The sequence below is a fragment of the Amphiura filiformis genome, chromosome 9 (assembly GCF_039555335.1).
Source record: "Amphiura filiformis chromosome 9, Afil_fr2py, whole genome shotgun sequence".
Classification (NCBI taxonomy): domain Eukaryota; kingdom Metazoa; phylum Echinodermata; class Ophiuroidea; order Amphilepidida; family Amphiuridae; genus Amphiura; species Amphiura filiformis.
Window position 1 is genome coordinate 21,946,234 of NC_092636.1, and position 144,179 is coordinate 22,090,412.

Sequence of the window (144,179 nt, forward strand, 5' to 3'; positions counted from 1 at the left end):
TGCACCTTTTTATGCAACTTGACCAATGCTTTCAAAAGCAAAAGAAAAATTGATATATACTTTTTTAATTATGAATTTTTAATTAAATCCGCCAAAATGCCATTTTTTGAGTATTTCCGAAGTTACAACTTTTGTTCATTAAAATTTTTTTTTTCAAACATATTCACCCAAAAAACAGTTCCATGGGTTAAAGAACATTCAAGGCTACTATAAAACATCAAACAATTAAAACAAAACTGTTTTCCTAAAATTTTATATTCATCTTAAGTTCAGATTTCCGGAAATTCCCGAAAATCTCCGGAAGGGAAGGTGTTACGAAGGTCAAACAACCACCAAAATGTGTATTTTTACCCACACTATAATGTTATGCAAATAACTTCGGTCAGAGGTGGACGTAAGCCTTTTTGCATAAGATTGCATGCTGTATGTCAGGTTATGTTAGAAGATTTCATCAAGTTAGTCTGGCCTGATATTCTAATAGATGAAAGACGATGATATTGTTGTTTGTCTGCTGCTACTCGCATGACCGACTTCGTTTATACTATGAATAAATGAATGAATAAATAGAATGAATGATATTTGTTTCTTTGTTTTCTTCAAGTGTTTTCAATTCTTGAAGATATTCATCAGGACTTTTCATGATAAACTGGTATATGTAATTTCTTACAACTAGTCTCTATTGCACGCCAAAGATTCACAAACCTAACGCACCGCTCAGACCTATTGTTGATTATACCTCTACCATAGGATATGAATCTTCTAGGTGGCTCGCTGACATCTTGGCCCCCATGGTAGGAAATTCTACTCACCATGTGTTAAACTCCAAGTCATTAGCTGAGGAGTTAGTGGAAGTTGTGATTGATGAAGGGGATATACTGAACTCCCACGATGTGGTTTCTTTCTTTACGTGCACGCCCATCAGTAAAGTTCTGGACATTGTGAAAGAAAGACTTCAGAAAGAGGGCTGGTTGAAAGAGTACAACAAATCCAACGGTTTCAACTTGTCAACAGAAGACGTTGTAGAATTGTTAGATTTCATCCTATCCACCACCTACTTTACATTCCGGGGGAAGATTTACAGACAACTATTTGGAGCGGCCATGGGTAGCCCTGTTTCACCGTTGGCGGCGAATATCTTCATGGAACACCTGGAAAATATTGCTATCGCTACTGCCCCTATGGAATGTAAACCAAAGCTATGGAAGAGATATGTGGATGATCTTTGAACAAGTTCATTTGGATTGTTAGATTTCACTGTTGACATATTTCTTTTTGTACAAATCAATAAAAATGAAGATGTTAAACTCACATTTTAGTGACGTTTCACCACTACACTAGTGGTTTCATCAGACTGGCAACTCATCACATCTGACTGCTTCCTTTTATAGGCAACAGGAACCGCTATAGAGGGCGTGATGAGTTGGTCAAAGATGTTGTTGAGTGAGTAGGTTTCAATCTTGCAAAGGCTAGAGAAAGAGGAAAAAATCAAGAAAGCGGACAAACAATTTCTATATCCCACCTCGGAAAATGTTCCTCGAATTTATGGGAGTCCCAAAATTTATAAGGACGGTACGCCGCTTCGCCCTATAGTGGACTTTACAGGTTCCATAGGTTATAACGTGGCCAAATCTCTTGCGGATATTTTAAGCCCTATCGTTGGCCAATCTGAACACCATGTTCTAAACTCTAAAAGTCTTGCGGAAGACCTGAAAGATGTCACCCTGGAGGATGATGAGGTCCTTAATTCACATGATGTGGTGGCGCTTTTTACCAGTACCCCCATTGATCTCACCCTTCACATACTCAAAGAAAGACTTAACGAGGACAAAGATCTCAAAAATAGAACTCTCCTCACTACTGATGACATAATAGAACTTACTAAATTTTGTCTCGCTACGGTTGCGTACTTCAGCTATTCAGGTCAAATTTATCGACAATGTTTCGGCATGGCCATGGGTAGCCCCCTCAGCCCCCTTGCTTGCAATATCTTCATGGAGTGGCTTGAGCAGAAAGCTATCTCTACAGCCCCGGAAAGCTGTTGCCCACGTCTCTGGAAGAGATACGTCGATGATGTGTTAGAGATCATACGCAAAGGACAAGTTGACAATCTAACTGATCATTTAAACACCATTGATCCTACCGGCAGCGTCAAATTTACTTATGAGCAAGAGCAAGATGGTTCTATTCCCTTCCTTGACACTCTGATCACAAGAAAACCTGACGGGTCAGTGAAACTCAGTATATACAGGAAGAAAACGCACACTGATCAGTACCTTCAGTTCTCCTCCCACCACCCCCTCCATCAAAAATTAGGTGTCGTCAGAACCCTACTTGACAGGAGTGAGGCGTTAGTCACTGAGGAAGTGGACAGACAGAAAGAGGAGTCCAATATCCGCGAAGCGTTATCTGGCTGCGGTTATCCAGATTGGTCAATTAAAAAGTCAAACAAAATAGAGCCACTCCAAAAACTAAGTCTAACTCAAAGAATAACGATGACAGTGAAAAGTCGAAAGGCATGGTGGTAGTTCCCTATATAGAGGGACTATCTGAGCGAGTTTCTAGAGTTTTCAAAAAACATGGTTTTTCTACTGCTATGAAACCCCACCGTACCATCCGCAGTATGCTTGTTCACCCGAAGGACAAACTCCTCCCGCAACAAAAAGCAGAGGCGATCTATGAAATCCCCTGCGGGGACTGTGCTGGCACTTACATCGGAGAAACCGGCCGTCATTTCGGTGTTCGCCTCAAAGAACACCAAAAAGAGGTGGAGAAATTTGAAACTAAGCCCTACACACGAGCCAGCCGCAAGTCATCAATTACAGACATTCACAAGTCAGCTATCACCGATCACGTTGCCTCGACAAACCATACCATCAATTGGGAGGACTCAAAAGTCATCGATAGAGAAGCTGACAAGACCACCAGATGGCTGAAAGAAGCCATCTGGATTCGCCGAAAAGGAAAAGACACTCTAAACAAGGACGAGGGGGCCTACTCACTCAACAACATCTTTGACCAACTCATCACGCCCTCTATAGCGGTTCCTGTTGCCTATAAAAGGAAGCAGTCAGATGTGATGAGTTGCCAGTCTGATGAAACCACTAGTGTAGTGGTGAAACGTCACTAAAATGTGAGTTTAACATCTTCATTTTTATTGGATTTGTACAAAAAGAAATATGTCAACAATATGTGGATGATATCTTGGAAATTGTTTGTAAAGATGAAGTGAATAACCTCACTGACCACCTGAACCAAGCTGACGACACCGACTCTATCAAATTCACTTTTGAAAAGGAAGTGGATGGCAAGATCCCCTTTTTGGACACATTGATTGTTCGGCGAGATGATGGATCGGTTAAGTTATTGGTTTACCGGAAGGCTACTCATACTGACCAATATTTGAACTTTAGGTCACACCACCCTCTTCACCAGAAACTAGGCGTTGTTCGTACCCTTCTCGATAGAAAGAACAAAATTGTCACTGAAGAGCAAGACAAGGTAGAGGAGGAAACTCACATTAAGGGGGCTCTCCAAAAATGCGGATACCCAGATTGGACCAAGAAAGACAGATCTAATAAAGACGATTCCGCTAAGTCGAAAGGTCTTGTTGTCATTCCCTATGTGGAGGGAGTCTCAGAGCGTGTCTCGAGAGTGTTCAAATCTTATAACATCTCCACCGCGATGAAGCCCCATTGTACGTTGCGCAACCTCCTTGTCCACCCCAAGGACAAACGGGATCCCCATCATTCTACGGACGTCGTTTATTCAATACCTTGTAAAAACTGTGATTTGGCATACATCGGGGAGACAGGAAGGAAGTTCGGCAAACGTTTGGAGGAGCACAAAACTGAGGCAGAGAAAATTGGTGATAATATAAAAACCAGAGCCACCAGAAAAGCATCCCAATCAGTTGTTCACAAATCGGCTATCACTGATCATGTAGTAGAAAACAATCATGTCATCGATTGGGAGGAGGCTAGGATCGTCGGCAAAGAGAGTAATAGATATAAGAGATGGATTAAGGAGGCGATCACCATCAGAAAGCGGGGCAATACCATGAACAGAGACGAGGGCAATACAACTTGAGTCACGTCTTTGACGATCTGATAAGTGAAAATCAACTGGCAACTCCGTTGCCAAGCAGCAGAAATCATCAGCTGTACACAGATCGTCATTGCAACAATAACATCGATAAAGAAAACTGTCAGTTTTCGAAACGTCTGCAAGTAAGTGGAAATCTTTGGACTAGTTGTAAGAAATTACATATACAAGTGTTTTCAATATTATCAATCTAATGACGTTTGAAACAGAATTAAATATGTTAGAACAAATGCGAAATGACATAACACCTTTATATTCCTTTGCCAATTGATTCAATAGTATTGATATGAAGGTACTTAGTTGGTTCGTGCTCATTTTGATGGTTTACGCATTTTATTCAAAGAGTCAAACGCCTTTGAAAAAAAACTTCATCTAGCTTAACCATCTTGTGGGATTTGTAAGAAGCAGGCTCTCAACTAATTAACGTACCAAATTAAGTGACAACAAAATTCAACAAGACGAGAATAAAATAGATCACTTTTTACAACAACTAAGCTATTACTGTTACCCCCATTTCGACCGCTATATCAATCAAATATCAAGGACCTAGATTACGTCATTACTGAACAAATTCCATCGTAAAAAATTCTCTAGCGAATTGTGGCTTAGTAAACGACTTTTATTATCTGAAGGAATGTCTTTACTTGTCACGCTATCGGTTGGTGAGGAGATGGTATGGGTATTTAATGATAAGAAGTTATCCACCCTCAAAAGACCAGATATACTTAAGCTAGCCTCAAGGATCGTAAGAGAACCTCACTGCCATTTAGGGGATTTAGAACAACCATTTCATGTGTCTTGATGGCCATATGAACGAGTGATACCCGATAGTCTTTTATGAAAATGGTCATGGATTTCCTCTGTTACCAGGAATATCCTCTCTTGTGAACATGGTGAACGGGCACTTCAAATCAGAAAGTCTTACCATAACGGCAGGGCCCAACATCCTTCGCATAAACATTTCGGGCCTATCAGTAAATGTGCAACCTTTTCGATATAATTTACAGAGTTACAGATGTATTTTAAAATGTCCTGGCTTCTGTTAGTACAGTAGTAGTCACAAGACTTACGTTCTTTATTGTTTGCATCATTTTTATGGAACACTTTGTATCTACACATCCTTTTGAATGTTAACATATTATCTTGGGAAATGAAATGCAGTGAAGAACGCTGTTATGAATGAATAATGTAACTCGGATGGTTACAATGAAGCATGTTTCAAGATTTTGTTTAGCTCGAGGTTATTCGTCTATCTAGGGGGCTTTGAAGCAGCCAATGCTACATGCTGCTTTGCCCTGGGTATACTACAATCGATGTTAGACCATTGTATGTTTGTTTTATTGCTCCATGTTACCATTACAAACCTTTCATCATAGAAATTCATCATAAACTGAATTGAAAACAGATATGAACTGATAATACTAGGCTGTGTGAATATGTTATAAAGTGTGAATATGTTCTCTTTCAGCTGGTGTCATTGTTTATATTCAAATGTGTGATTAACGTGGCTCTTCCTGCGCCAGCGACTTCATTAAATATGAATCCGAATTATTCGATTAGTTTCAGTTTCGGTTTCCAGTCACAATATTGATAATATGACCGATGAGGTGGCTATTACTTATTATAATTATTTAATAATTCATATGAAATGTCATCATTACCCTTTTAGATATGGTGCAGTACCCTGAGTGGGTATCATGCTTAGAACATGTATTTGAATAGTAAGGTTAGCTACGTATAACCCATATCGTATATGAAATTACTTCTCTTCTGTATTTAGAGAATAAATGTATTGTTTTAGCCGCTGTCGTGCATCTATCGTCTCATATAACACGGGCGACATCATTATTTTAAGTAAAACAACGAGGCGAAGCCGAATTATTTTACGCCAAAAATAATGATGTCGCCCGTGTTATATGTAGTAGATAAAGGGTGAGAAACAGACCATTACCATAGATAATCGGTGTCTTGTTGAGGTATGGTGAGCATGTTAGTCGCTCGGAAGTTGAACCGTTTATCTTACATATACGGCGAGCAAAAATAAACGAATTTGTTGTAAAAGTGTTAGTTCCAAAAAACAAAATGGAAAAAACGGATGTATTATTTTGTTAAAGTTGTGGGTTTTTTCCCAAAATAAAAACACCTCGAGATAGTGTAATATTCTTCCCATGTGTCCTGCGTGAGAGTCTATTTAATGACAAATGCAAGTGATTTAATCAAATCAATACAGAATTGATCTCAATTGACAATTGTATTTGAAGTGGTTTGGTAGGTTATTCACTTGCTTTAATCCGCTGGAGTTTATTCACCCCGTGACCATTGTTATTCAAATAATTAATGAATAATGCAAATTAGATAGAGTTGTCAACGTGGACTACAATCTGTTTCAACACCATGAAATTTATATCTTAGAAAAATGTGAGTATAAGCAGATATTTGAAAGACCTAGTAACATTGTGTCCAATGGTGCTCCCCATTATGGGTAGGTCACAGTAAGGCTTTGCACCCCCAGCCTCTTGACTTGTAATGAGTACCGCAGGTTAGTTTGCGAAGCTCCCCTGGTCGGGTAGTATCCCTGGGGTTCTTGCCTAGCAACTAATTTGCATTGACCGTTGAGCGTTTTTGGGTCGGGCAAGGATAAAGGCAGATTCCCTTCTGAAAACCAATGGCAAGTTTATATACATGTACGTGTACTGAGTTTACATTCAACGAAACTTTTTATTTATGAATATTTACTTCGTTATGCTAATTAAACTTTAATTTGCATAAATCTAACTGAGCACCAGTGGTGTTATATGAATTACTATTATACGGACTGCATGAGCAGTAATTTTCTCTTGCCATGTAACATTTGCATTTAAATCGAGCTGTAAATGCATTTTTTCCAAAATTCTATCTGGGTCTAGTAACCAACTCAGATTCTACATGTATGTTGTGATCCTTTCCATAGTGTTTCTAGAATGTCCATGGTATTCCTTTTGTTTAGCTCGCTGCCCGAGACCGTTATCTTGAGCTATTGTGTTGATAACGGTCTCTGGGTAGCTAGCTGCCTTCATTACTCTAGGTAATGGTCGAGGCAACGAACCTCAAACAAAAGGAATATAATGGATAATCTGTGAATAGAAAAGGGCTAGACGTATATGAGACGATAGATGCACTCCAGCGGCTAAAAACAATACCTTTATTCTCATTCTTAAACACTTTAATTCAAATAAAAATATCATATAAGTATTACAAATTTTAATTATATTAAATCCTACATTTTGCAAGGAATTACCTTGGGCTTAAAATCGTTCAGTCCCGTTGTTGCTACGCGCCTCTGATTGGTTCAAATAGCGAGTACGAGTATCGCGTCGATGCACAGGCGCTGGCCTGTGTGATCGTGTCATATCACACAGGTAAGAACCAATAAGATTGCAGGAACGTTCTCAAGTGTTTAAGAATATATAATTTCTTCTCATAAAAGACCCAAGTTCAAAATAGCGCATAGACTAAAAGTGAAAGGTAGAAGCCGAAGCCCGTCACGTTTTTCCTAACTCACGTAGTCTCCTCTGATCTAGTAAATGTTGGGTAATGATCTCATAGCACAAGTAGCACAAATTGGTATTAAGTAGTCTCAGTTCGTGACTGTGAAGAACTCAGCATTGCCATAGTAACACGATGAAGACATGAATTTCAAATAGGACGGTCATGAATTGAATCCTGTGCACCATCAGATAATCAAATTAATGAGCTGAATTAATTTATTAAATATTCCATACTACCTGATCCAATCAGGGGGGGGGGGGTGACATACTCGTTTAATGTAAAAAAAGAAGAGTGACTTAGTAAATTATGTGGTCATATTGGTTATAGTGGCCGTGGTTGTGTTGGTATCTGCGGAATCCCTTGTGGTAGCCGTTCAATGCATAATGAGATGCCCGTTGGTTTAAATTTGTAGCTAATATAAAGCAAGTTTATATAGGGTCTGTTTTTTTGTTGCTGACGGTGGTTACAGCCATAGCTCGTATGTTTGCGTTTTTGCGGTACCGCTTGTGCGCTGTGGTTACATTTCTGGTTACAAAGTGATAGCAACCGACTTACCTGCTGATAAAAGATATAAAGATATAAAAGCATTAGCGCCAATCCGGCTTCAAATGTGTGTGTGTTGGGGGGGGGGCAGCCATCCTGAATTGTCCAAAATGGCTGAAAAATATAAAGTTGGTCATTTTGCCGAAAGGTGGGGGGGGCACGTACCCACTGTCTTCCGGGATTGACGCTCATGACATTAAGTAAGGAGAATAGAAATCTGTGCTGAAATTTGATGTTTATTACGAAAATGTTAAGAAATCTATGTGTTTTATAAATGAATGAATTAGATATTTTAAAAAACGATGCACTTAATTGTTTAAGTTGTTTTTCAATAGCGCTCTAGCGGTTAGTCACCCAACGTGTCTACGCATTTGCCAAACACATCTGTGTTTTTCAGGCAAAGCAGCTTTAATAAATTCCTGGATTTTACGCTATCAAAGTATGCAGCAATTACTATACAAATACATTAGTTCTAAGCTTTGGAAGTCTTTTAAGGCAAGCATATTATCCTCGGGCATTTCTGATAAATACATGTAAAGGCTGACGATTCTTTGAGTACAACGTGGCGAGAAATGGTAGCCAGACGTTTAGGAAACCTTGAGATAAACATCTTGCCTAAACACACCTACTAAAAACAGCAATATAAGCAAGTATCGCCCCTACGAGCTATTAACGCTTTAAGCTCAATCGTGCAACGCACTCTACGAAGGGTATTATAGCTTTCAAGTCTTACTTAAACACCGTTTTCAAAGCATGAAAGAAATATAACGGTACATGATAGGAGCGATGCTCATTCTGTTTACATAATTTTGGTGACTTTGGTAGCATCTATAGATGATGACTTGTATTGAGGCACTATTTTGTAATGAAATTCCTCACTAATTGGAATCTCCTAATATTTCTTATATGAAAAGCATATTCAGACTCATGCGTCTCAAACCTGACGCGTTCTAGGTACCCGAGTATTTAATACAAGAAACCTTTTTTGAAATGTCAAATTTAATGAACGAGGTGACAAAGCAAATGCATATTGATAGCGACACCTGTCACTGGACGGCGTTCATTTCCGATTTGTTGTCTCCTTAAGATATGAATATCAGATCATATCTGAATAAGGCGTCATAACTATGTCTAAATCAAGCTCGTATGCCATTATCTCCTTCATGACATGGAATACACTCTGTCTGTTGTTAACCTGATTTTATATTCCCTAAACTGTCACTTGATGGACTTAATTGTCACATGATGATCATTCAATTATTTAATCATTATAAACCGAGCCGCATAACGACAGGTATATGTAACAAGTTTGCTTCTACCATGTTGATAATGTGTATTGGGCTATTCCAGTTCAAATCTATACACCAATATGGAAGACATGACCTTAATCATCCACACAAGGGGTAGATTTCAAACGAAGTCGACCATTCTTGTAAGCCCATTTGAAATTATTCACACTCCCTATGTGGGAGTGTAAGATCATATCTACCATAGGGTTTGTTTTAAGCTATAAAATGCCTTACAGAAGAGCTGATTTACAAAAGGGCTTTTTTTAATTGTGTAATTATTGCTTGTCCGATTTGATTCATTTTAGTTTTGGATAAAGTATTGATGAATAGAAACTAAAAGAATAGGTTTAGAATAATTTTCAAGCTTTCCTATTTATTTTATTATATATTTTATATCGCGCCTTTTGTGGCACAATAAATTTACCCATTTTCTATAAAGCACCTTTGCAATCAAATTTGAGCCCATTATTTTGCACTTTTTTATGCAACTTGACCAATGCTTTCAAAAGCAAAAAGAAAAATTAAAATATACTTTTTTAATTATGAATTTTTAATTAAATCCGCCAAAATGCCATTTTTGGCAATTTTTTTAGTATTTCCGAAGTTACAACTTTTGTTCATTAAAAAAACCCAGTTCATTGGGTTTTAAAAGTTAAAGAACATTCAAGGCTACTATAAGACATCAAACAATTGAAACAAGACTGTTTTCCTAAAATTTTATATTCATATTAAGTTCAGATTTCCGGAAATTCCCGAAAATTTTCCGAAGGGAAAATGTACGATATCTCCGGAAGGGAAGGTGTTACGAAGGTCAAACAACCACCAAAATGTGTATTTTTACCCACACTATAATGTTATGCCAATAACTCAATTTCGGCCAGAGGTGGACGTAAAGCCCTTTTGCATAAGATTGGATGCACTACCAGAAGACACAATAACCATATCTGACCCAATCGCATTCAAAGCTCAACTACAGCAGCTGTTCAAGTAATAAGCAACAAAAAGCACACACACCGCAACCGGTTCACTTTTCCCCACTTGGGGTGTTGAACTGTAAAGAACCAGAACCAGAACCAGATGCTGTAGTGTATGCCAAAAAAAAAGATTTCATCAAGTCTGGCCTGATATTCTAATAGATAAAAAACGATGATATTGTTGTTTTTCTGCTGCTACTCGCATGACCGACTTCGTTTATACTATGAATATTATGAATGAATAAATAGAATGAATGCTATTTGTTTCTTTGTTTGCTTCAAGTGTTTTCAATATTATCAATCTAATGACGTTTGAAACAGAATTGAATATGTTAGAACAAATGCGAAATGACATAACACCTTTATATTCCTTTGCCAATTGATTCAATAGTATCGATATGAAGGTACTTAGTTGCTTCGTGCTCATTTTGATGGTATATGCATTTTATTCAAAGATCGAAACGCCTTTGAAAAAAAAACTTCATCTAGCTGACACCATCTCTTGGGATTTGTAAGAAGCAGGCTCTCAACTAATTAACGTAGCAAATTAAGTGACAACCACATTCAACAAGACGAGAATAAAATGGATCACTTTTTACAACAACTAAGCTATTACTGTTACCCCCATTTCGACCGCTATATCAATCAAATCTCAAGGACCTAGATTACGTCATTACTGAACAAATTCCATCGTAAAAATTCTCTAGCGAATTGTGGCTTAGTACACGACTTTTATTACCTGAAGGAATGTTTCTACTTGTCACGCTATCGGTTGGTGAGGAGATGGTATGGGTATTTAATGATAAGAAGTTATCCACCCTCAAAAGACCAGATATACTTAAGCTAGCCTCAAGGATCGTAAGATAACCTCACTGCCATTTAGGGGATTTAGAACAAATCTTGTCTTGATGGCCATATGAACGAGTGATACTCGATAGTCTTTTGTGAAAATAGTCATGGATTTCCTCTGTTACCAGGAATATCCTCTCTTGTGAACATGGTGAACGGGCACTTCAAATCAGAAATTCTTACCATAACGGCAGGGCCTAACATACTTCGCATAGACATGTATCAGTAAATGTGTAACCTTTCCGATATAATTTACAGAGATGCAGATGTATTTCAAAATGCCCTGGCTTCTGTTAGTACAGTAGTATTCACAAGACTTACGTTCTTTATTGTTTGCATCATTTTTATGGAACGCTTTGTATCTACACATCCTTTTGAATGTTAACATATTATCTTGGGAAATGAAGTGCAGTGAAGAATGCTGCTATGAATGAATAATGTAACTCGGATGGTTACAATGAAGCATGTTTCAAGATTTTGTTTAGCTCGAGGTTATTCGTCTATCTAGGGGGCTTTGAAGCAGCCAATGCTACATGCTGCTTTGCCCTGGGTATACTACGATCGATGTTAGACCATTGTATGTTTGTTTTATTGGCTCCATGTTACAATTACAAACCTTTCAAAAATATTCATCATAAACTGAATTGAATACAGATATGAACTGATAATACTAGGCTGTGTGAATATGTTGTGAATATGTTCTCTTTATGCTGGTGTCATTGTTTATATTCAAATGTGTGATTAACGTGGCTTTTCCTGCGCCAGCGACCTCATTAAATATTAATCCGACATATTCGATTAAAGTTTCAGTTTCAGTTTCCCGTATGGATGATACGTAGTTATGTTACGTTTTTTGCAAGTACTATGCAAACGTTGTTACTGAGTCTGGTTTAACAGTGCACCAACGTCTGGATTAAAACCTAATTTCCTCACGGAAAACGTTGCTGATACGTAGTTCTGTAACCTTACTTCAAGGTACTATTCAAATGTTGATACTATGTCTCGTCAAACATTGTAACAACGTCTGGATTAGGGAATCTTCATAAATACTTTGGTTAGGGGGTGGGTGGGTTGGAAAATATGGGGGGGATCAAAAAATGTTGGGTCCTAAAAGGGGTATCAAAAAATTCAGTCCTTAAGGGGGGATCAAGAAAATTTGAGGGTAAAATTCCAGGGTAAAAAGTACGAGAAGGCATGTACATTCCAAAATTGTATGAATCTTATGTATTCAATTTTGTAATCTCAAGCTACAGATCAACAAAATGTGCGCACTTTACAATGTGGATGTAACACTATGACTCCAATGAGTAATAACTCCAAATGGTATTTTAGCTGATGAGTTAATGACCATAGTGGTAGATCCCGGTGGGATAAATCCACCCCAATATTTTGATAGGGGGATGGTCCGTACAATCATCCCCCCAATGTTGACGCCTGTATATGGGTTTCTAACCAAAATTAACCCCATATTTGGTCATTTTAAAATAAAAAGTGCCAATTTTTTGGCGCTATGCGCAAATTAATTCCAGTTTTGTACTATATTTCACCAGTTTAGCTTCAATATGGCAAATTTTTTGTACTATAAACTTATTTTGTCGCCAAAAGGTGCTGGATTCACTGGACTGGAAATTTTCTCCAACCGCAATGTCAAAAAGAAATCTATGCCACTGTCAATGATGTATATTTTTGGTTTCTTTTTTAGGACACGAAGGAGGGGATCAACAAATTTTAGACCATAAAAAGGGGGGGGATCAAAAAAATCCACCCTTTTTTAGGGGGGATCAAAAAAATTTTGACGTCCGAGGTTCCAACTTTTCAACCCCCCCCACCAAAGTATTTATGAACACTCCATTAAAACATTATCAATGTATGTATTGACAATATATTCTAGACCTGAATAATAATACAAACAGCTATCACACTAATAAACTGTATATACATATATATTTTTTGACAATTTTTAACATAGATTTTCGTTTCTATATCAAATTATTCATCTTTTTCTGCTTTTTTGGGGTAATTTTAATTCTATAAAATGTATATTTGTGTGCAAATTGAGGGCGCTATTTACATATATTTTAAATTTAAATTAGCCAAATAATATGAGTTATTCCTTACATTTCATGATAAAAGGTTTTTTTGAAAATTCCCTTGTCATTTGTTAGTCTGTTTGCTGATGTTCTAATACCATTTTACAAGTGTCTACCCCTGATAAGATGCAACTTTTCTTTAAAATGACACAGTTTTACATACCATCAAACAACCGTGTGCTGATACGTATCTGAATAAGGTTTTCTGAACGTATTATTCAAACCTTGTTCCAGGTCTTTATTCCTGTTCTTTGACATCTATGGTTCAATGGAGATACTAGTGAAGTGCGATATATTCAAAATTTGTTTTAAAGTATAATTGCTATGGTAGTTAATCCTACTACATCATCACTTCTACGGCGAATACGCAGTAAGTAAACGCTTGTATTAAATCCTAAAACTATCTGGAAGCCAGCGCATTTTGTTTAATATTGGTGAAATGTAACACAATACGTATACTACTGTATTCTGTAAAAACTGGATACGTTGGCGTTGATTCTTCTGTAAAAAAAAAGCAACAAAAAAAAAGCCCAGTGATTTATAGTGCGCTACGGATAGGCACAACGCCTAGACGTTGATCCACAAGCCTCAGCACACTTTACAGGTTGTCGCTGACCACTACAGCCCCACATCGTTCCATAAACCATTAAACAACATATCAGGGACTTTGCTGCTTCAAGAGCGCACACCCTAGACTTTCCACAAAAAACCTTCGCAACCAGGATCAGCTCTCCGAGTTTCGTACGGGTTACAACGAGACAATTAGCAGTAAGTTCCTTGTCCAGGGGAATTTCAAGCTTACTCAATTTTCCACGAGAGCATAATGTAGTAGTCAATGGAGCAGGGAATTGTACTAAGCGGGAGGTAATGAAGGCGTGGACGATTGTAATGCTGGATATGTAATTTCTAAGATACATAGTTGAGTTCATGATCACACCAAGATTCGGGTTTTGTGAACAGGGACTGGTGCTGAGATTCGGGTTTTGTGAACAGGGACTGGTGCTGAGATAGTAGAGAAGAGTCAAATAACATCTACTCTTCGTGAAGGGGATTCATTAGACTTGTAGATAAATATATGTTGGGTTTTCATCTTACAAAACCAAAATTTTGACACTGACCTGACAGTTTCGAATGTCATGGCCGACATGAAGGCGATTGGCTATTAATCGGACGTTGTGATGGTGTATACTGTTAACCATTGTGACCCATGGACAGAGTCTTGACGCAAAAATGTTTAGGTCTATATTGCAGATATGATTGGTACCATCTCAGAGCCATGTTATTTATTCTGATGAATTTAAGTCGCAAAAGCAAAAATTAAGAAAGTGATGACATTACCATTATCAAGTGAAGACAAGATGTCTTTTATGAAGCTGTTTCAATATCATGGTGCGATTTGTACGCATACTGAAATTGGTCAGATATATATTTTGTAATTATAAAACAACGAATCAGATTGTTTTAGACAAGAAAACCCAGTTTGGTAAAACCTTAGTCATTCCCCTTACGAACCATGACAATGATAACTACGACGAGGAAATGTTATATTTGTTTCACAATGAGGTAATAGTTTTCAAAAGTATACATGGTAAAATAAGGAATTTTTATACATGTATGTATCGAATTTTGTAAGAACGGGTTACAAATTTGCTAAAAAATATGTTTTATGGAAATTAGAATTGTGCGACAAAGTTACGTTGCGGAGCGCTACGTTTTTGACTGTGATAATGTAGGTCCCTGTCGTTACTATAAGACTAAGTACCACCATTCACTAAAAAGGTGACAGAAGAAATTCATTACTATTTTCACAAAGACTAACTGGGAAAGTTCATATGACCATCATTGCATCATGCAACTGTTATTCTGAATGCCAATCATGGCTTTTAGCGAGGGATATGATTCTACACGGGGGAGTGAATACCATACATCCTGAGTGGTTCACCATTATCTATGCAATCATGATAGTATCCTCCCTCAGGTATCTCCATAACCTTAGAAGGGATTTAATTCCTCACAAATGTACAAAATATGCACGTTTCTGTTGAGCACTTGCGCATAGCAAGATAAGATCCCAAGTGACTCCTTCTCCCATGCCATGGTAAGCAAATGTTTTATCACACACAGTTTAGTTGGTACGATTACACCTTCTTGACCGACGAAGATCACTGTCTGTCTGTCTCCACTTGTCTCGTCTGTCTTCTTCTAGAACTTTTGAAAGTTTCGTCTTACTCGTCCGTAGCATGTTCTTTTGTTTCTTTAGTTTAAAATTAGTAACTTTGCAATGGGGGTCAGATACCTTCGAGCTTTGCTCTCTTTAACCTTCTTTTGACACCACATTATGTTGTGATTTGTATTTTTCCTTTGATCTTGGTGAAATAAACTGAAACTGAAAATAAAAACACTTGAATATAAATCATATAATACAAAGAGATGATAATTATAATATTTAATTAAAAATCCTTTAGTTTTGTCTTTTGAGGGTGGACAACTTCCTATCGTAAAATACTCTCTAGCATATCATCACTACCGGACAACGTGACAAGTAAAAGCGTTCCTTCAGGTAATCAATTTCATGTCATTCACACCATTTTACTGAGCCACAATCCCCCAGAGATTTTTTTACGATAGCATTTCCTTCAGTAATAGCGTAGTCTAGATCATTGATATTTCATCAATATGTCGATCGAAAAATCATGTTCATTTACATTTGGCTAGTTGAAGTGGTTGTCACTTAATTTGTACATTAATTGTTTAGTTGAAAGCTTGCTTCCTTAAAAATCCCACGAGATATGATGATTATTGCTAGACGATTTTTTAAAGGCGGTTGGTTATTTCAACATTAACACGATCAAGGAGCAACTATATTTAAGCACACTGATATCAATGCTATCAAGTTAGCAAACAGGAGCAAGGTAGACAAAAGCAATAGGAGTTTGAGGTTGGCAATCTTATATTCATGTATTTTAACCGAATTAATTATGTGCCCAATTATTCTATTTATAAGATGCTGTAAAGAAAATCACGTGATAATGGCATGTTCTACTTCCCGGATTGAATACAAGAATAGTAGAATGTCCAACAGGACATTTTCCATAAAACAAAGAGAAAAACTGGTATAACTCAAGCAATACGTATACATTAAGGGGTACTACACCCCTGGCCAATTTTGTGCCTATTTTTGCATTTTTCTCAAAATTATAGCGCATTGGTGACAAGTAAGATATGTATATTATAGGGGCAAGGACTACTACTACTGCACTGGAAATGTTATTTCAGCACAGACAACAGTTGTGGAGTTACAGTCAAAAATGAGGGAAACCGGTATTTGATCAATAAATCAATAACTACTTACCTTGAGTTGCTGAATTTTCAGTGCAGTAGTTGTAGTCCTTGCCCCTATGATAATATACACATCTTATCATTTTTTGAGAAAAATGCAAAAATAGGCACAAATTTGGCCAGGGGTGTAGTACCCCCTTAAACGAATGCGTATAGTAACCGCCTTTATAATTGGATTGGTAATATTTATTAATTATATATAACGATTGTATTGATTTGAGCTGTTGAATAGTTAAAACTTTTTACTATTCATCGGATGGAAAATAATTTATATTGTTATTATAAAACAAAAATTGTCTGCCTATGTTTGTGCAATGATATAACTATATCACTCTATCAAATTTGGACTATTCCACTTCGCGAGCATGGCGAGGAAAACATCGTGCTATATTTTGTTACCATTGCATGCTCATGAATTTTATATTTGTATAACATTAACCATGATCCAGGTTGACAGTACATAGTGTAGTCATTAAAATGATTGAGATGATGGTGCATAGGATCAAATTTGCAACCGCCCTATTTGACATTCATGTCTTTATCGTGTTACTATGGCAATGCTGAGCTCTTCACAGTCACGAACTGAGACTACTTAATATCAATTTGTGCTACTTGTGCTATAAGATCATTACCCAACATCTACTAGATTAGAGAAGACGACGTGAGTTGAGGAACATGTGGCGGGTTTCGGATTCTCACATACCTTTCACTTTTTGTCCACGTGCTATATTATAGAAGTGAATATTATTCGTGACGAACTGTAACTTTAATCTCAATTGCTCAGGAAGTAATAATTTCATATTCGATATGAGTCTCACACATGGATCAAATAGGGGTTAAATAGAGCATATTGGCCGCCTCCTTTCGCTATTACCCCATTACCTCAGTGAATTGTTACAGTCTGAAATTTGGAATTAAATCAAAATACTGGACTTACCGTTTTTAGGAATTCTGATTTAATTCCAAATGTCATGTTACTACAACTGGAAACATTCATCAATTTGTTACAGTCTGATTGATATGGACACGATAGATGTGTGTTATGTTTAATATACCCTCCTACATCTGATTGGTTATTTTTCACGTGGTACTTCTAAGTTAAAATACGTCAAATTTTAAACGATTCTGTGACGTGACTAGATACACCATTTGGATTATTATCCCATCTAGTCAAAAGACGAGATGGCTTTGGGTGCAAACACTTTTTGATTTTAGAAAACCAAGTTCATTCACTTAATTCAGGATTTTCTTGAAAGGATTTGGATATTACACAATTCTAATAACACAAATTAACGGGGCTATACTACACTGAACATTCTTCTGACTTGAATAATGAAGTAAAACAGTTCAACCACCTTTCCCTGTTTTCATATCCACAATATCGTATAAATGTATACGGTTCCTTCCCAAGCATTTATTTCAATTTAAAAGCTACGCCACATTGAGGTATGTTATTAATATGGGTGGGATGCTAAACTAGAGCCAATTATAAGTCAAATGACGCTCCCTTGTAGGGGCAATATGCAATTAAATTTGATCAAAGAATCGCTGTCGGGACCAAACAACGGGTTCTTTGACACACGAGACTTCTCTGTTTCTACCTGCACAAATAACCGTACAAATTAACATGTTAATGTGTAATATAACCTTTTGAAGGCATTGTAAGAATACAATACATATTGCCTCCAAATATTGTCTTAATTAATGTGTTACTTGAGGTCTTAAGATAATGTTTTCTTACATAAACATTTTTTAATAATTCATGACTTTTTGATGGCAAAGTCAAAGCAATATCGCTGGCAGGTTTATGCATATATTACAAAACAATGTTTCGTAGCTTTTTCTCGCCACACACAAGGAACCCGATACTGATATATATCTGTGAAATTAGCGCGCCGCATCTTGTATGTTCTTTGAGGCTATAATTATAGCAGCAAATTGATGTAATAGCTATTTCTGTTTGAGTATTTTGTTTCAGAGAAAGTAAATAATTTCAAGAATTAAAAGTTATAACCAATGCTGTCTATGACAGTGTTGTACTTTTGGAAGGCGAATTTATGAACATTTTGTGTGACCTTTATTTAGTCTAGATGCTCTAAGCTTAGCGTTTATTCTATAGGTATGTGCCATTGATAATACCTAGTCGGTTAAACTGAATTTTTACGAGGGAAAACAGTAAGTTAATTGACGATAACTGACAAAAATGTCTTACTACGTCGATTTACTTTCACAAGCAATGGTTGGGTGAATCACCAATACTGTGACATACCTGTGTGAAAAAAAAAATGATAAAAATAGTTAATTTTGATTCCTTACAAAAGATTTAAGAAAGTGTTTAACTAAAGTTCATTGCAACACGCATTTGTGGAGATCATTTCCTACCTAATCTAAAGCAATAAATTCAACTGATAGCTTCAATTCAGTCAATAGCAGTCATTCTTTGATCTGGTTGCCGCCAACGAACATGATTGAAGGTTTGTACTATTGGAATAATATTGGAAGTATTATTTCCCTATAAAATGCTATCATTATGTTTCCGATTTACTCATTATCATGATTATCCAATGCTTTACTATGTTAAGTAATACTTTATTGAAACATATTAAGAGCCATTGTATAACATACTCCTTTTTATTACATTCGTTTTGTATCATTGTAGCTGTAATACAAGTGGCAATTAAATATCAGAATTATGACCAGATACATTACAAGTATTTGCTTCACTGTTTTACTACATACATTTAATCCTCTATATCAGAGTGCAACTTGTACAGTTCTATATCTAGTTTCAAAGACAATTATCTACTTTTAAAGGTAATGACTTACTATTGATAACCTCATTAATAAACGCGATGTGTGCGATCCAATTACATTTAGTTATTTGTCAAAACACGAACGCAAATCGAGGTCATTAATATCTCATAATTGACCGCAAAATGCGTAATTGTTCCAATGTCACACACAATTGACCGGCGTTTGCGTGTTGTTGTGCGTCGGCTGCCGTATTTGGATTGCGCGCTACCAAAGACAAAATGTTTAGATTTTTCACAATGCCCTCCAAATAACCGATGCGCAGTTATTAACCTCTAATCAAAGTCAAACTTACATTAAAACCATATCCCTCCGACATACATGTATATCTTAAGCAATTCTACATAACATTTCTCTGTGATAGTTAAGATGATATATGATGCGTTGTACTCTGTGGTGCTATAATCTTATTATCGAATCTTTTTGGTAACATTTGAAGAAAACTTTTGACAACAATAACATTTTCTCATTGCGGTTGACATGGTTATAGCATAGTGACTAAAGTGTTGAAATAGATCGCCTAAAGCAATATGACGTGGTGTCTAATTTTAAGATATTCAAATACATGTGCTAATCATATTGAGGTTAACGCACCATATATCAGCAAATTAAACGTTGATCGAACTTTGTCGGATTAATATGCAATGAAGTCGCTGGCGCAGGAAAACCACGTTAATCACACATTTGAAATCATAAACAATGACACCAACTTAAAGAGAACATATTCACACCACCTAGTGTTATCATTACAGCTATGTTCAACTGAGTTTGTGATTAATATTTTGTGGAATGTTAATAGTGGTCACATGTGGCCAAGAAAACAAATTTGCAACGGTTGATCGTAGCATACTCAGGGCAAAGCAGCACGTGGACTTGGCTGCTCCAGAGACCCCTTGATAGACTAATAGCCTCGAGCTAGACAAAATTTTGAAACATGTTGTTCATCATTCTGCATCCGTAATCATTATTCAGTCAAAACAGCATTCTTCTCGCCATACAATTCATTTCCTAACATAATAATTGTGTTAACATCCAAAGCGCATGTACAGATGCAAGATCCATAAAAACAATATAAACAATAGAAAAGCCAACGCCATTTTGAAACACATCTGCAACGTGGTACATGCTATTTATAGTGGCTGTATGTTTCTATTGACATTTAAGGTGGTATTACACCCCCTGATAAATTTTGTGACTAATTTTGCATTTTTCTCAAAAAATAACTTTTCTCTTTTCTTATCATAAATAATGTACCGCTTGTCTTGAGTCACTGAAATTCCAGTGTAGTAACTGGATTCTTTGCCCCTATAATATACATAACCTTTGTTACCAGTGTGTTATTATTTTTTGAGAAAAATGCAAAAATAGTCACAAATTAAAGCAAATTCATAAACGAATTTAAACAAACTGAAATGTCGATATTTGTTTGTAATAAACAAACTTGATTTCAAAAAGTGTACATGGTACAAAAATAATTTGGGTGTCATTCTAAGTCTTATTCTGTAAATTTGACGTCTACATAATATTCTCAAAAAGTACAATCTGTCTGTTTATATCGAGCATTCTTAAACACTTGCGAACGTTCTTGCAATCTTATTGGATCTTAGCCGTGTGATATGACACGATATCACACGGGTTAGCGCGTGTGCATCGACGCGATACGCGTACTCGCTATTTGAACCAATCTGAGGTGCATAACAACAACGGTACTGATCGATTTTAAGCCCTAGGTAATTCCTTGTAAAATGTAGGATTCAATTTGATTACAATTTGTTCTACTGTAGGATATTTTAATTTTAATTGAAGTGTTTAAGAATGAGAATAAAGGTATTGTTTTTTGTCGCTGGAGTGCATCTATCGTCTCATATAACACGGGCGACATCATTATTTTAAGTAAAACAAGTTGTTTTACACCTTTATTCTCTTATTCTGTATAACCCACAATCTGATTCACCGACAACCAGCACGTTTCTACTGGTGCTTACCACACGACTACAGACATCCAGTTTCATTTATTTAATTCCAAATTTCAGAAGTGTAATTTTTCATGGCCATATTTGGAATCAGCATGAAAAATGAATTAAAATGAGTACAAACATGCCTACTATTGGTTCAATTATGCTTACGATAGCTCTTGATATTTGATGTTCCCTGAGTAAATTAATTTAATCTTTGTTTATAATAATGTCTTAGAGATATGAGACAAGTAATCATGCAAAAGTTATATAAAGAGAATGTGTATGCTCTCTATAATGTGTTGATCGTGCTAGTAAAACAGCAACGAAAGGGAGTTTGAGTACACAAAATCTTCTGTCGACTTGCTGGAGTCTGGTTTATAAAACAACACATCTGTTAATAAAGTGGATCAGTGCAGAAAGAATCCTGTTTCTTGAAGAAAGAGAGTGATTGGTGAAAGAAGCATCCTTTTTGGAGATTATCTGTGCGTGGAGTTGAGTATTTGCTGACGAGAAGCGTTTATGATGATGACGATGAGCACCATTTCTGTTCGAGGATTTTATACGCAAAGGATGTATAAATGCAAGTGTACAGTGGACTTCGCTGAACAGTGATTTTTGCAGGACAACTGGACAAGGGTATCAGAGATCCAGATCACTGCAACAATTAAGTAGTGATTATTAAAAAGTGTGATTATATTGTATATGTATTTATTGTTTATGTTTCAATCATATTTTGCTTTTAATTAAAGACTTAGATTTTGTTAACTTAATAAAACAGATCATTGTTGTGCATTCGTGTGAATGTGGGTAAAAGGTGATTTGCCCTTGAGTCATTACGACTCGTAACAAAGTTTTGAGAAAATATCTCAAAACTTTGATTATGTGACATTTTTGAGGATGGACAGCTTCCTATTATAAAATACCCTATTCTATCTCCTCGCCAGCCGATAGCATAACAAGTAAAGACGTTCCTTTAGGTAATCAAGTCATTTACACCACTCTGTTAGTTTTACTAGACCACAATTCCCCTACAGAATTCTTTTTACGATGGGATTTCTTTAAGATCTAGGTCTTTGATATTAGATCGATATAGCGGTAGGAAAAAGGCAAAACAGTAATGGTTATATTGTTGTAAAGCATGTGTCCTGTTTTATTCACATCTCGTTGACTGTGGTTGTCACTTAATTTGTTACATTAATTGGTTAGTTGAAAACCTGCTTCTTACCAATCCCACGAGATGATTACTGCTAGATGAGGTTCCTTCACAGGCTATTTGAAGGAAATACGTGTACCATCAAGACGCAAATTTACTACTGTAGTAATACACAAAAGGGCACGGTACAATTTAGCAAGCTTTAGCAAGAAAGTATTGATCATTTCCTATTTGGAGGTTGCCGGTTTTATTCTAACAAAGTCAATTATTTTGACAACATCATCAGATTACTAATCTTCAAAACAACATATATAGCGCCTAATATCCAAAGATATACGTCTAGCCCTTTTCTATTCACAGAGTATCCATTGTATTCCTTTTGTTTGAGGTTCGTTGCCTCGACCATTACCTAGAGTAATGGAGGTAGCTAGCTGCCCAGAGACCGTTATCAACACAATAGCTCAAGATAACGGTCTCGGGCAGCGAGCTAAACAAAACGAATACCATGGACATTCTAGAAACACTATGGAAAGGATCACAACATACATGTAGAATCTGAGTTGGTTACTATTATTTGGAAAAAATGCATTTACAGCTCGATTTAAATGCAAATGTTACATGGCAAGAGAAAATTATAGAGGGCTCCTGCAGTCCGTATAACAGTAATTAAATTTTAATTAGCATAACGAAGTAAATATTCATAAATAAAAAGTAACCGTTTCGTTGAATGTAAACTCAGTACATGTATATAAACTTGCCATTGGTTTTTAGAAGGGAATCTGCCTTTATCCTTGCCCAACCCAAAAACGCTCGACGGTCCATGCAAATTAGCTGCTAGGCAAGAACCCCCGGGATACTACCCGACCAGGGGAGCTTCGCAAACTAACCTGCGGTACTCATTACAAGTCAAGAGGCTGGGGGTGCAAAGCCTTACTGTGACCTACCCATAATGAGGAGCACCATTGGACACAACGTTACTAGGTCTTTCAAATATCTGCTTATACTCACATTTTTCTAAGATATAAATTTCATGGTGTTGAAACAGATTGTAGTCCATATAATTTGCATTATTCTTTAATTATTTGAATAACAATGGTCACGGGGTGAATAAACTCCAGCGGATTAAAGCAAGTGAATAACCTACGAAACCACTTCAAATACAACTGTCAATTGAGATCAATTCTGTATTGATTTGATTAAATCACTTGCATTTGTCATTAAATAGACTCGCACGCAGGACACATGGGAAGAATATTACACTATCTCGAGGTGTTATTATTTTGGGAAAAAACCCACAACTTTTACAAAATAATACATCAGTTTTTTCCATTTTGTTTTTTGGAAAATGAATACACTTTTACAACAAATTCGTTTATTTTTGCTCGCCGTATATGTAAGATAAACGGTTCAAAACAGACCATCACCACAGATAATCGGTGTCTTGTTGAGGTATGGTTCGCATGTTAGTCGCTCGGAAGGCTCGACCCTTCGGGGTCTCGCCTTCCGAGCGACTAACATGCTCACCATACCTCAACAAGACACCGATTATCTATGGTAATGGTCTGTTTCTCACCCTTTATCTACTACATAAAATCAATGTTCAGTGGCGCATAGAAATGCTCTGGAATACAAATGAGTTATAAGCGCTGTCATTTGGAGCTGTTATAACGTCTTAAGGAAGTGAGTTCCAAAGTACAGGAGCTGCATCAGAAAATGATCGACGACCATATGAAAAAAGCTTCCATTTTATATGAAGCAGATTCTTGGTGGATGAACGAAGGACACGGGAAGAAAAGTGCGACTCAATTATCTTGCTCAGATATTGTGGAGCGAGTCCGTGGAGCAGAAGATTAAATTCAATACGATGTCAGACCGGTAACCAATGGAGTTGCTTTAAAGCTGGAAAGTTGTGGTGTCACTTCTTTGAACTTCATTGAATTTGACATTCCAAAAAATGTTGTTTGTATTAGGGTACTGTGATTCTCTTCGAAATTGGAGGGGGGGGGGGAGGGGTGGAGGTGATGAGTATACGGGGGTTTCATACAATTTTATACCTAATATATCTTTTAAACCACAAATAGGAGGGGGTATAAAATTATATAAAAGGTTATAAAAAGGGCTACGCGCTACGTGCGCCTCCTTTTAACTTAAAATAAAGATATATATGCCCAATCTTTAGTTATAATGCACATTTTTTGCTCGCTCCGCGCGCGTTTTTTACACTTGCGATCAATATTGTACCACTCTCGTGCACTTCCTTTACACTTACGATCAAGTTTTGTACGCTTCGCGTCTTAGTTTCAACAATGAGTATTTTGTCTTGAGTTTGTGTGGGTGCAGGGGGTCATAAAAATTTCAACCCAAGATAGGGGAGTCATAAAATTTGTTAGCTTTCGATAGATAGTCATAAAAAATTGACTCCGGTCACAGACATATTCATGACCCCCTTCTGAAGAAAATAACAGCCCCTTAAATCCTCGGGAAACTTGAACGCGTCATGATTCAGATGCAGAAGGTGCTTTTACGATAACAAAATAATACGGAAATTCTAATTATTGAGAAAATTTCTAACAAAAAATAATGTCTCAATATAAGTCGTTTTTAGCTAATAGAAAAGTTTGATAAAGCCATAAAAGTGACCAAAGCTAAGTAAACAGACAGATCAACGCCCTCATCATGGACCATCAGATCTCATTGGAATCTTTCAATATCGAGTTTAAGAATGTAAATCTTTAATACCCTACGTAGAGTATATTGGCGTTCCTAGGGCGATACCTGCTTAATTGTCGCTTTTTCAGTTGATGTGTTTAGGCAAGATGTTTATCTCAAGGTTCCCTAAACATTCTGGCTATAATTTCTCGCAACTTCGTAATCAAAGAATCGTCAGGATTGTACATGCATTTATCATGACTGCCGGAGGAGAATATACTTGAAAAGATATTCAAAGCATAGAACTAATGTACCGTATTTATATAGTAATTGCTCAAACCGTTGAAAGCGTCAAAGCGAGGAATTTATTGAAGTTGCATTGTTTGAAGTCTTCAGAAATGTTCGGCAAGTACGTAGTCATATTGGGTGATTAACCGCTATTGAATAGAACATAAGCAATGAAGTTAACTTACTATTCAAGTTTCTATGCTTTCTACTTAATGTATATTTATATCTTTTATTAGCCATTAAGGTTGTTGCCATGATTTCATAATAAAAGTAGATTTTTTACCATCCGCGCAACTCTGTTAATTACGAATTCAACAACAGTGCACAGCTGATACCGTAAAACCACAAGCATTCCTAAAATTCATTTCTATTAGAAGTTTCAACGAATCATAATACGATTCTGGTATCCAAAGTTATGCAAATGAGTTGGAGGTAGTTTAATACATGAGCTCCTTTTACATAACCAAAATCCAATGTGTCCATATAGAAATCAGACTAACAATTCAGCGATGTAATAAAGAAAGGAGGCTGCCTACAGGCTTCACTGATTTGCTACATTTTTTTTGCACCGATTTATCGAATATAAAATTAATACTTCCTGAGATTAAACTTCCAGTTCGTCATGACGGTGAATTAATATTCGCTTACAGTGCTTAGTTCTCATCAAATCCTCCAATTACAGGATATCGCATGGACCCATATCGAATATGAAATTATTACTGAACAATTTGAGATTAAACTTCAGTTCCTCATGACGGTGAATTATACACTTTTGTAACATAGTACTTATCTCATCAAATTCCCCAATTTCAATTACAAAATAGCGCATGGACTAAAAGTGAAAGGTAGAAACCGAAACCCGCCACGTTTTTCTTAACTCACGTCGTCTTCTCTAATCTAGTAAATGTTGGGTAATGATCTTATAGCACAAGTAGCACCAATTCGTCGGCTGTATTCCATAGTGGCGTATAGTGATTTTTGGTCATTTTTTTGAAAATTGGCACATATGTTTTTAATGATGTTCTCTTTCATTTTTTCTAAGTCTCATCAGTCATAATTAGCTAATTAATTAGTAATTAATTAATTAAATGTGGCGTATAGTTACAAAGTGACATTTTTTGTATTCCATAGTGGCGTATCGACCTTATGCCACTTTGTATACACATTTTATAATTAAGAAATATCGGCAAAAATGAAAAACATTGTATGTCATAATGGCGTACACCTCGCTACATGTCATAGTGACGTATCGTGACCTATACGCCACTATGGAATATAAAAAAATGTCACTTTACGAAAAGTAACGCCATAGGGATTACACTGCGATCGAGGTGGCGTAAGGTTAATATTAGGTTAGGGTATTGCGTTTTGCGTGTTTTCCATAGTGACGTATAGTTTTGTACTTATTGTTTTCACTTTGCCAACAATATTATGTATTTATTTACTTTGAAAAGTATATAGAAATAAAATCTATTTAGTTAACTACCGAAATTTACATCATTTACAAAATATGATGAATATCTGATTTACACAACTCGATTTTAAATTGGTATTTCTTCAAACCCGATTTTCTCGAAAAGTTGTTTATTCGCGATGCCTCCCTATACGCCACTATGGAATACAGCCGATGAATTGATATTAAGTAGTCTCAGTTCGTGACTGTGGAGAACTCATCATTGCCATAGTAACACGATGAAGACATGAATTTCAAATAGGACGGTCATGAATTGGATCCTATGGACCATCTGATAATTAATTTAAGGAGCTCAACCAATTTGATGACTAAGTCTGGTTGAAATAGGGGCTTCACATGCACCTGAATGATGTATTTTTGTAACCTATTTCTTCGTAATCCTTAAAGTTCCTAGTACACAACAAAATATTGTCCCATGGGTGGGGAAAAAGTCATTAAACTTTACATAGGGTAAAATGTCAAACTGTACAAATTGTTGAAAACATTACTATTGTATTCTTCTGGTCATAAGGATTCAGAAAATGTATAGTTTTACCTATCTACGATGTACCGTTCCTGGGTTTTTACCAAAAAGGTCAGAGGTCAAGCGTTGATCTCTAAAGGGTCAACATTTTAAACTTGCTCCGATGTTAATGAAAATGGTGTCAAAATCTTTGTTTGCAGGTTTGAACCTTAGCGGTGGTACTATCGCGTTGTTCAAGGTGCTTTAAATGGTTACTGGTATAATATAGTGCAGGGAAGGCGACATCATTATTTTAAGTAAAACAACGAGGCGAAGCCGAGTTGTTTTATGCCAAAAATAATGATGTCGCGTGTTATATGAGACGATAGATGCACGACAGCGGTTAAAAACAATACCTTTATTCTCTAAATATCACATGATTTATTTCTCTCATGAAAATCACGCTACCGTTGCATGTTTGATTTATTCGCCCCATGTGATAAACAATGAAAATAAATATATTAATCATAAGTATACGAAATTTTAATCAAATCAAAACCTACATTTTACAAGGAATTACCTAGGGCTTAGAATCGATCAGTCCTGTTGTTGCTATGCACAATCCGATTGGTTCAAATAGCGCGTACGAGTATCGCGTCGACACACACGCGCTAAGGTGTGTGATATCGTGTCATATCACACGGGTAAGAACCAATAAGATTGCAAGAACATTCTCAAGTGTTTAAGAATCTCTAATTAACGATACTCCGGTTGTCTATAAACATTGGTCATGAAATTGAAATTGGCAAAACACACAAACAACCATAGCAAAACCATAAGTGTAAAATCTAGTTTTCGTTATATATAATCGTAATAGTCTTTTTGCAAACGAGTATAGCTACATTCAACTCAGTTTATGATGCATGTTTGTAATAGGTTAGTAATGGTCACATGAGGCCAATAAAAGACAGGGAACGGTAGCATCGATCGTAGCATACCCAGGGCAAAGCAGCACGTAGACTTGGCTGCTCCAGAGACCCCTAGATACACGAATAGCCTCAAGCTAGACAAAAGCTTGAAACATGTTGTTCATTGCAACAATTCGAGTTACATTTATTCAGTCATAACAGTTTTCTTCTCACCATACACTTAATTTCCCAAGATAATTCACAAAAAGATATAAACAACAGAGAATCCGGGCGATTTTCTCTTGAACGTTTGACTTCAAATAAATCTTTTGAGTTTTGCATTAATTTAGATCGGAATAAAGAAAACTGACTGCAAAAGTATACATAATACACATATATTTGTGTCATTTTAAAACACATTTTTAATCTTTACAGCTACATCATCAAAATGAAAAAAGTACGCTTTTTATCTGTTCTGGGTTATCTAAAACCGGGTCACAACTTTTCTGATATGTATATTTATTACAAAAGAATATCAGTTACGCGGACCGGCGAAACATTTTCGGCGGCGCATAATGTTGGGCCCTACTACCAATACGGTAAGACTGTCTATAAGTAATGATCTCAATAAAGGACATTCTTTTTATCAGAAGAAATTCATGACTATATTTTTACGAATACTATAGCTTCATACGTTTATTACTTCATATGGCCATCAAGACACATTGCAACTGTTGTTTTATACAGACCACAACTTATAAGTTCCCCCTAATACTTTTTAAAATAAGTCGAAAAATATTTTACAAAATAGAAAAATGTAAAAAGATATGTATAGCCCTATTTGTTTTACCCTTGTGGGCCAACTTATAGCGTCACACATTATTGCGTTCAGTCACAATGCCTCATTTCAAATGTTTAGTTTTGGTTTTGGTCACGTGGTTTCCTATTGTCCTGCCTAACCACTTGAATCATAAGATATCGAACTCATTGTTTCTACCTTTTGTTTAAAACTAAACATTTGTGACAGGTAGTTTCGGTTTTGGTTTCAGTTTCTTATAAGTGGTGTGACGAATAAAATTACAGGGTTTGAAGGTACCTGATCTAAGTATACAAAAGAAATGTTTAAATTTCGCAGTGCAATATTCACGAGCAGAGAAGTCGAACAAAGCAGTCTACATTTGAAAGCATTGATTTAGTTTGAAAGCATTGACTTGAGACTACGAAATAGCCAAGCTGATTTCACTGTGAAAATATATCGACCATCGAAATATTTCCACATACATTACAATAGACACTTGACAGATTATACATTTGAGTGATATAAACACTATTATACACAACTCTATTTATGTGCATGTCGCATAACGGAAGATCAATATCATAGAAAGCTGGTTTAAACTGACTTTTATTCAAATTTATTTATTGGAGAAGAGAGAGAGAGAAGAGATCGTCAGGGAAAGTGGGTGTGTGTGTGTATGGGGGGGGGTAAGGGTAAGGGAGAAAGAGAAACAGAGGGGAGAGAGCATTGGAAGTGGGAAGGGAAGGAAGGGAAGGAGGGGAAGAGTCGATATCGAGTGGGGGAGGGGGGAGGGAGGAGGTATAAATATATAGGTGGCGGAGGGAACATAGGTAAGAGGTATGGGTTGTGCTTTCCGGGGAATAATCTAATTCATAATCAAATCATCTACATCATCATGCATCGTTTATATTTCAGACAAATAAACAAAACACCCCCCCACCCCCTCAATATATGCACATGATTTCTACATGTAGGCCTCGTATATAGAACTCGGGTGTAATTATAAGGTGTCATGGAAGTGTGCCACCTACGGCAGAGAGCATCAACTGTCGCCCGCGTTGATAGATATCGATAATGAAAATGTTAGCACAATAGGCTATTATATACGTATGGTTATAGGCCATTATACTTTTGATTATATATACCCTCTTGTGTCCTCCCAGCACAATAGTGTTATGATTGCAGACCAGTTCATCTCCACTTTTTAATCCCTTGATTTTTGGTTTCTGAACAAAAGAGAAACCAAAACTAATGATTTGAAATGAGGGATTGATTAATTGTGTAAGAAAAGAGGCCGTTTTAAAAGTTGCACCTGAGTCCATAGCAGTCAGGGTTTCTTTAACAAACACATGAATAGGCCTGGTCTACTGTATTGTTTGAGATCTGACTCCTATGGACTCAGATGCCACTTTTAACACTGTTTAAAACAGTCTCTTTTTTACATAATGAACCATTGTGACTGAACGCAATGACATGTGACGCTATAATTTGGTCCATATGTGTAAAACGAATACGGTTACCCATACCTTTTAACACATTTGCATTTCGTCAAATATTTTTTGATTTATTTTTAAAAGTATTTAGGGGGAACTTATAAGTTGTGGACCCTATATTTCCCTAAAATGGCTCATAGAGAGGGATCGGATTCTGCACCTCAAGTGGTATTACCCTGCATGAACGCCGCATTTTTATATAGCAAGAACATTATCACGAGTGATTCCTTCTCCTGTGCCTCAATAAGCAAATGTTTTATCATTCACAATGGAATAATTTCACCTTCGTGACTGACCAATCAAAATCATATTGGTTAAACCGGACCAATTAGTTCAAACTATACACATACATCACTTAGGGAAAGTGACAAATATATTCTGTAACGAGGTTATCTCATGATCATTGAGGCTAGCGTTAAGTACAGGGTGTCCCAAAAGTCTCTTTATCATCTTGAACAGTCATATCTTCACAAGGACTGGTCGAGGGCAAATCAAAATGGAAAGAGTAAATTCCTACATTTATTTGGATACCAAACATGATACATTATCCTTCCTCATTATGACATACAAGACCAACCAAAAAATACACCTCAAATGCAACATATCAATAGTGATAAGAACAAAAAGTGTTTCTCGTTGAGAATATTGAGAAATTGAATTTTAAACTTCTAAAGCTCTTTGCCTTCTTTACTAGTGGAATGTCGGCGAAAAATATTATCTTATTCTATTATGATATGATTGATGATGATGATGATTATTGAATAATTTCTTCATCGAATTTCCCATCTAATAATTGGTAATTTAGCACTTTCTACCCTGGTCCTGGTCATACTGATGATGAAGCACCGACTGAAGATTAAATTTAACATTTAACCTTTAAAATATGTGACCTGGTCCTTGGTAATTTCGGGAACTCCTGGCCGCTGAGTTGATGTTCTTTGTTCAACCCGCACCTGTACAAGCCATTAGTAAGTCCTTCGTGAATGCCAATTGTGCCCCATTCACAACGCGCGTACTACTGATTTGCAGAATGTCCCATTCACAGAGACATACTACTGGCTTGTACGCGTGTGCGTCAAACAAAGAACTCAGCAGCCAGAAGGTCTCGAAACGATCAGCTTGCGACTTTACGCTCATTTCGTGGCAGCAGGTACTTTGGAACACCTTTAAAGCAAAACAACTAATTGCTTCCCCTTGAGCTTGCAATTACAACAAGAAGAACTACACTCACGTTAAATGCTGACATACCCGTTTAAATTTCCTCGTCCGCTGCGAATTATTGCACAGATGGAGGAGTCTTGTGACAGAGCAAAGAATTGAAAGATAGAACATTACACAACTTCAGAGGATATCTTTGACTGGCTTGAATTCTGAATAAAATCAAAGCAGGTATACATTTCTTGGTGTGATATTCTATTATTATAAAATTATTAATATTGCAATTGAATTGAATGCGGGAAATTGGTCTAGATATTGAGAGGAGGTAGTGGATAATTGGGCTTCTGGAGATGTGTATGGTTTTATGTGTAATTTGCCGAAATTTGTAAGTTTATTTATTATTTCTGTAGGTTAATGTCAAATTTGGTGTTAAATAAATTTTCTCTGTATAAAGACACCTTCATGTTTCAAAGAAATCCGAATTTAAAAATGTTTAAGGGACTTTTGGGACAGCCCTGTATATCTAGACTTGTAAGGATGGACAACATCCTATCATTTTTCGTCAGGGAAAGGCAATTATCAGGCCTTATTGGCCTTCCTGCCTTTTCCGCCATATTGTATTTCTTTTGTACTTTATTGTAATTAATATATTTTTGATGTAGTTGTATATTTTTATATATAGAAATAAACGAATGAATGAACGAATGAATACCCCAGCATCTATTCCTCTCCATAGTGGATTGTGTGACAAGTAAAAACGTCCCTTCAGAAAATCAATTTCAAGTCTTTTACATTGCTGTGTTAGTTTTGCTGAGCCACAATTCTCTAGAGAATAATTTGTTACGGTGGAATTTTTTCGGTAATGACGTAATCTAGGTCAATGATATTAGCAGGTGGTGAATGACAGTATTCTCTAAATTCAGTAAATTTCCATCGTCATCCGTGTAATTGAATGGGATTATTTTGACATTTTTAAACGCTTTAAATATCACAAACAAATAGGCATATGTTAATAAATAATATAAATACAAGCTAAAACCGTTGGGGTTCGATAATGAACCCCTCAAAACTAACCGAGTATATGGAAAATGCCATACGGCCGGGCGGTTTCACAAGTTGCCGGCTCTATCATGCCACTCGCCTCCTGGATATTAGATCATTCTAGCGGTCAAAAAGGGGGAAAACAGCAATGGTTAAATTGTTGTAAAAAGTATCCTATATATTTTATTCACATCTCGTTGACTGTGGTTGTCACTTAATTTGTTACATTAATTGGTTAGTTGAAAACCTGCTTCTTACCAATCCCACGAGATGATTACTGCTAGATGAGGTTCTTTCAAAGACCTCTTCTTCTTCTTCTTCTTCTTCGGCCGCCGTCACTACTGTCGATTGGCTACCATCTGGCTGCATCTCCTTATCTCCTTCTTCCAAGCCGTTCTGTTTTGAGCTAGACGCTTGGCTTGCACTAGGCTCATTCCTGTCCATTCTTTGATGTTGTCAAACCATTGTTTCTTCTGTCTTCCTCTCCTCCTTCTCCCTTCAACTTTTCCTTCTATTATCTGGAGTGTTAATGCACTGCCGCTTACTCTAAGGATGTTACCAAGGTAGGTTAGCTTTCTTGTCACCAACTCTCCAAGCAGCTGTTTCTTCACACCAAGTTCCTCAAGGATGCTTCTGTTTGTTCTTCTCTCCTTCCAACTGATGTTTAGCATTCTTCTCCAGAACCACATTTCAGCAGCAAGCACCCGGTTCTCATCTGCTTTAGTCATAGTCCAGCCCTCCAGGCCATACCAGTATCTTGATAAGTTTCATTTTCAGTTCTGTTGGAAGGTTTTGATAATTCCACAAATCCTGAAATTTTATAATTCTTCCTTTGGCCATTCCAATCCTGGCTTTGATGTCAGCCGTGCAATTTGCATTTGATGTTTGACCTATTTGAATAAAATGCGTGTATCGTCAACAAGATCAAGGAGCAAGTAAGTTTAAGCACGGTAGTAACAATACTATTGATTCGATAGACAAGAGTAAGGTAGACCGAAGCAACAGAAGTATATGGCATTTCTTAATTTAAACAATTGAATACATGAATACAAAACCCACCCAAGTCCATGGAAAGTGATTTTGAGAGAAAAACCTGTGTATCATTTTAATTCCTTAAGTTAGATTTACCTGGTCAATATGGTAAGTTTTACGTGCAAATGAGTGGATTAAACTGTATAAAGTATGACGATTAGCATTTCAGGGACTTTGTAGGGTTCATTTTAAATTTTGGACTTGGGTACTTTTTTGAATCATATACAAAGACAACAACGTTGGAATGAGATTACCACTAGTAAGATAATACAAAATAAAGCACACAGGTATGTATAATGTTGATAAGCATTCTGTCATGTAATATAAACCACACACGTTCCTTTATTAAACCCATTTCTTTTTCAAAAGTCACTCTCCAGCAATGAATGTGTTACAAGTCGACTTTTATACATACTGGATTTCAATCAATGTGTTACAAGACTCAAATCACGGAATTGGGTGGTTCTTTCATACATGCTATTTCTCACATGCTCAATAGACACAGATGATGAATTTGAGTTGTTCTTTCATACATATGACAGGCCTATGTATAGCAACAATTTCCCATGCTTAACTCAATTTGGCCAACGTATGGACTTGGGTGGGTTTTGTATTCATATATTCAATTTCTCAATTTAAACACTAGTTTAAAAATCCATCTCGTTCGTCAAGCTTGCGCGCGCTTTTTGCGCGCTCTGAGTTCTTCGGAAGATTTTGCGCCTTAAAAGAACCATTTCGTCTGCGTATTACAAACAAACTGTTGATTATAACAGAGCTAATTACGTTGTCAAAATAATACTGTCGAAAAACTTGAAAACAAACCAAAAAACAAACAAATAGCAACAGTGACAACGACGTTGACAAACAAACAACCACCTGTCCATTATAATTCACAGTTCATGTCAATGGTCATAGCAGCTGCCCCAAGACACAGTATCATAGTTAGAATGGCAAGCCAGGCTAACTTTATTAAATCATATCACACTCGAGAACTGTGGCTCATGTAAAGTAACAATGTTCTTACTAAACATAAGTTGCTGCAAAAAAACTAAAGACAAATTTACTCATACGAAGTACGCTTGATTTTATCATTATTTTACAAGTGAATAGACATGTTCAAAGTTATGTCTAACGTCACAGTCTATATCCAAAACAAATGATTACCGGTATAATTCAAGCAATACATACACAAGGAGGCAAAAATCTGCGATCGGTTGAAAAATCCGTGAAAATTCTGTAATCCAACACAAGTTTTTCACGGAATTTTCAAGCAGTCACAGATTTTTCACCGACAAATGTCTCCTAGTGATATTGTAAGCAAACAAATACGACTCTATTACCTGCTGGTATGCGGCTCATTTTGTAGCGTTTAAATTGAATGGTTATCATGTGACAACTAAATTCATCGAGTGACAGTTAAGAAAATATGGAATCACTTAAGAATCTGAACATCAGACAGAATGTATACCATGTCACGAAGGAGATAAAGACATACATTTTTGATTTAGACATAGTTATGACGCTTTACCCAGATATGACTTGATATTAATATCTTTAAGGAAACACAAAATTGGAAATAAACGCCGTCAAATGACAGGTGTCGGTATCAATCTACATTTGCTTTGTCACCTCGTTCATTAAATTTGACATTTCATAAAAGTGTTTCTTCTATCAAATACTCGGGTAACTAGAACGCGTGAGGTTTGAGACGCATGACTCTAAATGTGCTTTTTCACATAAGAAATATTAGGACATTTCAATTAGTGAGGAATTTTATTACAAAATGGTGTCTCAATGTAAGTAGTCTATTAGTTAGTTATTCGATTATAAAGTGTCCGAAATGGTATAATTTTATAGGGAAATAATATTACAAAGATTTCTAAGGTAAAGGAATTATTCAATGATTTTTGTTGGTGACATTCAGATCAAAGAATACACGGATTAAAGCTATCATTTATAATTATTCGGCTAAGTTAACAAAGAAATGATCTGTGCAAATGTATGTTGCAATGAACTTTAGTTCAGCACTCTTTTAGATAGAAATGGAACATTTGCTTCTGAAAGTATACCCACGTCGTAAGATGTTCTGACTGTTAATGTCAATATTGTGTTAATTCCTATGCATGCATTTCATATATGCAAGCTATTTGCATATAGCTATTTTCAGCGTGAAATATTCAATCCAACAGACTATTTGATATCTCAATTATTGTTCCGAACAGACTAGTAGATATCGCAATTATTGTTCCCGTTAATGGTGTCTAGTGTGATGGAAACTGAATTAAAGTGTTTTAACACTTTAAAAGCATCTAGCCTAAATAAAGGCGACGCCAACTTACATAAATTCGCCTTCCATAAGTATAGCACTATCATAAACAACATTGGTTATAACTGTCTTATTCTTGAAATTACTTATTTTGTCTGAAAAAATCCTCGAAAAGAAATAACTTATGTGTCAACTTGCCGCTATAATTATAGTGAGGTTTGAGACGCATGACTCTAAATGTGCTTTTTCACATAAGAAATATTAGGACATTTCAATTAGTGAGGAATTTTATTACAAAATAGTGTCTCAATCTCAATATAAAGTCGACTATAGTTGATAATAAAGTGACCGCAGTGTTCGAATTTTATAGTGAAATAATATTACAAAGATTTCCAAGGTCCAGGGATTATTCCAATAGTACAAACATTCAATAATGTTTCTTGATGGCATTCAGATCAAAGAATACACGAATTAAAGCTATCATTTATAATTATTCGGCTAAGTTAACAAAGAAATGTGCAAATGTATGTTGCAATGAACTTTAGTTCAGCACTCTTTTAGATAGAAATGGAACATTTGCTTATGAAAGTGTACCCACGTCGTAAGATGTTCTGACTGTTAATGTCAATATTATGTTAATTTCTATGCATGCATTTCTGGAAGCTATTTGCATGTAGCTATTTTCAGCGTAAAATATTCAATCCAACAGACTCTTTGATATCTCAATTATTGTTCCCAACAGACTAGTAGATTTAGGGATTCAATCATGTTTCACCGTTGTTCATCACCGTTTAACAACGATGCGGCCGCGTCGTCTGCGTGGTTTACTTCGCGAGGGCAGCTTTAGCTGCCCGAGTGAAGTAAACCACGCAGACGCGCCGGACGCGAGTTGTTAAACGGTGATGAACAACGGTGAAAGATGATGGAATCCCTTTCAGCAACGAAAAGAAGCTAAAGATCGTATAATTCACGATTATTTCACGGGGAAATGTCAGTTAATCATTGTCACTAAGCCTTACAAAAACTTCGATGATTTCTCTGTTAATATCATCAATAAAACTACATAATAAAACGGCAACATTTAGCCGCTATTTGAAAATACTGAATTCAACTTGTAAGCTTGCATACGCACAAAGGTTCCAGGCATGACGAATTTTACGCGCTCTCGCGTAACGCGTAGTCTTCCTCGCGTTCGCGTATACGCTACAGTAAAAGTGTGGATTCATCACGGATTAACAACGGTTGGCTCCTGTACAAAGGTATAGGAAGAGTTGTTGAAATTTCAATTATTGTTCCCGTTAATGGTGTCTAGTGATGGAAAGTGTTAAGCATCTAGCCTAAATAAAGCCGACGCCAATTTACATAAATTCGAATTCCATAAGTATAGCACTATCATAAACAACATTTGGTTATAACTGTCTTATTCTTGAAATTACTCATTTTGTCTGAAAAAATCCTCGAAAAGAAATAACTTATGTGTCAACTTGCCGCTATAATTATAGTGAGGTTTGAGACGCATGACTCTAAATGTGCTTTTTCACATAAGAAATATTAGGACATTTCAATTAGTGAGGAATTTTATTACAAAATAGTGTCTCAATCTCAATATAAAGTCGACTATAGTTGATAATAAAGTGACCGCAGTGTTCGAATTTTATAGTGAAATAATATTACAAAGATTTCCAAGGTCCAGGGATTATTCCAATAGTACAAACATTCAATAATTTTTCTTGATGGCATTCAGATCAAAGAATACACGAATTAAAGCTATCATTTATAATTATTCGGCTAAGTTAACAAAGAAATGTGCAAATGTATGTTGCAATGAACTTTAGTTCAGCACTCTTTTAGATAGAAATGGAACATTTGCTTATGAAAGTGTACCCACGTCGTAAGATGTTCTGACTGTTAATGTCAATATTATGTTAATTTCTATGCATGCATTTCTGGAAGCTATTTGCATGTAGCTATTTTCAGCGTAAAATATTCAATCCAACAGACTCTTTGATATCTCAATTATTGTTCCCAACAGACTAGTAGATTTAGGGATTCAATCATGTTTCACCGTTGTTCATCACCGTTTAACAACGATGCGGCCGCGTCGTCTGCGTGGTTTACTTCGCGAGGGCAGCTTTAGCTGCCCGAGTGAAGTAAACCACGCAGACGCGCCGGACGCGAGTTGTTAAACGGTGATGAACAACGGTGAAACATGATTGAATCCTTTCAACAACGAAAAGAAGCTAAAGATCGTATAATTCACGATTATTTCACGGGGAAATGTCAGTTAATCATTGTCACTAAGCCTTACAAAAACTTCGATGATTTCTCTGTTAATATCATCAATAAAACTACATAATAAAACGGCAAAATTTAGCCGCTATTTGAAAATACTGAATTCAACTTGTAAGCTTGCATACGCACAAAGGTTCCAGGCATGACGAATTTTACGCGCTCTCGCGTAACGCGTAGTCTTCCTCGCGTTCGCGTATACGCTACAGTAAAAGTGTGGATTCATCACGGATTAACAACGGTTGGCTCCTGTACAAAGGTATAGGAAGAGTTGTTGAAATTTCAATTATTGTTCCCGTTAATGGTGTCTAGTGATGGAAAGTGTTAAGCATCTAGCCTAAATAAAGCCGACGCCAATTTACATAAATTCGAATTCCATAAGTATAGCACTATCATAAACAACATTTGGTTATAACTGTCTTATTCTTGAAATTACTTATTTTGTCTGAAAAAATCCTCGAAAAGAAATAACTTATGTGTCAACTTGCCGCTATAATTATAGCCTCAACAAATGAGATGTGGCGCGTCACTTTTGCAACATTTGGGTATCTTTTCTGTGGTGGGTGAAAGCTTCGAGACATTGTTTTGAAATTATTCGGACATTACCATCAAAAACTCATAAATTATTTATTTATTTTAAGACCTTAAGTAATACATTAATTAAGATATCCCTCCTCTATATTACCTCTCTTAAAGGTCAGGTTTATTGCAAAAACAAGTTTATCTCTATTCGAAGAGAATAATTATTACATTACTCTCATTTACTTGTGTGACAAGTTTGACATTAGCAACAATGAGTTGTACTATTATTTACCATAACAATGCTGCATAACATTATGCAGACTATTGTTCTCATTTCAGAAACAAAGCTCACACAGTATTGTTACTATGCTTTTGCATTGTAATATTTCATCCAACTGAATATCGCACAAGGAAATCAGATACATGAGTTTGTGGACTTGACACGGTTTATATGCTCGTCTCAGATTGATCACGATGAAATTCTAAGCTCAAATTATTTATTTATTTTTTAGTCCTAATATTTCTCATGATATTGATATACATATGAATTGTAATATCACAATTTACTAATATATAAAAAAAAGAAGCGGCTGATTTTATCCATATGTTTAAAAACCATTACATTTGTTAATACAACAATAGTATACGTTCTGTGCATTGAGAATGTTTATAATCCCTTCTCGCAAAGCAGGCACAGTCATTTCATGACGTCTACTTTTTTCTAGGCCAAATCTGTCTTGTTCGAAGGAACTCATCGCTTAAGTTGGTTTTTGCGGAATATCAGTTTTAAACGTCTTACTTTCTCAAAAAAAGGAGTCATTTTCATTGTCCTCATAATAGACCTGCCCTTTAATTAAGCATAGGTTTACTTTGTATTATTCTTTAACAATTACTAACCCTCGTGCTACTGAACTATATTTTGTATAACACTACGAAATGGGTCAGCCCCTCCCTAATTTTCTATTATAAACGTCGTTATACTTAGTACAAATGTATAGCCATGGATCTATCCAGTGATATCACAAATAATTGTACATCTCCAAATAATGTCGCCATGACGTCATAATGTGAGCGAGTCCCGCAAAATTGGGAAATTGTGACTAGTATAGGTAGTATAGGCAGAATTGATATCAACTGCCAAGTAAAAAGTCAATATCTGTCGTAATAATTTTATAAGAGAAAAACGAAGATCAACAACTAGTTTTGCTTTCGCCAAACATATCACGGATTACAATCACTCATTTGCCAAAACATTGGATATACGTTTCGAGAGCCAATATCTTGAGTTCGAATTCCAACTCCGATATATTTTTTTCCAGGTGATTAATTTTGCGCGTGACAGTCAGCTACCTGCACAACCGATTCTTTTGTTCTGCAAGGCTCGCTCAGTCATTTAATGAGGCAATACAAACGATCGAAATTGGTGTTGAAATGAGCAAAATTTTGAGTTACACCTTTTCAGTGTAAAAATTTTTTCTCAGCCAAATGAAAAGCAATAATTTTCATTTTTTCAGTAAATGGCTGGAAAAACTATAATGCTTGATACTGATTTTTTTTTTAATCCTGGTGTTAAACTTAGGCCTGAAATTCAGTCATTTAGTGTAAGATATTCGATTTTGATAGGCTTCAGCTCGGCCCGCGAGCTTTTTCTTGGATCAACCTTTTAGCTTTTCAAAGTAATATAGTTCGCTAATGAAGGATTTTCCCCAACTTTCTAAAGCACATCACCGTGAGCTATATATCATAGTTTTGTCAGAATTTCCGTTTTGATTTCACCATCTTTCACTGTCGGCTGAAAAAATTTCTAAATCAACACGTGAAATCTAAAGGCTAGTACTAGCATTGTGGATCGATATCCCTGGGTTTAATAGGAATACCGGCATGGCTATAGTGTTGCCAGAACTTCAATATAGCAAAGAAATTCCCAGACCTATAGCGCTCCTACTGATCATGTTTAACCAGAACACCCAATTGGGGATTTAATCGCTGGTCGGGCAATTTGCTTTCAATGAAAAATTGACCTGGATAACAACAAAGGAAATATCGACTATTTCTGCTGGTTGCTCTCGAGATAAAAGTACTCACCATTGCCTACTTTTACTTAGTTTGACATTTTCGGATCATGAATGGAAAAAGGGTAAAACAAAAACGGAAATTCTGACAAAACTATAACATATAGACCCACACGATGTGCTTTACAGAGGTGGGAAATATCTTTCTTTAGCAAACTATGTTAGTTTGAGACGCTAAAACATGAATTCCGTAAAAAGCTCGCAGGCGAATTCAAGGCCTATAAAAATCAAAAATATCACACTAAAAGACACAATTTGATGCTTAATTTTAACACCAGGATTAAAAAAAAATGTATATCCAAGCACCAAGTTTTTAACTGACATTACTGAAAAAAAAAAAAATATTGCTCTATATTTGACCGAGAAAATTAATTTCATAGCAAAAAGGTGTATCTCTGAATTGTGCTGATTTTTACATGTATCGATCGACTTTTAGCGCGACTAATCATTTCTAAAGAATTGGTTGTCCAGGCGGCAGACTGGTGATATGAGTTCATTCTTTTCTAGATGCTGTTTCGGTTATAAGCAATGTCCCTCTGGAATCAAAAATTACTCACCGCAATGACAGCCTTGCGTAACGGTATACACACTATCAACTATAGAGATCCTTAAGTAACACATTAATTAAGATAATATTTGGAGGCAATATGTATTGTATTCTTACAATGCCTTCAAAAGGTTATATTACACATTAACATGCTAATTTGTGCGGTTATTTGTGTAGATAGATACGTATTAAAGTCTCACGTGTCTATGTACCCGTTGTTTGGTCCCGACAGCCATTCTTTTATCAAATTCGATTTGTATATTACCCCTGTACGGTTGCGCCATTGACTTGTAATTGGCTCCATTTTAACATCCACACATATTAATAACAAACCTCAATGTAGCGTACATTCCAATTTGAAATAAATGGTTGAGAAGGAACTGTACACATTGTAAGACATATATCTCCAGATACAGGGTGAGTAAAAAAAAGTGCAATAGAGCAAAGAATCGATATTTATGCAAGAACCAAGTCAAACTTTCCCATTATTGAAAAAGTTTATAAATGCCACACTCAAAAGTCACCTTCTGTGAAAATATGAAGTGAATCGCGACTACCGTTTAATTTTTATAAGTCCTTTTGCTGCGATACCCAATTTTGTTATTTGTCCACGAGATACCATGTATTTTGAATGAGAGCACACAATGCACGATAAAGGCATTAGCTCTGAAACTGACATCAACCTAAAAAGATTGACTTTTGCGTTATTTTAATTACTTTTTTTCTGTTCAAACAAACTTTCTAACATTACTTTAAGTCCTTCATACCTCACTCGACTTCAACTCCAGTATTTTAATCCCAATATGTCCAACTTACTGGATATTATGTAATTCACTCCACTTTAATTTGCGCGCATTTTATTTTGACAAAAACCCGCCTACAAATTTGTATGTTTTGATTGAGAATAAACATCTTTAAAGTAAAGGTAAAATGAAAATAACAACAAATAATGTTTCTTTTCCTTAAAAAAGACCAAGGGCAATAACACTTTGGATGCTCCATTTAATTTCAATGCCAATGAGGTTAAGAAAATGGCAGTTGTTCCAAATCTACCTTAAACAGAGTGCGCTGACATTCAAATTTTAGATGTCTCTTGGACAAACATTAAAACTGGGTATCGCTATAAAATGTGTCATAAAAACAAAACGGTAAATGCTAATTCCTTTATTTCTTCACACAAGGTTGCTGATGAATATATCATATATAAAATGTTTTCAAACCTAATAGGTTCAACTCGGTTCTTTGATAAAAATGGATTCTTTTCTCTATTGCACTTTTTTTGACTCACCCTGTATGAATACCAGGAAAGGTGGATGAACTGCTGTACTTTATTTTAATTTAGTAGTCTGTTGTTCAGTGTAGTACAGCTCCGTAATCGTGTAATTGAAATTGCGTTAACTTAAAAATATCCAACGCCATCAAAACAAAAATAAATGAATTAACTTGGTCTCCTGCAACCAAGAAACTGCAAATACACATCGTTTTTGTTTTTCTTAGAAAATTCTTTCTTTTGTCTTAAATAAAAAGTTTCTCAGACCCATGTCAGAAAATTAAGGACCAATTTTCTTGGTACCGTCGACACAACGTGTGCTTCTAGTTCCAAATGTTGGGGTTTTGAGTAAAAGGTCATCAAATTTTACTTGCTCAAATTGTTCACAAAAAGCATATCAGTGTATTCCTCTAGACAGAAACATATCCTGACAGTTTTTATATATATTATTTTAGCATACTGAGTAAAGAATATCAAAATCAAAATTTGATAGAAATCGTACGTTATGGCTAAATACCGAAGAATTGTGGGTTCTTATTGAGCCACTAGTCACATTCATAATAACCAAAACCATCTTGTTGCTTGACTAGATTTGTACTAGTTTGATCATATTTAAAATGGTATATCTAGCTCGTTTTAATTTACAACTAGCACGCCAAACCATTACAGGTTTAGACGGGTATATTGAACAGAACAGACACCCATCATGTCCATATATCAGATTGTAACAATACATGATATCCATTTTGTACCGACTTGATCCGTGTGTGATATGCATATCTTATGAAATTAAAATTTGAGTTTAAACTTCCAGTTCGCCATAATGAATGAATTATGATTCACTTCCGTAATAATTTGTACTTACTTTCTCAGCTCTTCTCATAAAAGCCCCAATTACAAAATAGTGCATGGACTAAAAGAACTTAAAAGTAAAATGTATATGTGAGAAACCGAAACCTTGGGAGTACGTTTTTTTCTCAACCTACGTCGTCTTCTCTAATCTACGGAAAGCCATATCGGATATGTTGAAGGATGATGTGGAACAGTGAAAAATTGTATGTATGATGATGAAGACGTTGAATGATGAAAATAAAATGTTGTATAATGAAGAATCCACGGACGTCATATCCGAAATTGCTTTCCGTAAAACGTTGTATGATGAAACACCTTTGATTTCATGAAGAATGATGAATGGTCACGTTGTGCGTCGACGTACGATGTGGATTATGGCGACGTATAACGAAGAGTGAAAGTGACGCACGACGTGGAAATTAGTGTGGTGCGATGTGAGAAGCTTCTCCGCATGATGATGAAGAGTGTACGTACGACGTGGAAAAAATCAACGCATGATGAGAAAACGATGTTCGTATGACGATACTTCACTCCACGTCGTACATCAGAAAGCCATATGTTGAAGAATGGTGTGAGATATGAAAAATTGTATGTATGATGATGAAGACGCTGAATGATGAAAAGAAAGCCAAAAAGCATTAATCGTGTGCGTTATGAAAATGTTTTAGTTGATTATGGCCACATTGACATGAGAAGTGTGCTTAGGGGTGGTGTAATAATCATATATGCCGGAGTGTGCCCCCACCCCATGGTTAATTGGGGTGGGGGTTGTGGCGGCACTTTTTTTTTTGAGGTGGTTGTTTGACTCCCTGCTATTTTAATCGATCGCCTATTTTCTTTTTCTTTTTTATCAAGCATGATTTCTTTATTTTATTCTATAGCCCAATTATTTCTTAACTTTAGTAAGGGACTGTGCAATAATTATTAGCCCTTCCCGTTAAAATTTCCCAATGGTGTGCCAAAAATTGCCCCCCCCCCATATCCGACTCGGCCCCCCTCCCTCGGTTTGAAATCGTTTTTTCAGTGTTTTTTTGTAAGCAATGTTTTAGAGCGTGCTATTTTATGTAAATGTGTGCCAAATATTCCTTGCCCCTTTCCCTCCCGGCTTGCCAAAAATTGATTCCCCCCTCCTCTTGGCAACTTTTTGCCTGCCCGACGCATACCGCAACTTAACAAAAAAAATTAAAATGATCTAAAATGACAAATACTTGAAAGATTTTGTGTTTAAAGTCATCACTCCCTCTGTCAAGTCAAAATTCGCCCCATGTTGTCTCGTCCACATCAAATTTGTCCTCCTACATAAACTGGTCAAAAATGAAAAATGCTTCAAAGATCTTATGTTTAAAGTCTTCCCTCCCTCTGTTCAAGTCAAAACTCGCCCCATGTTGTCTCATCCACGTCAAATTTGTCCTCCTACATAAACTGGTCAAAAATAAAAAATGCTTCACAGATTTTATGTTTAAAGTCTCCCTCCCTCTGTTCAAGTCAAAACTCGCCACTGGGGGTCGTCCACATCAAATTTGTCCTCCTACATAAACTGGTCAAAAATAAAAAATGCTTCACAGATTTTATGTTTAAAGTCTGCCCTCCCTCTGTTCAAGTCAAAACTCCCCATGTTGTCTCATCCACATCAAATTTGTCCTGCATAAACTGGTCAAAAAAATGCTTCAAAGAACTTATGTTTAAAGTCTTCCCTCCCTCTGTTCAAGTCAAAACTCGCCCCATGTTGTCTCATCCACATCAAATTTGTCCTTCTACATAAACTGGTTAAAAATAAAAAATGCTTCAAAGATCTTATGTTTAAAGTCTTCCCTCCCTCTGTTCAAGTCAAAACTCGCCCCATGTTGTCTCGTCCACATCAAATTTTTCCTCCTACATAAACTGGTCAAAAATAAAAAATGCTTCACAGATTTTATGTTTAAAGTCTCCCTCCCTCTGTTCAAATCAAAACTCGCCACTGGGGGTCGTCCACATCAAATTTGTCCTCCTACATAAACTGGTCAAAAATAAAAAATGCTTCACAGATTTTATGTTTAAAGTCTACCCTCCCTCTGTTCAAGTCAAAACTCCCCATGTTGTCTCATCCACATCAAATTTGTCCTACATAAACTGGTCAAAAAAATGCTTCAAAGAACTTATGTTTAAAGTCTTCCCTCCCTCTGTTCAAGTCAAAACTCGCCCCATGTTGTCTCATCCACATCAAATTTGTCCTTCTTCATAAACTGGTTAAAAATAAAAAATGCTTCAAAGATCTTATGTTTAAAGTCTTCCCCCCTCTGTTCAAGTCAAAACTCGCCCCATGTTGTCTCGTCCACATCAAATGTGTCCAGGCTACATAAACTTATCAAAAATGGAAAGTGCTTCAGAGATCTTATGTTTAAAGTCTCCCTCCCTTTGTTAAAGTCAAAACTCGCCCCATGTTGTCTCGTCCACATCAAATTTTTCCTCCTACATAAACTGGTCAAAAATAAAAAATGCTTCACAGATTTTATGTTTAAAGTCTCCTCCCTCTGTTCAAATCAAAACTCGCCACTGGGGGTCGTCCACATCAAATTTGTCCTCCTACATAAACTGGTCAAAATAAAAATGCTTCACAGATTTTATGTTTAAAGTCTACCCTCCCTCTGTTCAAGTCAAAACTCCCCATGTTGTCTCATCCACATCAAATTTGTCCTACATAAACTGGTCAAAAAAAATGCTTCAAAGAACTTATGTTTAAAAGTCTTCCCTCCCTCTGTTCAAGTCAAAACTCGCCCCATGTTGTCTCATCCACATCAAATTTGTCCTTCTTCATAAACTGGTTAAAAATAAAAAATGCTTCAAAGATCTTATGTTTAAAGTCTTCCCTCCCTCTGTTCAAGTCAAAACTCGCCCCATGTTGTCTCGTCCACATCAAATGTGTCCAGGCTACATAAACTTATCAAAAATGGAAAGTGCTTCAGAGATCTTATGTTTAAAGTCTCCCTCCCTTTGTTAAAGTCAAAACTCGCCCCATGTTGTCTCGTCCACATCAAATTTTTCCTCCTACATAAACTGGTCAAAAATAAAAAATGCTTCACAGATTTTATGTTTAAAGTCTCCCTCCCTCTGTTCAAATCAAAACTCGCCACTGGGGGTCGTCCACATCAAATTTGTCCTCCTACATAAACTGGTCAAAAATAAAAAATGCTTCACAGATTTTATGTTTAAAGTCTACCCTCCCTCTGTTCAAGTCAAAACTCCCCATGTTGTCTCATCCACATCAAATTTGTCCTACATAAACTGGTCAAAAAATGCTTCAAAGAACTTATGTTTAAAGTCTTCCCTCCCTCTGTTCAAGTCAAAACTCGCCCCATGTTGTCTCATCCACATCAAATTTGTCCTTCTTCATAAACTGGTTAAAAATAAAAATGCTTCAAAGATCTTATGTTTAAAGTCTTCCCTCCCTCTGTTCAAGTCAAAACTCGCCCCATGTTGTCTCGTCCACATCAAATGTGTCCAGGCTACATAAACTTATCAAAAATGGAAAGTGCTTCAGAGATCTTATGTTTAAAGTCTCCCTCCCTTTGTTAAAGTCAAAACTCGCCCCATGTTGTCTCGTCCACATCAAATTTTTCCTCCTACATAAACTGGTCAAAAATAAAAAATGCTTCACAGATTTTATGTTTAAAGTCTCCCTCCCTCTGTTCAAATCAAAACTCGCCACTGGGGGTCGTCCACATCAAATTTGTCCTCCTACATAAACTGGTCAAAAATAAAAAATGCTTCACAGATTTTATGTTTAAAGTCTACCCTCCCTCTGTTCAAGTCAAAACTCCCCATGTTGTCTCATCCACATCAAATTTGTCCTACATAAACTGGTCAAAAAAATGCTTCAAAGAACTTATGTTTAAAGTCTTCCTCCCTCTGTTCAAGTCAAAACTCGCCCCATGTTGTCTCATCCACATCAAATTTGTCCTTCTTCATAAACTGGTTAAAAATAAAGAATGCTTCAAAGATCTTATGTTTAAAGTCTTCCCTCCCTCTGTTCAAGTCAAAACTCGCCCCATGTTGTCTCGTCCACATCAAATGTGTCCAGGCTACATAAACTTATCAAAAATGGAAAGTGCTTCAGAGATCTTATGTTTAAAGTCTCCCTCCCTTTGTTAAAGTCAAAACTCGCCCCATGTTGTCTCGTCCACATCAAATTTTTCCTCCTACATAAACTGGTCAAAAATAAAAAATGCTTCACAGATTTTATGTTTAAAGTCTACCCTCCCTCTGTTCAAGTCAAAACTCCCCATGTTGTCTCATCCACATCAAATTTGTCCTACATAAACTGGTCAAAAAAATGCTTCAAAGAACTTATGTTTAAAGTCTTCCCTCCCTCTGTTCAAGTCAAAACTCGCCCCATGTTGTCTCATCCACATCAAATTTGTCCTTCTTCATAAACTGGTTAAAAATAAAAAATGCTTCAAAGATCTTATGTTTAAAGTCTTCCCTCCCTCTGTTCAAGTCAAAACTCGCCCCATGTTGTCTCGTCCACATCAAATGTGTCCAGGCTACATAAACTTATCAAAATGGAAAGTCCTTCCGAGATCTTATGTTTAAAGTCTCCCTCCCTTTGTTAAAGTCAAAACTCGCCCCATGTTGTCTCGTCCACATCAAATTTTTCCTCCTACATAAACTGGTCAAAATAAAAATGCTTCACAGATTTTATGTTTAAAGTCTCCCTCCTCTGTTCAAATCAAAACTCGCCACTGGGGTCGTCCACATCAAATTTGTCCTCCTACATAAACTGGTCAAAAATAAAAAATGCTTCACAGATTTTATGTTTAAAGTCTACCCTCCCTCTGTTCAAGTCAAAACTCCCCATGTTGTCTCATCCACATCAAATTTGTCCTACATAAACTGGTCAAAAAAATGCTTCAAAGAACTTATGTTTAAAGTCTTCCCTCCCTCTGTTCAAGTCAAAACTCGCCCCATGTTGTCTCATCCACATCAAATTTGTCCTTCTTCATAAACTGGTTAAAAATAAAAAATGCTTCAAAGATCTTATGTTTAAAGTCTTCCCTCCCTCTGTTCAAGTCAAAACTCGCCCCATGTTGTCTCGTCCACATCAAATGTGTCCAGGCTACATAAACTTATCAAAAATGGAAAGTGCTTCAGAGATCTTATGTTTAAAGTCTCCTCCCTTTGTTAAAGTCAAACTCGCCCCATGTTGTCTCGTCCACATCAAATTTTTCCTCCTACATAAACTGGTCAAAAATAAAAAATGCTTCACAGATTTTATGTTTAAAGTCACCCTCCCTCTGTTCAAATCAAAACTCGCCACTGGGGGTCGTCCACATCAAATTTGTCCTCCTACATAAACTGGTCAAAAATAAAAAATGCTTCACAGATTTTATGTTTAAAGTCTACCCTCCCTCTGTTCAAGTCAAAACTCCCCATGTTGTCTCATCCACATCAAATTTGTCCTACATAAACTGGTCAAAAAAATGCTTCAAAGAACTTATGTTTAAAGTCTTCCCTCCCTCTGTTCAAGTCAAAACTCGCCCCATGTTGTCTCATCCACATCAAATTTGTCCTTCTTCATAAACTGGTTAAAAATAAAAAATGCTTCAAAGATCTTATGTTTAAAGTCTTCCCTCCCTCTGTTCAAGTCAAAACTCGCCCCATGTTGTCTCGTCCACATCAAATGTGTCCAGGCTACATAAACTTATCAAAAATGGAAAGTGCTTCAGAGATCTTATGTTTAAAGTCTCCCTCCCTTTGTTAAAGTCAAAACTCGCCCCATGTTGTCTCGTCCACATCAAATTTTTCCTCCTACATAAACTGGTCAAAAATAAAAAATGCTTCACAGATTTTATGTTTAAAGTCTCCTCCTCTGTTCAAATCAAAACTCGCCACTGGGGTCGTCCACATCAAATTTGTCCTCCTACATAAACTGGTCAAAATAAAAAATGCTTCACAGATTTTATGTTTAAAGTCTACCCTCCCTCTGTTCAAGTCAAAACTCCCCATGTTGTCTCATCCACATCAAATTTGTCCTACATAAACTGGTCAAAAAAATGCTTCAAAGAACTTATGTTTAAAGTCTTCCCTCCCTCTGTTCAAGTCAAAACTCGCCCCATGTTGTCTCATCCACATCAAATTTGTCCTTCTTCATAAACTGGTTAAAAATAAAAATGCTTCAAAGATCTTATGTTTAAAGTCTTCCCTCCCTCTGTTCAAGTCAAAACTCGCCCCATGTTGTCTCGTCCACATCAAATGTGTCCAGGCTACATAAACTTATCAAAAATGGAAAGTGCTTCAGAGATCTTATGTTTAAAGTCTCCCTCCCTTTGTTAAAGTCAAAACTCGCCCCATGTTGTCTCGTCCACATCAAATTTTTCCTCCTACATAAACTTACCAAAAGGAAAAATGCATGAAAGATCTTATGTTTAACCCTCCCCTTACTTAAAATTAGTGATGGCGAATCTTATCGATAGCGAACCTTGTTTAAATTAGAGATAGCACGTGGGACTCATTTAAAATAAGAGATAGCGAACCTTATTAGTGATATCGGACCTTAGAAATATATAGTGAACCTTATTCCGAATTAGTGATATCGAACCTTAGGTATAACGGACCTTTTTGTATTATAGTGATAGCGAACCTTAGAGACAGCGAACCTTGGAGATAGCGGTCCTTATGGATAGCAACCGTCGCTGCCTCCTTGCCGACTTGAAAAGGCCAGGAAGTTGACATGGTGAGATAAATTATTATCATCTCGCCATGTAGAACCCCGGGTGGGGGTGGGGGCACTTAATAGAAATGACCTGTTTTGACCATACAGGTATCTTCCCCTGGAAAGACCATCCCTTTTTTTTTTTTTTTAATTTCGCAGCTCCGAAAGACCCCCTATATTTGACCAAAATAAAGCTCCAAAAGACCCATGATTTTGATAATTTCAGCTCCAAAATTGACCCCAAAATTGCTCATTCCTCATTTTCTGGGTTTTTTTTCAAGCGATTTTCAACCAGAAAGCCAAGAAAGACCCTCGATTTTGACTGTTTGCAGCTCTAAAGGTCCCCATTTTACTTGTTCGCAGCTCCAAAAGACACCCTTTTACACCCAGCTCCCGAAGACCACACCTCAAAATTCCGAGGGAACATACCCATCAATTTTTTTTTATTTGCCCAGGCTCATTCCCCCCACCCCACCCCACGAATAAAACAAATTGGCATTTGTTAATCATTACATGTTAACGGCAAGCAGGAAGATGCGATCATGCGAAGTGAGCCATTTTAAACATCTTATATACAACTTTTCTGCACACTTACAATTACTGCATTTCAGTATTTGAGTAGTACTTAGTCTTTATTACCAGTCGTTTAGTACCGAATTTAATAATTGTTCTCTATTATCTATATCATGAGTATTTGGAATGTTCAGATATGGAAGAACTATTACGACGGAATGTTAGTGATATACGTATTTACAACTGCAGGGATGCAGATAGGGTCCTACGTATGGAAATTTAAAGTTGTGCAAGTAGGCCTATGAAAGAAAACGACAAACACTATTAGTATACACGTAGGCCTATACGAAATGTATGTACAATAATTAAAAAGCCTATTGTGTTGTATGGGCCCAACGAAGACGTACCTCCCTCTTTGCATGCTTTTGGTTCTTCGATTCACCATGATTCTATAGAGTCAGTGGCGGATCCAGGGGGTGCAAACTGCCCCGACAACTATCAAAGGACATAGAAAAAGAACACTAAGGGGCATCGGGATATCCCTGGGTTATCTCCCACCTCCACCGGGGTCTTGGGCTTTGCCGCCAGTTGCCCCTCATTGGGCTCCCCCAGTTGCCTGCACTCTATCAAATAAGGGCGGCACGAAGGAGATCAGGGTATCTGCAGTGGCGCCGGCGCCAGGAATTTTTCGGGGGAGGGCATTGGGGGCAAAAGTGGAAATTTTACTAATTTGGGGTTTTTATTGGGGGAAACAGGGGGCAAGAATTCTGACTGGGGGTATTTGCCCGCCATGAACCCCCCCCCCCGTGGCGCTGCCACTGGGTATTTGTCCCTCATTTATGGACTTTGCCGCCCGTCTGTGTCCCCATTTAAATAGGGGCAACACGAATGGGTATTTGTATAGTCTTGACATGCATGCTTGAGGAAAAGTTTCCATTTTTGAGGGAAAGAATATGCACAATATTCGACATGTTTGTTACCTCGAACATTGGTTTTCCCTTCGGTTGGCCGCCATAAGTTTATCCCCATCACTGACAATTGTTCCCCCCCAACAGTGGGATGCTGGCCATTTTTGAATATTTTCGTCAAAGTTTTCCCCCTTAAAAGTTGATTTACCCCCCCTTGTTCCCTCTTTGCCCACCCGCTGAAAAAGTGCTGGCTACGCCACTGCAGGAGGGGATACCTACCAGTGGCGTAGCGTCATAGGGGCCCGGGGGCACGTGCCCCCCAATCGACTACAAATTTTAGAAAATCCCATAAGAAAATGGCCAAAAACGGCTTGTGCCCCCCCCCATCAGACCCGGTGTCCCTCAATTATGGTCCGTGCCCCCACCCCCAAATCGGATGACCCATGCTACGCTACTGATACCGACCCTTCATCACCGCCACCTCATGTGCATGTCTGTGAGTACACAGCTGCCTTAAATACCCCCAAAATTGCCCATTCCTCACATTTCTGGTCTTTTCCAGAAACCAAGAAAGACCCTTGATTTTTACCGTTCGCATCTCCGACAGACCCCCCCCCTTTTTTTTTCGGTACGCCGTCAGCTCCCAAGGACCTACCACCTCAAAATGGATGATGTGACGTGGGGGGGGGGGACTTTTTTGAATTTTTCTGTTGACGGACATTTCAAGCAGACAGGGACATGGGTCAAGATCGGGCCCAAGTCACTAGACTTTCGCGATTCGTCTTTCTTGCGCCATGTGAGATAGTGATCATAGTCTGAACCCGGGGGAGGGGGGGGGGGCTGCTGGGGGGGGGCACATCAAAAATTTTGGTGGGTATGTTCCCCCGAAATTTTGAGGTGGTGGGTCTTTGGGAGCTGACGGCGTACCGGTAAAAGGGGGTCCTTTGGAGCTGCGAAGCGGGCTGCGAACAAGTAAAATGGGGACTTTAGTCTAAATCAAGGTATTTCTTAGCTTTTTTGTTGAAATTCGCCTGAAAAAAACCAGACATACGACGCATGAGCAATTTTGGGGTCTTTTAGAGCTGAAATGATCAAAATCAAGGGTCTTTCAGAGCTCTATTTTAGTCAAATATAGGGGGTCTTTCAGAGCTGCAAAATCAGTGGCGTAACACTGTCATTCCCATGTAATATTGCGAGAACAAGGAATGGAAAATCCCAGTGTCATCTTTGGGGGGTGTGTGGATAATATCTGGAATAGCTCATTGGGTTCCCAAAAATCTGGCATGTGCAAAGGGTGAGGGGCTGGGGGGTTGGAGGCAAAGATTTTTTGGCAGGCCGAGAAGCTCCGAGAAGGTCCGAATGCAATTTTGGCACACTATTTGGAAATCTTACCCCGGCTCATAATTATTGTACAGCCCGTAACTTGTTAATGTTAGAAAATTACAGACTGTAACAGTTTGTGAAAACTTCTTTATTTTTAATAAGCTAAAATATCAGGCAATTGAAGATACCAGATATTTTCCTCTCATCATCACTTGGAAGATATCGAGCTATAGCAATGAAACTTGTGATGATGCTAATGCATGTTCTCTTGAGCACCAGAAAGTCTGAAACAATATTTATACACAAGGTCGTACAGGCCAAGTTTACCCAGTTTCTGTATAGGACCATTGTGGGATTACATCATTTTGAAGGTCTATGGTCCTAACATGTTTAATAGTGTTACATAATAGTAAAGGACACCATAAATTATGTTTTCAGCATAAACATGATACGGGACGCACCATAGATTCTGGGGGGGGGCATGTGAGTTTGGGTCAGACCGAATGTGGCGGATTTTGTTTTTCAATTTTAATTTATATCAGGCCTAGTATACAGAGTTGGGTGTGAGAATTTTTTACTCATCAGTGAGGCGCAGTTCTTTTTTCGTCTCACTAGTGGGCAAAGTTTTTTTTTCTCCAAAAAACTCCCATGCCCCCCTTAGTGGAAATCAAATGCTGTGCGTTTTAGGCCGCTACTTCCTTCTAGAATCTCTGCAGGCATACCCACGTTAAAACAATAATTTACGACGCCGGGGGTAAAAGACAAAATGCAGAAATGACAAAAACAACAGAAAATTGAGCCTCCCCTTATGATCACAAAACCTTCTTAACGTGCATAATAGGCTATTTAAGAAACAAAATTGACATTCAGTAGACTAAACCCCTCTCGACTAACGATTGGGATTACTCCGTTTTATGAAAATACTATTTAAATGACTGGCAAAATAAAATATAAATCAGATTGAGCGCGAATATTATATTAATTTCATTTTACTGAAAAATGGTATTATAAGTAGCGCCAAACAATAAACATCAATTAGGTATCTGCCAATTTTTATGCAATTTAACTACAAGTAAGGGCCAAAATTGAGTGTAAATGACACAAATTTCAGCTTAAAGAAAATTTTAATTGAAACAGTTTTGTAGGGAAATAGCACGCCGTACTTTGTAGTTTGTCAGTTCCTCGACGCCACGCCATGGCGAGCGTACGGTATGTGGTGAAGTGTGTAGATGATGTGCATTGCATGTTTTTTTTCAAAATATGTATGTATGATGAAGATGAACGATGTGGACTTTTCGCCACGCATAACGAACAGTGTATGTCTGACGAAGTGAATCATGTTGTATAACGAAGCTGTGCAGGTGGATGTCCGATGAAAAAAATCGGTGATGCACGATGTGGATTTTTGCCACGCATGACGAACGTGCGGCGTGTGTATGATGATGTGAAAGCGTTCGACACTACGTCGTGCGTAACACTGTTCATCGTACACCTTCATCATCAGACATACAATAATGACGAGCCAATGAAAATTTGACGAAGAGTGTGAAATCAACGTGCAACACTTTTTTCACGTCGTGCGTAGTTTTCCAAATTTCATCATCATACAACACATTTTTCATCGTACAACACAAATGTTGTATGATGATGTAACTCTCCATAGACTTGTGTATAAAATTTCATCATCATACAACAATATCCGATCTGGCTTTCCGTACTAATCTAGTAAATGTTGGGTAATGATCTTATAGCACAAGTAGCACAAATTGGTATTAAGTAGTCTCAGTTCGTGACTGTGGAGAGCTCAGCATTGCCATAGTAACACGATAAAGACATGAATGTCAAATAGGACGGTCATGAATTGAATCCTGCGCACCATCAGATAATCAAATTAATGAGCTGAATTAATTTAATGACTAAAACTTCGTACCGTCTACCTGGATCGTGGTTAACATTTTATGACTGGTAAATATTACCATACTGCCAATCCAATCAGGAGGGATGTACTTTATTCCAACATGAACGGGGGACATTAACAAATTTACTGCTTAGCTAGCGGCGTTGCTGGTATGGGAACCAGTAAACGGAGTTGCTAATATGGGAAACATTACTTATATTGGTTTGGCGATATTAAAAGAGGTAGCATTTTGTCAGTATCAAGATAGTCAAAAGGGCAGTGGCGGCGCCAGGATTTTTTTCGGGGGGCATTGAGGGGCAAAGTGAATTTCAGGGGGGGCAAAATGAACAAATTTTTTGCAAAATTGATGCAAAAAGTGGAAATTTTCGTAATTTTGGGTTTTTTCCTGGGGGGCAATTGTTCTGACTGGGGGGGAATTTGACCCCCTGTGGCACCGCCACTACAAAAGGAAAGTGAAAATGAAACCAGGATTCAGGACCACGGATATGATCATTAGTATAGACCCAGACTGTAAATTGATGTTGTATGCAGACGACAGTACAATCCTATTTTCTCATACAGCTCCTAGTGTCATATCACAAAAATTAGGCCAAGTTCTTGAGTCTTGCAGCAATTGGCTGGTAGACAACAAATTGTCTTTACATCTCGGCAAGACTGAAAGTATTATCTTCGGATCCAAAAGGAAAATAAAAAATGTTGAAAATTTTTCTGTTGAATGCTCTGGCCAGATTATCAAAGGCCAGGAGTCTGTGAAATATCTGGGTATTAACATTGACCAATCTGTGTCTGGGGAAGCAATTGCAAACAATATTATTCAAAAGGCAAATTCAGGATGAAATTTATGTATCGCAATGGCAGCTGTCTCAACCAAAACTGTCGCAAAATTCTGTGTTCGGCTTTAATTCAATGCCACTTTGATTATTCATCTTCTTCATGGTATTCCGGTCTCAGTCAACGGCTTAAAAACAAACTTCAAATCACTCAAAATAAAATGGTGCGCTATATTTTACATCATGAACCCCGGTCACATATTGGTCAAACCGAACTTAACAGTCTGAATTTTTTAAATGTAGAGTGTCGAGTACCTGTGCCAGTTTTTTACCAAAACCTCAGAAATTCACAACTATAATACTAGAAGGCGGCCTTTTAATTTCCATGTGCCTAAAATCAAAAGTTCAGCTGGCACTACTTTTTATTACAGTGCAATTCGGGATTGGAACATGCTTCCAAATGACATCAAAAATATCCCCAATCTTAATCATTTCAAGAGTGCAATCAGGAAACTTTTCAGTAATGGCTAATTTCCAGTGGGGTCTGTTGTCCATTGTGTGCTTTCTAAAACTTTCTTTCTTCTTTTGTTTATACTCTTGCCTTTTTTGCCAAAATCTTTCTTTCAAGGACCCCATTGGAAATAAGCCTGAAACATTGGCTTTATGGGTTATCCCGGTTCCTAGTGTATTTTTATCTTCACATTGTATATCTTTTAATTTCTTATTTTTGTCAAGTGTTATATTTATGTAATGTATTTTAAACTGTGCAATATAATATTTTTATGTATTTTGTATTATGGAACCAAATAAAATCAATCAATCAATGGAGAAAATTTGCCAACAAAGAACAAATAAGTAGACCAAATTGAAGTTACCATTATACGATTTAGTCCCCTCAGTTGGCTTAATTGAATCTGACATAAGAAAAAACATTGAAAATTATGTAAATGACGAACAAATCTGCACCACTCCAACAAAACCTGTTGGTTTTAGCTAAGGAATGATAAGAGTAGATAAGAATTGTAACAAAAATGTTTTTCTTTAAAATACCCAAATGGCATTTTATTGCATTAAAAAGATTAGCTAACTTGAAGCATATTAAACTTGCTATGGAAATGGTACCTTAATAATTAACCCTAGAACTACAAAGGAGGGAGGGGGGGGGGGGGCGGGGGGTGTAAGATTTTTTATCCGCCATAAAAAAAACCGCAATGCGTTTACGCCCAAACGACCTAAGCTAATCGTAGATCCATCCTTTGCGCTCATGTAAGTGATAAAATTTTACCCCAGGACCTTAAGGGATGGGGTATGGACGTTTGGACAGTATTTTGTGTGGGACATGAGAGCACATCAGACATGTCGAATTGCATTCTGAATACGAAGAATGTTCTTCTGATATCAAATAATTATGATTTTTTGAAATTCGCAATGTAATACGCATTTTATGGCAAATGATTAAAAATGATATTTTTGGTATTTAACAGTCCTCGAAGTAAACTTTATCAATCTAATGATATGTACTTCAAGTGTATGTAGCTGGGAAGAAAAGCCGATGATCAATTGGAAATTTTTTAATGACCCTCGTAGTTATCAGAGCTGTGGACCTGGATCAACTATTTAATAACTTCCTAATGTCAAACTACCTTAACAGATGATGTTGATAAAGATTCACATTGTTGTTGCTTTGGTGAATGGTGGGGTATAATTTTGATTTACAATTTAGTTGTGGATAATACGGAAACTTGTATTTCGTATTTTTCAATTTTTGTTATATTACGAAATGTATGAACTTTATATACAGTAAGCCAAAAAATTAAGGTACCAGTTGTGTTCACCCTTGTATATCCTAAATAAAGACAAATATGTCAAAATTAAAACAAACAGCCAATACATGTACTCTTAAGCTCTAATTTAAGACCTTACTTGTTGAAATTGATTGAGAATTAAAGAAACAGTGATCTAAAACCTAATGAAGAAACGAAATCAAAAGTTGCACTTTTGTGTACTAATCAATGAAAGCACGACGCTAGTTTTAACGTGCTAATCAATGGAAGCGCAGCGTTAGTTCTCTAGTTCACGAACGCTTTGTGTACAAATCAATAGGGCATTTAATACAGCAAACTGCAACTTTTACATTGGTATCTTCCTTGGGTTTTGGGATCGCCGTGTCTTTATTTCTTGAACAATTTCAACGAATGAGGTCTTAAATTCGAGCTAAAAGATGCAACTGCTGTTGTTTAGGATATACAGGAGGTGAACATTACTGGTACCTTAATTTTTTGGCTTACTGTATATTCACCTAAACGCTTTACAAAATTTAAGTTGTTTTCAATAGCAGTTAACAACCTTTATGACTATATTACCAAACACCTCTGCAGACTTCAGGCAATGCGGCTTTAATAAATACTTCGCTTTCACGCTTTCAAAGTATTTGAGCAATTACACTATAAATACGTTAGTTCTATGATTTGAATGTCTTTTAAGGGAAGCATATTCTCCTCGGGCCTTAGTGATAAATACTTTTAAAAGCTTACGATTCTTTGAATACAAAGTGGCGAGAAATTATAGCCAGAGCATTTAGGGAACCTTGGGATAAACATCTTGCCTAAACACACCTACAGAAAAAACAGCAATATAAGAAGCAATGAGCTATTAACGCCCATAGCTTAACCGTGCAATACACTCTACGTAGGGTATTATAGCTTTACATTTTAAAACTCTACATTCAAAGCTTTGAATGAAACCTGACGGTCCATGATAAGGCCGTTGGTATGTCTGTTTACGTAACTTCGGGCATATTCATAGTTTTCTTTAACTTTTATATCAGCTATAGCTGCTATAGACGACCTATATAGCGATACTAATTTTGTAATGAAATTGCTCATAAATTGGAATTTTCGAATATTTCTGTGTAAAACATATTTGGACTCATACGTCTCAAACCTGACGCGTTCTAGTTTCCAGAGTATTTAATACATTACAAGAAACCCTCAAATTTAATGAACGAAGTGACAAAGCAAATGCAGATTGATAGCGACACCTGTCATTGGACGGCGTTCATTTCCGATTTGTTGTCTCCTTAAGATATGAATATCAGATCATATCTGAATTAAGCGTCAGAACTATGTCTGAATCAAGAGCAGATGCCTTTATCTCCTTCATGACATGGAATACATTCTGTCTGACGTTAACGTGATTTAATCTTTTCTTAACTGACACTTGATGGACTTAATTAGCACGTGATGAATATTTAATATTAAATTATTTACTATACACTGAACTTGCTAACGGCAGGTTATATGTAATAAGAAGATGATAAGTTTTTGCAATGTGTATTGCCTAACATTACTATGTAATAATTGATTGTTCAGTTTATTGTAAATGCTATTTTGAGCAAAATTTATCGGATTTAGGAGGTAGAACAAACCACTAATTGCAAGAGAATCAATTTAATCACCATTCATTTCAGAAAAGCATATTTGATAACACATCAAAAATCCCCGAAAATGCAAGTAGTGGAACAGTGCCTAATTTGCATAAATCTATAAGTATTGCTCTCATCATATGGATTCAGAAAAAGTATAGTTTGATCTATCTCCGACATACAGTTCTTGCGTTACAGTGAAAAAGGTCAAAGGTCAAATGTTGCGGTCCACATGTGTCCACAATTGAAAAATGCTCCAATTTTCATCCAATCAGACTCAAATTGTTCCTTTGGAAACATCACGAAATAGGTCAAGATCAACAGGGCTCAGTGGATTTTGATCGTTTTGGCTATGTTACCAATGTAACAAACCACCTGTGATATGACACACTTTTCCCTTTTTAAATGGTTTTGCAAGCGGAGAAATCTGAGACCATTTTGATTAAAATCAGAGAATTTTTTCAATTTTTTCCCCTGTCCTTTCCCCCTATAACTCAAGAACTTTAGATCGAGGATAGGTCAAACTATACTTTTTCTAATTCCTTATGACGAGAGAAATACATTGGTATAGTTTTTAACAAGATTTGATCACCTCTGAAATTTCACCCCTGCATAAGCGGCCATTTTGGTTCCACTACTTGGATTTTCGGGGACTTTTGACATGTTTATGTGCGAGCTTTTTGAAGATGGATGCATGTGAAATGGATTCTGTTGCTAGTGGTAGGTGATTTCATATATTGACTGGTCTATAAGTGATTAAAGCATCCTATGAGTATTATAATGAACATTCTTTACCCGGGGTGATGTTCTTAAGTCAAGTCTAGTCAAGTCAAGTCAAGTCAAGTCAAGTCAAGTCAAGTCAAATGATACTTTACAAAATCCAAGAGGAAATTTCACTGACTCATGAGTGCTCATAGAAAAAAATAGAAAATATACAAAATTATATAAACAGAATACCACCAAATAACAAAACAGCAGTACTTAAAATGAAGATCCCTCAATTACGTCGTACATCTGACTAAGAACAGCACCCCGTTGGTAATAAGAGTTGTTATGTATAGCATAGCAGGTTGTCGTCATTGTTTTCACGGTTTTTTTTCAAGGTTCTTAATCTGATGACGTTTGAAACATAATTGACTCTCTTAGGATAAACCCGCCAACCTCAAAATAAGAAATGGCCGGAGAATTATATTGCTTTAGTTTACCTTGCCCTAAAGGAACCTCATTTAGCAGTAAAGCATGTCGTGGGAAGAAGCCGTCTTTCAACCAACCAATTAATGTAGGAAATTAAGTGACAACCACAGTCAACAAGATGTGAATAAAATAAGGACACTTTTTACAATAATTTAACCATCGCTGATTCCACCTTTCCGACCTCTAGATCGATCGAATATCACGTATCTAGATTACGTCATTAAAATCTCTAGCGAATTGTGGCTTTTTAGTAAAACTTAAACAGTGGCGTAAATGACTTGAAATTGATTACCTGAAGGAACACTTTTACTTGTCACGATGTCCGTTGGTGAGGATATGAGTATATGATAGCCCGAAAAGATAAGAAGTTGCCCGTCCTTAACAGAGGAGATATACTTACGCTAGCCTCGGGGATCGTGAGATATCCTCGCTAATTACATACATGTTTGTCATACATACATTCACACTCCCATACCTTCATACAATGAATACATAAGTGAGATTTAAGGAGCTTTTTGAAACTGCTGAGTGTGAAGTACTCACGAATGTGTATTGGGAGGCCAGTGCCATGAAAACCATGATCACCAAAAGTGAGTATTATGGCCAATCTAGTGTAAGCCAGAGCTGAGAGTAGCAAATGGTTTCCAGTATCCAGTGATTAATAAAATTCAATGTTGTCCAATAGGTATCTAGGAGCAAAACCATGTTAGCACTGAAACATTTTTTAAACAAGATGAGACGGATTGCTGAGTGCTGGATGCCTCTGAAGCCTCTGCTTAGTATCTTTAATTCCAATTCAAATTCAGCCTTTGGGTCACCGTAGAACAGTAGGTGCACCACTATGTTCCATCGAATTTTCTATGGGAATGCCCCTGAATTACTATGCCAACTACTTCCGGACCAGCTCCAGACTGACCCTCGCCTTCGCCGTTCAGTTAGATCTCACGACCTTGCAGTTCAAATTCCAAGATATAACCTTGTTAGTCATGAGCGGTCTTTCATTCCATCTACAGCCCGCACATGGAATGCACTCCCGCCTCACATTCCTGGAATTGCGAAACGGAACAGCTTCAAAAAGGAGGTTAATAGCTATCTTGGCGCCAACCCGTCAGCTTTATCGCAACGATAATAGCTGTTAATGCCTTGATATGTCTTGACATAAAAAAAATTAGAAGCGAATTACCATAGTCCAGACGAGAGATTACAAGAATACGAATAATGTGATTACAAGAGTCTTTATCCAGAAATCTTCTGATGCGGGAAAAAGGTTTATCAACTGAGTTTCGCACAGATATGAGGCCACAATGCACTTCTAAATTGCGGACAGATGATGCGGACTCCACAATGTTATTGCAAACTTTGAGATAATCAGAAGAGTGAGATTTTAATGTTGTGTGATAAATAAAATGATATGAATTCGATTGTTTTCCACAGTAATTTATATAAAACATTTCTATGCACTTTCCTTCGAAGGTTGATACCAAATTTAATATCAAATGTTTAATCATCGTGAGCTTAGGAACCGTTGTTTGGAAATTCGTGCACTTTTAACAGTAGCTGCACATTGCATTATGTATCTTAATAATGTAAACATAGTTATAAAGTTCTTCTATTACCAAGAGTATCATCTTTTGTGTGAACGATGCATCACGTTAGAAAGTTTCAACGTATCGGCATTGCCTAACATTCAACGCCGCTCCCGAAACGTTCCTCAGCGTAACTGTGATATTCTGCCGTGCAGTTTAAATTTTCGTAGTAATCTCTATAGCCTGCTTTAGTAAATTTGTTCCTACAAAACCCGGTAAAATTGTACTCTGTACGATAAAATTGCAAAACGTTTTGTAAGATAAATGACAAGAACGTTTTGTAAGATAAAATGATAAAAACGTTTTTGTACCATGTATTCTTTTTAGACACGTGTCTTATGATTCAATGTAAAACGATCAACCTTGAAGTTTGTTCAAATCGAACGTTCAGATTCTGTTAAATCTCAATAGAAACAAACACAGCAACAAACTCATTTCATTTACCGAGTTGAGGACGAGTTTACATCATTTTTGTGTAACATTTTGTGTCAGTACATTCTTTTTGAATGTTTACATATTATCTTGGGAAATGAAGTGCAGTGAAGAATGCTGCTATGAATGAATGAATAATGTAACTCGGATGGTTACAATGAACAGCATGTTTCAAGCTTTTGTATAGCCTGAGGCTATTCGTCTATCTATGGGGCGCTGGAACAGCCAAGTCTATACGTGCTGCCTCCCCCTGGGTATACTACGATCGATATCACCGTTGTATGTAGTCTTTGTCAAAGACGACTCACGATCCTTGCCGAGGGGGGGTCGCGGCGAAGCCGCGACAGCTCGCCGTGAAGCGGCGAATATCAGCTCGCCGCGAAGCGGTTACCATGCTGTACTCCTACACATGTTGGTAGCTCGTGGGTAGTAATCATTTTCCCAGTCTGTAACACAGACTACGTTGTATGTTGGTTTTATTGGCCCCGTGTGCCCATTACAAACCTTCCACATTTCTACAGTCTATAGTTGAACATGGCAATGCACTGATAACTCCAGTTCGTGTGTTATGTTCTCTTTAACGCGGCGTAGTCGCACAAATTGTTAACGCACAGAAATGCGCGGCGCAACAAATGCAAGAACTGATTTCACAAAAACCTAGTGGTTAAATGGCTCCGTTTTAGCGGATCAAATGTTCTTTCGTCCGATTAAAATATTAAGTTATGAATGAATTTCGATCAAACTTCTCAAGGGGATTTACCCGATGTTACCCGATGTTCACGTAATGTGAAAAAGAAAAACGCCGGAAAAACGAGAGTTGCCGCATCCTCCTGTGAGCTTCGATCAAAGTGCAAAATTGGACCACTTTAAACGTTTCAATGTTCATTTTCTCGGTAAAATGACGATTTAGGTACACGATTACTCAATAAATACAGCATCAATAGGTAAGCCATTATGCTCATCTCAAAAAGCAAGATCGGCTCAAGACAACCTTTTCTCAGTTTTTTTTTAATATTTTGGTCTATTTCCGATTTTAGGCATCATTTTGTGAAATTTATTAAGTTCATTTTGATACCTTATATGTTCAATATCTCAAAAAAAACCAAGGCCAATAGCAAAAAAACCCAAATAAAGAAATAAATAACTTGTTCTGGAATGGAGTCTCAATTTAAAGAAGAAAAAAACACCACAAAATTTGTTGGAAATAGTGTTTTTTGTGATTTTCTTCGTAATTGTTGTTTTTACACCAAATATGTAATTATATTAAGATTCCCTGATGTCTTGCATTTTATGTCTTGTGTGAATAATTATAGGAATCATTGTTTATGATTTCAAATGTGTAATTGACGTGTTCTGTCCTGTGCCAGTGACTTCATTGAAAATTAATCTGACAATGTTCGATCAAAGTTTCGGTTTGAGTTTTCCGGTCACCTTTTTGTTATATAATCGATGAGGTGTGTAATAGGAAAAACAATGATAGAAAATTTGATAATACCTCTAAAGACATTGCTATTCTTATTTTGCAAACTTTCAATCATGTTTGTTTGCGGCATCCGTATCAAATAATGGCCGACTTGAGTTGAAGACCGAATTAAAAAGACTAGTTTGCGTCTGACGTCAGGCCAAAGGCGCGACGCGATTGGTTGCTGACCTGCGCAGTACGGCCTTTTTGGTCTGGTTGACAGGACGTCGTACGCAAACTAGTCTTTTTAATACGGTCTTCAATAGAGGCCGTCAGCGTGACGTCATATGCCACCATCTTGTGGGTACACGCTGCGATGGTCGTTCGATCTCCATGCGTGAACAGCAAATTCACCACATCGACGCGTGCTAACAGCTGCGTGGCAAGCTGCGCCCTGCGCGTAGTATCCGATGCATGCACACGCGTATCATTTGTACCCACAAGATGGCGAAAGGCTGACGGCCTCTATTATAGAGTTGGAAGCAAATGATCTGTACAAATGCGTGTTGCAATGAACTTCAGTTCAATACCTTTTCAGATGGAAATGAAACATGTACAATGTTTGTAAGAATTCAAAGTGAATCATTTCTATTGTATCATGTTTGCCTTTGCCAGCCAGGCATGTCACTGTCTTGGTCATTCACCCGACCATTTGCTTGGAAAGTATACCGACGTCGTAAGACATTTTTGTCTATTAATTTATGTCTATTAAAGTCAATATTCTTACAGAGTACAAATGTACAATTAATATTTAAACAATCTTAAGGTTATACTAAACTTTGCAATGATCGATCCAGAATGAGACTGCATGTAGCCCCCTTTAAAATTATCTATTTCTGGAAATAAATATCGTAGAGAGAAAACGCAAACTACGTCTAAAAGCTGAAAGTGTAAGGGTTATTATTATGCTTGAATTTTCCACTTGGCTCAAAAAAGAAATGTACTTTTCAAACATTTCAATTTTTTTTTAATATCCGGAGCATCAAGATTTTTGGGAACACGGCCATAATTTCTCAGTGGAAGTGGCGATTTTGTTGGGAACTACGACGCACATTACAAACAAGTCAATAAAAGAATGTGCATATTCATTCTTGATATTGCTTGTCTCGATTTGTTTTAGTAAGCTTACATGTTTGCCGAATTTGAAGTAAAATGGCCTCCACTTGTATGTCGTTTTGTAACCAGTAATAACAATTCCGTGCACGATTTCATAGACAAAATTCTGACCTACATTATTTCTATAAACCCTCTTCTATATGCAGGTGCTATTTAAATTTTTATTTCGATAGCAGAAAATTGAGATATTTGCTATTTTTCCGACTCGCTGCTGTCAAATTGTCTAATTTCGCGATATAAAGATACAGCGAAATCAATTTTTTTTTAGAACCATTTCACCTCGTTTCGGCTTGTGCTTTGAAGTACAAACTTCAAAATTGATATAGTGATTCTATATTTCAAGCTGCGTCATACTGTGTTTTTCTTACCTCTGATTGTCGCTGCTCAAGGCCAAAATTCGAAATTTTTTGGACAAAAGTGACACTCTCATTTTTTTTTAAACACGCTGTTTACGTATACGACGGGCTCTATTTGCCCGATAAAGTGGTGTTGCCTTGGTGTTGCCGAGTTTGGATTTTAAAATATTTAGGTATTTTCTAGCTTAAAATCTAGCGCCAATGAACCTGGTGCATGGAAGGGAAAATGTTGGGGGGGTAGTTAGGGCGCGAAAAAAATGTGCACATTTTCATGCTTGCTGCGCTTGCAACAGGTAGATAAGTAGAAATCCATTTAAGGTATGGGTATGAAAAAAAAAAAAAAAAAAAAATTGGCATAGGCTATAGGCGTAGGCCTAGGCCTATGCAAAGGGGTGGGGCATTTTCGGCAGGCCAAGGAGGGGCCACAAAAATTTGGCAGTCCAGGGGGTGCGGACAAGTGATTTTGGCTGGCTGAGACGGGAGGCAAGCGATTTTTAGCGAGACGCTTGGAAATTTTGGCTTATAATTAGTAGGCTAATACCGGTAGGCCTACTGATTGCACAGCCTTTCGATTTCGAGAACGCAATTTTTGGGCAAGCCGGGGCCGGGGGAGGGAATAAATTTTGGCATGTCGAAAGGGAGGAAGAATGACTTTAGGCCTACCTAGCACACATTAAAGGGGCATTTCGTGATCCACAACCTCATACAACCCCATAGGCCTAGGCCTACGTCCTTTCTCACAAGTTAAGATTGTTATACCACTCATCCCGCTCTGGCCACATGTTTAGGAATTTTCACGCAGATCAATTCGTTAAGCAATGGAAAATATTGCCAAATTTGAATTTCGTTTTAAAAGCCTACTCCCCATTAAAAAAAAAACCCACTAATTTTGGGGATTAAAAAAAAGTTCTGTAAAATGAAACAAAAGGCTGCCTCAATCTTAATTATTCATTTAAGGCCAGGCCTTCATTTCTGAAAAAAGCGCCGGGGAGCTCAGTTAGTCCCTGTACTCAGGAGCTTGACAAGGAGCTCAATTATATAATATCAATATTAAACCATAGGAGCAGCTCAATAAATGCCATTGGTAAAATTATTAGGCCTACGATATTTTATTTGACTGTGATCCGTTTTAATAGGCTATATACACTGTATATACCTTTAAAATTTCTAAAATTGGTGGAATTGAACAAGCTCTAAATTTCTCATACCGTACGTCCAGCATAACCAAGGGCAACTGGGGGTGGGTGGGAAAGCCCCCTAGCTATGGCCATACCCGTAGTGGCGGAACCAGAATTTTTTTCGCGGGGCATGGGGGAAGTGAATTTGAGACGTGGGCACTTGGAAATCATTGCACTAAATTGCCGCAAAAAGTGGACAATTACATAATTGTGGGGATTTTGCCTAAAAACTGGGTGGGAAAGAAAAAATATTGGGGAAATACTGCCCCTCTAGCGGCGCCACTGCATATCCATCCATGATGCTAGAATGACGGAAGTTCTGGCGCTGAAATTCAATTTCAATATCACGAGTTTTTATCAGGATTTTACCAAGGGAAGGCGATAGGTGTAGGATTTTGCTGATATACCAGGCAACCGAGAAAGGAACTGAGGTGTGGCTAAATAAGGAGTGTTCATTATAAATATTTGCCATTATCATACTTTCGACGCCGAGAGCATAATTATTTGAAGCGTACATCGTGTCAGTCACATGGTCACATATTTTCTGTTGAAAGAGAAACGCACATGTCTCTGATTAGCTCGGGGATTTAGCTACTGCGCGCTGCGTGCTGGCCTGTTGTTGTCCCGGGTTGTTGTCGAGTGGAAATGGAAAATTTATGAATGAACTTCCGCAACTTTGCAACATCATCACGCAGCGGCGTAGCTGGGATTTTTTCCAGGAGGGGCAAGACTGTAGGCCCTATGGGGCGGGGCCCAAATCCACCAAATTTCCCACTGGGGGCGGGGGCCCAAATAGACAATTTTTGCCAGGCTTATTGATAATAATCGTATATGGTAGGCCTATTGAGCTGTATTGCATATCGTTTGGATTCCCCATCTCTCTGCCCCTCCTCTCACCCTCTCTTTTTTTCCTCTTCCCCCCCCCTCTTTCCCTCTTTTTTCCTTGCCCCGGGGGGCGGGGGCCCAAATAGGCAATTTTTGCAATTGCCCCCCCCCCCCCGGCAGCTACGCTACTGTCATCACGGTAGACATACGCGGTAGCCAACTACAAGAAAGGTTTACAGACAAATATAGGTCTAGTAGGCCTATCAAAATGTATATTTTTATATTTTCTGGTGGACTCGCGGAGAATATCATGTCATGGAGGTCCCGGCGCTGGGTTGGGGGGGGTCTCAAGGCATTTTGGTATGCCTACCCATGCTTGATTCCGGGAGGTTTTTTAGCAGGCCTGACCATTTTTTTTATAAAAACACCTCGGGCGGGTCTCTTCAAAACATTTGTACCGCGGGGATCAAAGTCACCCACATTTGGCCTAATTTGACGCTTTTTATTGGGCACTTTTGCCAAAATGCGCCCAAAAGTTGGTCTTCGCTGTAAACCCACCCATCATAGTCGTTGAAAAGGTAGGCCTACCCCAAAACTGTGGCACATCCACGAACCCGAGGGAGAGACCTCCGCGGGTAAAAAACACACACCTCTAGCGGGACCAGATTTATAATTTAAAATAGGCCTACATTTTGGAAGCCAGTCATCACGACAAAACGGGCCATGGTAGTGTTAATGGTATTAACACTTTGATTTTAGGCTTAAATGATGAGTGTAGGCCTATAAATTGCAAATTTGCACACACCCCGGGGAACCTTCTCAAGTTGGTTTGGGTAAGGATGTGAGGCTGTGACTCCGAAAAACTACGGTACGATTTTAAACCAAATTTGAATAAAACAGACCCAAAATTGTATCAACTTTTGGACTGAAAGTTTTCGCAAATTTTTACTTTTTCGAGAAAATCATTGAAAAATACCCTTCTTAAACCTAATTTTCAAGACACTGAGGGTCAATAAAATCATGGCTAAAAATACAACAGAGTCTAAACTAAATGGCTGAAAATGCACCCCAAATCTGCCGCACATCCCCACGACACCGTATTTCACCTTATAGATTTTGAAAATTGTCGCAATAAAATAGGCCCGAACTTATCCCAAATTATCCCCGAAACAAATTTTTTTGCAAGTGAGGTTGGAGTCTTATTATTTTTTATTCTCAGAGAGGATAGGGGTTGATATTTTAGCAGGGTACAGTTTGTCTTGTTTTTGTTTTGTTTTTTACGTTGAAGTTCCAGATTCTTTTTTCATATAATTATTCATTTATTATTTATACCCTGTAGGCCTACGTGGGGAAAAAGACACACGACAGCTACAGAGAAGCCACGAAAAAACTCCTGTGAAGTGCATGAAAATGACCCGAAAATGTGCCAACCGAAACACCCGAACAGGAAGATAAAATAAAAAAACCCAAAAAACAAAACCAAAAACCCAGGAAATTTCCCGAAATAATTTCCAAATTCTTTGTCCCCCACTAAAATATATTATGAACACTCCCTTATGAAGTCTGCCCTCTTCCGGCTATTCTGGTAGTAGGCGTTGACAATTACCTTACGCGATTACCATATTTTTGAAGCATGTTTGAACCCGATTTGTTCTCTATTCACATTTTTAACGTTGCAAGTAACATTTCAAGACCTCTATTTGTGACAGGTATTTAATTATCTTGCTAGAGATGTGCCTAAAGTTGAAATTCAATATTTCGGATCGCAAAGATCGAGAGATATAAAGTTGCTGAATATCAGTTTAACACCATGGATCATATGGGCGTCGTATATGATAGCTAAGCAAAATGGCTGGGATACAGGTTGTATAAATACTACATGAATATTCATGAACTATACAGATTCCATTCTTCTCTAATAATAAAGATGTCAATCACTCTCCTAGACGACAGTTGCTTGGCGCTTGTAAACAAATCGAATAATAGTGCTTGACAAGAGCTAAAAAAATAGGCTAAAAACACATTTTCACACATTTTTTTCCGGATTTTTTTTATTTCACATGATAAGTAGACATATTTTCTTACGTATAAGGTAATAATATATTTTTTCTGGAGGTAAAGCCCTTCAACACTTTGTTTAACCTTAAGCACTTTTTACTGGTTTTAAATGAAATATAAAATCTATCGAATCCTTGAGAACACTGTCGCCTTCAGGAAAAAATCAATATAATATTCTGCTCTGCAACATAAATCTTAAAAGTACGTGGTATTTTATTTACTTACAGACATTACACACTTACATTGCATAAATCTGATGATACATAAGAGCAATGAAAAATTGGGGTCTCAATATTTTGAATAATAGGATAAATCACGGTCATAATTCCGTAGAACACTCGTATACTATAACACTTATTTCATCAAATTTATTCTATTTTTCGAACGGTAAGTTTCCAGCCAGTAAGGTTATAAAAATACGATGTTCAAATTGACTGTTTTAGGAGATCGTGTGATAACATCTAGCAATGTTGACTTACGTGAAGGGACTGTCCGATCATCACTTATAGCACGTGTGATATGATCTAGTATTTGGATTAATCCTTTGTTTTCGTTGGGTTGATTGCTTAGAAGCTGCTTTGTATTGAAAGCAGGGTCGACTGATTTGATAATTTACCAATAAATTGACCGTTGGGTATACAACATCACACAGCCCTTATTCATCTAATATAATAGCGGTTGAGATTCCTTCCTCTTTATAGGCATCATACATCCTTGTTGTTTGTTTTATAATCTGAACACTCAATCAGAATCAGTTTCAAGACGAGCAGCTCTGGGGACTCTATCGAAGGTCTTCGAGTAAACAAGTTTTATGATCTCAAAATTCTTCCTTCGATTTGTATGAAAGTGATGAAACTTATCGAGAAAATGAGTACTGCCATCTCATTTTTGCATTATGAGGCAATAAGAAACAAAGTATGAAGTCATTCAGACGAACACATTTCTACATCAGATCATTAAAAAGTAATTTGTCTCCAAAATATTTTTCAATGTCAGAGTGACTGTCTGCTAAAGTATATATGCTAGAAAACCTAGCTTCACCTTTAGTTTCCAATGTTTAGGTCTCGGTAACAAAACAGTACAAACATCTCCAGATTGCATTGGATTTCAGCCGAAAATCATTAAAGCTTCGGGATTTTGCAATATATATAACTGTAAAAGATAGGCAACCATTAATAACAACCCCTATCCTCAAAAGGTTGCACGACCTACTCAAAAAGAAACTTTTCACAAGGTCATATCTTAAAATCTTCTACATAAAAATGAACCAAAATTGCACACAGATTTACTTCAATACTCTACTCTAAATACTGGTCATGCAGTAACCAAACAATTGTCCAAATGACACAATAGCAAAATGCACTGACACGGAACAGCTTCCTGGACCACATTTACAGCCCAATAATTGGCACCCAACACAATAAATCTGTGAGTAAGTGGAATAGTTTGGAACAAGACCTGTTTCTTGAAGAAAGTGTGTGAAAAGCAGAAACAGCCCGTTCCTCACTATTCCACTTGCTCATTGGAAATCATCACCCGTGAAACGATCTTGTACGCATTCTCACAGATTGCTTTTGCTGGGTGCCAATTATTCGCCTGTGAGTTCATTTTGCAGTTGTGTCAGTTGGTCAACTGCTTGGTTACTGACATTTTATTAGAGTAGAGTATTGAAGTAATTATGTGTGTAATTTTGGTTCATTTTTATGGACAGGATTTTAAGACATAATCTTGTGAAATATTATAAGTTTCCTTTTGAGCCCAGTTTAGTAGGATAAAAAAAGGAAGAAGAAAGTAATTAAATTGCGCGCAAAGAATGGTCGGACAATACATGGAGCCGTTTGGCGGTTACATTGAGCATTTTACGGCAACAGGAAACAACTCTGGAGGGGGTAGAATCTAGGCTACTTCCTTCAATAAATGTATAGCATATGCGTAGGGTTTATTGATGCTAGCATTAGCTTTTGCAGCTTAAATCTTAGAAAACTGTACATTTTTGCCCGCGAACATTTGGTGTTTGAATTTCAAAATTGACGTTCATCGTGATTTTTATTGCTTTTAATGAGAATTCATGTTACGGTGATCAAGGTACGGCAGAGTTGTGTCAGGATATAGAGAGTTCCCTTGAGTTCACCACTCAAGTACTTTATAAGTACGCAAGCCATTAATTACGTATTTCAAAATTATTCGTTTCATAATACACAAGACTAGTGACTGACTAAGATGTTCTCGAGAAACATGAAAACCGATGATGGCGCTGTATCGTATTCCATCGCAAACTTTGATTGGTAAGAAATATAAACGTTGGAGAAAATTTAATATCTATTGTATATTGATATAAAGGCTTAGATAAACAAAGCGGGTAGTGAATGATATGTAAGAAATAAAGACAAAATACGCTGTAGCGTATTGATGTGTGGTCAATTGTAGAATTACAGAGGGGAGGTTATGGGTTAGCATGGTTAGGGGAAGGAAAGAATGGTAGCCATGGTCAATGACCGCGTAGTCAACGATTGAGTAAGTTTCACTGATGAAAAGTATATAGAAATAACAAAGCTGTTAGGAAATAGTTTCAATACGTCTTGAACAGTGAAATTAAATTTTCAGAGTTGACTTTTTATCAATTACATGAAGGCTTTATTGATTCTACACTATTATTTTTAAGACAGGTATTTACGTTTGCCATTTAATACGAGGGTCATAAAATTTCTTTACTTTTATATTAAACATATTTTGCACTCTCTTTCAATATGGAAAATCATAGCTAACATATATGTTGGATCAGTTTGGAGAATAACGCCGAATTTGAATTTAATCATGTTAATATTATTATTAATCATTATTACATAACTGCTCGTTACATATTAATTTATCGTCACATACAGTGGCGTTTTGAAAATTAAAAAAATCTCATATGAAAATTACCGAAAAAACAATCAGGCCCGGTGCACCCCCATCATGATTGGTGGTCCTCTCATAGGAAGACTCACTGCATATTATGATTAGCAAATCCTTGGAAGAGAGTCAACAGTGAATGATGTCTTTAGAAAAAAAAATATACACACATTGGCAGTATTATTGTGCTGTTAAGGGATGGGTTTAAATGTGTGTAAATGGAGGAGAAATGGGAGGATTTTGGCATGTTTGCTGTGATTGTTTGCCTAGCAATATTGATCACAAGTACACAATTGATGGTGCATATCAAGGACCAAACTCTATAGTTTTATATTTGAGCACGATCACTTCTGTAAGGTCATGGGAAATTATGTAAATCGGCTTTTATATTTGATGTTGCATATCGGCTCACGCACTTTATTTTTGTACCCAGTATTTCACAAAGTCCCTGTACTCTGATGACCCTATGACTTTTTGCTGGTATGTTGAGCACTTTAAACAATTAATTATAGTACTTACCTCCTACTTTAGGAACATGCGTATGTCTTAATGTATGTCGACCATGTCAACAACCCAGTGTAGTTTTACATGGTTGGAAAAGTCTATTTCCTTTCGCTATTTTGCCAATCATAATTCATAAATTGTCCAACTTTTTTGACAAAAAAGAGTTTTACAACTATTCCGCCAGCAAGGAAACACAAATTTATGTGTATCCAGTGCGTCCTTTACGTTTAAATAGTTCAGTTTATTGTCAAGGTGTGCCTCTATACGCCATATTTACGGAATTGATGATACGAGCTGATACGGAATTTTTGAACCCAAATTTCTTGAAATATACATTACCTTTTTAACTTCTCGCCACGAAATTGGATTCATAAGAAGGTCAAATACAAGCCTTCCATTATGGCTGGTATCATCATCTCGATTGGTGTCTTGTGTTAGTATTATTCCATATTTTGCTGGTAGAAGTTCAATGAAACCCTCCATAATTCACGACTACTGTCACTTGTGTTATAAACTCGATGTGTTTACTATATTGTCGCTCGGGTCCGCGACTAATCGCAGGGACCAGTCTATCATTAGCTATTCTATACACTTTTCAATAGCCTTATTGTGATGTGTGGGAGTTTTAAAAGCCGAGCCATGAACAAAATATAATGCGAGCACCCGGGGGCATCAACTTTAGAGGTGACGGTATGTGCCTGTCAATATATGCCCTCTTTGAAGCCGACTATACCCGATGACCAGGCACCTTCAGTTTTCAAAATATTATACCCAATGACCCCTTTTTCATTTTGATTGTACATAATTGACCCTTTTTTTTATAAAAAAAAAAACCCCAACGTTTTGTACTGATATGCGCCTACTTCGCGACGCTTGTACAAAATGTAGGCACATATACCCATCAATTCTAAAGTTGAGTGCCCCGGGGCGAGCGCATACTGCGGGCCAATGAACAATGAGATAGTGGCTTTTCTGATATCACTTTGAGGAACTGTTGAAGTATAAATCAGCCAACGAGTAGGTGTGTCCAAATTGCACATCTTGAATTGAGACCAAGACATGCTGTTAATTCAATTGTTATATCGTTCCGGTTGGTTTATTACCTACCATTGCCTACGAGATGCAGTTCTAAGGTGACAGAGGGACAGGTCTGCAATTCGATTCCACAACCATTCATACCTTTCATCTGTTTTATTGTATTATCGTGCGAATTGCTCCGTGGTACCTTACGGGTACCTGAATTTTATTTCATATTGCATAATTTCTATACAGTATATGCAATAAACCAACCAGAACAGTATAACAATTGAAATAATAGGCAGTTCTAAGATAGGTTAAGAAGAATATAACGTCATTCTGTATTATTATTCAAGGTTGTAACGTGTGTCTATGCTGTCATGTAGGCCTACCTGGCAAAAGACAAGCCCCCGGTACAAACAGATGAAATTTGTAGAAAAGCGTGATTATGACAAAAACATTAAAAATGATACTTTGAGGTATTGTTTTTTAATTTTTGTATGGCAGATCATACATACACATGTGCTGAGGTCAAAAAGGTAAAAATTTTGTTTTTGACCCCTGACTCACCTGTCATTCCAAACAACCCCTTAATAGCCAAGTTTACTTAGCGTGTCCAAGGTACATTCATGGTATTCAATCACATTAACGGCATTCAATCATTCTACATGGCTTGCAATTACCCATATTGTTTTTTATAATGTCAAGGACACAATCTAGATACTTTGACCAAACAGATTCACATTGCGATTGTAATGTGTTAAAACCGTCATGTCAACATTCATTTCAGAGTCAATGATTTTCATGTCGTTTCATCTGATCAAGGGATCTGGAATGAGCGTGTTGAGCGTTTCGACAGTATTTTTTGTGGGACATGAGAGGACATCAGACATATCGAATTGCATTCTGAATACGAAGAATGTCTTTCTGATATCTAATAATTTTCATTTTTGAAAATCACAATATAATACAAATTTTATGACAAATTTTTGATATATAACAGTCCTGGAAGTAAATTTGATAAATCTAATGACCTTTCATATTGAAGATATGGATTGTTTTCTCCAAAAGACCTAATTTGTTTTGGTGTTTTGGGGAAAAAAAATTCATATCTTCAATACGAAAGGTCAAAATTTCAATTGATCGTCGGCTTTTCATCCCACCTACATACACTTTAAGTATAAATCATCAGATTTATAAAAGTGTACTTCGAGTACTGTTAAATATCAAAATATCAATTTTAATCATTTGCCATAAAATGTGTTACAATTACAATGCAAATTTAAAAAATTCAAAATTATTTGATATCAGAAGGACATTCTTCGTATTCAGAATGCGATTCGATATGTCTGATGTGCTCTAATGTCCCACAATAAATACTGTCCAAACGTTCATACCCCACCCCTTAAATGTCTTAAAATATTTTGTTACCTTTTATTCCACATAGAGCACATCGACATATCATGTCAATTAAAACAGCAAAGCATTGATAATACCCAGCAACATGTCGTTAATAACAAATCAAGTTACATTTACAAGTATACCTTTGTATTTGTCAGTTTATTTACAAACCAGAAATGACTAATGTTTGTAATGTAAACAAGTTTCATGTTTGATTTAAGATTACATTATTATAATTCATTGATATGATTCTTGTCTTTGTCGGTACCCGGCTTCATATATTAAATTATTATGTGATCATAGTCACAATTTCTTTTAATAATCTTTCTCCCAATAATTGAACAGATTTAATCCAAAACACGTATAACATGAAGCTAAACATGTTATATCAATTTAGAATGATAGGTGCATTGTATATAAAGAAATCCAGCTTACTTAAGCGATTACCTCGTTTGAATGATTTGTGTATCAAATGTCGTAGTGTTTGTCGTGCAAATCGACTATGTTAAGATATGTACACATTGACAACATTTGGCGCAGTGATCGTCAAATGGTTAATGCATATTATTGAATATGACTTTCTAACAGACTTAAGGGGTACTACACCTGTGGTAAATTTGTGACTATTTTTGCATTTTTCTCAAAAATAATAACACACTGGTAACAAAAGTTATGTATATTATTGGGGCAAGGGATCCAATTACTACACTGAAATTTCAGTAACTCATGACAAGCGGTTCTGCATATATGATAGTAAATGAGGTACATCCTAGCGGTACCTTATTTCTTATCATAAATAACGAACCGCTTGTCTTGGGTCACTGAAATTCCAGTGTAGTAATTGGATTCCTTGCCCCTATAATACACATAATTTTTGTTACCAGTGTGTTATTAGTTTTTGAGAAAAATGCAAAAATATACACAAATTTATCGAGGGGTGTTGTACCCCTTAATGTTTTTCTTTGCATATTTTATTAAATATTTATTTTTCTTTCCTATAACTTTACTTTCTGTAAGGAGACACAGAGAAAATTGTGATGCGATCAAGCAAAATCAGTCCGAACTTGGAAATATCGATTTTGAGATATAGCCATACAAAGGAAATATTTCCTTTTATTTTCTGTTGTTTTGGAAACTCTTTAATTGCTCATATCTTTGGAACTGGTTGTTCAATTTCAATTTATATGCTTTTTACTATCCTATAAGATACTGAAAATTTAATATTTCCGAATTCCGATTGATTTTGCTTGATCGCATCACAATTATTTACACAATCCGATGTAATAAATAAGCACCTCAGCAATCAAGTAAAATTTGCACATCATCTGCAAATGTCTATATTAAGATTAAGTAAGAAAGTCGACATTCGTGAGATAAATTATCTGACCATGTCGATTTTCGACACCATACTGATACTACAGTAAGCCAAAAAATTAAGGTACCAGTTATGTTCACCTCATGTATCCTAAACAAAGACAGATATGTCATAATCTTTTAGCTCGAATTTAAGACATCATTCGTTGAAATTGTTCAAGAAATAAAAACACGGTGATCCTAAAACCCAAGGAAGATACCAATTTAAAAGTTGCAGTTTGCTGCATTTTGCCCTATTGATTTGTACACAAAGCGTTCGCGAACAAGAGAACTAGTGCCGCGCTTCCATTGATTAGCACGTTAAAACTAGCGTCGTGCTTTCACCCAGCAAACACAAAAACGTTTTAAAAACGTTTAAAATAAGTTATATTTGGGCTTTTGGTTTAGGTAAAAACGTTTTAATAACATTAAAATGTCGGGTTATATAAAGGTCATGATAACGTTTTAAAACGTTTTGTATGAAAACACACTACAACAATATTTTGAAATGTTTTCAAAAAATGTTGTTGTAAACTATGTTTGCAAACATTTTTGCCAAATAGTGTGTCAATACTTAAATAACGTTATGTTGAAATATTTGAACCCAGCAAACACAAAATGTTCTTAAAATGTTTTTTCAAAACCTTTTAATAACATTTAAATGTCGGGTTATATAAAGGTCATGAAAACGTTTTAAAACGTTATTGAAAATATTTTGGGCAAACATTTTTCGCAAAATATTTTTTCAACCCCCAAATAATATTCTGTTTAGAATGTTTTGTATCAAGTTTTCAAGAATGTTTTTGGAATGTTATTAAAACGTTTTTATACCATTTATATAACCCGACATTTAAACGTTTTCTGTAAAACATTTTTGTTTGCTGAGCAGTAGATTATCAAAAATGTTTTTAAGGTTATGAAAACGTTTTATACTCTTAATATACGCTTTATATAACCCGACATTTAAACGTTTTCTGACAACCTTTTATAACCTTTTGCGAATGATGTCGAAAACTTTTTGTGTTTGCTGGGCATTGATTAGAACACAAAAGTGCAACTTTTGATTTCGTTTCATCATTAGGTTTTTAGATCACCGTTTCTTTAATTCTCAACAAATATGGTTTTAAATCAGAGCTAAAGAGTACATGTATTGACTGCTTGTTTTAATTTGGCATATTTGTCTTTATTTAGGATATAAAGGGTGGACATAACTGGTACTGGTACTGTATTATCTAATTGTCAAGATATATTATCTCGCCATCTCATCAAGTTGCATGACGGTTTTAAACTTCCTTAGAACATTCTGCGGAAGAGCTTGATGTAAGTTAATACTCGGTATGAATTATCAACGACGTGTGCTTAGTTTGTCTCTAACGAGTGAGAAGGCGAGTCGTCGATGCATGCGAGAGAGTTGCAATCTAAGCACACCGTGCTGGCTGTGTAGTTAACCCTTACACCGGGCTTTTAGTTTAGCGCATGGCAACAAATGGATGGCAGGTACTCTTGCAGATTACAACCTCTTTTAAATGTATCAAGTTTAGTGTCTGCTACTTTCTATGCTTAATTCTTAGTCAGTGGGAGTGGTCTAGTTCGTAGACACGTTTCTGATTGGACAATCGCATGATTTCGGGTGCCGTCTATCAGGCCGTAGACGACCCCACGTCATCAAGCGTCTTGATAATGCGTAACACGCGTGTAGAGGTGCGCGTATGTATCGCGCTGGATGCGTAGACTAGTGCGGAATACGAGAACGCGCTAGCAGTACGCGCAACAGAATACGTGAAATTGTAAACAAGTTTCGTTCATTTTATAACGAAGGGGAGTTTTTATGACGGTAACTTAGTTTTTACTTTAAAAAAATTGTTTACAGTTATTAAAATAATATTTAACTGATTAAGAATGAGAATAAACGACAGGAATTTTTTTTTTATCCTCTCATTCTATGATAGACGACAGGCAGGTCCAATATTTTTATCGTAGTGGATACCGGCTGCGCCGGCATCCACTACTCAAAATATTGGACCTGCCTGTCGTCTATCACACGGTAGAGGATAGGCAAAATAAAAATTCCTATCGTTTATTCTCTAAATGGTGGTCATAATTATATATACATTCAAACCACGACCAGTATATCTACCAGACGATACTCTTTAGAATTCTGATGACCCAGTTCGTTTACATGATAAGGTCGCATGACATTCACCTCTCTACTTGAGTGATCTAGTTGATGCTTTCGCTCCAGATAAAGCTGGATTGAGATCAACGGACATTGGACGCCTGCGGGAGTTTCGCATAAGAACCCTATGGGGGGGGTGGTGTGTGTGTGGGGGAGGGGTAGATCCTTCGAAGTTGGTGCACCTAAACTATGGACCACACTGTCTGTAGCACTGAGAACAAGTGATAATATCACAACTTTCAAATCCGAACTTAAGACCCATCTGTACAATGAGGCAATCATAAGTTACTCTTTTAATATATGACTGTTTTTCTACGAACTGTTTCACCATGTTGATATGCTTTTTCAGATCATTAGAACTTGTTGTGTCAAGCGCCATTGAGCGTCGAAAGGCGGTTACCGGCGCTTTATTAAATCGTCATCATCATTATTATTATTATTATTATTATTATTATTATTATCATTATTATCATTATTATCATTATCATTATCATTATCATTATCATTATCATTATTATTATCATTATTATTATTATTATTATTATTATTATTATTATTATTATTATTATTATTATTATTATTATTATTATTATTAAATACATACTGTATGTCATCAATAAACAAAATAGATGTAATAAAATGCTCAGCATATCAGCTGGTCATGTAGTGTTGCTATTATAACCAATGGGCTTATTTTACTTCTCCGTTATACTTATTATTACTTCTCCTTTATACTTATTATTGCTCTAAACCATGTAAAAGAACCACGACTTGTGCTACAGCCAACCCGGCAGATAAATCAATGGCTGAAGTAGGTCAGTATCTTTTGCCCGTCCAGTTAACTGCTGCAGATTAAGATCATCATTTGTAAATTATATAATATTTATATTTTCATTACTTCTATGACATATCCTACATCTCTTTTAATCAAACATCCGATATTTTGTAAATATCCGTAAAGTGGGTTGGCTCTTTAGCTCTGTCTCTCTTTAAAGTGTGAAAGTATAACGGTTTTACGAATGTGTGTTGGTGGGATGTGTAGGGATGAATGGGGTGGGATGTGTGGGGTGGAGCAGCGGCGTAGCTGGGAATTTTCCAGGGGGGGGGGGCAAGACTGTATGGGGCGCGGGCCCAAATCCACCAAATTTACCAGGGGGGCCCAATTAGACAATTTTTGCCAGGCTTATTGATAATAATCGTATGATATTGCATATCGTATGGTCCCCCATCTCTTTGCCCCTCCTCTCCCTCTCTTCCCCCTCTCTCTCCTCTCTTTTTCCACTCTCTCCCTCCTTTTTCCTCTTTTTTCCTTGCACTAGAGGGGCCCAAATAGGCAATTTTGCCAGGGAATTGCCCACCCCGCGCCGGCAGCTACGCCACTGGGGTGGGGTTATACTTACTTGAAAGGTTGAAGGATTATTTTTTAAAATTCGCATCAGAAAATGAACACACGATTATTGTTATTGATAATGCACTTTCAGTCAACAGGTCGCATAGTTCTGGCAAAGTATCAAATAATGACGTCACCAATTCAGTGGCTTAGTCAAGGATCAGTCTTTTCTCGTTAGGTTCTTCCTTCATCACTTCAATGGACAGAGACCCAGTTTATCTATTCTTTTTTACTTCGATCATTGTTGATATCTCTTGATCAATATAACCGTATTATCGGAGTTCATAACCCGTGTATATAATCACAAATGAACGTGGTGTATAGTTTTTGCTTTCTTCTTTTTTAACCAGTTGAATTCAACTATCATAGGTCGGTATTGTTATTGTTTATACGGAGTTAAGGTACTTTGGTTGATTGAGTCAGTTATTGGCATCTCATTGGATGAGCCAACAAATATTGCATACATTTACTCCGCTCTTTTAACGTGATAAAAAGAGCGCGCTTCGGCAAGTGCGAACGATATCCGACAGAGTACAAGGATTTTATTACAAGAAAAGACACATTTTTAATATTTCATGGATAAACGTCAACCATCCCTATATAATCTGCGAAGAATTTGGGAAGAGGGTTTGTGATAGATTCTATAACGGCAGCCTATAATTCGCCGTAGAAGTGACGTAATTAATCGGATAAACTACCATAGCAATAGATGAATACAATTGTGAATATATCACAACGTTCACCCGGTACCTATGCATTGAACCATAGATGTCAAAGAACAGAGATAAAGACCTGTATCGTAATCATATAGAATATGCATATTATGCTGATCACTCGCACCTGTTAGAGTGCAATCTGCTTGCAGTGCAGGGCGATCTATTCAAAAATTGTATTCATCTATTGCTATGGTAGTTAATCCGATTACATCACTTCTACGGCGAATAGGTCGGAGTAATACAAAAGGGTGGCGCAATCACAGTAATTAATGGTTTTGTCATTCTCTCTCTCTCTGTGTCAGGTGGCGCTGTGTAGCGCTGCTGTGGTCTTCACAAGAGTACGCCATCTCACTCGATCTGATGCCAAGTGCGTTGCACCTTGCATTCCCTGGTTAGAAACCAGCTTCACGTCATTAGTCCAAGATGTTGGTGGACGTCCTCTTCCTCGTTTGCCTTCCATAGCCCCTTGCAAAATCTGTTTTTCTACACCTCCATGTTTCCTGACAATATGGCCAAAGTACTTCAGCTTTCTCTCCATTATGCCGCTTCTGATGGTTAGACTTGTACCAATCTTGTCGAGGATCCAGGAATTTGTTCTCCTGTCTTTCCATGTCACTCGTAGAAGCCTCCTGTAACACCACATCTCAAAAGCATCTACTCTTTTCCTATCATTCTTGGTCATAGCCCAAGACTCGCATCCATAAGTGGCAATGGAAATCACAGTTGCACGAAGTAGGCGTACCTTGAGGTCAATGGATAGGCCTCTGCTTTTCCATATGCTTGACATGCCCTGCACAGTTGTCCTTGCAATAGCCAGTCTTCTCTTAATTTCAGTTGTGCTGTCACCACTGTTGTTAATCATTGAACCCAGATATTCAAATTGCTTCACCTCCTCAATCTGCTGTCCATCTATCACAAACTCATCACTTTTCCGCTCTCTGTCTACAACCATTATTTTTGTCTTCTTTGTGTTCAGGAGAAGGTGTTTTTCTTCGCTGGCCTCTTTGATGCGCTTCAAAAGTTCAATCAGCTCTACTCTGCTGCTACAAATAAGAGTGGTATCATCGGCGTACCTCAGGTTAGTAATTCTTGTACCGCCAAACTTCACTCCACCTTCAAACCCCTCCAAAGCTGTTCTCATTATGTCTTCAGAGTAGATGTTAAATAGGTTTGGTGATAGCACACAGCCCTGTCGTAAGCCTCTTCCAATCTTGAACCAATCTGTGTCTCCACTACTTGTTCTGACTGCCGATTCTTGGTCTTCATATAAGCAGCTGATCAGATCCACAAGATGACTTGGGAAACCCATCTTTTCATAGTTTCCCACATCTGAGGGTGGCTAACACAGTCAAAAGCTTTACTGTAATCTATGAAGCACATGTAAAGAGGAAGTCTATGCTCTCTGCATTTCTCAATCACATTCCTGATATTGACAATTTGGTCCCTAGTACCCTTCCTTCACGAAATCCTGCCTGCTCATCAGCTATTTCTTCCTCCATTTTGTTCTTCATTCTCTTGATGATGATCTTCAGAAGCACTTTACTTGCATGACAAATCAGGCTGATGGTCCGGTGATTGGCACACTCTTTCAAATTTCCCTTCTTTGGCAGTGGAATAAATACTGCCCTGCACCAGTCTCTCGGCCATTTCTTCTTTTTCCAGATGATACCACATAGACGCCACATTAGGTCTATCCTTCTTTCCCAGTTGCCTTCCACAACTCAGAAGCTACATTATCAATGCCAGGTGACTTAGCATTTTTCATTTGTTCCATGGCAAGCTCAACTTCAGATCTCAATGGTGGAGGTTCTTCCTCACTCGTTTCACACTGTACATACACCTTGTCATCTTGTGCCTCAAACAGCTGGGAACTATACTGAACCCATCGCCTTTTGATGTCTACACTTTCGGTAAGAGTGTTACCTTTCTCATCATTTATAACATCCATCCTGGGGTCCACTTCTTGGTAAGTTCTTTGGCAATACCAAAAGCTATTTTTGAGTCACCCTTACATCTTTCCATTTCCACACATTTCCTTTCGATGTAGTTTCTTTTGTCCTCCTTAACACTTTTGGAGACCTCTTTGTTTAAGCGTGCCCATTCTTCCTTTCCTCCATCTGCTTTTGCTCTCTTCCTGTCATCAGCTAGGTTTAAGGTCTGCTGAGAGATCCACGGCTGTTTCCGTTTCATCTTTCTAGGGATGTACTTCTTTGCTGTGCTCTGGACTGCTTCTTTCATGTCTTCCCACAATTCATTTGGGGTCTGCTCCTCTTCATTAACTTTCAGTAACTCATCAAACCTGTTCTTCACATCTACTGAATATTGAGTGGGAATGTTGTCAACATCATACCTGGTAGGTGGTGCATTGCCTCTCTTAGCTCTCAGTTTTAGTTTTACTTTGGCTACAAGTAGCTGATGGTCACTACCACAGTCAGCGCCTGGTCGTGTCCTGACATTTTGGAGTGATGTTCTCCACCTCTTCCTGACCATGATGTAATCGATCTGGTTTCTTGTTCTATCTCCTGGGCTCATCCAAGTCCACAGTCTCCGTGGATGATGCTGAAATAATGTGTTCCCAATGACTAGGTTATTAGCTTCACAAAATTCCTCCAGTCTGTCTCCACGTTCATTTCTGATCCCAAGTCCATATTGGCCTATACACCCAGTTTTCTCCTTCATTTTGCCAATCTTAGCATTCCAATCCCCCAGTGCGATGAGTAAGTCTCTTCTAGGTATACTATCCATAACTCCTTGTACCATCTCATAGAAGTCTGTCATCTCGCTCTCTGATGCATCTGATGTTGGTGCATACACTTGTATGATAGATACATTTAAAGGATGTCCTTGCAGTCTTACAGTCATCACTCTTTCATTTATTGGATTATATCCCAAAACACACTTGGCTGTGGTTCTTTCTATTATGAAACCCACACCTCCTCGTTTCCTTCCAGTATCTTTTCCAGAATAGATGAACATACTTCCATCATCTGTAGTGAACCTCCCTTGACCAAGCCACCACAACTCTGTTACTCCTAGGATCTTAATATTGTTTGCAACCATCTCCTTCTCCACAACTTCAATCTTTCCTCCTGACATACTGCGTACATTCCATGTAGCAATATTTATTGGCTTCCTTAAAGGGGTGCTGTTCCTTTCCTTCCTGGGACCATCAAGAACAGGACTTCCTGTAGCAGGCTTTAATCCTGATCTGTCATCACCAACAGGTGTACTCTGAGCAGCATCTCTCTTCCCCAGTAGCCATTGACGTATCTTCCGGCCTGCGGGTCGCACCTTCCGATACCATCGTTTTCTTTTGACTTTGTACTCTCATGCTTACATTCAAGGCCAAATAGTAAGGTGGGTGGCCAGGTCCTTCCGTACCAACAGTAGAGGGCCATTCCTGAGTTCTTACAGTACTAGCCTCCTCTTGACACAAACCATCTCCCTGGATGCCAGATATGAGCTTTGTGTAATTGTGTTTTGTCGTTGACCATACGGTTGATTCCTCCGGCGCAACACATACATCAATGCTGTTGACCACTGACGACTATTTAAACCATAGCTAGTATTCGCTATTTACCCATAGCTGGGTTACAGAAGGTTCACCCTACAAAAGTGTCCCTTCCTTCTGCCTACTCATACCACACTGGCGAGGTAACATGATAGAGGCTGGATGAGCTCCGAGTTGGAAGAGAGGAGTTCTTGAAGTCAGCTCTTGCTGTTATACTGACAGGGGGTCTCAGCGCCCCCTGAGAATCCACATCCTACACAAAACACTATGATTGGGACAGCAAGAAAGAAAGATGAAGAGAAGAAGTAAAAGTCACAACACAAGCTGGCACCCACACTAGCTTTTACCCGACAAAAGGAAATGGATGATGTTGTCCGTCTGTGGACAACCTTTTAGTCCACAGTCCGGATTTAATTTGACAGTATCGCCCATTTCCTGGTGCCCGTGTGGGGTTACGCCGTCACCTTCACACTGGGGATCTGTGTCCTGTACCGCCAGTGTGATATGGGTTATGTGCCCATCAGTACTGGAATTCAGCGCCTTTACCCTAGTATGTGGAATAAGAACTCCCATCCTCTACGAAACTTAGGACGAAAGCTCCAATCCAAAAACAACACCAGACAAAAAAACAAACTACCAAGCCAACTAAATTGGCTCACCTTTCCTAACCAGCTGCGTTGCGAAAGGAAGTTTTAAGGTAGAGAAGGTGGACAGATAGAAGGATGAAAAAATAGAAAAGGATGAAATATAGAGTAGTGTAGGTAGGAGCAACCAAAATGGGACAAGGTGTAAGTACCCAATTGGAGAAAATCCAGCATAGATGGAAAGAGTTGGCACAAGTGCCAAAATGCTGGCAAAAGGTAGTTTTAAGCTCCTCGACACTGGGATAAGGTGTCTCCCTTGAGACACCTGTTTTGTCATTATGAAAGACAATAAGTAGCAGATAGGGTCTTTAATCATTATTATTGTCAACACTATATAATGTAGTAAAAGATTTTTGATTTGTTGCGGAAATAAATCATACCAGGTCCAGATTTATATCCTCTTCTCCTTCTTCATAATTATTGCCAGATGCATTAGTCTTAAAACATCAGACGAGGTTTCATTGTCAAAACCACTGTCTCTCCTCAAAATATCCTCCTACCGTTGATTTACGTTAACATGACAATAATGCAAATTTCAGGACGATATGGACACGTTTTCCTTAACACCCAAACGTTGAAAACAACATTAATGATAACTAATCGGCGCTTCGTTGTAAATGGACTAAATTGAACTAGTCGTATTCTATAAATCATAAAAATATTGTTTTTTGAGGACAGAAACCAACGAGCAATTGGGTCGTGCACTACATGCCAGATTGTACAATCGAATCTTGACGAAGCAGGCAAATTAAAGCCGCCGGTGGCGGTACGAGTGGTTGTTCGCGCTCTGGAAAAATCGTGTTAGGAAAAATTTGTTTGTCTTTAGCATGGATGTTGAGATGGAAGCGTGGATGAGAATATCTACTGTGTTTCTTATTGATATAAAGGTCATTTTTCCTTGGTGTATACTGACACATTTCAATAATTAATTGATGCTATGCAATTTCAAAAGATAGACAATGTACACTTATCAAAAACGCAAGCGGAATTAACTCTCCAATATTCTAAACTATGTTGTACTATATCTATAATAGGCCTACATATTATGCAGTGAACAAAGCAACTTGAGAGTGACCTATCATATCACCATGCATTCAGAAATATCTTAAGGCACTATATCGTTCTTCATTATTAAGTATCACTTTTACATTGTGTATAGGTTCTATTAATTAGTAACGATTTGCACCCTGTCAATATTTAGGTCATGCCACATTTTAGTTGAGTTATAAATGCCAGAGTTCAGTGCACCAGTGCTATTTTCAATTGAATTCGTAGCTGCAGGATGTTCCGGCACCAAGCTATCAAACATGCTCATCTGTCAGGGCAAAGTCCTTTAATCTCAACATGTTCGAGCATACATAGCATGACCTTTGAATGTATTGGGCATGCAATCTCATACCCCTCAACTTGAGGTCAAATTTTGTGTAATGGTGGTTGAATTGCGGTTAATGTACTATGTTATTAGTATGATACCATTATTGCTTCATATTGCGGCGCTGACTTTCCCTTAGGGATTACCGTTATAACCCTATGGACTAAATTGAACTAGTCGTATTCTAATCATAAAAATATTGTTTCTTGGGGACAGAAACAAACGAGCAATTGAGTCGTGCACTACATGCCAGATTGTACAATCGAATCTTTACGAAGCAGGGAAATTAAAGCAGCCGGTGGCGGGAAGAGTGGTTGTTCACACTCTGGAAAAAAATCGTGTTAGGAAAAATTTGTTTGTCTTATCAAGGAGGTTGAGATGGCAGTGTGGATGAGAATTTCTGCTGTGTTTCTTACTGATATAAAGGTCATTATTCCTTGGGGTATACTGAAACATTTCAATAAATACTGACCAGACTTAATTGATGCTGTGCTTTTAAATCTCCTATTCCAGTATGGTATTCATTACGCTGTTTATTTAAATTGGGCAATTTAAGAATCTTGTAGCCAAAGGTGTGAGGTAGCGCAAGTCCCAGTCTGTTTTTTCTTGCATATGCTTTATGTTAAAATTATGTTGAGCATTTTTTCAATCATTCTTCACTCGTATCTTGATATGCATAATGGTTTTGCGGTGTATTTTGCTATCACCTATTTAAGTATTTCTGATGGTAGAGCGCAGCTTACCATTGGGCGTGCGATCGATGTAAGACGAATTTATTTTCCATGCATGTTATGTCTCAAAGACTACGGTGTATTGATTAAAGTGTTATCAATTTTCCAATGAAATATGTAGAAATGTTAATAGTAATAATTATGTCGGTCATCCAACTAATCGCATAAAGCAAAAAAGACAAACGGTGAACTTTTTAATGTTACGTATTCCAACCAATATCCGATTAAGAAAGCTGGGCGAAAAAATACCTTTGAAAAACAGGCCTTTTATTTGGATATGAGCAGTTTAAACTTTAATGTCAAATACTTCAAAATGGATAAGAACATATTGAATTGCGATAATTTATTACTAGTATTATATTTTATAGTTATCAAATAAATCACGAAGGCAAATTATTCAAGATTTAACTTTTATTTTTCTATCCATAAAGCAATAGATACTACATGCCTCGACAATCATACATATTTAATAATTTCACAGTGCAGTGTGAATCGTATTGGAGCTTAAAATGCAAGAAAATATGCAACGGTGCGTTGTAAAGCAATCTATGAATATATCTGCTGTAATTATAATACCCACAAAAAGGACGCTTCATCTGTAATTTTTGGTTAAATTAACAGATCCAAATCTCTATAATATGATGAATGACAGCAAATATTGTGAAGGTCATATATCATAGTTATGTGACCTATATTTTCAGTCAGTCTCTCAGAGCCTATTGTAAAGTCGGCACAAAAAGTAACACAGCTGTTAAAGATAGGCCTGCAGCTTCAGAACTATTATTTGTATTCACAATGTTTTGACATAAAACGATGGATGGTATATTTACGTACATTTTGATACAATTTGTCCAATTTTGTTCAATATTAACAACACAGCAGCGTTTAGAAAGAAATATACCCGAATTTAAAGGTGGCAGCTATTTGTATTGATTTGTAGTCAGCGCGAAGGTACGGGCTTTACGTGCTACAATGATTGCATAATAACCATTGACCGCTGTAAACTGCCACTTTTAAATTCGGGTATTTTACCTTGACAGGACTACTGTCTTGTTAATATTGAACGAAATTGGACAAATGTGGTATCAAAATGCGCATAAATACACCATCCTTTGTTTTATGTCAAAACATTGTGAATACAAATAATAGTTCTGCAGCTATAGGCGTATCTATAACAGCTGCGTTACTTTTTGTGCAGACTTTATAATACTACCTCTGTGATTACGACTAGCTCGCTGTGTTTACTGTCTATGTGTTTATTAATAATGGTAAGACAGGTATTATAAACGCTTCTTTATTTCTATTTGATAACATTTTCCGTTCAAATATTACATTCACTAAATAAGTTAGTATGTAATTATTGTCGTCAATTGAAATGCAATTAAACTATTGGCATAAATAAATACACTCGCGTATTTAGTGGTTGGATTATGAATATACTTGAAAATACAAAAGAATACTTTTGTGATTAATGTTATGCATCGATTCAATAAAACAATGTTCTACTCTATTCAAAAAACATTTCAAAAGTTAGACTCTAAGTATACAAAAGAAATGTTTAAATTTCGCAGTGCAATATTCACGAGGAGAGAAATTGAGCATGGTAATCTACATTGCAAGACGTGGTTTACACAATCGAATAAGCCTAAGCTATTTCACCTGTGAAAAAATATGGACCATCGAAATATTTGCATTCGACATTACAAAAGCAGCGACTAAGTTGTTATAAACAAATCGCGACAATACAAAAGCGGCGACTGGAGTGTTATAAACAAAATCGATTCATGTCCTTAATCCCATGTACCAGAATCAATATAAGGCTATGACTTTCAATACAAGCTGATGATTTTTACTGAAGCAATTTTTACTGGAAATTAAAATACAAGATACAGGGGAAAGAGAAGATAGAGGACCATTCCATGTCAACTCCAGGGATGTGCACCGCAGCACCTCTTCAATTTTTTCTTTTTTGTGTGGTGGTAGATATTGATGAGAAAGTAAAATTCCGAAAATTTGAGCTTCATACTCCATTTCGTTTTCCCGTGGCATCAATTTGAAATTTAGGGGGGGTCAGCGTAAAAAATGTGTCGCAACGCGAAAGACAACGTTTGGAGGTCCATAAATGTATAAAGGGAACCATTTACAACTTTGAAAAGTATGTATTCTGGGGTACTTATGTGTAGAATTCAAATCTGGCATCAGAAAACTTGTAACTCCTTTACTTTAAAAGATATAGGGCCCTCAAAATGCAACTTCGTCCATCCAGGACCAACTTTGGGGGGTCAAAACTCCAAAAGTAAAAATAATTTTATTGTCCATTGTTTTGCCAGTCAGAGCCCTTTGGTAGGACATTACTCTTATCCAATATTGAGCCTATTAGAATACTTTTAGCTGAGATATTACCCATGCAAAACCCCACACATTTTTGATTTCGCATGTATAATGACTTATGTACAACTCTATGGAGAATGCAAACCTTACTGATGTGTTGAAGCCATCGAGTCCCAAAGCCAATATCTCTCAGAAATGTTGTCCAAGGACATATTTTCAACATACCTGAAGTTGATGGTGGATCAAAATGCCTGACATTGGTTTTCAGGGGGGTCAAGATGTACAAAAAATGTACAATTGGGGTTTTGCATGGGTAATATCTCAGCTAAAAATATTCTAATAGGCTCAATATTAGAGTAATGTCCTACCAAAGGGCTCTGACTGGCAAAAAATGGACAGTAAAATTATTTTTACTTTTGGAGTTTTGACCCCCAAAGTTGGTCCCGGATGGACGATATTGCATTTTGAGGGCCCTATATCTTTTAAAGTAAAGGAGTTACAAGTTTTCTGATGCCAGGATACATACTTTTCAAAGTTGTAAATGGTTCCCTTTATACATTTATGGACCTCCAAACATCGTCTTTCGCGTTGCGACACATTTTTTACGCTGACCCCTCTAAATTTCAAATTAATGCCACGGGGAAACGAAATGGAGTATGAAGCTCAAATTTTCGGAATTTTACTTTCTTATCAATATCTACCACCACACAGAAAAAGAAAAAAATTGAAGAGGTGCTGCGGTGCACATCCCTGGAGTTGACATGGAATGGGCCAGAGGAGGAAAGAGAGTTTGTGTGGGGGAAAAGAGAGAATGTGTGGGGGGGAGGTAAGAACAGGGAGAAAGGGAAACAGATGGGAGAGAGCATTGGAAGTGAAAAAGGAAGGGGGAGGAGAGCTCGAGATAGAGGAGATATCGAATATAGGGGAAGCGAGGAGGGGAAGAGGAGGTTATATAATTGGGGGAGAGGGGAGCCTAGGTAAAAGATACGAGTTGTGGTTACCGGGGATAATAATAGTCATCAATATGTCGTTTCCAGTCCCTGGCTGAACTACTGGGTTCAGCTATTAATTTTTCAAATAATTCTTTTACCCCATGCAGCTGATTGGGGTGTGATAATATAATTCATAATCAAATCATCTCCATGCATCGTTTATGTTTCATACAAACAAACAAAGCCCCACCCCACCCACCCCTCAATATATATACGCACTTGTATATGATTTCTAGGCCTATAACTTGGGGTGTAATATGCCAACTTCGACAGAGAGCATCAACTGTCGTCCGCGGGGTCGGGGATAGATTTCCGATATCAATCATGATAATAATTATGTTAGCACAATAGGCTATTGTATACTTCTGGTTAGGCTATTGTATACTTCTGGTTATATACCCACCCAGCATAATAGTGTTATGATTGCAGACCAGTTCATCTCCACATTTTAATCCCTTGATTTTTGGTTTCTGAACAAAAGAGAAACCAAAACTAAACATTTGAAATGAGGGATTGTGCATAGGTTCTATTAATTAGTAACGATTTGCACCCTCTCAATATTTAGGTCATGCCTTACTTTAGATGACTTATAAAATGACAGAGTTCAGTGCACCAGTGCTATTTCAAATTGAATTCGTAGCTGCAGGATGTTCTGGCCAAGGCAGTTAAGCGAATGCCCTGGTGCCGTGTGTCATTACCGCTCATGCACTGATTAACCACACGATAAAAAAATTCGGAAAGCACCGTAAGAAAACTTGGCAAGTGGTGGCAAGAAAGTTTCGCACCACGTACGTTAGACTATGCCATAGTCGAATTTTATTAAAATATGTTATTATTAGTCATGATGAACCCATTTCGTTGAACTCAAAATTATACTGATGTTTATTAAAATTAAAGTATTCAATAATAATATGGTCATAAAGAATTAAGAATATCAGATGATTAGTGACAATAAAAGTAATTGAATGCAACATTATCTTGCATAATTATAATGGCTCACTTTAATACTGAACAATTCTGATTTTTGAATCTATCAGTTTATTGATAGCGAACAAATCGACTATGTTATTATGTACACATTGGCAACATTTGGCGCAGCGATCGTCAAATTGCTAATGCACATTAATGAATATGACTTTCTAACAGACTTAATGTTTTCTTGGCAGTTTTATTAAATGTTTATTTTTCTTAACTTTACTTCTGCAAGGAGACACAGAGAGAAAATTATTTTCACAATCTGATGTAATATATAAATAAACCCCTCAATGATCAAGTAAAAAAAGGAAAAGCCCAGTGATTTATAGTGCGCTACGCACAGGTACAACGCCTAGACGTTGATCCACAAGCCTCAACACACTTTACAGGTTGTCGCTGACCAGTACCGTACGGCCCCACACAATTCCATAAACCATTTAACAACAAATCAGGGACTTTGCTGTATCAAGAGCGCACACCCTAGACATTCCACAAATAACCTTCGCAACCAGGATCAGCTCCCCGAGTTTCGTACGGGTTACAACGAGACAATTAGCAGTAAGTTCATTGTCCAAGGGAATTTCAAGCTAACTCAATTTTTCCACGAGACAGTATAAAGTAAAATGTACACATCATCTGCAAACATCTATATTAAGATTTAAGAGTTATATGCTTGCTATCTAAATTTGTCTCAGTGGAGTGAGAGAGGATGGAAATACGAGGGAGTAAGAGACCCCGGGGTAAGAGACAGGAAGAGAGAGAGACAGAAGAGAAAAGGCAGAGATGGAGGAAGGAAACAAACTCAGAAAGTCGACATTCGTGAGATATATTATCTGACCATGTCGATTGTCGACACCATACTGATACTACAGTAAGCCAAACAATTAAGGTACCAGTTATGTTCACCTCATGTATCCTAAACAAAGACAGATATGTCACAATTGGAACCGGCAGCCAATAGTTGCATCTTTTAGCTCGAATTTAAGACATCATCCGTTGAAATTGTTCAAGAAATAAAACAAGGTGATCCACTGAAACCCAAGGAAGATACCAATTTAAAAGTTTGCTGCATGAAATGCCCTATTGATTTGTACACAAAGCGTTCACGAACAAGAGAACTAGTGCCGCGCTTCCGTTGATTTGCACGTTAAAACTAGAGTCGTGCTTTCATTGATTAGAACACAAAAGTGCAACTTTTGATTTCGTTTCTTCATTAGGTTTTTAGATCACCGTTTCTTTAATTCTCGACCAATTCTCAACAAATACGGTCTTAAATCAGAGCTAAAGAATACATGTATTGACTGCTTGTTTAATTTGACATATTTGTCTTTATTTAGGATATACAAGGGTGAGCATAATGGGTACCTTGAATTAAAATTCTTTGGCTTACTGTATTATCTACTTGTTAAGATATACTATCTCGCCATCTCATCAAGTTGTATGACAGTTTTAAACTTCCTTAGAACATTCGCGGAAGAGCATAATGTAAGTTAATACTCGGTATGAGTTATCGACGACGTGTGCTTAGTTTGTCTCTATATACGAGTGAGAAGGCGCGTCGATGCATGCGAGATAGTTGCAATCTCAGCACACCGTGCTGGCTGTGTAGTTAACCCTTACACCGGGCTTTTAGTTTAGCGTACGGCAACAAATGGATGGCAGGTACTCTTGCAGATTACAACCTCTTTTGAATGTATCAAATTTAGTGTCTGCTACTTTCTATGCTTAAATGGTGGTCATAATTATATATACATTCAAACCACGACCAGTTTATATCTACTAGACGATACGCTTTAGAATTCTGATGACCCAGTTCGTTTACATGACATGATCGCATGACATTCACCGCTCTACTTGAGTGATCTAGTTGATGCTTTCGCTCCAGATAAAGCTGGATTGAGATCAACGGACAGTGGACGCCTGCAGGAGTTTCGCACAAGAACCCTATGGAGTTTGTGCACCTAAACTATGGAACACACTGCCTGTACACTGCAAAAACTCCGGTGTTGAATATGCAACACCTGGTGTTAATTTACGGTGTTAAATTGTTAGATTAACACCACGTGGTGTCAATACAAAATCGTAAATGTGCACTGCATGGACTTTTTTGTTGTAGATCTATGAGATCTATTATTTGGGTGGAAACCAACAGAAGCAACAGCAACAATTCACGCTCATTGATTAAGATGTTAACAATGATTTAAGATGATAATTTCAATACCCATACCAGTGTCACTTCTACACCAAAGAGTGTGGACTTCTCAGAACACCGCCGCAGTGTTAAATATGTTCCATCAACACCCAGTGGTGTTGAATAGGAAATTAACACCGGCAAAAGGATCAAATTAACACCAGGATACAGTGTCAAAATAACACTTCGAAGTGTCAAGATAACACTTGGGAGTGTTTCATTAACACCGAAAAGTGTGGACCTATCAGAACACCACCCCGGTGTTAAAATCAACACCCTCGGTGTTACTTTTAACACCAACGTTTTTGCAGTGTAGCATGTGATAATATCACAACTTTCAAATCCGGACTTAAGACCCATCTGTACAATGAGGCATTCATAAGTTACTCTTTTAATATTTGACTGTTTTTCTACGAACTGTTTCACCATGTTGATATACCTTTTTTCAGATCATTTGAACTTGTTGTGTCAAGCGCCATTGAGCGTCGAAAGGCGGTTACCGGCGCTATATTAAATCGTCATCATTATTATTATTATTATTATTATTATTATTATTATTATTATTATTATTATTATTATTATTATTATTATCATTATCATTATCGTTATCGTTATCATTATCATTATCATTATTATTATTATTATTATTATTATTATTATTATTATTATTATTATTATTATTATTATCATTATTATTATTTTTATTTATTATTATTATTATTATTATTATTATTATTATTATTATTATTATTATTATTATTATTATTATTATTATTATTATTATTATTAAATACATACTGTATGTCATCAATAAACAAAATAGATAAAATGCTCAGCATATCAGCTGGTCATGTAGTGTTGCTATTATAACCAATGGGCTTATTTTACTTCTCCTTTATACTTATTATTGCTCTAAAGCATGTAAAAGAACCACGACTTGTGCTACAGCCATAACCCGGCAGATAAATCAATGGCTGAAGTAGGTCAGTATCTTTTGCCCGTCCAGTTAACTGCTGCAGATTAAGATCATCATTTGTAAATTATATAATATTTATATTTTCATTACTTCTATGACATATCCTACATCTCTTTTAATCAAACATCCGATATTTTGTAAATATCCGTAAAGTGGGTTGGCTCTTTAGCTCTGTCTCTCTTTAAGGGTACTTGCCCACGAGTTTCATTCAGGGGCGTGTTTGAAAAACGGCACAGCGCATTAGTAAAAAGAATAAAAAATACTAAAATTTTCACCGGGGTTCGAACCACTGCCAATTGCACTATGAATGCTAAAGATGCCTATACTGTACCACGGTGACTGTGGTTAACATTCGGCGATTTTCAAAGATATACATATCAACACGTTTCTAGTGTATTGAAAATCAGAGTTTGGTAGGAATACGGTCATAGAAAGACATATGACTCTACTTGTCTGTTTGTTTTCATTGAATACAAATTAATTTTGATGAATTGAACTGGTACGACTCTTAGCACTCGTGATAAACGACGATTAATTTAGTAATAATAAAATGAAAACGCTGGGTCATTCACAACGTCATTTGTAATTTATGTCAAAACCTGGGAGGACCACACATCCGTGCTGCATGTATACGTGCGCAATCGATACTCAATGACCCCGACAATAGCGTTTGAATATACCGCCCTGCTTGACACATCTTGTCACTTGCGGGAAGATATATACTATAGGCCTACCCTAATAGCTTACAATAGATACCCCACCGTAAATAGCTCTGTTCATTACCTCGCTGTGCTAGTTTATACGCGTAGTGTAGGCACTTTTGAACCATATTTTGTTCAAAAATGATAGGAAGGGACTGTTTTCAGCTAAAATGTTGGTTATCAGCAGATGCTTAATGATACCGGGAAGTGTTGCAGAAAGGTAAGCGTACTCTTTATTTATTCAAAATATCACATATCAATGAATTTAAATTTGAAATCCAAAAAGGAAATGTCAGGTAAAAATTCTCACCTTAGAATTATTGTGAAATAAAATCAAACCAAAGTTAGGCTCCGCAAACACCGTCCAATTATGACCATTGGTGTTTGCTACACGTGCATATAATAATTATGATTTGGGGCTAATTTGAGAAATGCCTCGAGTTTCAAAATACACCGAGTGATGTTTTTGACTAAAAACATCGACAATTCAAGACTCTGTAAAACAAATCAAGAATTTTCTGGGATAATTGCAACTAAGTATAATGCAAGTTATGATCTAAGCTACCAGATGCATCATTAATTTCCTGGCTATGATATTTAGTTGTGGGAAAAGATTACTTTAATGTTTTGGCGGGATTATTTCCGCCAAAAGTTCAACCAAAAGAGCATGTAGCCTTAAAGTGTGAAAGTATAACGGTTTTAGCATATGTGTGTTGGTGGGATGTGTAGGGATGAATGGGGTGGGGGTGTGTGGGGTGGAGCAGCGGCGTAGCTGGGAATTTTCCAGGGGGGGGGGCAAGACTGTATGGGGCGGGGGCCCAAATCCACCAAATTTACCACTTGGGGGGGGGCCAAGTAGACAATTTTTGCCAGGCTTATTGATAATAATCGTATGATATTGCATATCGTATGACCCCCCATCTCTTTGCCCCTCCTCTCCCTCTCTCCCCCTCTCTCTCCTCTCTTTTTTTCTTCTCTCTCTCTCCTTTTTCCTCTTTTTTTCTTTTACTAGAGGGGCCCAAATAGGCTATTTTTGCCAGGGGGGCAATTGCCCACCCCGCGCCGGCAGCTACGCCACTGGGGTGGGGTTATACTTACTTGAAAGGTTGAAGGATTATTTTTTTAAATTCGCATCAGAAAATGAACACACGATTATTGTTATTGATAATGCACTTTCAGTCAACAGGTCGCATAGTTCTGGCAAAGTATCAAATAATGACGTCACCAATTCAGTGGCGTAGTCAAGGAAGGGTTAAGGGAAGCTGGTTCCTCATGTGGTTTATCATGTCCCCCTATTATATGGGACAGTCATACTTTATATTTGTACCCAGTGTTACCCGTTTTCTTCTAATTGTTCCTCTTGAAAGTTTTATATTTAACTTTCCCACTTATTTCTTGAAGTGTAGATCCAAATTTAGTAGACAGTCCAGACTATATTCCGTCTATGCATCCGTTCGTCTGAGACATTATCCCAATTTAACTGTTCCATGTTTTCCAATACACTCCAGTAATTGCAGGCCGTTTTACCATGTTTATCTTCAGGGTTCCCCACTTTACTGTTTATCGATTTCTGTCGTCGCATGTTTTATATTACTACATTGAAATATGCGTCTAGTCAGGAAACACAATTGTCACATAGTGGTGCAATGTTTCAGACTGTCTCGCTAGTGGTTTTATGGTTGCATTTCTTATTATGAACACTGTCCTAATGTTTCAGTCCTTTGAAATTGCATGTATTAGAAATTACCTTAAATGTAGTTGGTGTCGGGGCTTATTCGGAGACTCAAAATGGATTTAAGGGACATTTTTTTCAAGAAAGTTGAGATTTTTATATCACCACCTCTGGCTACATAAGGTTGCAGCAATAATGCTTGCAGATTCATTCGCTTGACAAAAATATCGTTAAATTTGTATTTTTGTTCTCATCAAATAAGATTCTGAGGGTGTAAAATTATCACCCCTGGGCAGTTCAAGATATCCAAGGTCAAAGGTTATTCAGGGTTAAAATTTTGTTCAATTTTATCCAAACCTATGGCAAAGTGTTCCTCTTGTCATACGGATTCAGTAAATCTATAGTTATGAGCAAAAAGATCGAAGGTTATATGAAAAAAGGTCATTACCATTGAGTCCTAGTGATATTTCCATTTACGGCTACCTAGGCCATTTAGTCCTAGTGATATTTCCCTGAACGGTTGCCTAGGCAACGAACCGTAACGGGTAGTTAGAACTATTATTCATCAGAATTGAATTTTAACCCTTGTGTAAACATTGACCTTATATATCTTGAATTACCCATTGGTAACTATTCTATAAACCCAATATCTCATTTTGTACCTCCTGTACAACAATAATCAGTTCAAAAAACCAAAAAAAACAAACAAAAAACACATTAACTGGCAAAACCATCCATAAACAAGAGTTTCCAGCCTGACGACTATATCAACTGATCAAGAGGCGTTTACTTAACAGAATACAGTTACTGATATTGATAATGCAGCCATTACTGAGGAGTAATAAAACATCATCAATCATTTCAAGCGGAACTTTGTGTGATGTACGTGTGATGGTAGTGGCACTTAGAAGCAAGGAAACTATTGAACTTATATTAATCATGAAAACAACTTTCTGAAGTAACCCAACTGGTACAAGACCATAATCATGATAATGGCATTATAAATGGTTAAAAATATTGATAATGGCATTATAAATGGTTAAAAATAAAAAATAAAAATAGCCAAAGTGAAATCTGAGGTAGTCAATTATTGATAAATATATTGCATTCTGAGTTTCCTATTCGTGAAACTGACATCCATAAGGTCAAGCAGCTCATCATTATGAAAAGGTGGAAAGAACGTCGTACCTACTACACGCCGATCAGCTTACATTACCTATCAGTGTTCCATTCACACGAGTAAAATAGGTCTTTCCTCGTAGTGACCAGTATTTCTTTATAAAGACTTCACAAAAAGTAACGCAGCCGTTATAAACACGCTCAGGGCTGGATTTACCTTTTTGGGGCCCTGGTCCAGCCCAAAATTTGGAGGCCCCAAACGCACTGTGAGGAAGGCATGTGCACTCAAACGGCTAAGTTTTTAGATTCTACTAGGCCCTTTGCGTGCGAAGCACACGATAAAATTCAATTTTAGACTATTTTAGCCCAAATTGAAGCAGAATTTTGCTATATAACAGGCCAGTGCGCGCGAAACGCGCAAAATTGTGCAATTCTTTTACCCTATTTTGGTCCAAAACATGGTTTTTCAGCTAAAATGAAAGATGCACATTGCACAGGGCAATTTGGGGTGCCCCAAAAATTTGGGGGCCCTGGGCCCGGGTCCATCTGGCCCTATGGTAAATCCGGCCCTGAACACGCTTATCGGTTCAAAGCTATTAATCAAGGAGTCCATTTGGATTCGGAGAAGGGGACCCAAGATCATGAATAGGACGACGGGGCTCACTATCTAAGTCGTCACGTATATGTATATGATCCTCTAATAAGTGACAATTCGAAACCGTCAAACTACAGGGTGTCCTGAAAGAACTGTATCGTCGGAAACATAACTAAATAGTCGGTGTGGTTGAGGAATAAATCAGCTGTCACATACTTTTTGGATTTTGACAATTGACTACACCGTTCGAGAAATATAAGAATTTTACGAAACTCCCTCATGTCAAACCTATCCACATACACGTATTTAAATATCAACCGATGATCTGTATTCAGAGTGCTAATCACTGCGCATCATCATGCGTTTATTGTTATTGATAGATATTTGACTCCGTGGAACGGGCTGAAAATGAGGGAGTTTCGTAAAATTTTAACTTCTTTTATTACAAAAACGGAGCGGTCAATTGTCAAAATTCAAAAAGAATGTGATAGCTGACATATTCCTCAACCACATTAGTTATTTAGTTATTTTTGGTTTATGCGTTAAAATGCCCCGAAAATTCAGTTTCCGACGATAGAGATCTTTCAGGGACACGCTGTAGTGAGTAAACTTTGGTAATTTATTAGTAAATAATGTGTAAATTTAGAATGTAATACTTTTCAGTAATTATATTGCATTATTACCTTTTAAATCTCGATCTAACAGTCACTTGTCTTTAAGACTATTTAAATATATCATAAGACGAACGCACCCAAACTACTCCATCTACGAAAGCTAATAGATTCCGAGTGTAATTTGATAGTTTTATTCAATATTTGACAAAAGAGCTGAGCGCAAATAACGTGGCACCGATGGTGCTGACTTCCTGCCTTTATGTTTACAAAAACACATATCTTTCCAATACGTCCGGCAGGTTTGGTATGCAAAGGTCAAAGTTAAACACAAACTGTCGGTCTAGAGTGAATATCTGAAATATTGAAAGGATTTTTCTACAATATTGTTTAAAGATAGCATACGTGTCCACTTTTTTGCTTTCAAAAACATGCCTGGTAAAAAAATACTCTACATAACGCTCGTTTGTGTACATGTATGAAAAAAATACGATGGGAGGAATGGGGAATGAAATAGTAATAACATATGCGCCAACATACATTATAAGTTAGGAAGATTTGCCGGGATCGGTACGTAACATAAACTTCACGCGTTGCGCGTGTGCATAAAGAGAAGGAGGCTGAGGAGGAAGGACCAGTATCAGTAGAAGCATCGAGATGAAATATTTTATCACGATGGTATAGAGTGAATGAAGACGGAAGGAGAAGACAAAGATGGGAACGAAGAAAAAGCTAGCGCAACAGGTAAAGCACAAATGTTCATACGTAATCCCTGGAAAATACATCATTATATTATGCTTCAGTTCTCTGGTTTCCTCTATACTAATTCCAATAGCTACTCTAATAAGACAGGTGTTGAACACCTGTGACTTGCACATATCCCTGTAGTGCAGGTTTCATCTTGTATTTTTAAACAGATCCTCATGATATCTCTTCCTTTCGGCTTCAACTTTCGGCATAAAAATGTGTACTTGTGGCACCTCGGGGAGTATTTCAATTTATCTTCAATTTTTGGGTTATTTGACGTGTATTCTATAAAGACTCTTTTCCACACAAATACATACGGATAACAACAGCAAACATGGAATTATAAAACTAGGGCAAATATCAAACTCATCATTTTCCTGAAGGCAAAATATGAAGGAAATCCGTGCTATAGATGAACTTAATAAGCACTCGGAAGCAAAGGAATCACGAAAGTGATAAGTTCATAAACCAAAATGCCTAAGGATCTTCATGTCTATACATATGTCATGTTTGCCGTTGGCTTGCTTACATACGTGTGTTTTGATCAGTCTTTTCTCGTTAGGTTCTTCCTTCATCACTTCAATGGACAGAGACCCAGTTTATCTATTCTTTTTTTACTTCGATCATTGTTGATATCTCTTGATCAATATAACCGTATTATCGGAGTTCATAACCCGTGTATATAATCACAAATGAACGTGGTGTATAGTTTTTGCTTTCTTCTTTTTTAACCAGTTGAATTCAACTATCATAGGTCGGGATTGTTATTGTTTATACGGAGTTAAGGTACTTTGGTTGATTGAGTCAGTTATTGGCATCTCATTGGATGAGCCAACAAATATTGCATACATTTACTCCGCTCTTTTAACGTGATAATAAGAGCGCGCTTCGGCAAGTGCGAACGATATCCGACAGAGTACAAGGATTTTATTACAAGAAAAGATACATTTTTAATATTTCATGGATAAACGGAAACCATCCCTATATAATCTGCGAAGAATTTGGGAAGAGGGTTTGTGATAGATTCTATAACGGCAGCCTATAATTCGCCGTAGAAGTGACGTAATTAATCGGATTAACTACCATAGCAATAGATGAATACAATTGTGAATATATCACAACGTTCACCCGGTACCTATGCATTGAACCATAGATGTCAAAGAACAGAGATAAAGACCTGTATCGTAATCATAATAGAATATGCATATTATGCTGATTACTCGCACCTGTTAGAGTGCAATCTGCTTGTAGTGCAGGGCGATCTATTCAAAAATTGTATTCATCTATTGCTATGGTAGTTAATCCGATTACATCACTTCTACGGCGAATAGGTCAGAATAATACAAAAGGGTGGCTCAATCACAGTAATTAATGGTTTTGTCATTATGAAAGACAATAAGTAGCAGATAGGGTCTTTAATCATTATTATTGTCAACACTATATAATGTAGTAAAAGATTTTTGATTTGTTGCGGAAATAAATCATACCAGGTCCAGATTTATATTCTCTTCTCCTTCTTCATAATTATTGCCAGATGCATTAGTCTTAAAACATCAGACGAGGTTTCATTGTCAAAACCACTGTCTCTCCTCAAAATATCCTCCTACCGTTGATTTACGTTAACATGACAATAATGCAAATTTCAGGACGATATGGACACGTTTTCCTTAACACCCAAACGTTGAAAACAACATTAATGATAACTAATCGGCGCTTCGTTGTAAATGATCACCAACATGTAATTATTCAACATTTTAACTAAAGAGACCTAACATAATAGCAACTAAAGATCTTGTTACAATTCTTCCTCATTTGGCAGAGGCACCACGTGAAAAATTTTGAAAGCGGTTCGCATAATACCCTGTTTCCGCGCTTGCCTAATTCTTGAAAATATCTTGACTGGGTCTGGCATAATGGTGTCGGTAGGAAACACCGTAAATGAGTTTCCATAATGCTACAATATATCCATGTAAACCAATTGAAAACGACATGAAGGAAGTAAATTCATACATGAAGGCAATTGCCTATACGCGACAACGAGAGTTAACTAAAATGTCACTTATAGGTATCCAGATTATAAAAACACAATGTGCGTGACAACAACAAAATCGGGTAGTCATGGAGCGAGCTAGCAAGTACACCAACTGGAGACAAAAATCAAGAACTCAATAGCGTAAGATTACAGAACCAGTTTGCTCCTTTTACAATTAATATTTCATTACAAATCCACAGTTTAATCTATTTGAATCTACGTGAAGGCGTTACAACTGAGACAATGAAAATAAAGGAATCTGTTGGGGTTGAAGATTAAGCCTGAAGCGTCGTAACATTGATTACTTAGAAAACATGAGCGACTGATAAAATTCCATGTTGCGAAAAAATGCTTGTTGGAACATGAAACTGGAATTCTGCTTATTCACTTAGCTGCTCCTGGATTAGACAATAGACTTTACATTGACCCACATTTATTGTTTTGACAACTGAAAGACAGAGCATTTATATCTTTATATAGACATCTTTGTCTTCTTTTATCAGCTTAGGGTAGAAACTTGTATATAATGTTGGAGGTGAATGCTATTCCCTGTAAACCTGCTGCCACCCTTTATATCAATACTATTGTTTTGATCATTTCAGATAACTTCAGTTTTGGGAATTTCGGAACTCGCTGACTCGTGTAGCGTCCGAATCCTGGGGAAGGACGATTGCAGCCAAATGCGGCCTCCTGTCCCTGTCTGCTTTTTCAAAACTTTTGAAACTTTTAACAGAAATAAGGGACAATTTTAATTGTCGGTAACGAGCTATTACCATCAAGCAGTAATGACTGGCTGATTGTCCTCTTCATACCTAGATGGTATAGGTGTTTCTAAAAGACTTTTAGTCAGGTTTCTGTTTTTGCCGGCAATAACCTGTTTTTGCCGGCAATGTGGCAGAAACCTGTTTTTGCCTGGTTTAAACCGGCAAAAATGGCAAAAACTCATATGTACATGTAAATCAGTCAAATATTAAAAAGTAAAACAGAAAGCTCATAAAAAATAACACACAACTTTTGATCAATCATTCAACATTTTTTTCGTCTTGTCTAGTCCTTAAAGCCATCATGTACGAATTTTTTTTCACATCTGTTTTTTGTTGTTGCATATTTGTAATGTTTATATCCCTTGCACCTAAATGGAATCAGCCAAATTTGTTGTGTTTGTCAACAGAGCAAAGTTCGACATAAAGTCATAATTCATGACTTTATGTCCTCCTATAGCACTACATGACCAGTAAGGTTTCTTTCACTTTACCTTGTTATTTCAGCTTAAAATGGACAGAAACCCTAATTACCAAATCTGGCCTTGTTAAATTCAGGAAATCATTTTTGTAACTAAATAATTTTTGCCGGCAAAAACCGTTTTTGCCAAGGGGTTAAAACCGCGGATTTTTCCACCTGCGGCAAAAACCTGCCAACCCTGCTTTTCGTAAATGTAAGATTGATCTCTGCCCGTCTCTGTTTAACCTGACTTCTTACTCTTGCTATGGACTCCTTGATATTTCTATTTGATAATATTTTCCTTTCAAATAATACACTAAGCCAAAAAAGAAACTTATAATATTTCACAAGGTCATATCTTAAAATCCTGTCCATCAAAATTAACCAAAATTACACACAGGATTGCCTCAATACTCTACTCTAAACACATGTTAGTAACCAATCAGTTGGCCAACTGACACAACCGCAAAATGCACTGATATGGAACAACTTCCTAGACCACATTCGCAGCCTAATTGGCATCCAGCAAAAGAAATCTGTGAGAATGGCATCTTGAATCACAGGTCACATCCAACAATTTTAACAACATTAAGTTAAAAACATTAAAGAGAGTCAAAACAAACTTACCAGGATCATCATGTCACATGTCCAAACAAATAATGAAGTCCTTTGTAACGGGAAGTATGGGGCAATCTTCCCCAGGATATCATCAGGAACTTGGTTGGAAGCATGAGAAGCCGGTGCACAGCATGCGTGCAAGCGCACGGTGGACACGGTGGACCGTTACTAAAGGACTTTATTATTTGTTTGGACATGTGACATAATGATCCTGGTAAGTTTGTGATCTGTTTGTATCGGTTGGTAAGTTTGTGACCTGTGATTCAAGATGCTATTCTCACAGATTTCGTTTGCTAGGTGTCAATAGGGCTGTGAATGTGGTCCAGGAAGCGGTTCCATATCAGTGCATTTTGCTATTATGTCAGTTGGACAACTGCTTGGTTACTGACATGTGTTTAGAGTAGAGTATTGAGGCAATCCTGTGTGTAATTTTCGTTAATTTTGATCGACAGGATTGGGCTATTCCAGAAAATAAGTGCACACCCCTATAGAGGAGTAAATTTTCAATCAAAGAAATGTCCGGATTTCCACGTCTGCTTTCTGAAAACAACTGGAATTCCGGTTGCCAATGTCACTTGAAAAAGCTTGGAAATCCAATCAAATGAATGAAAAATCACGGAAATGTCCAAAATGAACTCTCAAATTGAGGATTTTTGACTTTGAACTATTTTCCTGCCGGATTTTTATACCTTTGGACACTTTAAAAATCTGGATTTCCAACAATCACAACTGGACAAAAAGTCCGGATATCCGAACTCCTCTATAGGGGGTGTGCATCTATTTTCTGGAATAGCCCATTTTAAGATACGACCTTGTGAAAAATTATAAGTTTCTTTTTTGGCTTAGTGTACATTTACTAGTTAGTATGTAATTATTGTCGTCAATTGAAATGCAATTAAACTATTGGCACAAATAAATACACTCGCGTATTTAGTGGTTGGATTATGAATATACTTAAAAATACAAAGAATACTTTTGTGATTAATGTTATGCATCGATTCAATAAAACAATTGTCTGCTCTATTAAAAAAACATTTCAAAAGTTAGACAATGTACACTTATCAAAAACGCAAGCGGAATTAACTCTCCAATATTCTAAACTTATGTATAAAAGTGCCCTTTTGGAATTAGCTATGTTGTATTATATCTATACAAGTTATGCAGTGAACAAAGCAACTTGAGAGTGACCTATCATGTCACTTGAGTATCTTTGATGTCACCATGCTTTCAGAAATATCCTTAGGCATTATATCGTTCTTCATTATTGAGTATCACTTTTGCATTGTGTATAGGTTCTATTAATTAGTAACGATTTGCACCCTCTCAATATTTAGGTCATGCCATACTTTAGTTGACTTATAAATGACAGAGTTCAGTGCACCAGTGCTATTTTCAATTGAATTTGTAGCTACAGGATGTTCCGGCACCAAGCTATCAAACATGCTCATCTGTCAGGGCAAAGTCCATTAACCTCCATTAACCTACATAGCATGACCTTTGAATGTATTGGGCATGCAATCTCATACTCCTCAACTTGAGGTCAAATTGTGTGTAATGATGGTTAAATGGCAGCTAATGTACTATGTTATTAGTATGAGACCATAATTGGATCATATTGCGGCGCTGACTTTCCCTTAGGGATTACCGTTACAACCCTATGAACTAGTCGTATTCTAATCATAAAAATATTGTTTCTTGAGGATAGAAACCAACGAGCAATTGGGTCGTGCACTACTCGCCAGATTGTACAATCGAATCTATACGAAGCGGGTAAATTAAAGTCACCAGTGGCGGACCGAGTGGTTGTTCACGCTCTGGAAAAAACCGTGTTAGAAAACCTTCATTTAAAAAAGATAGACAATATATACTCATCAAAACCGCAATCGGAATTAACTCTCCAATATTCTAAACTTATGTATAAAAGTGCCCTTTTGGTATTACCTATGTTGTATTATATCTATACATATTATGCAGTGAACAAAGCAACTTGAGAGTGACCTATCATATCACCATGCATTCAGAAATATCCTTAGGCACTATATCGTTCTTCATTATTAAGTATCACTTTTGCATTGTGTATAGGTTCTATTAATTAGTAATGATTTGCACCCTCTCAATATTTAGGTCATACCGTATTTTAGTCGACTTATAAAATGACAGAGTTCAGTGCACCAGTGTTATTTTCAATTGAATTCGTAGCTGCAAGATGTTCCGGCACCAAGATATCGAACATGTTCATCTATCAGGGCAAAGTCCATTAACCTCAAAATGTTCGAGCATACATAGCATGACCTCTGAATGTATTGGGCATGCAATCTCATACTCCTCAACTTGAGGTCAAATTGTGTACTATGTTATTAGTATGAGACCATAATTGGTTCATATTGCGGTACTGATTCTCCCTAAGGGATTACCGTTACAACCCTATGGACTAAATTGAACTAGTCGTATTCTAATCATAAAAATATTGTTTCTTGGGGACAGAAACTAACGAGCAATTGGGTCGTGCAATACTCGGCAGATTGTACAATCGAATCTATACGAAGCAGGCAAATTAAAGCCGCCAGTGGCTGTTCGCGCTCTGGAAAAAATCGTGTTAGGTAAAATTTGTTTGGCTTGAGCAAGGACGTTGAGATGGCAGTGTGGATGGGAATTTCTACTGTGTTTCTTACTTATATAAAGGTCATTATTCCTCGGGTGTGCTGACACATTTCAATAAATACTGACCAGACTTAATTGATGCTGTGCTTTTAAATCCCCTATTCCAGAATGTTATTCATTACGCTGTTTATTTAAATTTGGCAATTTAAGAAATTACTGACTCGTGTATCGTCATCAATGGGCTGGACGGTTGCAGCCAAAGGTGTAAGGTACCTCAAGTCCCTGCCTGCTATTTACTTGTATGTTGCTTATATTGTTATATGTATATAGTTTTGTGGTGTATTTAAGTATTTCTAATGGCAGAGTGCAGCTTACCATTGTGCGTGAGACCAATATGAGACGAATTTTGTCTCCATGTATGCTATGTCTCAAAGGCTAAGTGAGGGTGGTCTTTTAACTCGCTTCTCACCAATGTGGCCGGGTTCAATTCCGCGCGGTGCCACATGTGAGTTTGGTTGCCGAATCATGCTCGTTCTCGCAGGTTTTCTCCGGGTGCACCGGTTTACCTCTTCCCATATCCCTGTTCCGTCATATCCGGATGGCATCCCTTGAATTTAATAGCCTCTGGGCACTATTAGGCTTACCCTGGCTTCGGCCGAATGTTATAAATAAAAAACAACAAAACTACGGAGTATTGATTTAAATTTGATCAATTTTGCCAATGAAATGTGTATTAATATGTCGGTCATCCATTTAAAAAAATATCTGGCAGAGGAACATGCAAGGAGGATGATTACAACCAATCTGGAGTGCAAAGGATATTAAACGCTCAACCAAAGTTGAACTGTATAGAGTGCTTGTTCTTTCCATCCTGCTATATGGTGCAGAAACCTGGGCCTTGAAAAAGGAAGATGAGAACCATCTGCTTGTCTTCGAGAGTAAAGTCCTGGGAGTATCTCGTTTAGACAAAATTAAAAACTCAACCATCCGCCAATCGCTAGAAATGAACCACACCATCTTAAACAAAGTAACTCAGAAACGACTGCGGTTCTTTGGACACATCCAAAGAATGCCAAACACAAGATACCCCAAAATCCTCCTGGAAGCAAGTATACTCCCACAGAGACCAAAAGGAAGACCAGTAAAGAGATGGATGGATTGCATAATAAAGACAGATTCCTCAACCATTAACTTGACATCCCTGGTAGAAGCTGGAAGGCTAGCAAAACAAAGAACAACCTGGCAAAGCATCATGACACAGATGGCAAGGCAGAGTGATCCACCCGTGCCGACGCCTTAGGTCAAGGTCAGGTAGGTCAAGGTCATCCATTTAATCGCATAAAGCAAAAAAGACAAACAGATAATAAGAAACAAAACCAAATAAAAAACACACAAATTTCGTTTCATCTTTTTTCAATTGTATCCTCTTTAGTGACAATACAGAAAAAATTACCGAGTGAATAAAATTGGACGTAAGTCAAGAACTAGACTTCAGAATCACACAAATTAAACTGTAGCGCATAGCTCATTTTATAGTGCATCACATACAAAAATTTTATTTGATTCGATTGAGTAGTTGCGAATAAATTAACAATTACATAATGCGCGCATCAATGCAGTTCATTCCAAGTTTGATCAAAAGGCGTTTTTCTCATACTCGTTCACCGCTTCCTAAAGTTTTTGTATCTCATTAAATTTAGTCCACACAATCTATTTTATAATCCGCCGGTGTTATGTAATTCATGTTTCACTGACGATGAATAACATTTTGTCCGAGAAAACTTTTTTCTGCAATTGACAGCTTCCCAACATTAATTCTTTAGGTTGTGTAAAGAACATTTCAACCAAGAATGACAATGAACAAGTCCTTACAGCTTTACGTGTGATTTTTGATACCATGCAACATTAATGTTGAAGTTTTAAAAGATTTAAGATTAAAAAGATTTTAAAGCCAGATGGAATTCTATATGCTATAATTTTTTGGCAACATTTATATCAACATTAACGAAAAAAGTACCGAGCATCATCTTACATGCAAGATTTCCTTTTCAATATCGTGCAAGTTTTCAAATTTGAACAAACCCTAATTAAATGTTTTGCAAGAAACAAATTATTTAAAAAGAACGAAAAGGATTTCACGGTACAAAATATGAAGCCCATTGACCGTTAACCACTATACTAGGGCGCATTGTGTTGAATGATCTTTCTTTCAAACTTGGAATGATGTGAATTGACGTATGCATTATATAATCGCTAATTTCTTCGCAAACATTCAACCGATTCCAGTCAAATTAGCGTAAGATGCAGATTAAAATGGGTTGCACGCTGATTTTTAGACTTTTAATTCTGATGTCTATTTCTCGACTTTACGTCCAAATTCATTTGCCCGGTAATTTTTTCTGGAACACCCTGTATAGGACTTCTCAGAAGCATATTGGCTATCTTTCATTTACAGCTCGGTGAACTTCGTAATGTTACGTATTCCCAAAAAGTATTCGAAACTCGGCGGAATATTACCGTTGAGGAACCAGCCTTTCACTTGGATATGAGCAGTTTTAACTTTAATGTCAAATACTGGGAAATACTTCAAAATGGATAGGAACAAATTGAATTGCGATAATTTACTATTATATTAGAGTTATGAAATAAATCACGAAGGCAAACTATATTTAACTTTTATTATTTTATCCATAAAGCAATGCCTCCAAATATATTTAATAATTCACAGTGTGAATTGTATATGGAGCTTAATGCTCTGCGTGCTAACCATGCGCTTCAATTGAAAAAGTTGAAGTTTTGAAATATTTTCAACTACTGAACCAATACTAGGCTTGTTTGTACTCATTTTAATGCATTTTTCATGCTGATTCCAAATATGGTCATGAAAATTTACATTTCTGAAATTTTGAATTTTTAAAAATGTTTTGAAACATGTCGTCTGCAGTCGACACCCGCGTGAAGAGAGTTAAAATGCAAGACAATATGAAAACCACTTTATGAAGGCAACTGCTGTAATGATATAACCGCAAAAGTACACTTCATTTTTTATTTTTGGCTTAATCAACAGATCCAAACCTCTATAATATGATGAATGACAGCAAATATTGTTAAGGTCATATATCATAGTTATGTGACCTATATTTTTAATACTGCTCCAATCTCTCAGAGCTCATGAGAACCTTATAATTTTATAATACTATCTCTGCGATCATGCCTAGCTCGCTGTATTTTGTTGTCTATAATCGTGTTTATTAATAAGTCTGTCGGTATTACAAATATTATAAACGATTCTTTATTTATATTTGATAATATTTTTCGTTCAAATATTAAATTCGTAAATAAGTTAGTATGTAATTATTTTCGTGTAAAAATAGATAAATATGGTAAACTATTGATGCAAATATATTCGGGCGTTGCTGCTTGGGATGTTCTATGAATACAAGATAAAATTTCTGTGATATGCATCGATACCATAAAACATTTTCTGCTCTATTTAAAAAAAGAAAATCATATCAAAAAGATAGACAATATACATAGGCCTAAAATCAAAAGGGCAATCGGAATTAATTATCCAATATCTTATATATAAAAATTCAAAGTATAGACCTACCGGAATAAGAGCCATATAAGGCGATTGTCAGACGACACGATGGAGAAAATCTTGCGAAAGTGACATTAGGCATGTTAGGTGCACCTCAAGAAGTTCAAGATAGTGCGCTGGGCGCCTTGTTATTTTTTAGCAGTCTGGCCGAGATCAATTGGACTGTGATCTTCTCCAGAGGCAGGGGGGGTATTATGATGTTTATACTACACCATCATCATCATCTTGTAGACATTAATACCAACAATCTGCTGATACCATGTAAACCATCACTTCGATACCAACACCTGCGTTTTAGGCTGGATATCTACAAACACTCTTTCTACCAGTATGTAATCTCTCTTATCTTATGAACCTTTTGGTACCATGTTGAGTTCAACACCAACATTTTCTCTGTACAAATATCTATATATATATATAAGTAAAAGAGTCCAAGAGCAGAAATATTTGGTGTCAAACCACATTTGTATAGATTTATTTGCGTAGCAAATTAAACACAATTTTCGGTCATTCGTGTTTAATTTTCTGCTCAAATGATTTGGACTCTTTTTTTTATCATTATTCAAACCTACGCAGCCACAACCTTTTTACTGTCTTATATATATATATATATATATATACATATTATGCAGTATACAGAGCAATTTGAGAGAGAACTATGGTCATATCACCATTCATTTAGAAATATCCTAATGCACTATATTGTTCTTCATTATTACTAGTATAACTTTTGCATTGTGAATATGTTCTATGTTAATAAATTAATTAGTACGACCTGCACCCTGTCAGTATATAGGTCATGCGATATTTTTAGTTGACTTATAAATGAGAGTTCAGTGCACCAATCAAATCGAATTCGTAGCTGTTCTGGCACTAAGATCTCAAACATGCTAATAGTCATGACAAATTCCATTAACCTCTAAATGTTCGAGCATGCATAGATGACCTTTAAATGTGTTGGGCGTGAAATCTCATACTCCACAACTTGAGGTCAAGTTTTGTGCAATGATGTTAAATAGTGGTTAATTACTTGTGTCATTGGTATGAGACCCTGTTGTTCACATTGTGGTGCTAATTCTCCCTAAGGGATTACCGTTACAGCCATATGGACTGAATTGAACTAGTCGTATTCTAATCATAAAAATATTGTTTCTTGGGGACAGAAACTAACGAGCAATTTGGTCGTGCAATACACGCCAGATTGTATAATCGAATCTATACGAAGCAGGCAAATTAAAGCCGCCAGTGGTTGTTCGCGCTCTGGAAAAAAATCGTGTTAGGTAAAATTTGCTTGGCTTGAGCAAGGGCGATGAGATGGCAGTGTTGATGAGAATATCTACTGTGTTTCTTAATGATAAAAAGGTCATTCTTCCTTGGGGTATACTGATACATTTCAATAAACACTGACCAGACTTAATTGATGCTGTTCTTTTAATTCCAATATTCCATCCATATTATTCATTACGCTGTTTATTTGGTTGATTTAATCGATATTAAGTTGAAGTAATTTCTAGGGGCTCTTGTTATTATTTTCTGTATTAGTGCATCTTCATACGTAGTTATACGTATGGTATTCACAGAACTCGTTAGACAGTTAATACAATTATAAGTGTCCTTATTTCTTATGTGAAATACTCCCTGCAAATGTGTAAAAAATGATTATATTATCTAATATCCAATTTCCCAGCCTTATATCCACAGCGCATCACCAAGCCATCCATATAAAGGCGATTTCGTAAGTGAATAATTGTACTTTTCTTAAGTTAAGCATTTGAAATACATGAACCAGGGTTGAAAATGTTTAGCATCTTTTAAGCCAGATTGTCTCTAGTTGGCTAAACACATGTATATTTCAAGAAGTTCAAAATATTGCGCTGGGCGCCTTGTTATTTCTTAGCAGTCTGTCCGAGATTAAAAATCAATTGGACTGTGATCTTCTCCAGAGGCGGGGGGTATTATGATGTTTATACTACACCATCATCATCATCTTGTAGACATTAATACCAACAATCTGCCGATACCTTGTAAACCATCACTTCGATACCAACACCTGCGTTTTAGGCTGGATATCTACAAACACTCTTTCTACCAGTATGTAATCTCTCTTATCTTATGAACCTTTTGGTACCATGTTGAGTTCAACACCAACATTTTCTCTGTACAAATATCTATATATATGTGCTATATGCACGAATGGAAATACCCATCCGATCGTCTACCCAGGGTAACCTTACCCAGGGTAACCTTACCCTGGGTAGACAATGTGATAGGGAATTTGATATAGAGTTACGATGTATGTTCCCGTTATTAAAATAAGGACATGTGTATACAGTGTGCGCAGGCCTACATCTTCATTCAAGTTTGTATAACGAACATGTCAATTAGAACATCAATTGGCCTCCAAGTAAATACCGATATGCGGCACTCATGTGCGGTAACATAGTAATGGGACTGGGGTCTGAGTATTAAAAGAACATGCAATATCATCAATATTGATGCATGCAGCGTGACACGCCCGTAGGCTGCAATGCCGCACCGGGGTCAAAGCATTAATGTTTGGTGGTGTTTGTGTAGGAAACCCCCGACCAGCATGACCAGTTCATATTCCCAGTGTATACACAGCACGGAACGTCCGTAGCGTGAACATGGCCGTGGTACATGCACCGGTAGTCCAAGTTGGTATTTCAATATGTACAGTTTTATTAATCCATATAAACCATGATAACACGTGTAAGTTCAGAATGGAGAGTGGGAAGAGGGGTTTGGCCGGTGTTTGGAATGTAGAAAGATAAAGAAACTAAAACGATATAGGAAGAATAAAGTAAATATATAGGCCTACCAGTACCGGGAAATAGAAAGTTGAGTAATATACCTGTAACATTTTTGACAATATATATAGCGCCTAAATTGCACATGTCGAAATTTCCTAACATGTAACTTTCATCTAGTCACATAAATATAATGTGTTTTAAAGTGTACATCGTGACTACATGGGCCTCATGGAAGAACAGAGGATACCTTAAAACATCCACTGAATGAGTAACCCAGGCAAAAGAAGAAATAAAGCAAACAAACAAACAAACAAACTACCCCAGGTTGACCAGCACACTAAATTATACTACCTGAAGTTGACGATATGTATTCAACGGTCACCCTGGGTTGACACTGCAAAAATGTATAAATATTCGTCATACGTCATATACCCTGTCTGTGTTAGCATGCATGGTTAGTAACAGCACACGGATATATATCCAGATTTTTACAAAGTAATATAGAGTCTACCCAGGGTAAGGTTACCCTGGGTAACCTTACCCTGGGTAGACGATCGGATGGGTATTTCCATTCGTGCATATATACATATTATGCAGTATACAGAACAATTTGAGAGAGAACTATGGTCATATCACCATTCATTTAGAAATATCCTAATGCACTATATTGTTCTTCATTATTACTAGTATAACTTTTGCATTGTGAATATGTTCTATGTTAATAAATTAATTAGTACGACCTGCACCCTGTCAGTATATAGGTCATGCGATATTTTTAGTTGACTTATAAATGAGAGTTCAGTGCACCAATCAAATCGAATTCGTAGCTGTTCTGGCACTAAGATCTCAAACATGCTAATAGTCATGACAAATTCCATTAACCTCTAAATGTTCGAGCATGCATAGATGACCTTTAAATATGTTGGGCGTGAAATCTCATACTCCACAACTTGAGGTCAAATTTTGTGCAATGATGTTAAATGGTGGTTAATTAACTGTGTCATTGGTATGAGACCCTGTTGGTTCACATTGTGGTGCTAATTCTCCCTAAGGGATTACCGTTACAGCCATATGGACTGAATTGAACTAGTCGTATTCTAATCATAAAAATATTGTTTCTTGGGGACAGAAACTAACGAGCAATTGGGTCGTGCAATACACGCCAGATTGTATAATCGAATCTATACGAAGCAGGCAAATTAAAGCCGCCAGTGGTTGTTCGCGCTCTGGAAAAAATCGTGTTAGGTAAAATTTGCTTGGCTTGAGCAAGGGCGATGAGATGGCAGTGTTGATGAGAATATCTACTGTGTTTCTTAATGGTAAAAAGGTCATTCTTCCTTGGGGTATACTGATACATTTCAATAAACACTGACCAGACTTAATTGATGCTGTTCTTTTAATTCCAATATTCCATCCATATTATTCATTACGCTGTTTATTTGGTTGATTTAATCGATTAAGTTGAAGTAATTTCTAGGGGCTCTTGTTATTATTTTTTTGTATTAGTGCATCTTCATACGTAGTTATACGTATGGTATTCACAGAACTCGTTAGACAGTTAATACAATTATAAGTGTCCTTATTTCTTATGTGAAATACTCCCTGCAAATGTGTAAAAAAATGATTATATTATCTAATATCCAATTTCCCAGCCTTATATCCACAGCGCATCACCAAGCCATCCATATAAAGGCGATTTCGTAAGTGAATAATTGTACTTTTCTTAAGTTAAGCATTTGAAATACATGAACCAGGGTTGAAAATGTTTAGCATCTTTTAAGCCAGATTGTCTCTAGTTGGCTAAACACATGTATATTTCAAGAAGTTCAAAATATTGCGCTGGGCGCCTTGTTATTTCTTAGCAGTCTGTCCGAGATTAAAAATCAATTGGACTGTGATCTTCTCCAGAGGCGGGGGGGGTATTATGATGTTTATACTACACCATCATCATCATCTTGTAGACATTAATACCAACAATCTGCCGATACCTTGTAAACCATCACTTCGATACCAACACCTGCGTTTTAGGCTGGATATCTACAAACACTCTTTCTACCAGTATGTAATCTCTCTTATCTTATGAACCTTTTGGTACCATGTTGAGTTCAACACCAACATTTTCTCTGTACAAATATCTATATATATGTGCTATATGCACGAATGGAAATACCCATCCGATCGTCTACCCAGGGTAACCTTACCCAGGGTAACCTTACCCTGGGTAGACAATGTGATAGGGAATTTGATATAGAGTTACGATGTATGTTCCCGGTATTAAAATAAGGACATGTGTATACAGTGTGCGCAGGCCTACATCTTCATTCAAGTTTGTATAACGAACATGTCAATTAGAACATCAATTGGCCTCCAAGTAAATACCGATATGCGGCACTCATGTGCGGTAACATAGTAATGGGACTGGGGTCTGAGTATTAAAAGAACATGCAATATCATCAATATTGATGCATGCAGCGTGACACGCCCGTAGGCTGCAATGCCGCACCGGGGTCAAAGCATTAATGTTTGGTGGTGTTTGTGTAGGAAACCCCCGACCAGCATGACCAGTTCATATTCCCAGTGTATACACAGCACGGAACGTCCGTAGCGTGAACATGGCCGTGGTACATGCACCGGTAGTCCAAGTTGGTATTTCAATATGTACAGTTTTATTAATCCATATAAACCATGATAACACGTGTAAGTTCAGAATGGAGAGTGGGAAGAGAGGGGGTTTGGCCGGTGTTTGGAATGTAGAAAGATAAAGAAACTAAAACGATATAGGAAGAATAAAGTAAATATATAGGCCTACCAGTACCGGGAAATAGAAAGTTGAGTAATATACCTGTAACATTTTTGACAATATATATAGCGCCTAAATTGCACATGTCGAAATTTCCTAACATGTAACTTTCATCTAGTCACATAAATATAATGTGTTTTAAAGTGTACATCGTGACTACATGGGCCTCATGGAAGAACAGAGGATACCTTAAAACATCCACTGAATGAGTAACCCAGGCAAAAGAAGAAATAAAGCAAACAAACAAACAAACAAACTACCCCAGGTTGACCAGCACACTAAATTATACTACCTGAAGTTGACGATATGTATTCAACGGTCACCCTGGGTTGACACTGCAAAAATGTATAAATATTCGTCATACGTCATATACCCTGTCTGTGTTAGCATGCATGGTTAGTAACAGCACACGGATATATATCCAGATTTTTACAAAGTAATATAGAGTCTACCCAGGGTAAGGTTACCCTGGGTAACCTTACCCTGGGTAGACGATCGGATGGGTATTTCCATTCGTGCATATATACATATTATGCAGTATACAGAACAATTTGAGAGAGAACTATGGTCATATCACCATTCATTTAGAAATATCCTAATGCACTATATTGTTCTTCATTATTACTAGTATAACTTTTGCATTGTGAATATGTTCTATGTTAATAAATTAATTAGTACGACCTGCACCCTGTCAGTATATAGGTCATGCGATATTTTTAGTTGACTTATAAATGAGAGTTCAGTGCACCAATCAAATCGAATTCGTAGCTGTTCTGGCACTAAGATCTCAAACATGCTAATAGTCAGGGCAAATTCCATTAACCTCTATAATGTTCGAGCATGCATAGATGACCTTTAAATATGTTGGGCGTGAAATCTCATACTCCACAACTTGAGGTCAAATTTTGTGCAATGATGTTAAATGGTGGTTAATTAACTGTGTCATTGGTATGAGACCCTGTTGGTTCACATTGTGGTGCTAATTCTCCTAAGGGATTACCGTTACAGCCATATGGACTGAATTGAACTAGTCGTATTCTAATCATAAAAATATTGTTTCTTGGGGACAGAAACTAACGAGCAATTGGGTCGTGCAATACACGCCAGATTGTATAATCGAATCTATACGAAGCAGGCAAATTAAAGCCGCCAGTGGTTGTTCGCGCTCTGGAAAAAATCGTGTTAGGTAAAATTTGCTTGGCTTGAGCAAGGGCGATGAGATGGCAGTGTTGATGAGAATATCTACTGTGTTTCTTAATGGTAAAAAGGTCATTCTTCCTTGGGGTATACTGATACATTTCAATAAACACTGACCAGACTTAATTGATGCTGTTCTTTTAATTCCTACATTCCATCCATATTATTCATTACATTGTTTATTTGCTTGATTTAATCGATTAAGTTGAAGTAATTTCTAGGGGCTCTTGTTATTATTTTTTGTATTAGTGCATCTTCATACGTAGTTATACGTATGGTATTCACAGAACTCGTTAGACAGTTAATAAAAATATAAGTGTCTTTATTTCTTATGTGAAATACTCCCTGCAAATGTGTGAAAAAATGATTATATTATCTAATATCCAATTTTCCAGCCTTATATCCACAGCGCATCACCAAGCCATCCATATAAAGGCGATTTCGTAAGTGAATAATTGTACTTTTCTTAAGTTAAGCATTTGAAATACATGTACCAGGGTTGAAAATGTTTAGCATATTTTAAGCCAGATTGTCTCTAGTTGGCTAAACACATGTATATTTATACATGTATTTGTCAATCAAAACTTTATAGGACCTTCAAAATGTACACTCTATACTTGCCACATCAAAATTTATTAAGGAACTAACACGAAAAATGTAGTTTCTGGGAGTAAAGGTCATTCAATTAATAAATAATATGAATTATCGCCGATATTCTAATGAAGCTAAATTAATTTACTTACACAAAGATTATTAATAAGCTAAGACTCTGAATGGAAAAACTACTATATGTGACCGTACACAGCACGAATGAGCCGTAAATGTCCTCAATTGTATTCTGAGTTACAGTGTAAAATGGGCATGAAGGTCGTAATCATAGGTATTTCAATTTGGTGCTACGTGTACCTCATTTAATGAGATACACGTAGCACCAAATTGAAATACCTATGAATATGACCTTCATGCCCATTTTACACTGTAACTCAGAATACAATTGAGGACATTTACGGCTCATTCGTGCTACGGTCACTATTTGTAACATTGTGTATTTGTGTGTGCAAGGGTGGGGTGGACGTGTGTGTTTATTTATTACCAAGACTAATCGTAAAACGTTTTTTGATTTTTCGAATAAGCCGCTGCAACAATACTATATGCTAAGCATTTCTAAAGATGCAATTTCAATGGCTCGAAAATGACTGTACATTTCTTTATAAACCTTCCCACTAAAAAACGCTAGGGAGACTACAGACACCTCAAAATCTTCAGTCTGAAACATTGCACCACCACAGGACACTTATGTTTCATGACTAGACACATATTTCAATGTAGTAATAGAAAACATGCAGAGACAGAAATCGATAAACAGCAAAGTGGGGAACCCTGAAAATAAACATGGTAAAACGGTCTGCAATTACCGGAGAGCATTGGCAAACATGGAACAGTTAAATTGGGATAATGTCTCAGACGAACGGATGCATAGACGGAACATAGTCTGGATTTGCTACTAAATTTGGAACTACACTTCTACAAGCAGAGTGAGGTAATAACATAGAATTATCACTGCAACTACTTATCTGTTGCACATTTGTATGTATTATACATCAAGACCTTCTATCATTAAATATTATCATCATGGTATTATTTCTATCTACTGCATGAAAGGTTGGGAGCGGGTGCATATTGACTCTGAACGAAACGCCTCAGAAAAAGCGAGTTCATTTCTGAAGTAAGGAACATAATGTGAGTGTACGTAAGTGGAACAGTTGAGAACAAAGTTAGACGTTCAATCATGTTCAATTTTAAGTGATAGTCAAACCTAATAGACCTAAGGTAGGTTGACATTTTTACGACATGTATATTATACTAAAGACAGATAGTAAGATTAAATCTTTGTTTAGGGTTTTCCCTCTTTAAAAATTTGACTTTCTATTAGCATCACTTTGCAATACACGAATGCGAGTAAAATACATTTGATTGCTAGTGTACTGACTATATCATTAAAGGTTTGTTAATAAAATAATCGCGTATTATCTTTCACACTTCTAAATGCGAACTTTGAAAAGAAAATCTTGAAACCTTCAAACAAGATATCAAAGGACACAGACACCTACACCCATACCATGCACGCAGATCCATGCTTTAAATTGAAGAGCTATAGAGACAAAAACAACCTCACTATTATGGCTATATATGACGTTCGATTAAAAGAGATGTGCCATGACATACAAGCAATGACACATGAATATTACATAATTTACAACTGACAATTACACCAATATCACTAAATTACACGAGTGCAAAATACCACTTAATCTGTATAGCAGTTAACTGGATAGGCACAAGATACAATTTGACCTACTTCAGCCATTGATTAATCTCTCGGGTTTGCTGTAGCACAAGTCGTGATTGTACATGCTTTAAAGCAATTACAATGTATAAAGGAGAAGTAAAATAAGCCTATTGGTTATAAAAACAACACTATAAGACCAGCTAAATCCTGATATGCTGCATTTAGCATTTTCATACATCTATTACGCTTATGCATTTGGTTCGCAATGTAGGCATCTTATCATGCCATCGAACTGGATTATATCAGCCGTGCTCTATCTAAAAGATATACCTTACCCGAATTTGTGAGAACTCTAAAACGGATCGTTAGTGGATCAAATATCGTTTTTAGTTAAGCCTATGAGTGCTGGTAGAGGTATAATGGTTGTGGTTCAAATATACTTGCGTATATGACCACCATTAACGCGTGAACTGTGGCAGACACTAGATTAAGTCTGGGTGTTTAAGATTTGTTTACAATAGCCGGTTGTAATCTACCACCCACTTTGCTGTCATACGCCAAACTATAGCAATTGTAACAGTTTCACTTCAGAGTAAGGGGTTAACGGTGCGCTGAGATTGCAACTATCTCGCATGCTTCGATGACTCGCCTTTCCTCTCGTATATAGAGACAAACTAAGCACACGTCGTTGATAATTCATACCGAGTATTAACTTACATGATGCTCCTCCGCGTATGTTCTAATTAGTTGATTGGTAGGTCACTTAAGATATAGGTTGAAGCAAGCAAAGGTTGCCATGGTAAATATAGTAGATAAAAGAACGGCAGTGTTGTTAAAATAGCGATGGATGTGCTGAAATGTTTGATTTGGGTTGGCTGGATAGCAAGCCGTAGTGAGGTAGACTTTCAGCCGCTAGATAAGATAAGTCTGTTGAAATGTTTGACTTGACCACAATGGTTTTAGTCGTGGCATTGCTTTGCACAAAGTTGTTAGTCTGTGAATCCAATCCCCAAGTCAACGACGACAAAAATTGAAGGCTGGTATTCAAATCATATTTTGATGTAAAATGACTTGTTGCTGTTTTTTGCAATACCCTAAGGTAGATTTTAAGCAGCTAGACAATATAAGTCTGCTGAAATGCAAGCGCTGGACTTGACAACAATAGTTTTAGTTGTGGCACTGTTTGTTATTCTATGAAACGACAGCAATATATTTGACACATTTTGACGCAAAAGTTACTTTGCCCACTTTAATTATTAAACTGAGTTCAAAAAGAGAATCACAAGGTCATATCTTAAAATACTGTCAATCAAAATGAACCAAAATTACATACAGGATTACCCTAATACTCTACTCAAAACACATGTCAGTAACCAAGCAGTTGTCCAACTGACACAACAGCAAAATGCACTGTCATGGGACAGCTTCCTGGACTTCCTTCACTTTCACAGCCCAACATTTGGCACCCAGGACAAAAAATATGTGAGAATGCACACAAGATCCTTGCACAGATGATAAAACGGTGCTGCTTTCTGCTGTTCATACAAGTTTTTTCATGAAACAGGGCTGGGCTGTGAATGTGGTCCAGGAAGCTGTCCCATGTCAGTGCATTTTGCTGTTGTGTCAGTTGGATAACTGCTTGGTTACTGACATGTGTTAAAGTAGAGTATTGAAGAAATCTGTGTGTAATTTTGGTTCAATTTGATGTACAGGATTTCAAGATATGACCTTGTGAAAAATTATAAGTTTCTTTTTGAGCTCAGTTTATATATGTTATTGTTGGTTTTCACCTATGCCTCTCCACTCTAAAATAAAGAACACTTTTGTTTAGTAACAATGAAACAATTTTACACCCAAGAGCAAACACCCTTTACCCACCCCACCGACACGCACAAGCTGGCAATTTTTACAACAATAGTGGTTTTTCCGTTACCAGGATCTTCGGTTACTAGCATTCGGGGTGTGTTAAAAGAAAATGATGCAAAAGATAGATATTGCTATTCCATGAAACGGAACCACTATCAACGACAAAGGTATTGATGACTACAGTTTCTAATCCTGTTTTATATGATACCTAAATAGATCCCTGTCATGTAATTGGTGGATTGTGTGGGATTGTGTGTCACATGACATTATATATTTGTCCCATTTCAATGAATAATAGTCCATTGTATCAATTACGTCACTCATCGCGCAATTTGGTTCGTTTCATTCCACTGAACGCCTCCATCCCCTTGTTTGAAAATGATGGCGTATTAAATAAGAAACATGAACGTTGTCGATGGGTTTGAGATTGTCGAGTACGAATGTGATTTCAAGACCAACACTCTCTGGTTACGACACAACAGGTGTCGCACCTTTATTCGAAGCTTTCTTTATCATCATCATGGCGGGGTTATGCTGATAACAGACTGATACAGGGTGTCCCCAAAAAGAGGCCCCTCATTGCGCCCTTTTTTCTCATATTTCTGAAAAGTTGATTAGATATATTTTGGTATGTAAAGAAACCCTAATCGTTAGCTTTAATAAACCAAAACAATTATTTCAATCGGCTCACAACTTTTGAAGATATGCCCTTTTGAATAAAAGTACCCGTTTTTCACTTTGTCCACGGAATAAAAGTACCCGTTTTTCACTTTGTCCACGGATAGCAAACAGTGGATGGGATGGGATGACCTCACACCACTTGATTTTTTCCTTTGTGGCAAAATCCAAGATCTTCGCAAACGTATTACTGAATGCATTCGCAAGTATCCGGCGCACAAGGATGGTACGCACCAGATGGGACCAGAGCTGAAACCTGTATTCGCCAAGGAGGCAACCAGGTAGAGGGCAGAGCAGCACAGTAAACTCACTTCAGAAGTACCAAAGACAAACCAAACAGCCTTTTAGGGCTACCTTTTATCCTAAAAAGAGAAATGACTTATGTTGTAAATGAAAAAAAGAAAGCAAGAAACAACAAATTAAGAAAGTAAGAAACATAATAAAACAAAAAGGCATAATAAATTAACCAAGAACAAATAAGTAATCGCAAGTAAAGCAAAAGAAGTCCCATTCGGCATCCATTTTACCCACAAATTAATGACACTATTAACAAAATGCACTGCCCATAAACCCACCGGTAAAGCCCATTCAATAAATAAAGTTATTTTATAAAGTTATCATTGAGGAATGTTTGATATTCATGCATGGTATGTGTACTCCTTTCAATCTTTGAAGTAGCCAAACCTTCTCCGTGGACAGAGTGAAAAACGGGTACATTTCTGCAAAAGAGCATATCTTCAAAAGTTGTGAACCGATTGGTATAATTGTTTTGGTTTATTAAAGCTAACAACTTAATGTTTTTTACATACCAAAATATATTTGATCAACTTTTAAGAAATAGGAGAAAAAGAGGGCGCAATGAGGGGCCTCTTTTTTTGGGACACCCTGTATAACAGAACTTTTGGTCAATATTAATGCTTCAAACACTAGGAAACAAATTCCGTTTGGAGGCATATGCTTCGCTGAGACCTTTCTAGCAGCCGTGAATCAGATGAAGATCGTGAACAATTGACCAAACTTAGAAAAACAGACCGAAATTTGTACACTCAGAGGCTTAAAATGCGGACTACACGTGTACAGTATCTGAAATACAGCTGGTCTACAGGATGACTCATTGGATTCACTTGTGCAAGAATTTAATTTCAGCATCCAAAGTGCAACATCTTCTACAGTGCAGCACTTACATTTTCATTGGTTTTAAAGGAAGTCTTTGACAATTACAATATTATCCTTTATTGTTAGGAAAATGATTATCAAGCACGAATCACATGGTTTTATTTTAAACAAACTCATATTGACCATAAAAACAGCCGTGTTTCAACACGCGATTTTCAAAATGCCCGGGCGCCGAACTTGTCTGGTGCAATGACGTCCCAGTTATACAATTAGGGCTGGCGACAGTTGAGCACAAATAACCACGACGTCATTGCCCTAGATAATTTCGGCGCGGGAATTTTGATTATCGCGTGTTGATAGACGACTGTTTTTATTTGTTTGTTTTTTATGGTCAATGTGACCATATGATTCGTGCTTAGCGTGCTTGATAATTATTTTCTAACATATAAGGCGTAATGTTGTGATTGCCGGAGACAAACAGTCAGTCAATTGAATGACCTTGATTGCCAGAAACCACACCTGGAGTTTAATGTTGGTTTCGTAATCTAATTTGATATGGTAGGTAAAAATGTACATTTTGCAGGTTCTTTAGAACACCAATGGTGTATAGATATGCTTAAAAGACAATATTTAATATCAATTTAATGTATCAAGCCAATTATACATACTGTGGCTTCAAAAGTGCAAACGGGGCATTTTCATCTCTGCTTTTATCAGGTCGGTGTGTGCATCTGTTTATAGTATCAGCTTCCTCTAACTTCATATTAAAATGAAATGATATATCTTTGGTCGTAACAGATGTCAACACATTTGGGCAATTCTCTTAATTACACTTAGGATATTAACCACCAGGACATTGCAGTGGAAGCCGGTCTTGGATAAACACAGTTGTGTCCGTCATTAAAAGAGTCCGTCTTCCTTTTAACGTGTAGGTCAGAGAGGCACTGAATATCACTCGCAATAATACTTAAGGATATCATATCCAGGAATCATTTTAAATATGCTGTTATAGCCTCCACAGAATGCACGAAGAATGCTAATTAAAAAAACCAAAAACAAAACAAAACAGGAGAAATTGTGCAACCAAGTGAATGGCACTTACTAAAACATAAAAAGGGTTATAATTTGACAATCATTCCTATATAATATACAGAAACTGTTGTTCGAATGATTGGTTTTGCTTCAGAATGTCACATAACGGCTTAAAACAGTAGTCAACGGTTACCTTGCTGACTGAAGATTCGAATTTCTAATGTAATTGCGTCTCCATAACGAATGACTACAGATTAATATTTGCTGAGAAGTTGTTCTATATGTTGAAAAAATATACTATGCTTCAGTAACCAGGTATTTTTAAGTAAATTAATTGAGGTTACCCAACCTTTTATCCCGGATGTCATGCAACCTCAACAAATAAAATATGTGGTGTGATCAAGCAAAATCAGTCTGAAGTCGGGCAAGTTTAATTTCCAGTTTTCTATATGCTTGCATCAATCATTTGTAAAGCTACCATTTGCAGAACACCCCATTGAAATTGAACATTTAGTTCTAACGATATGAACAAATGAAGTGTTTCCAAAACAATAGACAACAAAATTTCCTTTGTTTGGCTTATCTGACAATCAATATTTTTCCGACTGATTTTGCTTGATCTATCACATATGTGAATTCATGTGAATTCTGTAGCGCTTTAGAGAAGTATTTCAATTCGATTTGACCTGTTCAAATGGGCAGCTGTGAGTAAGGCACGGATCAATCACTTTTTTTTATTACACTATAATGCTTATCTACCGGCATTTGCTCAGGGAATGCTTCGAATTCAACCAAGTGGCTAGCCTGGGGCTCAACATTGCGTTGTTAATAATGCATCAAAAGTTATAAATATTGATCTCGTAATAACTTAAATTGATAATATAATAATTCTCACACCCTTGCAGGGAGTATTTCACACAAGAATAAAGACACATACATTTTTGCTTTATGTCCAACGGTATTTGCGTGAAAAACATACGCGTAGCCGCACCAATGCAGAAAATAAGAACTGCATGCACGAGCCCTTAGAAATTACCTGAAATATAACTATTGATCTCGTGAAAATTAAATTGATCATAATATAATAATTTTTTACATGTCACTTTAGGGGCTCCGTATAATTCTCACACCCTTGCAGGGAGTATTTCACACAAGAATAAAGACACATACATTTATGTTTTATGTCCAACGATATTTGCGTGAATAACATATGCGTAGCCGCACCAATGCAGAAAATAAGAACTGCATGCACGAGCCCTTAGAAATTACCTGAATTTTCGATTCAATCAACAAAATAAACAGCATAATAAATAACACAACATAAACAAGGAGAAATTAAAAGCACTACAGAAATTAAAGCAGAATGTTATAGCATTAGCCTTTAATATTTTACAAAATTCTGTTTTTCACACGATTGTAAGTTTGTCAAAATCTGAGATTTTGAATAAAGTTCAGGAACCATCGTTTAATTATTACGCTGGAAATATTAGTCGAACCAGGCCCGAGACACTCCGGAGCATGCTTCCAGAAATATCCAAAAGGCATTATATCGTTTTTCATTATCAAGTATCACTTTTGAATTGTGTATATTGTTCTATGTTAATGAATTAATAACTAGCAACGATTTAAACTCTCTCAATATATAGGCCATGAGACATTTTTAGTTGAGATACAAATACCAGAGTTCAGTGCACCAGTGCTATTTCAATTGAATTCGTAGCTGCAGGATGTTCCGACACCAAGCTATCAAACATGCTCATCTGTCAGGGCAAAGTCCTTTAACCTTTATGTTTGGGCATACATAGCATGACCTTTGAATGTGTTGGGCATGAAATCTCATAATGGTTAAATGTGATGTGATTAAGCAAAATGAGTCGGAAGTCGCAAATATTGATTTTGAGATATAGCCAAACAAAGATGAAAATGTCTTTTGTTTCCTATTGCCACCATTCAACTGATTATATCTTTGATATAAAATTGGATCGGTTGAGCCCATATTTATTGGTCGAGCTATGAGTTTTAAAATATTGAACGAGACGTAGTCGAGTCCAATATTTTACAACTCACAGCGAGACCAATAAATATTGGGCGTAAAGCATCCAATTTTATCATTATTATGTGTTGGATCCAATATTTTCACACACTTGGATCCATCAAAACATAATAATGGAATTAATTGATCAATTTCAATGGGGTTTTCTGCAAAATGTAGCTTTCTAAATGGTGCATACAGTTACATGGAAAAGTAAAAATTGACTCTGACTGACTTGATCACACCAAAAATAGCGGTTAATGTACTATGTTATTGGTATGATACCATATCGGTCCATATTGCGGTGCTGACTTTCCTTTAGGGATTACCGTTATAACCCTATGGACTAAATTGAACTACTCGTATTCTAATCATAAAAATGTTGTTTCATGGGGACAGAAACTTACGACAATTGGGTCGTACACTATATGCCAGATTTAACAAATCTAATCCATACAAATGAGGCAAATTAAAACCGTTAGTGGTTGTTCGCGCTCTGGAAAAATAGTGTTAGGTAAAATGAAAAATGTGCTTGGCTTTAGCAAAGACGAAGAGATGGCAGCGTGGATGAGAATATCTACTGTGTTTCTTACTGGTATAAAGGTCATTCTTCCTTGACCTTGGGGTATACTTACACATTTCAATAAACACTGACCAGCTTTAATTGCTACTGTGCTTTTAATTCCTTTATTATATTCATATTATTCATTACGCTGTTTATTTGGTTGATTGAATCGATAAATTAAAGTAATTTCTATGGGTTCTTGCATTTAGTTATTATTTTCTGTTTTTAGTGCGTCTACATACGTATAGTATTCAAGAGATCGTTAGACAGTTAACAAAACATAAGTGTCTTTATTTTGTGTGTGAAATAATCTTTGCAAATGTGTGAAAAAAATTATTATTATATTATCCAATATCCAATTATATTAGCCTTATATCTACACAACCGCTTTACCAAGCCATCCGTAAAGGCGATTTCATAAGTGAATAATTGTACCTTTCTTAAGTTAAGCGTTTGAAATACATGTACCGGGGTTGGAAATGTTTGCTATCTTTTAAGCCACATTGTCTCTAATTGTACATTTAGTAATTCAAAATTTCATACGACCTTCAAAATGTACATTTTACCAAAACGAAATTCCATATGTGGTTTCTGGGAATGAATGTATTTCAATTCGCCTTTTTAAATAATATAAAATATGTATATATTTTCGCTGATATTCTAATGAAGCTAAATTAAATTATTTACAAGCACACGGATATTATTAATAAGCGAAGACTCTGGTAATGGAAAAACTACTATTGTTTCAAAATTATGTGTTTGTGGGGCGCGGGGTGTGTCGAATGTGTGTGTTTATTTATTATCAAGACTAATCGTAAAACGTTTTCTGATTTTTCGAATAAGCCGCTGCACCAATACTATATGCTAGGCATTTCTAAAGATGCAATTTCAATGGCTCGAAAATGACTATACATTTTTATAAAGCTTCCAACTACAAAATGCCAGCGAGACTACAGGCACCTCAAAATCTTCCATCTGAAACATTGCACCACCACAGGACACTTATGTTTCATGACTAGACACATATTTCAATGTAGTAATAGAAAACATGCAGAGACAGAAATCGATAAACAGCAAAGTGGAGAACCCTGATGATAAACATGGTAACACGGTCTGCAATTACCGGTGAGCATTGGCAAACATGGAACAGTTAAATTGGGATAATGTCTCAGACGAACGGATGCATAGACGGAACATAGTCTGCACTGTCTACTAAATTTGGAACTACACTTCTATAAGAAAAGTGAGGTAACAACATAGAATTATCTGTTGCAAAGTTGCCTTTATTATACGTCAAAATCTTCTTCCAAATGAAATAAATGACTTTATATCTCTAATTTGTCAGAATATTAACTCTTAACGAATCGCCTTAAAAAGCGAGTTGATTTCCGAAGTAAGGAACATAATGTTAGTACACGTAAGTGGAACAAAAGATAGACGTTAAATCATGTTTGAGTGATTAGTCAAACCTGAAAGACCTAAGAGTAAGATTAAATCTTTGTTCAGGTGTTTCCCTCTTTAAACATTTAACATGCCTTTGACTTTGTATTAGTATAACTTGTACAATGCACGAATGCGATTAAAATCAATTAGTTTACTAGTGTACTGATAATACGCAACAGTATCATTAAGGTTATTAATTGTTTTAAACTGTTGTGATTTGGTAGTTCACAGCATCTTACGAATGGTAATGAGCTTTGGCAAAAACTGCATTGCTCAATTCATAGCGAGTGTGTAGAAGAATTAAAATATCACAGATATACTTTTATAAGTGCTGCGGTTCTTGAGTTACGTTGTAAAGAGGGCTGAAACAACAACACTTTTGTAAAACGTACATAACAATAAATTAAGCAAGTTTGCAAAGTATACGATTTGTAGAATGAACTTTTGCAAAACATCAAGGTGTTATTTTTCAATAATATATTGATCTAGATAATGAAAATCGATTTTTAGGTTGCTTCGACCAACAATACCTCGTCTACCCTTAAAGGTATGTTATTTAAATCATCACGTATTGTCTTTCACACTTCGAAATGCGAACTTTGAAAAGAAAGATATAAAAAGACATAGACACCCACATCCACACCATGCATTCAGTCCCATGGCTATATAGTAAAATGGACGTTCGAATAAAAGAGATGTGCAATGACATACAAGCAATGACACATAAATATTACATAATTTACAACTGACAATTACACCACTATCACTAAATTACACGAATGCAAAATACCACTTAATCTGTATAGCAGGTAACTGGACAGGCACAAGATACAATTTGACCTACTTCAGACATTGATTAATCTCTCGGGTTTGCTGTAGCACAAGTCGTGATTGTACATGCTTTAAAGCAATTACAATGTATAAAGGAGAAGTAAAATAAGCCTATTGGTTATAAAAACAACACTATAAGACCAGCTAAATTCTGATATGCTGCATTTAGCATTTTTGATACATCTATTACGCCTATGCATTTGGGTCGCAATGTAGGCACCTTATCATGCGATCGAACTGGATTAACAGGCGTACTCTAAAAGATATACTTGACCGGAATTTGTGAGAACTCTAAAGCGGATCGTTATAGCATGGTTAGTGGATCAAATATCGTTTTTAGTTAAGCCTATGAGTGCTGGTAGAGGTATACTATAAGATCTCACACCACCAAATCAGAGTCCCATAGAGATATGTGCTAAATTTGCCTTAAGAAAACGTCATTTTTTCTTCACAGGAGCGACTCAGTTTTAAGCGACAGCTATGATGGTTGAAATCAGCCCTTGCCTGATCCCTCTGGGAAAAAATATAGGTTGACCGTCATTATGTTTTACGACTGGCCCTCGAAGTCTACGATGCCCGGGAATTGCCTATTTTACAGGCAAAACCATGCCAGTGTTTCTGTAAAGAAAAGGCTGCTTAAAATCATTAAAAGTTATTCGATCTCTCCCATCTGTGGTACACTTGCGGGAAATAATATTACTAATAATGACCAATCCAAATTTGGCTAACATTATGCAAATTTCTGCTCACTTTAATGCTTAAATTCAAAATCAATGGGTTTTTCTGAGAAGTGAAATTAAGGGCGCACAACCATATAATTCTATTTGGTGGTGTGAAATCATAATGGTCGTGGATCAAATATACTTGCGTATATGACCACCATTTACGCGGAACTGTGGCAGACTTTAAGTGTGGGTATTTAAGATTCGTTTACAACAGCCGGTTGTAATCTACCACCCACTTTGCTGTCATACGCCAACTCTATAGCAATTGTAACAGTTTCACTTTATAAGAGGGGTTAACGGTGCGCTGAGATTGCAACTATCTCGCATGCTTCGATGACTCGCCTTTCCTCTCGTATATAGAGACAAACTAAGCAAACGTCGTTGATAATTCATACCGAGTATTAACTTACATGATGCTCCTCCGCGTATGTTCTAATTAGTTGATTGGTAGGTCACTTAAGATATAGGTTGAAGCAAGCAAAGGTTGCCATGGTAAATATAGTAGATAAAAGAACGGCAGTGTTGTCAAAATAGCGATGGATGTGCTGAAATGTTTGATTTGGGTTGGCTGGATAGCAAGCCGTAGTGAGGTAGACTTTCAGCCGCTAGATAAGATATCTGTTGAAATGCAAGCGTTGACTTGACCACAGTAGTTTTTAGTCGTGGCATTGCTTTGCACAAAGTTCTTAATCTGTGAATGCAATCCCCATGTAAAACAAAAAAAAAAAAATTATGGCTGGTTTTAAAATCATATTTTGATGTAAATTGACCTTTGTCCACTTTAATTGTTCATTATTCAGTTGTTGTTGTTTTTCGCAATACGCTATTATTATTATTATTATTATTATTATTATTATTATTATTATTATTATTATTATTATTATTATTATTATTATCATTATTATTATTATTATTATTATTATTATTATTATTATTATTATTATTATTATTATTATTATTATTATTATTATCATTATTATTATTATCATTATTATTATTTTCAAATAGAAAATACTAGTAACCAGGGTCTTCGGTTACTAGTATTCAGCGTGTGTTAAACTTGCAAATCTCGATACTTCATATTCCACCTTGCAGTTAGATTAAAAGAGAATGGTAAAAAATATAGATATATCAAGTTGTTAGTCTATGAAACAGAGCCACCAGACTATTAGCGATAAAACTATTGATGACTATCCTTTATAATCATCTCATAAATAATTGACTTTGGTCCACTCATTACGAACCAAACATGCTTTTCTGAATTTAAATAGCAATTAAACAATTTACCACACACAAATGCTGTACCCAAGCACACCTTACACCTCGATCATTCACTGCCCAACCATAACCAAACATACAATTTTGCAACCAATGCAGTTTTTCCGTATCCAGACACTTCGCTTACTATTATGTGTGTGTGTTTCAAAGCAAACCCATATACTTAAAATCAGTCAATTGAATGACCTTGATTGTCAGAAACCACATTTGGAGTTTCATGTTGATTTTGTAATCTAATTTGGTTGTTGTAGGTAAAAAGGTACATTTTGCAGGTTCTATATAAAATCCTATATATCAAGTTTGTATACGTATGCTTAAACAACAAGAAGAGTCCTTAAAAAGGACAAAGTTCCGCTAATGGCCTACTGGTATTGAAAAAAGTAACTCTAGTCTTTCTTGACTCATGGCAGTGAATTTCAATCATTTTGTAATATGATATGCATTACTCCAGTCCATCCAGTAATATACAAGAACACTTTGATGCAAAGCATCAGTGGAGGATGCTAACTAACTATATAATTACAGGCAGTAGTGATTAAACCAGACAGTATTTTTAACTCACATGAAAACTTTGTTTCATTTGCTGCTGTGTGTGTGCGTGCAGCATTAGTTGTGAAGAGTTACTGATTGTGTGTGCGAGAAATGAAACTATTGGAACCAGTGGGAACCAGTGATTGGCTCAGTTACTGGTTTCTTTGTGATGTTGTTGAAAAATGTATAAATGTATCGAAAAAACCACTAAATAAGCATGAAATAAATCATTTTTGCTTGAAACGATAAACATTGATATAATAATCTGAATAGTCGAACTACTTGCATGAGGTGTAGACACACATAATAAAGCAGTTGTTAAATGGCTTGCATGGGACCGGTGCACTCGCGTAATACTAGTATGCTAAAAAGGTCTAAAACCTTAACAAAACAAGTTGTAAAATCCATTAGTTGCTATGACAACGTACTTGGTCCAGTTAGGGCAATGACATTTTGAACTTATTGGCCAAATTTGGTGTAATCCAATATGTCTCAAACTGGCTGGGCCAATTAGATATAATTCTGTGGAAGACTTGAAATCATGTGGAAATTTCATGAATTATCTTATAGTGAACGGTGTTAATGAAACACTTTTGACAAGGTTTGATATATCATGGTTTAAATGATGCCCAGGGAAATAATGTTATACTTTAAACCATCATGTATATCATGAATACAAAATCTACTTACAAACTTGTGTTGTACTTCCATGATGAAACCAACTAAGTGAAAGGGCAGTGCACTCACTATTCATTTTAATAGGGCAAGTGCGTGAAAGTAAGTACACATAAATCATTGCCAGTTTATAAATTGAGCCGAATCTCTGCAAGGCAAAGTTATAAAATTTAAATAGTAAAAAATGTATGTTGGCTTTGGGTATGAGAGTATTGTATTTCTGTCATTACTTTGCTGTCACATCCCAAGATCCAGTAACATTAATACAGATACGAGTCAGTGAACTGAGAACTCGGCAATTGTGATGTAAAACAGCAGGACCAATGAGATGCCTTGTTACATGCTAAACAGAGGTAATTGTCTCGGCTACATCTCCTGGCCTCCATGCACTTTCATGACTATTAAACCAAGCAACTATTTGACAACCTAGTGTACAAGAGACAGCATTTTACCTCTTAACAGTCTCTTTCTCACACATATAATTCACGCTTGAAGTAAGTTTTACAAACAGGATATGACGAGAACTGGTACTGGGTGTTTTGATCAATCTGGAACTATAGTTCCTGCCTAACAAAAACGATATTTGATCCGTTTAATGTGTCAAGAAAAGACACATTGTCCCTTAAAAATTTGAAACTGGACATTTTCAACTCAGCCTTTTACCAGGTTAGTGTGGGGAACCCTTAATCAAAACCGTATCCTTTATCTTTATATTTGTAAAATGAAATGACCTATTTTTGGTCGTAACTGATGTCAACACATTTTAGTAATTCACGTAATTTCATTTATGAAATTAGTCATCAGGTCATTGCAGGGGATGTTCGTCTTGAATAAATATAATCGCATCCGTCATTAAAAGAGTCCATCTTCCTTTTAACGTGAAGGTCAGATAGGCACTGATAACACTCGCAATAATACTTAAACAATCCAAGACTAATTTTAACTATGTTGTGTTTTACACATCCACCGACAGCCTCCACAGAATGAGAGAAGAATACTTGAAAAAATAAACCAGGAGAAATTCTGCAACCAGGTGCTTGACACATACTAAAACATAACAAGGGTTATAATTTGATAATCATTCCTATATAGTGTACCGATATTGTTGTTTGTTTGCTCAAATAATTGGTTTTATTGCAGAATGTCACGCAACGGCTTAGAACAGTAGTTAACCGTTACCTAGCCGACTGAAGATTCGAATTGCTAATGTAATTGCGTCTCCATAACGAATGATTACAGATTAACATTTGCTGAGAAGTTGTAATTCTATGTTGAAAAACATACTTTAATACTGCTTCAGTAACCATGTATTTTTAAGGTAAATTAATCGAGGTTAGCCAACCTTTTTTTCCAGATGACATGCAACCCTTACAAATATGTGTATTCATGTGAATTTTGTAGCGCTTTAGAGAAGTATTTCAATTCGATTTGACCTGTTCAAATGGGCAGCTGTGAGTAAGGCATGGATCAATCACTTTTTATTGCACTATACGCTCATCTAACGGCATTTGCTCAGGGAATGTTCCGAATATAACCTAGTGGCTAGCCAGCGGCTCAACATAGTGCTGTTAATAATGCATCAAAAGTTACAAATATTGATCTTGTGAATATATTAAATTGATAATATAATAATTGTCATTTATTTGCAGGGAAACATTTCACATACACACAAAAAAGACACTTACATTAATAACAGCGTGTGTTAAACTTGCAAATCGTGACACTTCATATTCCCCCGTGCAGTTAGATTAAAAGAGAATGGTAAAAATATAGATATATCAAGTTGTTATTCTATGAAACAGAGCCACCTGACTATTAGCGACAAAACTATTGATGACTGTCCTTTATAATCGTCTCATAATGACATAAAGAATTTACTTTGGTCCACTCATTATGAACCACGCATGCTTTTCTGATATATCTATATAGCAATTAAACAATTTACCACACACAAATGCTGTACCCACCCAAACACACCTTACACCTAGTCCATCCACTGCCCAACCATACCCAAACATACCATTTTGTAACTATAGCAGTTTTTCCGTATCCAGACACTTCACTTGTGTGTGTGTTTCAAAGCAAACCCATATACTTAAATCAGGCAATTGAATATATGAATACAAAAGCAACCTAAGTCCATACTTCGGCCAAATTAAGATAAGCATGGGAAATTGTTGCTATACATAGGCCTGTCATATGTATGAAAGAACAACTCAAATTCATTCTCTGTGTCTATTAAGCATGTGAAAAATAGCATGTATGAAAGAATCACCCAATTCCATGATTTGAGTCTTGTAACACATTGATTGAAATTCATTATGTATAAAAGTCCACTTGTAACACATTCATTGCTAGAGAGTGACTGTTGAACAAAAAATGGGTTTAATAAAGGAAAGTGTGTGGTTTATATTACATGCCAGAATGCTTATCAACATTATACATACCTGTGTGCTTTATTTTGTATTATCTTACTAGTGGTAATCTCATTCTAACATTGTTGTCTTTGTATATGATTCAAAAAACCACCTAAGTCCAAAATTTAAAATGAACCCCACGAAGTCCCTGAAATGCTAATCGTCATACCTAATACAGGTTAATCCACTCATTTGCACGTAAAACTTACCATATTGACCAGGTAAATCTAACTGAAGGAATTAAAATGATACACAGGTTTTCTCTCAAAATCACTTCCTATGGACTTAGGTGGCTTTTGTATTCATGTATTCAATTGAATGACCTTGATTCACATTTGGAGTTTCATGGTGATTTTTTTAAATCTAATTTGATGTGGTAGGAAAAAATGTACATTTGGCAGGTCCTATCTTAATTCCTATATAATAAAAGTGTGTATTTGATCCGTTTAATGTATTAAGCCAAAGACACAATGTGGCTTAAAAATTCAAACGAGACATTTTCAACTCTGCCTTTTAGCAGGTTAGCGTGGGGAACCTTTAATCGAAACCGTATCCTTTATCTTTACATTTGTAAAATGAAATGAACTATTTTTAGTCGTAACTGATGTCAACACATTTTGGTAATTCACGTAATTTCATTTATGAAATTAGTCATTAGGTCATTGCAGTAGATGTCGGTCTTGAATAAATATAATCGCATCCGTCATTAAAAGAGTCCATCTTCCTTTTAACGTGAAGGTCAGATAGGCACTGACAACATTCGCAATAATACCTAAACAATCCAGGACTAATTTTAACTATGTTGAGTTTTACACAGCCACCGACAGCCTCCACAGAATGAGAGAAGAATAATTGAAGAAATAAACCAGGAGAAATTCTGCAACCAGGTGCTTGACACGTACCAAAACATAACAAGGGTTATAATTTGATAATCATTCCTATATAGTATACCGAAATTGTTGTTTGTTTGCTCGAATAATTGGTTTTATTGCAGAATGCCACGCAACGGCTTAGAACAGTAGTTAATGGTTATTTAGCTGACTGAAAATTCGAATTGCTAATGTAATTGCGTCTCCATAACGAATGACTACAGATTAACATTTGCTGAGAAGTTGTAATTCTATATGTTGAAAAACATACTTTAATACTGCTTCAGTAACCATGTATTTTTAGGTAAATTAATCGAGGTTAGCCAACCTTTTTTCTCAGATGTCATGCAACCCTAACAAATATGTGTATTCATGTGAATTCTGTAGCGCTTTAGAGAAGTATTTCAATTCGATTTGACCTGTTCAAATGGGCAGCTGTGAGTAAGGCATGGATCAATCACACTTTATTGCACTATACGCTCATCTAACGGCATTTGCTCAGGGAATGTTCCGAATATAACCTAGTGGATAGCCGGTGGCTCAACATAGCGCTGTTAATAATGCATCAAAAGTTACAAATATTGATCTTCTGAATATTTTAAATTGATAATATAATAATTGTCACCGGAAATTGTCACTTATTTGGGAGTATTTTACACACACAAAAAAAGACACTTACATTAATGAAATGTCCAACGGTGTTGTATGAATACCATACGTACTATACGTATGCAGCCTCACTAATATACAAAATATGATCTGAATGCAAGAGCCCCTAGAAATTACTTACCAAATAAATAGCGTAATGAATATTATAATAATTATAATAGAATAGATGAATTAAAAAGCACAGCAGCAATTAAGTATGGCGAGTTTTATTGAAATGTGTCAGTACACCCCAAGGAACATTGACCTTATCAGCAAGGAACACATCAGATATTTTCATCCATACTGCCATCTCATCGCCCTTGCTCAACCCAAGCAAATTTTTCCTAACACGATTTTTCAGAGCGCGAACGACCACTGGAGGCTTTAATTTGCCTGCTTCGATCGCACAATTTGGGGTGTAGTGTACGACCCTTGCTCGTTAGTTTTTGTCCTCAAGAAACAACATTTTATGATTAGAATACGACAAATTCAATTTAGTCCACAAGGTTGTAAAGGTAATCCCAAAGGTAGAGTCAGTACCGCGGATCAAAGTGAATAATCTCATGCCAAAGGCATAGTTCAGGATGAACCATTTAACAATGATTACACAAAATTTGACCTCAAAGTTGTAGAGTAAAGGATTTCATACCCAATGCATTCAAAGGTCATTGTATCATTTCTGTGCATGCACGAACATAATGTGATCATCATCAACTTGCACAAATACGAATATTTAATCGCTGAAATCTTTACATTTCTGGAATACTTTGTCGCCGCGAAGTAATACGGTTTTACTTAACATGAAAATTTTCTTACCAACTGGTATTTTATTTCATTTTTTACCTACTATTTTCGCCTGTGTATCACATTTGTCATCTTTGGCCACGTTGGATCACATAAGGTTAAAGGTTAAAGTACTGTGCTATCAGCATGTTTGGATGCTTGTTTCCAGAATGGGCGATTCCAATATTATTGAAAACCATACACCCCTTATGGACGGTATGCCCTTAATCTAAAATATCTGAATGGGTGATTTCAAATGGAATCACCCATTCAGGTAACTCCATTTAAAATTCACACCTCCTGTGTGTATACTAAGATCATGTCTTCCATAGGAGGTGTATGTTATGTAATAGCTCAATATCTTGCAATAACGACTTTGATTTGGAAACAACGTTGGTGTAATGTACTGAACGCTCTAAAAATAACACATTACCTATATATTGGAATAGTGCAAATCCTTGCTAATATTTATTAACACAATGCAAAAATATGTGGTCTATTTCTGAAAGCATGGTGACATGGTGATAGGTATCTTCTAAGCTACTTTGTTTGCTGCATTTCTTACGTTTTTTACGTTTAACAGAGTTTAACTTTTTTTAACGTTTTTAATTTGGCTGTTATAGTATATAGCTTCTTAAGACGCAATATGTTTTCAATGAAAATATGCCACTGTTTTCTGGTATCTGATCTATCTGATCTATGCATGTAACATAACACAAATACAGTCTTCTGTACTGCGAATACTAAATAGCTTACTTGCTTAGGGACCATTCAATATGTACGCTAGGGGGTAGTGGTAGTTTTAATGGAGAAATCCGATTTTTTACTTCCACCATGAGGGGGAATGTTAAGATTTAAATGGAGAAAAAGTGGAAAGCAAGGTCGAATCCGAAATTGTTTGGGTTAACGCGAATTTTTTTTTTGTCCCACTTGGCGTAAATATTGAAAGATCCCTTTAGACAAAATTATTTAGATACTATCTTACTTAAGGAGAATATTTGAACAGAAAATTAAATTAAATACATGTAAATAAGCGATTATGATATTTTTACTACCATACTACCACTAGACTTACTAATAAACACGATTATAGACAGTGAAAACACAAGGAGCTAGATCGTCGAGATAGCAGTATTACTAGTACATAATCATAAGAATCTCATGAGCTCTGTGAGATTGAAGCCGTATTAAAAATATAGGTCACATAACTATCATATGACCTTCGCAATTCTGTCATTGATCATATTATAGAGGCTGGGATCTTTTCATGAAGGCAAAAATGAAAAATGAAGTGTACTTGTGTATTGAAATTGGCAGCAGTTGCATTCTGAGATTGGTTTACAACGCGATGTTGCATATTTTCTTGCATTTAAGTTGAATATTTGTCACGGTACCAAGTATATTTGTCACGGTACCAAGTATTTATTGCTTGATAGAAATATGCGTTCTTGAGAAGTAAGTAATGAAAAGTTGAATATAGGATAATGTGCCTTTCCTGATTTATTTCATGACCCCGACAGTCAAGTGTCGCAATTTAATATAAATGCACCTTTGACTCCTGTCAACAACCTGTCCGTTCTGTTTGGCATCCCTCCAGCAAAGAGATCTGCAGACCCCGAAGCTAGCCCAGAAGCGTGACCAGGATAGCCTTGTGTCATCACCCTGTGTCCTTGTAGATCAGCATCTTCAAATGAAAAAACACTTTGCAACGCAAGCCGCAGATTTGCCGCTGGACTTACCTCCTTCCAGCAACTCCTCCTTTAGCATAGTGCTGGGATAAATGAATAGGACACTTCATCCACCAACCTGAAGGCATTCATCGCTTCTAATCCAAGTGGTTGGGGCCTTCCAGGAAGGCCTGGGTGATCTTTAAATATGACCAGCATTGGAGTCGGACGCACTTTGTACACAAGATTGTCGCAGCGTCATCGCCAAACTGTGAATGTTGTGAAATTCAAACGATGGAGCATGCACATCATCGATGTCTGTCCCATCTACAAGTCCCTATGGTGCCCCGGGACTTCAGGAACTTGATGAAGACACCATGAGCTGGCTGTACAGGGACCTATCTGTCTAACTATGATGTACCTGATGGATCTTACAAGCAAGAAGCAGAAGAAGATCAATGTATTTGAAAGTATAGTTCAAACTGTTCAAATCTAAATAAAATATATTTTATTTATTTATTTAACTTGTCTACATATTTACATATTGTACATTTGTACACAGAACATTTTGCTGAAACCATGTCAAAATTCACCCAGGAACTTTGGAAACAAAACGTATATAAATCAATACTCCTTAGCTTATGTCACTCGGAGACATTTAGACCCCACATCTAGTCACCAATCCAGGTAAACCCATTTAAAATTTACACTCCCTGTGTGGGAGATTAAGACCATGTCTTCCATAGGGGTGTATATATTTAAACTGGAATAACCCAATCGTCATACCCCGATGAGGATGATACCTGCGTGAGTGGATTCGGAAAATATTCGCCAGTACATACACGATTCTATCCTAAGCTGACAAAAGAAAACAAAGATGTCTATAAAGATGTAAAATGTTGTCTTTCAATTGTCAAAACATAAAATTTGGGTCACTGTAAAGTCTATTATTTAATCTAGAAGTAGCTAAGTGGATAAGCAGCATTCCAGCTTCATGTTCCAATAAGCATTTTTCCGTAACATGAAAATTTATTAGTCGCTCATGTTTTCTAAGTAATCAATGTTAAGACGCTTTAGGTTTAATCTTCAACCCCAAAAGATTCCTTTATTTTCATTGTCTCAGATGTAACGCCTTCCCGTAGATTCAAATAGATTAAACTGTGGATTTTCATTATTGAACACAAAAGGACCAAACTGGTGCTGTAATTAAAAATAGTTTTTAAAACTGGTCAACAACACTCACTTTTTGAACTGAATATTTCAGAGAAACCATTCTCCGTCATCAGCGATATAATGCTGTTGGTAGACTGACTGATAACTTTCTAGTGTTTCTAGATGTTGGCAGGCAACATATTAGGTATAATCATATGGTTCTGTAAGCTTACGCTCTCTGGCTTACGCTATTCCATTTTGGATATTTTATCCCAACTTGGTATAATCACTAATCTACCCAGTTCATGACTATCCGATTTTGTAGACACACGTTGGATTTGTAATCTGGAAACCTATAAATGACATTAATAGTTAACTTTCATTTTCACGTTACTGTCAAGTATCTTTTACACAAATGCATCCATGTATGTATTTACTTCCTCATTGTCTTTATCAATTACTTTACATGGATAAAACTGTTTTAACACTATACCTTTGTTTTACTATGCTTTTATGTTGGATCATAAACTCATTTGGGTATTCCAGTTAAAATTCATACACCCCATATGGAAGACATAACATTAATCTCTTCCACAGAGAGTGTGAATTTCAAATTGGGTTACATGTACCTGAATGTGTGGCTCCTCTGTGGAACATTAAGGTCATGTCTTCATACCCAGCAAACAAAAACGTTGTCGATATCATTCTCAAAAGGTTAGAAACGATTCCCAGAAAAGTTTAAATGTCGAGTTATGTTAAGGGTATATAAAGGGTATAAATCGTTTTCGTAACATTGAAAAACCGTTTTTGATAACGTGCTGCAAATAAACATAATGTTATTTAAGTGTTGGGAAAATATGTGGCAAAAATGTGTGCAAAAACATATTTAAAATGTTGTTGTAGTGTAATTTCATACAAAACGCTCTAAAACGTTTTTTATGACCTTTATATAACTCGACATTTAATGTTATTAAAACGTTTTTACCAAAACCCAAAACATAACTGGTTTAAAACGTTTTGTGTTTGCTGGGTAGGAGGGGTATATTGATTTCAACTGGAATAACCAATTATCCCAGACTCAGTCGAGATCTCTCTAGCAAGTAGAATAAAGTGAGTAACAAGTTAAGACAACTAAATCCTTTGTTATAAATCGTTTACATTTAAAGCTCAAAGTATGTAAAACAAATGAGAAGCTGACTGAATATTTAATACCTACACAGCACCGAATTCCCTGGTTTCCTCGACAAATAATTTATTAATTTGATTGATTTCACCATTTACACAGGTAATCTACTAAATAAATGTTGATTTTTCAATAGGGCACTGCAATAAAAACAATATACAAAAATGAACAAGTATTTAGAGTACACTATATTTTCATCAAAAATTAGATATACGAGTGATAAAAAGATAAGGCATTACAGTAAAATGCAATCCAGGCATAATTTACAATAAATAATATATCCATAAGATCATTTACATAGACGAGAGAACAAATTTGAACAAATCGCAGCGTAGCATTAAATCACAAAAATGAATTTCGCTTACAGGAGGACTCGAACCTCCATAAGATCATTTACATATGAAAAATCATTAAAAAACTTGGTTGAGCAAGTTAACAAAATATTAATTAATAGAAATCATAAACGATTTGGCCTATCGAGAAATGATGTTCATATTACACGGTCCTTTTTATTGGAAAGTACTTTTACCATAAACGATATCGAGGATAAAAAGTTTCTTTACTCACAAAATATGAGACGAAAATGCTAAACAAACATTCAAATTTCCTTCTTGGTAGTAGCGACGAAGTCACAAAAACATTGAAAGGTCTTGATATCTTAGAAGACGACTTGTTGAGCAAATCTGTGCGAGAACGATACCGTGATGCGATGTAAAGAGTGTTTCATGAAATGCGCCCTCAATTTTCATATTAACTTAAGGTGTATCTTGAGCAAGTTTTAAGTCATTTGGGAAATCATGTGGAAGAATTGTGACCGGACTTTTAGTTATTGATCTGCGAGGTCTGTTTAGTTTAAATACTGAATAATTACGTTACATTGTGGTGATCAGCTGCAACGAAGCGCAGATTAGTTCTGATTATTGTTGGTTCCTGGTATTGGTTCAACGGGTATGTGTTACAAGGTGTTGTGTGTTGTTGCATTATTGTCAGCAGACATGTAAGAGTAAATCAACAATAGGAGGAGACTAGGGGGAAGAAAGGTTGTAACTGTTGTCGACTTGGTTTATTACACACTAACGGTCCTTCAACTTTTAAAAATCTGATCATTCAGATCTCTTTATATAAGTTTCATAACAAATAGCTTAAATCGCATGTTTTGTCTGAATAGAGATCGAACAAATTGATGGCATTAGATTTCTTACGACTAGTAAAAAGGAATATAATACACTTATAAGTCGCGTTGCATTTGTAATTATATAACTTAGGTAAGGAATTGATGAAGAAATATCGATGTAAATATAAACTGGGTCTTTGGTTCGCTTTGTCCATTGAAGTGACGAAGAAAGAAGAAAACAAGAAGAGATGGATCAAAACACACGTATGTAAGCAAGCCAACGGCAAACATGACATATGTATAGACATGAAGATCCTTAGGCATTTTGGTTGATGAACTTATCACTTTCGTGATTCCTTTGCTTCCGAGTGCTTATTATGTTCATCTATAGCACGGATTTCCTTCATATTTTGCCTTCAGGAAAATGCTGAGAGCAAGATATTTGCCCTAGTTTTATAATTCCATGTTTGCTGTTGTTATCCGTATGTATTTGTGTGGAAAAGAGCCTTTATAAAATACACGTTACATTACCCAAAAATTGAAGATAAGTGGAAATACTCCCCGAGATGCATATAAGTACATCTTTTGTGCGGAAAGTTGAAGCCGAAAGAAGAGATATCACGAGAATCCATTCAAAAATACAGGATGAAATCTGCACTACATGAATTTGTGCAAATCACAGGTTTTCAACACTTGTCTTATTACCCAGTCGTTAACCCTAGAACTACTGATTCATATTTTGTAACACGGACTACGAGGGGGGGTTGCACCCCCTAATTATACTGTTATATTTGGTATCAATGTATAGCCATAGGTCTCCTCTATCCAGTGATACCAAAATAACTACAGGTGACCCACAGAGGATGATTTAAGGAAGCCCCATCATGCACTGTAAAAGTGTTATCACTAGAGTTTCAACTGCCACTTTACTTTTCAAATCCCATTGAACTCTGTGCAAAAGATGTTGTTTTAGAATTGCCCGTGTGTCGTTATTTCTTGGTCGATTTCAGATCTAAAGTGATGTATGCATGAAGGAAAATTCACACCTGCTGTAGATAACATAAAATGTGAAATCGACCAACCTTTAGAAGGTGTTTTTACTGTAAATATATCTGTCCAAATTCAAATTTAACCATGCACGTGTGTATGCAGTGGGCGGGCAGTGGTGTCATGTTGACTCACACGGCTGTGCTAACCGCAAGACTTGCTGGGAAGTGCTTAAATCATCCTCTGGGTGACCCATTCCATGTCAACTCCAGGGATGTGCACCGCAGCACCTCTTCATTTTTTTTTTCTTTTTCTGTGTGGTGGTAGATATTGATGAGAAAGTAAAATCCTGAAAATTTGAGCTTCATACTCTATTTCGTTTTCCCGTGGCATCAATTTGAAATTTAGGAGGGTCAGCGTAAAAAATGTGTCGCAACGCGAAAGACGATGTTTGGAGGTCCATAAATGTATAAAGGGAACCCTTTAAAACTTTGAAAAGTATGTATCCTGGGGTACTTTTTGGTGTAGAATTCACATCTGCTATCAGAAAACTTGTAACTCCTTTACTTTAAAAGATATAGGGCCCTCAAAATGCAACTTCGTCCAACCAGGACCAACTTTGGGGGGTCAGATCTCCAAAAGTAAAAATAATTTTATTGTCCATTTTTTTGCCAGTCAGAGCCCTTTGGTAGGACATTACTCTTATCCAATATTGAGCATTTTAGAATACATTTAGCTGAGATATTACCCATGCAAAACCACTTTTTTTACATTTTGACCCCCCCTGAAAACCAATGTCAGACAATTTGCCCCACCATCAACTTCAGGTATGTTGAAGATATGTTCTTGGACAACATTTCTGAGAGATATTGGCTTGGGGTCTTGATGGCTTCAACACATCAGTTAGGTTTGCCTACTCCATAGAGTTGTACACATTTTTGATTTTGCATGTATGATGATTTAATGTACAACTCTATGGAGAAGGCAAACCTAACTAATGTGTTGAAGCCATCATTTGTATTTTCTCAAATTGAAATTTATTTACAGATTTTTGTGATTTTTTGGGTTATTAAAAATTTTTTTTTTAAATACCAACCGACCGACCGACCCTACTTGAAAGGTCCGTTCGCCCGTAGAACAGGGTTTCTCTCTTTCTCGCCTTACTTATAATTTTATAAATATTATTTGCCCCCCCCCCCTTCCCCCAAAACCACCCCTCCCCCCTTTTACACTCATAAATTAATTGCTTTTTTGCTAACTTTCCCCTTCCGTGTAAAGTAAAACTTTATAAGCCGGTTGAAACAAACTGAACAAAATTGACGTATACAATTACAATATACCATGATAATAA

General features: G+C 36.7%; 1 protein-coding gene across 1 annotated transcript; it reads left to right on the forward strand.

Annotated features, from left to right (window-relative positions):
- Window positions 1-788: 788 nt before the first annotated feature.
- LOC140160015 (uncharacterized) lies at window positions 789-1,226 on the forward strand. The gene has a single exon (XM_072183283.1). It carries the CDS (start codon window positions 789-791, stop codon window positions 1,224-1,226), a length of 438 nt encoding a protein of 145 aa, XP_072039384.1.
- The last annotated feature ends 142,953 nt before the right edge of the window (window positions 1,227-144,179 follow it).

Excerpts from the sequence above, each read along its gene's own strand:
- LOC140160015 (XM_072183283.1), top strand. The coding sequence starts at position 789 with ATGGTAGGAAATTCTACTCACCATGTGTTAAACTCCAAGTCATTAGCT.